This window comes from Saccostrea cucullata, unplaced genomic scaffold (genome assembly GCF_032062105.1).
Source record: "Saccostrea cucullata isolate Sc308-1 unplaced genomic scaffold, CSIRO_AGI_Scuc_v1 ctg342, whole genome shotgun sequence".
NCBI lineage: Eukaryota > Metazoa > Mollusca > Bivalvia > Ostreida > Ostreidae > Saccostrea > Saccostrea cuccullata.
Window position 1 is genome coordinate 226,717 of NW_026936636.1, and position 129,394 is coordinate 356,110.

Here is a 129,394-nt window from a genome sequence, read left to right on the forward strand (position 1 = left end):
TACTTACCTGAAAAAAGTTGACAAGCAAAAACAAGAGGCCCAGGGGCCACAGCGCTCACCTGAGCACATCAGGCTTGAATTTACTCCCCCCCCCCCTCCAGGCGTTCATCATTTGAACAAACTAGAATCTACACTACCTGAGGATGATTCCATATAAATATCACTAATCATAGCTTTGAAGTACTTGTAAAGAAGATTTTAAAAGGTTTCCCTATATATCCCTATGTAAAACTTGGGTCAGCCATTTTGGCCCCACCCTAGCCCCGGGGGTCATGATTTGAACAAACTTGAATCTGCACTACCTGAGTTTTATCTTTCCTGGCCCAGTGGTTCTGGAGAAGAAGATTTTTAAAGATTTTTCCTATATATTCCTATGTAAAACTTGGGTCAGCCATTTTGGCCCCACCCTTGCCCCAGGGGTCATGATTTGAACAAACTTGAATCTACACTACCTGAGGATGATTCCACATGAGTTTCATCTTTCCTGTCCTAGTGGTTCTGGAGATGAGGATTTTTAAAGATTTTTCATATATATTCCTATGTAAAACTAGGGTCATCCATTTTGGCCCCATCCTTGCCCCGGGGGTCATGATTTCAACAAACTTGAATCTACACTACCTGAGGATGATTCCACATGAGTTTCATCTTTCCTGGCCCAGTGGTTCTGGAGAAGAAGATTTTTAAAGATTTTTCCTATATATTCCTATGTAAAACTTGGGTCGGCCATTTTGGCCCCACCTTTGCCCCGGGGGTCATGATTTGAACAAACTTAAATCTGCTCTACCTGAGGATGATTCTATATGAGTTTCATCTTTCCTGGCCCAGTGGTTCTGGAGAAGAAGATTTTTAAAGATTTTTCCTCTATAGTCCTATATAAAACGTGGGTCGGCCATTTTGGCCCTACCCTTGCCCCCGGGGTCATGATTTGAACAAACTAGAATCTACACTTCCTGAGGATGATTCCACATGAGTTTCATCTTTCCTGTCCTAGTGGTTCTGGAGAAGAAGATTTTTCTTATATATTCCTATGTAAAACTAGGGTCGACCATTTTGGCCCCACCCTTGCCCCCGGGGTCATGATTTGAACAAACTTAAATCTGCTCTACCTGAGGATGATTCCACATGAGTTTCATCTTTCCTGGCCCAGTGGTTATGGAGAAGAAGATTTTTAAAGATTTTTCCTATTATTCCTATGTAAAACTTGGGTCGGCCATTTTGGCCCCACCCTTGCCCCGGGGGTCATGATTTGAACAAACTTGAATTCACACTACCTGAGGATGATTCCATATGAGTTTCATCTTTCCTGGCCCAGTGGTTCTGGAGAAGAAGATTTTTAAAGATTTTTCCTATATATTCCTATGTAAAACTTTGGTCAGCCATTTTGGCCCCATCCTTGCCCCGAGGGTCATGATTTGAACAAACTTGAATCCACACTACCTGAGGATGATTCCACATGAGTTTCATCTTTCCTGGCCCAGCGGTTCTGGAGAAGAAGATTTTTTTTTAATGCCATTAATTTTTAACAAATTCAAGATGCAGCCACGTAGCATCGTTTTTGAAAGGGGCAGAGCAGATAATTTTTTGTACTTACCTGAAAAAAGTTGACAAGCAAAAACAAGAGGCCCAGGGGCCACAGCGCTCACCTGAGCACATCAGGCTTGAATTTACTCCCCCCCCCCTCCAGGCGTTCATCATTTGAACAAACTAGAATCTACACTACATGAGGATGATTCCATATAAATATCACTAATCATAGCTTTGAAGTACTTGAAAAGAAGATTTTAAAAGGTTTCCCTATATATCCCTATGTAAAACTTGGGTCAGCCATTTTGGCCCCACCCTAGCCCCGGGGGTCATGATTTGAACAAACTTGAATCTGCACTACCTGAGTTTTATCTTTCCTGGCCCAGTGGTTCTGGAGAAGAAGATTTTTAAAGATTTTTCCTATATATTCCTATGTAAAACTTGGGTCAGCCATTTTGGCCCCACCCTTGCCCCAGGGGTCATGATTTCAACAAACTTGAATCTACACTACCTGAGGATGATTCCACATGAGTTTCATCTTTCCTGTCCTAGTGGTTCTGGAGATGAGGATTTTTAAAGATTTTTCATATATATTCCTATGTAAAACTTGGGTCGGCCATTTTGGCCCCACCCTTGCCCCGGGGGTCATGATTTCAACAAACTTGAATCTACACTACCTGAGGATGATTCCACATGAGTTTCATCTTTCCTGGCCCAGTGGTTCTGGAGAAGAAGATTTTTAAAGATTTTTCCTATATATTCCTATGTAAAACTTGGGTCGGCCATTTTGGCCCCACCTTTGCCCCGGGGGTCATGATTTGAACAAACTTAAATCTGCTCTACCTGAGGATGATTCTATATGAGTTTCATCTTTCCTGGCCCAGTGGTTCTGGAGAAGAAGATTTTTAAAGATTTTTCCTCTATAGTCCTATGTAAAACGTGGGTCGGCCATTTTGGCCCTACCCTTGCCCCCGGGGTCATGATTTGAACAAACTAGAATCTACACTTCCTGAGGATGATTCCACATGAGTTTCATCTTTCCTGTCCTAGTGGTTCTGGAGAAGAAGATTTTTCTTATATATTCCTATGTAAAACTAGGGTCGACCATTTTGGCCCCACCCTTGCCCCCGGGGTCATGATTTGAACAAACTTGAATCTGCTCTACCTGAGGATGATTCCACATGAGTTTCATCTTTCCTGGCCCAGTGGTTATGGAGAAGAAGATTTTTAAAGATTTTTCCTATTATTCCTATGTAAAACTTGGGTCGGCCATTTTGGCCCCACCCTTGCCCCGGGGGTCATGATTTGAACAAACTTGAATTCACACTACCTGAGGATGATTCCATATGAGTTTCATCTTTCCTGGCCCAGTGGTTCTGGAGAAGAAGATTTTTAAAGATTTTTCCTATATATTCCTATGTAAAACTTTGGTCAGCCATTTTGGCCCCATCCTTGCCCCGAGGGTCATGATTTGAACAAACTTGAATCCACACTACCTGAGGATGATTCCACATGAGTTTCATCTTTCCTGGCCCAGCGGTTCTGGAGAAGAAGATTTTTTAAAAATGCCATTAATTTTTAACAAATTCATGATTATCTCCCCTTGGAAAAGGGCGCAGCCCTTCATTTGAACAAACTTGAATCCCCTTCACTCAAGGATACTTTGTGCCAAGTTTGGTTGAAATTGTCCCAGTGGTTCTTGAGAAGAAGATGAAAATGTGAAAAGTTTACGACGACAACAACGACAACGACGACAACAACGACAACGACGACAGACAACGGACAAATTTTGATCAGAAAAGCTCACTTGAGCCTTCGGCTCAGGTGAGCTAAAAAGGTGCCCAGTGACGAAAATCCTATTTCGTGGGGGTAGGGGTGGGGTGGGGGTTAAAAGCCAACTTTTTCCAATGCCAACTTCTTTCAGTACCAATTTTTAGCCGGGCTTATTGCTCAAAGAGCAATAGCCGGCTTATGGGATCCTGTTCAACTTCCTGTTCAAGCAGGATGTTGACCCGGTGTAGGGTGGTTTCGCGCCAATTACGTGTTCGCGCCGAGTGGTATCGCGCTGAGTGGTTTCGCCCCGTTTATCTACAGGTAAGATATGGGTAGTATACAGAATGGCTTCCCCCCGATTACCTGTGTCAGGTAGCTTGTAATTAATTAACCCCAAGGTTGATGTCATGTTATGTGGGATAATTATCCCATTTTGTATTTATACTTTTAGTGAGGCCATTTTCAGCCAAATTATGATTATTTGAACAGATTTGATCGTCTAATTTGGAATAATTTAGGACTGGGTATTAGAATATATATATTTATTTCACAAATCGCGTTGATTTTTCAATGAAGACTGTCATTGTTTTTCAGTTGATTTACAGTATTAAATAAACTTCGAAGTCAATCAATCTTTGCATACAGACACATCAGTAATTAGAAAATAAAATAATATTCTTCATTATAAGCACTCGTATAGATAGAAATTCTTTAAAACTTCAAAGCTAATATATAATGTACATGCGGGGCGAATTCACTCGGCGCGAACAAGTGATTGGTGCGAAACCACTCGGCGCGAACACGTAATCGGAGCGAAACCACCCGCATTCTGTTGACCCAATAGTCGCCAAATTAAACTGACGTTCTGAAATATAGTGTATCTACTTGTAATCGCTGTTGAAACAATTTATACTCATAATCTGATTAATTAAATGTGAATATAAACTGTACTGAAATTATTATTGTGCAGTTATCAAAAATACATTTGTTCTTAGTAGAGAACTTTTAACAAATTCCTACGCATAGCCTGGTTCCCTGTCCCTGTTTTGCTTCGTTTACTCTGCCCTCGTCACTGCCTCGGCAATGGTGAGACAGGGTACCAGGCTAAATTTTCCACTCATTCGGCAAACTTAATCAGCCGAGGAGTCCCTAATGATGCAGGTGTAAGGCCTACACAGTGCCCCCCTAGACATCGCCAGATTTCGTTTCTGGAGATAAACAAAGAAGACGCCATATTACACAAGGTATTAGGTATACGCGATTGCGGTATGGCGTTCTCCATGGTCAAATTATACAGCTGGTACAACGAAACTTATGCGGAAATCGGAGACTGCCGTACAATCTGACCACGTTTTAAAGTTTGTGTATGACAAAGATGTGCAGTTTATAAGGGGAATTGTGCAAGCCTCCATGCGAGACCGGAGCTACAGGTAGCAATGCCCAATGATTTTTAAAGAGTCAAAAAATTGTTAGTTTTTTATGTCCATTGTGTAAAGTATGACTCACTGATTCCATATCAAAAATCATTTCTTAAATCGGGTGAAAATTGAGCTTTTAATGAATGTTTAAAGAATGCAGAATTCTTACAGAGTTATCCATCTTTCCGAGGAAAATGATTGGAAAGTGTACATCAGCAGATTAAAAGCAGATAATGCAGGAATACTAGATCAAAACAATTTTAGAATATAACCTATGTACCAGTTTGTTAATTTTATCTGAAATTTCATAATTTTCTCGTGCCACTGTTGAGACATAGAAGAAAATATGACACAGAATGTGAAATGCAAGAGTTGTCTTCCTTTGTTTTCTTTATTTATACAGAATAGCTTATGTCTCATTATTCGTATGCTGTGTTGTCATTTAAAGAAATAAACTTAGCAATAAAAATCAAAGTATGATTATAAATGAAGTTTTCATTTGACTTTACTGTTCTCTTCACCAATGTAAGTCAATCTTGAAATTTATTCTTGTTCACTTTGAGATGAACCCTACTTTCGTTTTCGCGCACGAAATAGTCTTTGAACGGAATTTCATTATTAAAATGCTTCAGGATAGTTCAAAAACAAGAATATAACATTGTATCAGCTTGACAATGAAGTAAACAGACCATCAGACGTTCACTTCACGTTGTGTACATTTTTTCTACACACGTGTTGGCTGGCTGCTACAATCCGAATTTGCTCCAATAGGCCTTAGAAAATTCGTGTGGCGAACAAGAACGGTTGAATACTTGCCTGTAAGTGATATGCATTTGTAGTGGTATATCAGAAGAAGCTGTTTTTGCATGTTTTGACACTGTACTCGTCCGTATATGAAAATTAGAGATTTTTAAATTTTTCAATCTATTTTTAAAACGACTAATCGCGCCATACTTCAAACATTCAGGGTTGGTAATGCTAGGGGGCATCTCAAACTTCATAGAAAGGTCATCAAAACGTTTGAAAACACGAGGGAAAGTAGTGTATTAAGCCGTACTTTTTAAGCTCTTTTTTGATACGGAATCAAAACGAGGCTGAGGAAATCTGGAAAGTTATCTCCCCCTTGCTTGGGCATTGCTACTACAGGTTAGCCTACTGTAAGTTCATCCCATTTCTTTGAGATTTTTGGAAGAAAGAAAAGTTGTTTTTTTTTTTAAGTCTTTGCCTTGCCAATGACCAAATAAATGGTTGACTACAGTATCTGAAGAAATTTTAAGGAGTTGAATGGATGTCATACAGACCTCTGCCTATGGCTGCTAAATCAAAGCTTTACAGTTTTATGTGAAGAATTAAAAATATATAGGAGTATGTAAAGAAATGTTGTAACTGTAAATGGAAGTAACTTTTCTCTATTTTGTTCAATTATAAAGTATGAATTTAGACCCTCCAGCCCCTGCATGGGTTTTAGTTTCCAATTTTTATAGCCATAAAATGTCTTGGAGTTGTAAAAGGGGTTTTTGAAGAAAAATAGCTTGCACCCCCATCTTCAATAGAACTCCATTTTTCATAATATTTATTTTTTTTTATCTCTTGAAGAAAAAAAAGATGTAGAGCAAGTTATTGAGTATATTGTTTCTCCAAGGATGAATCCAGGATATGTCTTTGTACTCTCATGTCATCCAGAACTTGTGAATTTTTTCCTCATTTTCCCATTTATTTTCCCATTTATATATATTTTTATTTAAAAAAAATTAAATAAGACACTTTCACCTTGTTATGTTATTTTAAAAAGTTGCAATAATTTTGAAGCGATATGAGCAAAAATAAATCGATAAAAATAACCTATTGCAGATTTATTAAGAACAGGTGCATGTGGTGGATTTTGATCCGCTCCCGTATAAAACAAAAATGGCGTCGTACAGCAGACGCTTCTTACTCGTCATAATTTTCGTTAAATAATGCAAGTAGAAAAATTACCATGGATAATTTCGTTTAGTATCATTGCATGCAGGAGAATATTCATTTGATTTGCACCAAAACATGACTGATTCTGTCAGGAAAATGGAAAGCTAGCCGAAAATTCTATGGCATGTCCTGTCGCACGACTGCTTTTTTGTGCGTTTTCAAAGACTTGATATATCAATGGTGAGTTTATTTATTCTAAACAACTTTTTCTTTCTCCGAGACGATTTGGGGTTTGGAAAAATTGTGTAATTTATGTATTTTGCAAAAAATTTACAAATAAATACCGTTTGACAGATTTTTAAACGTAAAAACGAAAATCGGCAATAATGGGTACTCGGCAATAATGGGTGTACTCGCACGTTATATGTTTTATCCTGCCTATGCAATAAATCCAGAACAAACCTCTTTCCGAATTTCCTTGACTGAAAGTGTCTATGCAATGTCTTAATACATAATAATAAATTACTTTACAATTCTTTTTTTTCTCTCTCCACAATTTTCAAGTTTCCATGTAAACATGCTTTTTACTTTTAAAATTGATAGTATCAGATAATATAAGTAAAATTCTAGGTGGTTATTTTTTTTTTATTTTATTAGATTACTCTTGGTTCTAACTAAACAGTTGAACAGAGTACCTGTGAATGTGTAAATGGGATGGACAAATGTCACCATAAAGCCAGCATTCTTCTCTATGGGTAATTTATATGCAATTTATGTAATATGTAAATTCACTTGGTCTGTTTTAGGTATGCTTTACCAAATTTAATGTTAAATAGAAATTATATCAAAACATGCACACCAATATATATACCCGGTATATACAAGTGTGCAGTTCACCATGTGACTAGGTACAGGGTACTATTCGTGCCCTGGAACCTCCAAGTCCACTACCTTGGCATATATAAGCATACTTGTAACTATAAAATCTAACTTTAGGCCCCAAGACTATAATATAACTTAGTAAATTTATGGAACATGTTGATACAGGTACAAAAATGTCAGCAAAACTGATGTACGCCAGAGTTGGATTAAGCATCCAGAGTGCGCCACCTCGTCAAACTAAGACGATGGAAGAACTTTTTCCTGCACCTGACAGGTTTATAAATTACAGGTATGCATTTATTATGACTGTTTCATGAATGGTGCAAAATATTAAAAAATGACAGTACCCCAAAAGTGAAAATATAAAAAATAGAGAAATAGCATATTTTTTATGGGCAATATACACTTTTTTTCAATGGATGGAACTGTATCTCTCTGGTCGTCCATCCTAATTTTTTCAGACCAGCAAGCTACAGATCTGCAGCTAGCATGGTATATGTAAAACCATTCAGTGTTGTATTATGCTCCATTTTTCAACTTTTGTCAAAAATTACTAGGGCAACAAATAGGCCAGTCAATGATAGGGACAGGGAGTTCCTATATCAGAAATTGACAACTGTAGGGAGATTTTCAGGTTAATATATCTGGTGTTTTATTTTAGTGTCACATTGTTTACAAGTTTATTTTATTGTTACTTTTTTGAAAATTTATACTGTGATAGGATAGAATGCATATACACACATGTATATATATATATATATATATATATATATATATATATATATATATATATATATATATATAATTATATATATATATATAAATTCACAAAACACCTAACTAACTCAATACACCCGGACTTTGGACTTCAGATATTTAATGGCTTATTTGACATTGGACTGAAATTCTGACAAGATGTGCAGTCTTTCCATTCTTTTTGCTTTTTTTGTCTTTTACATGTTTAGTTTTGTTCTTGTCTCTTTTGTTTTTGTGTTGACTTTGTTTTAAACTTTTAATTATACATTTATACTATCAATTTCAATTCAGTGTGAAGTTTTGCATCAAGTCATAATCTTTTTTGACAGATGCATTCAGCGTAAACAATTCATGTGATTGATAAACTCATATTATCAACCTTGACACAGAAATAGTTTGTTGTACAAGCAAACAATCAGGGATTAGAAGAAAGTTCCAGTCGTAAAGCTTACGGTTAGGAGGCGTATACTATTTACCTTGAATACTGTCAAACTAGAAGATCGTGACGTAATATAAAACTTCAACTCAACTGCAACCTTTAGTAAAATGTTTAAATATTATTCACCCTATTTCTCATACATACTTAAAGGGAGTTATTTGTACATTCTTTTCACATGTATACATATTGAAATCCAAAATTTATTTGAAGTAGTAAATAAAATAAGTTTGAAAAAATATTTAACATATATACCAGTATTAAGAATTGGTGATGTAACTGCAATACAGGTTTATTGAGTATTTGTTGTCTTTTTCACTGAGGGTTTAATTTTTTTGTTTAATTAAATCAACAGCAATGCATTGGATACTATCCCCCGAGCCGCCTGTGCCCACACTTGCAGTGCCTCTAGTTGAAGACCTCATCTCTAGCCAGGAATTTATTTCTGCAGAGAATCCAATCGCTTGGATGAAGCAAAAATTAATGATAAATGAGCAAGAAATCCAACAGGTAAAGACAAATGAGTTGCATAATGAATAGAATGTATTCTGTTTCATTATGAATGTTGTTTAAGTTTTAAGATTTTTGTCATGTTTTAGATTGCCTGTCTTACCACTGGTCAAAAGGAAAATTGCATGTGGTCATCTGTTAGGAAGAATAGATTAACATCTTCAAACTTTGGTTGTGTTTTGGCAGCGAGCAAGAGAAATAGGTATACTGGTAGTTTACATGCCTTTATATGCAGGGCTCGACATTAACTTTTTTTCCTACTTGTCCATTCGGACAAGTGACCAAGACATTTACTTGTCCGAATCTCAACTTCACTTGTCCGAAAATTTTCAATAAAGTTCAATAGTTTTAACTTGAAAATTAAAATTAAGTCCATTTTATTTATACATGTCATGCGCTTGATTGATTCTTGATGTTATTGATAAATACCAGTACAACAGACACATTAAACGAAATTTAATTTAGGCTTTCTGTCCTGACAATAACGTAAATGTCCACAAGTGAACCTGTCAACATCAAACAATATTCACACTTCGGTTCATATCTTCCATGACTTTTCATTTTAGTATGCAATTAGTGAACTTCAATCCCGATCGAATGTGAACACAATATTAATATAGCGATACATATCGGGATCGAAGTTAGGATTTTATGTACAGCTTCCGTCTTGAGACTACTGATTTAGCTTTCAACAGTCTTTCTTTTTATTATTTAGAGACCCCTTTACATTAAAATGCACTTGTCCAATCGGACAAGTGCCCAGCAATATTCACTTGTCCGAATTTATTTTTCATTGGTACCGGACAAGCGGACAAGTGTTAATGTCGAGCCCTGATATGTATATGTAATTATAAATGATACTTGTAAAAGCAGTTAATTATAAAATCAAAAATATTGAAAGTTTGCTCCTTATATAACAGATATCCTGTCTCCTTATACAAAAGATTATGCTCAGCTTATGATCTGTCAAAGAAGGATGCCATTATTTGGGGGACGTGCAATGAAAAAGTCGCAATTGAAAAGTATAGAACTTTTGGGGATGCAGTTGTAGAGCCAACAGGTTGGTACATTTCTTTCCTAAGCAAAATTTCAATTTCTTTAAAGCAAATAAAAATTGATGATAAATAAAATTTTTTCTTGAGCTAATTTATTTAAAATTCAGTTATTAAACTGAAGTTGAAGATAATGAATATAAATATACTGTTTGTATATTCTATTTATAACAAGTCATCAATGCATAAGAAAATCAGAGTGTTGCATATTAATGCTATTTTGAAACTTTATAATACTGTTCATATTAGATATCTGGCTACACTGTAATGGGGTTCTTGGGTCAAGCCCCAATGGACTCATTCGTCGTCCTGCTGCATTCGGATTCAGCTATCAGAATCCAGGACTTGCTGACATATTAGAGATGTCAAATGTTAAGCCAGAAATACTGGAGGTGAAATGCCCCTTTTCAGCAAAGAATATGACAATTCCAGAAGCTATTGAAAAAGTACACGATTTCTGCCTAGGTAATAATAGTGTGCATGTATTTGTTTGAATACGTTTCATGTACTGAGATATTACTTTAAATAATTCAATATATTAGTTTGGATAAATTTAAGTACAATTTAGCAATTGTTAAAAAAGTTTTTTCCTTCTGTTGTAATGTTAGTCCACAAAGCAGATGATTTGCCTTCTCACTTTATTGTACAGTAAGGAACAAAATACTTATACATGTAAATATTTATTAGTTAAATAGTTTTGTCTTATGTTAATGATTGAGGCACCAATGAAAATTCTTATTCTTTAAAAATCTTCAACATATATATTTTTTTCATATAGAGGTTCAGGATTTTAATGGAGTCAAGTCCTTCAAGCTATGAGAGAACCACCAATACTATGATCAAGTGCAAGGACAGCTTCATATAATTGGGAAATCCTTGTGTGATTTTATGGTCTGGACACCAAAAGACTGTGCGATTGTGAGAATTAACAAAGACATCAATTGGGAGATCAACATATCTGTTTTGACAGACTTTTATTTCTGTAAATTTCTCCCGTATTTACAACAGCTATAAGATATAACATTAAACATGGTGAAAACATTTTAATTTTAATATCTTAGTTATCTACACTTGCAAAATTCTGAGCAATTTCCTGCATAAGGTGATCCTGAAAATTGACTAAAACACAGCATGATTGAAAGACTTTTGTAGAAATATATCTAAATTGCTGCGGAACATGCCTTGAAATTTCATAATTCTTAATACGCTCATTTGCTCTTTCAACATGTATGCGTGACTTAGCAATTCTTCGACATAGTTGGACCTCACTGGAAAGGGAGGAATATTTAGATGTACTCCTTGGGGGCAACAACTTGTGAATAGTGAACCCTTTGTCTGCTAAGATCATATCACCTGGAGATAACTGTTCTAAGACTTTACAATGTTCTACAATTGCAACATCAGATGTGCTGCCAGGGTGCAATTTAGTAATAAATACCAAAGCACCATTAGGTGCAACACCTGTAACACTTTTAACAGTGTGAGAATTTTTGTATCCGCTGTATGTGCTGGCCTGCAATCTCATATCATTCCCTGGAACATCCTGGGTGATTTCTGTTGCATCAAGTACTATTCTACATGAACTAAAATCCCCAAAACTTGTAGGCATAGACCCTTGCACATTCGTCATGAAATTTTGTGGATGTAATGATTAGGTTCTTTAATTGTGCTCATTGGATTTAAAAATTCGAAGCTTTTATTAGTTTCCATGGAAAGGGGGGAAAAGTCAAAATTCTTGAACTTCGATTTTTAAATCAAAGTACTGAAAGTACAGATAGGTTTGATGGTTGTCCAAGTTTGAGTTCTAGAAAAATGTCCATCCAATTGAGCTAAAACCTTTTTAAGGCTAATAGGCATGTTGTGTAGATGTATGGAACAAAGGTCATTTTGTGTGCATACGCATTTACGTGCGGATGCGTTCAACATTAAATGACTTGTATATACTGAATATTGCTTTAACTTTTACACTTTTTTGATGAAATGCTCATTTCATAAGGATATTATATAAGGATATATTAATAGTGTAGATAATATGACATTGTCAGATTAGCACGAAATGATGTGCATGCACGTGCACTTTGCTCTGATTGGCTGAAACAAAAATTCTAATATCTCTTTCTTTTTTGATGAAATACATTGAAATTTTAAATAAGTCATGCATTACGACAAGTCATGCATTACTACAATATGATATATAACAATAATCATGAAAACATGTGCATGCATATGCACTGCAATCTGATTGGCTAAAACTTTAAATGGCTATAACTACTCTAGTTTTGAACCAAACAGGATGGGATTTATAACTTGCATATACATGCACATGCGCTTAGCTCCGATTTTAAAAGGACTGATACGAGTTGATGGTTGTCCAAGCTTAGCTAATGGGCATAGTATTACTGATGACAAAATGAAAATTCTCCAGTTCGGGAAACATACGCTATTGCTTGCAATAGCAGACTTTCTAGTCATTATGTCGTCCCGAACGAAGTTTGGGACGACATGTTGCGATTGTATGCATGTTTAAATACATCCTCAGTGTATCAGTAATATGATCATTTTTCTGCTAACTGTTGTTGTTGAAACGCAGGTAACAAAATTCGATGATAATCAGCATGCACAAAATTTTGCTGGCTAACTGTGACCTCTTAGCTTCGGACGTAGGAAATATTGATCCTTAGTAGTGCCTGACGCCATGGCATAAGGCAAGAAAAAAAAATGCTCAATAACAATAAAGAACAAGTATATAAAGCTCAAAAATAAAAAGATAAAATCACCCATATATTTCATCAAAGTTAAACCTATTGTTCTTATATAGAATTTAATGATGCTTTTTCATGTGCTGCATCTAATAATTCCTTATATCATTCATACTTTAACTGAAACCTGTTCTTTTCACCTGTGTGCTGTTCTTAAGCCCGGCTTTCAGTACTTTCAGTACTTTGATTTATACTACAAATTCATTACCGGTATATAACAAACAGTCGGTGGGGCAACCAGCCTTTCAATGAACATTTCCTGTAGTATAACTAATGTTCAATTGGGAAAAAGTGTGTGGGGGGGGGGGGGAGTCTGTTGCTACGTGCCTGAGATGTATTTGTTAATCATTTTTAACCACTGCCTTTTTTTTTAATATCCGTAAAATTGTTATCCTTAAAATCATGATGATTCGCGTTCACTTTAAGTTTAAGAAATATGATGCTTTCTTTAGTTCGTAGTATTGGAATTAATGTTGCAGCTGTTGATGAAAAATGCAATTCCGTGTTTATCGGTGATGCTTTTTGCTGTTGATCTTTTAAGACTTAAAAAAAGAAATTAAGATATTTTAGGAATGTACTGACACACATAAATTGTCACTGTACGTGATGTTTTTGTCTGTCTGTCTCTCTCTCTCTCTCTGCGGAGGCATCACTACAATGTTAAAATGTTTTTTAAAAAACTGAAGGAAAAATATTAATTTTAATATCTTTAATTAATGTAGAAATCACTAATTGATTGAGAACATTTGCCACACTTTTGCTCATTATTTATTTTAAAATATTAAAAGGTTTGTTCAACTTCCGGTACCGTACGTGAATAGTATTCACATTATGCAGTGTACAAACGGTGTAGTCCTTTGTCCAGATACACGTATATCACTGATTCTGATTATATCAAGATACTTATTGCCCGTAAAGAGGGGAAATATGCTTCGTTGTGAGTATTTCAAATAAAATTTGATGTTTTAAATATGAAATATATTGTAAAGAGAAGGTTGGAATATAAAGAATTACGTGAACAATCACAAGGGGTGCCCAATTTCATGGACATGCAGGTAAAAAAAATCGTCTCTATGGGAATGATTAAGTATAAAGTAAGCAAAACATCGTCATTTAGGAGGAGGTAATAAATAAAAAACAAACAGGTACTTGGAAAAAAAATCACAAATTGATTCGATTTATAAGTCATATGATTTTTCAATACCAGTGGCAAAGTAAATGAACGATAAACAGATCATTTTAAGAAAAAAAAAGTGTGTGTGGGATGGGGGGGGGGGTGCAATCCAGAGACCTAAACCGAGGGCCTAGCAAGGAAATTAACAGAGTCGTAAAATAAGCTAGAATCAAGACTTGCAAGGATTTGGGTCATCAAGAGTAATCAACATTTTTAAAACGACTCTTTGAAACAAATCTTGCATATAATTTTTTTTCTTCCTGTTAGCAGTGAAAATTTCTTGGGTTTAATGATAAACTTGCGGGTGGTCCTTGAAAATTGTTGAGAAAGCTCGATCGTTTAAATGTGTAAATACATGTAGTTTAGGTAGGTCCTAAATAAGAAGCAAGACCTTTCCAAAGTTTCAAATTAACATTTTGATGGAATTGTTTTGTGTCAGATTTCCATATACTTCTTGTCATTTTTCACTTTGTTTAGTTCAACAAGGCACAAAATTGACTTAGCAATGAAAAAAATCTTTATTACCAATCAATCTGATTAAACTCAGCTAGGAGTCTATCTACTCACTTTTTGACACAGTACAGAGGAGGATCCAGGAATCTTGAAAAAAAGGGGGTGACCAGTTTGGGGTCGGGTTAGGGCCCACAGCCATACCCAAAATGATTTATCAAATCTTATGTATAATTATATTAGGAACAAAAAAAAGGGGGGGGGGGCTGCATGCCCCCTCTAAATCCACCAGTACAATACAAAATAATTGGACATTCTTTCGGACATTACTGTAAGATAATTTAGTAAACTTAGCTCGCAAAAGACCCAATATCACTGCTCAAAATTATTTAAAAAATATTCACCAGAATATTTTATTATTAAATCTGTATTTATTATAATATATAATATTGCATCATCGTCTCTCTCTCTCTCTCAACAACCACGAAATTAAACAAAAAACATCCAAATAAAAAATTACTTTTTTGAGTAACAATTGTATTATTAAAAAATATTTAAAAATATTCATTACCAATTTGTTTTTTATCTCTAAACCGGGTGAACCCCCAATATTCGGGGAGTCATTTGAACTCACTTCCGGTGTAAAGCATGAGCAGTGCTCTTGACGTAATGGCGGGTAGTTCCAACTTCAGGTATTTCACTCATCCTAGAGATTCTAAAATACAAATAAAAGCGGAGGAATTCTTTTTTATGAGTATCTATATAACAAAATCTTGCTTGTTTATATGAAATATCTTGGAAGAGGAAATCGTAGTGGGGGTTTAACGGTAAAGTTAAACGAACAATCATAGTTGACAAAACAGTTGACCAGTCATGTCGGCATGTGCGCAAAGTACCCATTCCTATCTAAATAAATGTTCACTCTGACAGATGCTATTTTCGTAACCTATAGATGTAGATGTTTAACTGATGTCACCAACACATTTAGTCTTTTCTCTGTCTGTGTTCCATTTTCTCAAAATACCCATGGCATCTAATAGGCATAATATCAACATTTAAGAAGCAAGAAAGTTCGGGGCGTTTCATACCCACTGAAAATAATTCTGATTCATTTTTTGCACATCAAAAAAAAAAAATTCTTCATAATTATGTCTATTCATGTCTAGCTCAGCTTAGAAGTAACTATATTCAATATACATTGTAATATTTTTTTAAAAACATAACTCAAACCCTAATACATATTTGTAAGAATTTTCTCAGTTTTAAAATTGTTTCATAAACTTTTCTGAATGCCCATGACCTTGACCTCACCTGCAATCCTTATTTTGTTAAACTGTCATTATTTTCTGAACTAATTTACTGTAACCTTTTCCATGACCTTGGCCTCACTATTTCACATTCTATTAAACTGTGTTATGATTTTCTGTCTTTAACATTCACAATGACCTTGAACCCCATTTTCTTTTAACTAATGTTCAAACATTTGTGTCAAAATCCATTCAAGATACAAGTTTGTGAGTCCTATTCAACTGTTACAGTATTAAAATTTTCTGACCATAACCTCACATAATTTTACAGAATTCAGAGACAGCTTCAGATATTATCTGAGATAATTTAGATAATAGATTCAAATTTGTTTTGAAATATCAAAATCCCAGGATTAGGGCAGGAACACACATTGGATGAAAGTTATATAAAACCCCACAAAAAACAAACAAACAGCAAAGCCATTTTCAGTCATTTTGACCCTTAGAAGGCAGAGAAAGCAACAATAGGGGATCAAGGTTATATGCACAGAAATTTTAGGAAAATATCCCTAAATTTTTTTTCTCAAGAGCAGGAAAGTCATGGGATCTAGATCTCTACTGGTCTCCATGTCCTGCAGTGGGATTTGAAACCATGATCTAAGGATCAGCTCCTTACTCCACAACTCTAGAGCAAATGCTCCAACCACTGCACCAATTGGGTGACTCTGTCCATCTGTCTGTAAATAATTTCTCAAATAATCCTCCTCCTACAATGTTTTGTGAAATTTTTTTCTCTCCTCAAACATTTTTTATTTAATTTCAAGAAGCTTTGGTACATAAATCTTAAGTCTCTGCAAAAAACAATATTCTTGGTTCTTGAATTAGTAATTTGTGTTATTATGCTTACTAAATTGAAAACTGTTTACAATTTTCAATATCATTCAAACTTCAAATTTTTTCATATTTATTGTTGGATTTCAATATGACTTGGTCATCAGTATACTGGTATTTTAGTAAGAATCATACTTTTGTTTTTATGCGCCCGGATCGAAAGATCGGTTGTTTATTGTTTTTGTCCTGTCTGTTTGTCTGTTTATTTGGGCCATCCTTAAAAAATGTTTGTTTGGAATTGCCGCCTGGGGGTTTTCAGACCCAGGAGGGAGGGAGGGAATTTATTTATTTTTTTTTTTACAAATTGAAACTAATTAATAGAAATTAAAAATCGCAATGAACAGTGGTGATTGTCGTTAATTTCCCATTTTCTTTAATTTGATTAATATCATTTTTGTCTAAAATATACACAGAACGGTACTCAAGTATCAATCTTTCTTCGATGTTAGATTTGCTTATCTATTAAAAGTCAAATTTCAGCGTCAAACTTTTTTCTTTATTTTAAAAATCTTTTTAAAACAATTTCTTTACAAATCTTTTTAAAACAATTTCATTAGTGTATTTCATAGCATTTCTCTTTGAAATTTAACCTTTCATTAAGACAACCCTTACAAAGAGTGCTAACCACACAAAATTTCTTAAGAATAGTTGGGATGTTTTGTGGAAAAACGGGAGGGGGTTCTTGGTATGTTCTAGAGGGTTCGCAATGATCAGTTTTAACATTAGGTTTCAAAGACTTGTTATACTGACAGACAACATTTTTCCTTTTATATTTGGGAATGAACATTTCTGACCCATGTAATTTTTTAACTGGGAACTGAACGATCATTTTTAATTTCAACATGACGGACTTACCCTATCAAGTTCAAAGGACAATCTATTACAATAGCTCTTTCCAGGTATCGGTGTATCAATCCATTTAATTTTTTTTATTCACCTTTTATTTTTATGAAGATGCATAAAAGTTCTGTCTTCAATGCTTGAATGTTTTCACATCCACTGATCCAACTTGGTCTGACATTTTGGCGGCTTTTATATTGTCAAATCGCCACCTATATTCCCTATATCATAAATACTATGAAGAAAGCGTTTTACTGACCGGTGTTGTTAAATTTATGTGAGGTCAAACCCGACTTTAAAAAGCTATTTCGAAGAACAAACTAACTTGTAAAAAGCGATGTCGGACATAAGACGATAAAAAAAATATTTCCAATATTTTGCCAATAAAATTTTTTGAGCGGGGGGTATTTCAATGAGGCGGGCGGCAATTCCAAACAAACTACTGTAGATCACTAAATTTTTCGCGACACCTTATTTTCGCGAGATAGCCATTGACTCCTTATTAGCGAGACATAATTTTCACGAATTGTTTTTCCTCTACATAATCATAAGGAATAATTTTAAACGCGAGAATGAAAATTTCGCGAGCTTATTGTCTCGCGTAATTACGCGAAAATTAAGTTCTCACGAATAAAACGTGATTTACAGTATAATTTTATTTTAGCCTTGTTTGTCTGTTTGTCTACAAACTTTAACCTTCACCATAACTTTTGAACCATGAATGATTGAGACTTAAAATTTAGTATGCATACTCCACTAATGAAGCTATTTCAAATGACACCAAGGTCAATGACCTTGTGACCTTGACTGTGACCTCTATGCTAAAAATAGTTTTTTTTTCTGCAAACTTTAACCTTCGCCATAACTTTTGAACCATAAAAGATAGAGACTTCATATTTGATATGCATACACCACTGATTAAACTCTTTTGAATGACACTATGATCAATGACCTTGACTGTGACCTATATGCTAAACATAGCCTTTTTTTCAGCAAACTTTAATCTTTGCCATAACTTTTGAATGAAGAAAGATAGAGACTTCATATTTGGCATGTATACTCCACTAATTAAGCCCTTTCACATGACACTAAGGACAATGACCCTGTGACCTTGACTGTGTCCTATGTGCTAGAAATAGTTTTTTTGAACCTTCACCATAACCAGTCTTCACGAAAACTTTTCTGAGACACTAGCCAGAAGGGCTAGTGGATTTGACAGTATTACTAGCCCAAAGAAATTTTTAAAAGCCAACGAAAAAAAAAGGAAATGAAAATGCAGAATTTACTGTTGTATCACTCTATTCCATTTAAATTCCATATGAATTCATTTCCTTTTTTGCTTAATTATGTTTTTCCCCTCATTTGAATCATAAATTAGTTATCATTAATAAAAATTAAATTAATTTGAACAACCAATTTTTTTTTTTTTTAGCTTTTTGGTAAACATGTATTGTACATTAGCCCCTTATCTGGTCATAAGACTTCTCTCCCAAAGAAATGACTTTTTCTCATTTAAAATTTTCAGATATATTGTTAATATAAATTTGGATAACAGTTAACATAGGTAACTCATGTAATCCTTTACTATTCAATTAAATGAGTAATCAGAATTAATTAAATGGGATTTCTGCATGTATTTACCCATAAACGATCGAAAAGAGGAAATTCGGATTAGAGAAAAAAGACGATCGTTTTTATGGAAAAATAAATTATTAAGTAGTGCTACGTGAATTAGAGGAGGGGGGTTTCTGAAGAATAAGACTACAGTGCTTTCATTTTATTTATTGGTTAAGATTTAAATGCACAAACTCTGAAAGTATCTGCTTACTTTTCACTAGCCAGTCGGGCTACTTCTGAAACAATTTTTACTAGCCCAGACCAATTTTTACTAGCCTCGGGCGTCGGGCTAGTGAGTTTTCGTGAAGACTGCATAACTTTTGAACCATGAGAGATAGAGACTTCATATTTGATATGCATACTTCACTAATCAAGTTCTTTCAAATAACACCAAGATCAATGACTTTGTGACCTTGACTGTGACTTATATGCTAAAAATATGCTTTTTCGTACTTTGTTGCCGCCGGGCACATAGTGTTTCAAAAACACATCTTGTTTAGCATTTGATTTAGTAATTTGGTGCTTGTGTGATAACTAAATTTAGAAATATCTTTAAAACTCTTTCGAAATGCAATTTCTGTTGCAGTTGTATTCCCATTTCAAAAAGATGTGGTACACTAAAACTTGCTTATAACAAAGTCACGGTGACCTATGAAATTACTTTGCAATATCTGTGATTTGATATATCCGTATAAGGAATTCGTTAAATTAATATAGCTGGGGATCCAATATAACTTTGCTATATATCCATGAATTCGCAATATCCGTGTATGTAACAAGTTTTACTGTATACAAATAGACTTTAGATAGAATTATAATTTTGGTCATTGATTGATCTGATTGATGTTATCATGGTAACTAGATTTATTTTTTGTTTGAAATGCTTTCAAAACTTAATTCTTCTTTGAGTTTTTCTCTGATTTCAGTAAAGCTTGTCTCCTAAGTAGACTTTATTTGAGCCATTGAATGTTTTTTTATATGGGTAATGTTTGACATCTTGGGTACTAAAAATTAAAAAAAAAATCTGTTGAAGTTTTCAAAACCATACTCTGTTTACAGTTTTATCTGATTCATTAAGAATTATAATTCTGATCACTTGTTTTTGATTCAATTATTAATCAGAGTTGTCAAAGTTAATGAAAATTGAAATTTCTTATAATTCTTTTGAAATGCTAGGCATTTAAAGTTCTCTCCCATAAAAAAAATCAATTTTGTACTTAAAATCAACTTAAAAATAATCATAATTTTTGTCATTATATTTTTATGCCCCACCATGAATATGGGGGCATATAGTGTCTGTCAGACTTTGTCCTGTCCATCTTCTGTCCTTCCATACATCTGTCTTTCCGTTACCCTTTGTGTTTAGCTCAGTTCAAAGTGCAGTTTCAAAGAAACTATCCAAGACATTTTCATCAAACTTCATGTGCTGGTAGATATTGATGAGAGCTATGCAACTGCATCACCATTTTTTGACTGTGACCTTTCCTTTGACCTTTACCTCACTCATTAGCCCAGTTTTAAACATACCATTCAAGATGGTGTTATCAAACTTCACATGTTGATACATACTAATGTGAGCTATTCAACTGTATCACCATTTTGACCTTGACCTTGCCTTTGACCTCACTTTTCTTAAATCATTGTTTAGCTTAGTTTTAAAGATACCATTCAAGATAGTGTTATCAAACTTCATAATCTGATACATACTGAAGAGAGCTATTCAACTGCATCACCATTTTTTTTTTACCTCACCATTGACCTTGACCACATTTTTCTTAAATTAGTGTTCAGCTTAGTTTTAAAGAAACCATCCAAGATATTTTTGTCAAACTTCATATGCTGATACATACTGATGAGAGCTATTCAAACGCATCAACATTTTTTACTTTGACCTTTACTTTGACTGACTTCACTGAGTGTTTAGCTCAGTTTTAAAGAAATCAATCAAGATCAAGATATATTTTAGGCCTAGAAAAAAAATTTGTTTGTTTCCGCTTTCAGGCTGAAAAAATATAGGGTAGGTAGGTAGGCAATTTTTTTTTTTGAGAAATTTTTTTTGCTTTTAATCAAAACATGTATAGAAGTAACATTAATGGCATTAAAGGCAGTCTTCACGAAAACTCACTAGCCCGACGCCCGAGGCTAGTAAAAATTGGTCTGGGCTAGTAAAAATTGTTTCAGAAGTAGCCCGACTGGCTAGTGAAAAGTAAGCAGATACTTTCAGAGTTTGTGCATTTAAATCTTAACCAATAAATAAAATGAAAGCACTGTAGTCTTATTCTTCAGAAACCCCCCTCCTCTAATTCACGTAGCACTACTTAATAATTTATTTTTCCATAAAAACGATCGTCTTTTTTCTCTAATCCGAATTTCCTCTTTTCGATCGTTTATGGGTAAATACATGCAGAAATCCCATTTAATTAATTCTGATTACTCATTTAATTGAATAGTAAAGGATTACATGAGTTACCTATGTTAACTGTTATCCAAATTTATATTAACAATATATCTGAAAATTTTAAATGAGAAAAAGTCATTTCTTTGGGAGAGAAGTCTTATGACCAGATAAGGGGCTAATGTACAATACATGTACATTACCAAAAAGCTAAAAAAAAAAAAAATTGGTTGTTCAAATTAATTTAATTTTTATTAATGATAACTAATTTATGATTCAAATGAGGGGAAAAACAAAATAATTAAGCAGAAGAAATACAAAAGGAAATGAATTCAGTATGGAATTTAAATGGAATAGAGTGATACAACAGTAAATTCTGCATTTTCATTTCCTTTTTTTTCGTTGGCTTTTAAAAATTTCTTTGGGCTAGTAATACTGTCAAATCCACTAGCCCTTCTGGCTAGTGTCTCAGAAAAGTTTTCGTGAAGACTGTAAAGGTAAAAGAAATGTTGTTTTCAAGCATTTCTGTGACCTAAACTTATAATAGAAAGGTGACCCAAACTTCTTTCTGTCATGAAAAGCTTGCAATGTTGGAGACTATAATTCCCTGGGTGAAATCTTGCACTTCATGGGACAAAAGCATTTTTAGGGTCGGCACTATAAATTAGGGTCGGTCGGGAAAGCAGAAACAAACATATTTTTTTTCTAGGCCTTATCAAAGTGACGTCTTATGTTGATACATACTAATGAGAGCTACGCAACTGCATCAGCATTTTTGACCTGACCTTTCCTTTGACCTGTTGACCTCACTTTTCCTAAATTAGTGTCCAACTTCATTTGGTCATACATACTGATGTAAGCAATTCAACTGCATCAACATACTTGACCTTGACCTTTCATTTGACCTTGACCTCACTTTTATCAAATTTTGTTTTAGTCAGTTAAAGAGACCATTCGTAATATTTTGTTTCAACTTCATATGCTGATACATACTAATGAGAGCTTTTCAACTGCATCAACCATTTTTTACCTTGGACTTTCCTTTGACCTTGACCTCATACGCTGATACATACTGATGTAAGCAATTCAACTGCATCACTATTCAAGATATTCTGATCAAATTTCATACATTTATACAAATTTTCATGTTGCTTTACTAAAATACTCTTGGCAGGGCATTCATGTCTGATGGACATATTTCTCGTTAAAACTTTTAATGACAATCTGTTTCACATACATACTTATACCTATGCAATATTTTCTTGTATCCGCTGAAAGTGGGTGATATTATTGTCCCTCCATCTATCTTTCCCTCACTACGTTCGTCTGAATATAAATTAATCATACTCTTTATTCTGTACTTATAAATGATATTGAAAGAATAACCAACTCATATATATGGAATGCTTCTCGTCAGAATGTTTATTACAACACAATTTTATTCCAATTCAATATCTGAATGCAATATTTTGTAATCAATAAATAATATATACATACATATATATATGTGTATCTAATTTACTGGTTTCCATTCCTATTCCTACATTCTGTACAAGCGATAGAGTAACTTTTTAAGCACGCACCTGCTATTTATATGACCATGTCACGTGACATAAAAACCACACAGATCCACCACTCTGTTCACACAGGAAATACTGTATATACTCGCCTATAAATAGGTCCGCCTATAAGTCGGTTGTATTTTTTGACGTTGTTTTCGTGGGATTTGACATTGACCCCCTTATAAGTCGGTACATTCTTTTGCAAAAGTCCGGTGACAGTTTCAAGTAAATCCGTTGATGTTTTAACCTGATTTCAATTAATATTTTTATTCACCTATATTTTATCTTAAATCATTAAACAAATAAGTAATGCTCCAATAAGATACAAATAAAATAATTAAAATATGTAAATACTTGTGTATTATGTAAGAATACATAAATTATCATACATATCCAGACATTAACTTTGGTAATCGCCGGAAATGCATATAAAATACTACACATGTACATTTCAGCATCTAGAAGAATACTAATATCTTTTATGACTTGCCTATAAGTCGGACATAGAGTTAAAGACCAAAATTTATCTCCCTAAAAACCGACTTATAGGCGATATATACGGTACCCATAACGACAATAATAAGTATTTGTGTCTGTAACACTCGTTTCTACGCAATATCTCGAGAAACCTTTCAGCTTTTACAAATTATAAAGATAAATTGACATAACAAATCTCTATGGCCTAAAGAGGAAGCCTATTGATTTTAAGGTCCATCCATTTGTCCATTCAGCTGTATTTCTGTCTGTCTGTAACTTTTTTGTTTCCACACAATATCTCAAGAATCCTTTAACTTTTTGCAATGATTTTTATTTTATGACAACTGCCAATGGCCTAAAGAAGATGCCTATTGATTTCGAGGTCAAAAGAATTAGTAAAGGCTAAATTAGACACCACATGTTGTGTAAAATTTTGACAATAGTGAATGTGAAATAAACTTGTATATATGTAACCTAATTTTTTAAAAAAATTATTGCAAAATCAAGCACCTGATTGGTCTAGGGGTAGGATTCTTGCTTAGCATTTGAGAGGTCCTGGGTTCAGATTTTGGAGGGTCTTGTGTTTTTTTTCTGGCTAAGTGATAATATTTAGCACATGTCATGAAGAAATTATGACATATGGAGTATACAAACTTTCACATATAAACATTATTATTGTGTGAAAAATTATTTAGTACATACAAAGAATCTTCTGTACACATTTTTGATAAAGAAAAAGAATATCTACATTCTTCATTAGTCTTTAAACAGTTCTTTGACTTCTCCCCCTTTGGTGTTAACAGGTCGAGATGTTGTGGTTTCCCAGAGGTAGTGCGCACTCAGACCTGGCAGAAGGAGTGCAAACTAAGAGTTCCTGGATGTAGTGCAGAAGACCCAAGCTATGAAGGTAAGAAGACTTGTCATGTGTACATCTTGCACTCTGTTGACTTTTGTTACTCATTCTGTGTTGGGGGAGTGTTACTCTAGTTTTTACCTATGTGACATCTTTATTAACAGGTAAGGGTTAGAATGGCCTGGTTCTGCTGGAGAAAGAGCAGACTGTCCCTTGCTGACAGGAGTTCTGCGACGGACTGCGGTCATCCCAGACGTGAGGGTACCCGGTAAGATGCAATGTTGCAATGTGTACATTTTGCACTCTCTTATCTTTCATTACTTTGTGCTTGTTATTTGCTTCTTAAAGATATCTTAACTTTGTTCTTTTGCACTTGATTAATATTTATATCTATATGAAGTTACGTAGATGTCTTGGTTTTGCTTTGTAAACAGAAGAGGAGGAGGTTTCTTGCTGACCCGATTGCCAACTGCAGCAATCATAAGAAGAATAGGTAAGTTTGAAACTTCTTGCAAACTTTGATGAGCTTTTTCTATTGTCAGTTTATGTTGAAGTATCATTTTGTGACCTCTTGAATCTCAATTTAGGAAGTACGGCGACCAGCCCAGCCCAGCAGAGCGCAACAGAAGCGGAAGATAGCAGGATACAATTCCACAACCAGGAAGCCTAATAGAGAAGATTTTGAATTTATTCTATTCTGTCAATCCACTCCCCCTCCATTTTCCATCCTCTTAACTCCATTATGCAATTCTTTGATCTAACTGTCCTCACTTAGGTACTAATTTACTTTTTTCCTGGAGAAGCATCAAATAATCCTCTGGTACAAAATTGACCTTTTTGCAAAATTTTAACTTTTTGGTTAATTACTTAAACCTTTATTCTATTCTTTAGATGTAACATGGCAAAAAATATTAATCTTTAGAAAGAATGAATAATATTTAGAGGAAACTTGCAAATTCACAGTGTGACCTTTTTACACTAAAAAGAACATATTTTGATTCAGCAATAAAACATTTTCCTCATTTGTACTACTACTTGGGATATCTACAAGAGTTCTTCCAATGAGTGTAGCTTTCACTTGTATAAATAGTTAGTAGCTTCAAGGAACACAGCTAAACCATTGGAGATAAATGTATTGGAACCAACATAGTACATGTGCTACTAATTGAGAAAAGTAGCTTAAGAGATTACAACTATGCAACTGGAAAAAATGAATTGGGACAGACATAGTACTACTGATTCAAATTAATAGCTTTTCAGACCACTGCTATTTAATTGGAGTGTGTATTGGAACCAACGTAGCACTAGTACTACAGATTCAAATTAGTAGCTTCAAGGATCACAACACTGCTATTAGAGACAAATGTATTTGAACCAACATAGATCTATTGATTCAAATTAGTAGCTTCCCAGGTCACAGGCCATTGGAGACAAGTGTATGGAATTGTGCTCTTTTGTTGTCTATGTATTTCAGTGCAGTCATACTTTAGATCCAGCTTTTTAGACACAACCATTGCTAACTTCTGTCTTATTACAGATGCTAACTGTTAATTCCTTCCTCAGCATTGTTATTATCATGAGGAAGCTTCTTGACCTTTCCCAATTATTGGCCCAACAGGTAGTCTTCAGGTGGTTTCTTGACTTTTCCCATTTATCGGCCCAACACTTCAAGTGTTCTTTACTGATTTACTTATCCAAGTATACTTTAAACCTATGTAAAGTTTGCAACTTGGCACTCGTAGAAAAGGGAGATGCTTATCCAAGAGGATCATACACTTGAGCTTACAATGGAAAAAATTCCTCATTCTATAGCTGGTTACTCTTTGAAAGATTTCAGAAATCTCAACTGATCACTCTCAATAAACCAATAAACTCTTAATGTTCTTTCTGCTGGACACTTTGATTCTGTGGCCTACTTCATCATATTCTTTGAAAAATCATTTTTGGGAATATTATCTCTAATACTGATACACTATTGCTGATCCATTTGGTCAAGAGAGTCTTCATTCTGAAAGAGGGATGATGTATCTCTAGGAAGTGACTGCCTCTTCTTCTGTATTCAGTGATTCCAGAGTCATCTTCATACATGCTTCGTTGAACTGATTCTAATATAATAGAAGGTTTATAGTTCTGAATATTTTCTGTTATAATATGTTTCAAAGTATAATTACAACAACTTGTTGAAAGGTAAACACCAAATAGGACTAGTACTACTGATTCAAATTATTAGCTTCACAGATCACAGCAAGGGGTTTGGAGACAAATGTATTAAATCCAACATAGGACAGTGTACTAGAGATTAGAATTATAAACTTCATGGATCACAGCAATGGGATTGGAGACAAATATACTGGAACCAAAATAATACTACTGATACAAATTAGTAGCTTCAAAGCTCAAAGCTATGCAGATGGAGACGAATGTATTGGAACCAACATACCGATTCAATTTCGAAGCTTCATGATCAGGGATAAAAGTTAAGCCATTGGAGACAAATGTTTGGAATTGCACACGTGTGTTGTCTATGTAATTCAATACACTCACAATGTTGATCCATCTTTTCAGAAACAACGTTGCTATCTTCTCTCTAGTTACAGATGCTGTTTATTCATTCCTCAGAATTTTTATTATCCAGAGGTAACTACTTGATCTTTCCCAATTATTGGCCCAACAGGTACTTTTCGGATGGCTTCTTGACTTTTCCCATTTATTGGCCTAACACTTCAAGTGTTCTTTACTGATTTACTCATTGAAGTGTACTCCAAACCTGTATAAAGTTTGTTACAAGATCTTGAAACTCAGAAAGAAGGGAGTTGCTAATCTAAGAGGATCAAACAGTGAGCTTACAATGGAAAGAATTCCTTGTATTGTAACTGGTTGCTCTTTTATCTCAACTGATCACTCTCAATAAACTGGTAGACACAAGAATCTTTCTGCTGAACACTCTTGTCCTGTGACCTACTAGATCAAATTCTTTGCAAAATCTTTTTGGGAATAGTATCTCTAATACCTGTACAATTTTGCTGATCCATTTGTTCAGAGGGATGAGATATCTTTAACAAATGACTTTGCCTCTTCTTTTGTACTTAGTGATTCCATTGAACTGCTTCTACTATAATAGAAGGTTTGTAGGTCTGGATATTTTCTGTTTTCTTATGTTTCAACTTTCAAAGTATAATTGAAACAGCTTAGTAAGGAAGTAGTACCAAATATATGCATTTTTATCAGGGATATGTTTTGGTCAGAGTTTAGGTTCAATTTTCTCTACCATACAAAATGTAGAAAATGCCTACATAATCAACTTCTAGATCAAACAGCTAATAGACCATAGGCCTTTGGAGACAAATGTATTGGAACCAACATAGTAAAATGATTAAAATTAGTAACTTTACTGATAACAACTAAGCCATTGGAGACAAATGTTGGAATTGTGCAATTTTGTTGGTTATGTATTTCAGTACAGTCACACATTGGATCCATCTTTACAGAAACAACCAATGTTTTCTTTACCCTTAATACAACTGCTGTTTATTCATATAGTCGTCAGGGGGCTGTTTGACTTTTCCTAGTTATTGGCCAAACACTTCAAATGCTCTGTATTGATTTCCTCATCCCAGTCTGCTCTAAACCAGCATAAAGTTTGTTACAAGATCTTTGCAGTCAAAACAAAGGGAGATGCTAATCCGAAAGGATCATACACAGAGCTTACAATGGAAAGAATTACTTGTCATATGCCATATAGCTGGTTGCTCATTGAAAGGATATCCAAAATATCAATTGATCACTCTCAATAAACTGGTAGACCCTTAACCATCCTTCTGTTGACTACTTTTGTCCTTTGACCCTCTACATCAGATTCTTTGAAAAATTTTTTGAGAATAGTCTGTCCTATACAAATACATCTTTGCTAATCCATTTGTTCAAGAGAAAGCCTCCTTTCTGGCAGAGGGATGATATATCTCTCACCAATGACTTTGCCTTTGCTTCTTTACTCAGTGATGTCAGACAGTCATCTATATACTGTACATTCTTCATTGAACTTGTAATATAGAGTATTTGTAGTTTTGGATATTTTCTGTTACCAAATGTTACAAAGTATAATTGCAAAAACTTTGTGAAGAGGTAGCACCAAAGATATGCATCTTCATTTGGAAAAAAAAATCAGGAAAAGTTCTTATTTTGGCTATTCATATTGTAGACCTTCAACAGAAGTTCTAGCCCATAAAAGCAAAGAGTATCAAAAACTGATTCAAAGAAGAAGGTATGGTTATTAATGTAAAAATGTAATTGTCAAAAAGTTTTGAAATTTTTAGTTAAATATATTTGATTCAGGAAAGAATATGGCATGAAGGTTTGTCACGTCATTAACGTGAAGCATTTCTCTATTTTCAACAGAAAAATCAAAACATATTACTAGCCATGTTAATTTTTTGATATTTTTCAAAATTCAATAACAAATCACATATCTCAAGATCTTTGTGGGATGCCTGTGGACAATGTTTTCTGAAAGAAAATTCCATTGAAAATTTGTCTTTTGCAACTTTTTAAGAAAATATGGGAAAATGCACAAGTTTATGAACCATTTAAAAACATAGAAAAATGATTTGTGTGACATTGAATTCAATTATTAAAAAAAGCATAGTTTTCAACTTTTACACCAGTTTCACGGAAAATCAGGGCATGGAAACCATACCTTGGGAATTGGTACAAAACATATTTCTTGAAAGCCACCACATAGAATGTACATAGTACCTTATTCAAATTAGTGAAGAATCACAGCAAGACTTCAAAATAAAACATAGTATTGTAAAATTAGTATTTTCAAGGATAAAGCTATGCAATGAGGAGAAAAGTTTTGAGACCAATATAATACTACTGTTTGAAATTAGTTGCTTTATGGACAACAGATAGGCCACTGGACAGTGCATTCTCCCAACATCCTACTTCTGATTCCAGTTAATAGTTTTATAGAACACAGATCATTGGAGACAAATGTATGGAATTCTTTGAAAACAATATGAAATATCCTGACTCATTTGGTCAAAAGAAAACCTCCATTATGGCAGAGGGATTAGATATTTGTAACAAAAACTTTCCCTCTTCTTCTGTACTTAATTATGCCAAATTATCTTGGCTCTCATAACAAATGGAGATGCTTATCCAAGAGAATCATACACTGAGCTTCAAATGAAACAAATTCCTTGTTTTCTAACTGGTTCTCTTTTATAAATTTCAGAAATCTCAAATGATCACTTTCAATAGACACTTTATGTTTTTTTTTCTGCTGGACACTCTTGTATTATGGACTACTTCATCAGATTCTTTGGAAACTATTTTTGGGAATAGTCTCTCTTGTACTGATACACTATTGCTGATTCATTTGTCAAGACAAAGTCTCCATTCTGGTAGAAGGATAATATATCTATAGCAAATAACTATGCCTTTTCTTCTGCACTGAGTGATGCCAGACAGTCATCTACATACATTCTTCATTGTATTGCTTCTTCTATAGAAGGTTTATTGTTCTGGACATTTTCTGTTGCTCAGATGGTTCAAAGTATAATTTCAACAACTTGGTGAAGTGGTAGCACCAAAGATATGCTGCTTCATCTGGGATAATTTTGGGGTCAAAACTTTATGTTCCCATTTTCCCATCATTGAAAACAGAAAAAGTCTCTATCAACCTCTGGAAAAAAAAACATTGATATAACATAGCCCGGGTTTCTCCCTAAACTGGAATGATTTCCCTAATGAAATTTAAGAGGTGCCCCAACAAACTTATTCTGTTCTTCATGGGGTTTTTGTTTAGAAATAAACCTGTATATTTTGCTGAAAAATTGTATACAAATTTGCCTCATTTTTCAAACATTTTCTGACGGTACCTGTTGTATTTGCAAAGTTTTGCAAGTTAGCATGCCAATCCATGCTGTAATTCTCTTAATCTTTTTTCCAATCAGAGAAGTAATGCAGAAAATTTTGATTTCCATCTTTGTTGAATTCAGTTTCAAGTGTTGCCACACCCAAAGTAGACTCTCTTTTGGATGTTGGGTCTTTTGTGATTTTATGTTCCTTTACACCAAATAGTTCTTGTTCTATCTATTAATTTTATTCCTTCCACAGGAATTCTGGCCCATTAAATCAAAGGGTGTGACTCAAAAACTTGTCAATTCTTTTAATTCTTTGAAAGACACAGCAGGATTTTCACTGGAACAAGCCTAGTATTACTGATTTAAATTGGTAGTTTCATGGATCACATCAAGGCTATTGGAGACAAATGAATTGGAACCAACATCGTGCAACTGGTTAAAATTAGTACTTCGTGGAGCAATGCTTAACATATTGAAACCAACATAGGACTACTGCTACTGATTAAAATTATTAATTAATCTTCATGGATCAAAGTAAAACACATTGAAACAACATAGTACAATTAATTAAAATGATATCGTCATAAATCAACAATAATACTACAGATTCAAATTAGTAGATTCAAAATGCTACTGATTCAAATAAGTATCGTAACAGCTTAAAGCTATGCAATTGGAGAACTGTATTCATGGATGGATCTCTCTAATACTTATACAAATTGCTATTACAAAACAACATTACTCTATTCTGAAAGAGGACCAACATAGTTGACAGATACTCTGATTCTTTTAGTACTCAATAATTCCAACTTCTTGAATCACTACTGCAAGGGGTTTTAAAAAATGTGCTGTTACCATATAATTCACCAGAATAGCTGATTATTTTTTCAAATGGATCAACAGCTAACAAAGCAATGCAGTTGGAAAGACAAATATCTCTTGGAATTGAAGAAACTTATGTACTACTGATTCAAATTTACAGTCTATCCTTAGCTTCAAACAGCTTAAAGCTTTGCAATTGGAGACATTGTATTGGAACCAACATAGTTCATGTACTATTAATTCAAACAGTAACTTCATGGAACACAGCAAGGAGATTGGAGACAAATGTACTGGAACCAACATAATACTACAGATTCAAATTAGTAGCTTCAAACAGATTAGCAAATTTGGAACTAAAATATGAACAAATGTATTTGGAACCAAAAGACTTAGTTCATGATTAAAATAATTAACTTCATTGTACTACTAGATTCAAATTTGAAGCATAGTCATGCTTAAAATTTACTATCACACCAGAAAAATTGTTTGAAACAACTGAATCATGTTAGAAACTTGCACTCTATTTGCATAGTACTACAGATTCAAATTGTCTGAATTGTATTTCAATGCACACACACTTAACTCAGATTTTCTGAAACAACCATGGCTAACTTCACCCTTATTACAGCTGTTGTTTTCCTTTCTTAGAATTGTTTTAATATTGAACAAACTCATCTCAGTGTTCATTAAACTTTCATTAAGTTTGTAACAAGATCTTGGCACTCATTTAAATGGAAGATGCTAATCCAGGAGAATCTGATACACTGAGCTGACAATGGAAAGCCTTCTTTGTGATGTAGCTAGTTGCTCTTTAATAGATATCCAAAATCTCAACTGATCACTCTCAATAAACCAGAATCTTCTTTGTTTGAATAGTCTCTCTAATACTTATACACTATTGCTGATTCATTTGTTCTAGTGAGGTTCTCTTTTCTGAAAGAGGGATGATATATCTCTAACAAATGACTTTGCCACTTCTTCTGTACTCAGTGATTCCAGAGTCATCTTCATACATGCTGCATTGAACTGCTTCTACTATAGAAGGTTTGTAGTTCTGGATATTTTCTGTTACCATATAATTCAAAGACTATAATTGCCACAACTTGGTGAAGAGGTAGCACCAAAGATATGCACCCTCATCTGGGATTATTTTTGGGTCAAATTTTATGTTCTGATTTACCCACCATAGAGAACAGAGGAAGTCTCTATCAACCTCTGGAACACAGACTTGATAGAACATAGCCAAGGCATCTCCCTGAACAGCAATGATCTCTTGACAAAATTGAAGAAGTGCCCTAAATAAACTATCCTGTACTTTTAAGGATATTCTTGTTCAGAAATGAACCCATATATTTTGCTGAAAAATATTTACTAATTTTCCTCATTTTTCAAACATTCCCTGACTGTTCCTATTGCCTTTGCAAAATTTTGCAAGTTAATCATTAGGATGCAAAATCCATGCTTTAATCTTCATCTTTTTCCAAGCAGAGAAGTAATCTTGAAAATGAAATTCCACCTTTAAATGTTGCCACATCTAAAGAAGACTTTCCTTTGACTTGTGGATCATTTGTGGGTTTCTGTTCCTTCACATCAAGTAGTTCTTGTTCTATTCATTCATTTTGATCCTTTCAAAGAAATCTGGCCCATTAAACCAAAGGGTGTGACTCGAAAACTTGTAAATTCTTTTAATTCCTTGAGAAGCACAGCAAGATTGTCATTGGAACAGCATAGTACTGCTGACTTAAATTAGTAACTTCATGAATCACAGCTAGGCTATTGAAAAATGAATTGGAACCAAAATAGTAATTCTGATTCAAATTAGTATCTTCAAGCTAAACATAGGACTTTAGGACATAGGACTACCACTACTAATCAAAATTATAAGTTTCACGGATCACAGCAAGGAGATTGGACACAAATATATTGGAACGAACATTATAAGTACTACAAATTCAAATTAGTAACTTTATGGATCACAGCAAGGTATTGGAGACAGATGAACTGGAACCAATATAGTACTACTGATTCAAATTAGCAGCTTAACAGCTCAAAGCAATGCAATTGAAGACAAATGTATTGGAACAACATTTTACTACCGATTCAGCTTCACAGATTAAAGCAAGGGGATTGGAGATAAATGTACTGGAACCATCATAGTACTACTGATTCAAATTGAAAGCTTCATGCATTACAGCAAGGGGATTTGAGACAAATGTTTGGAATTGCACACTTTTGTTGTCTATGTATTTCAATGCACTCACGCTTTGAGTGATCCAGCTTTTCTGAAACAACCATGGCTAACTTCACCCTTATTACAGCTGCTGTTTTTCATACTTTGGAAATGTTATAGTCTTCAGGGAACTTCTTGTATTCTCCCAATTTTTGGTCACACTCTTTGACTTGTTCTTCAATGATTTCCTCATCCCAGTGCACTCAAAACCTACATTAAGTTTGTATCAAGATCTTGCCACTCTTTTAATGGAAGATGCTAATCCAAGAAGATCATACACTGAGCTTACAATGGAAAGAATTCCTTGTCATGTAGGTTGTTGCTCTTTGATAGATATTCAAAATCTCAACTGATCACCCCCAGTAAACCAGAATCTTGTTTTGGAATAGTCTTTCTAATACTTGTTCACTATTGCTGATCCATTTGTTCAAGAGAAAGTCTCCAGTCTCCATTCTGGCAGAGGGATGATATGTCTCACAAATAACTATGCCTCTTCTTCTCTACTCAGGAATGCCAGAAAGTCATTTACATACATGCTTCTTTGAGCTGCTTCTACCATAGATGGTTTGTAGTTCTAAATGTATTCTTTTACACATATGATTTAAAGTAGAAAGTGTAATTGCAACAACTTGGTGAAGAAATAGCACCAAATATTTGTATCTTCATTTGGAAGAAACTTGGGTTGGACTCTAGGTTCTGATTTCCCATCAATGAAAACATTGAAAGTTTTTTAAGTCCTCTGGAGCAAACACTTGATAGAATATAGCTTCAGTGTCTCAATGAATGGCAAAGATCTCTTGATGAAATTGGAGAAGTAACCCCCCCCCCCCCCCCCCCCCCCAATCAAACTATTATTTAGATTTGGTCCATGAAGGAGGCCATTGCTCAGACAAACACCTTAAAAGTTGTTGGAATAGTACAAATGTGTTCTCAGCTTTCCTATGGTGATAAACTCCATGATGAGGAATATACCATACTTGCCCATCATTTCTACCAAGCCTGTCTTTTTGATCTGGTTCAACAAAACTCTTTTTAAATAGCTTCCTCATAAAATCAAGCTAACTTAAACCTTCTTATCTTGTTCCAACTTCTTTAACCCTTTCAGCCTTTGATAAAGTTTGCAAAAAGTTGTTTGGCATCTTAATGAAAGTTTTTCAGAAAGGAAGAGCTACAGGATAGTGACCTTCATTGTAAACAAATTGATTCTTTTACTTGACTCAAGAACTCTTCATTTTCAACAGAATTTTCTATTCTGTCATCTATTTTTTTGTGCTGAAAGAAACACTACTTCCACAAGAAATGTAAAAAGATATATGAACTGTCCTTCATTTTCACATGAATTGGAATTATTGCCATGACATGGGAAACATTGTTACGTTGTATTCTGGGCCCAGTGTCTGTATGTAGAGGTACAGTAGAACATGGTCTTTTGTCACTGTTTAGATTGCCTATCAATGATATTGTCTCTGTCCTTTCCCTGTCTCATTATAGAGTAAAGTTGGCTGTTTTCTTCCGCAGATAGAACAGGAAAGTCTTGATGGACATGACCATTCCTCAAACAACAAAAGCACAGTTCACAGCTTTGGATAAAGTCATGGCTTTTTGGTAAACTAATTTCAAGGAATGTCCAACAGTCACTGAGAAGATGAGAAGTGTTTCCACAATAAGTACATTTCGCACTTGAGTCTGGTGATCTAAATGTTTCATTCATAATACTGGTACCAGGTGCCCCTACAGTTTTTTTTCTGCACTGGTTTGCAAGGTGAAAAGGTGAAAATATTTCTGTATACAGCATAGTTGCTTTGTCAGGACTCAATTACTGAGGTGTTTCCATAAGGTTGGTCATCGAATCTCTTGGTTTCATTCTTTACAAATGTCACAAGCATCTGTCTGAAAATGCCACAAGCATCTGTCTGAAAATGCCACTCTGTTTTTTGCATCTTTTGCTGTCTTTTTTTTTTTTTGCATCAAACATTTTTGGAGTCCTTAACCTGAGGCCATGTTAGTGAATTTTGTTTCAATAAAGCCATTGCCATACCGTTACTATAACCACTCCTTTCCTTTCCTCAAGTTGTTTCATTGCTGTGGTAAATCCTCAGCTATCTGTTTATACCTGCTGGCACCCAAGGCCCAGAAACAGCCCCTCTACCTGCATCTGTCCTTGGCTGCTGCCCTTGCTGACACCCATCTGTAATCTTTTCCATGTTCTTCTTCTTTGGTTAGCCTACTTTCCTCTTTCCTTCTGGATGCCATGTTAGTGTGGGGGTAAAATTTCTGGTATGATTCATCCTCAGAACATGGCCATTCCAATTAAACTTCTTAAGAGCATTTTCTCACAAGAATAAATTTTCTCTTTCCTGTCTTCTATCCACTCCCCTTGGTCTAACATCACTAACCATCCCAACCCATTAACTCCTTAACTTCCTTCCTGGACGAACTTCTTTTTCCACTAATTTTGTTGTAGTGTTGTTAATGTTTTGAATTTGTACTAATTTTGTGTCAATTGTGTATTTTCAGAGACTCGGACGTGGTACGACGCTAGAGGATCAAGGCCGGCCAACAGATGAAGATTCCATTGTCCAGTTATGAAGACTTGCCAACATTGGCCGAAGGTCAGTAACGAGCTGCTTTTGAAGCTCTTTTGGATCCCTTATTTCTATTTATAACTTGGTGAAAGCAACATGAGTGCTTGTTTGACCTGCATAATTTCTGTGTTTTCAAGAAAATGGTTAGGCAAGCGTCAGTCCCACTGTGACGTACGGCAGCCTTCTGGTGAGCAAGGATGGACTGCAGCCAACCATTGAAGAGAGGGTAAGAATAATATTTAAAGCTGCATTAACTGTCTTGATTTCTATTGTCATTTTGACTCCATGAAGATTGCCAGCTCTCTTGATGTCTTGATTTTCTACTGTAGAGATGCAGCCCTCTAACTGCAGCTCTGAAGAGCAGACTGTCAGCTGAAAAAGCCTAAGTGCTGAGAGTTTGGTGGTCAACTGTGACAAATGCAAGGTTAGTAAGATACATTGTGCAGGCCTGGCGCTCTATTTGTTATCTCGATCTTTGTCTCTTCACTTCATTAGTCTTTGCACACATGTTTGACTCGTGTCCACTTTTGGTGTTAACAGGTCAGGATGTTCTGGTTTTCCAGAGGAAGTGGGCACTCGGACCTGCCAGAAGGAGTGCAAAGAGTTCCTGGATGAAGTGCAGCTGACCCAAGCTGTGAAGGTAAGAAGATATACCATGTGTACATCTGACACTCTGTTGGTCTCTGTTACTCTTCTGTGTTGCGAGAGTGCTACTTTGGTTTTGACCTATGTGACATCTTTGTTAACAAGTTTGGTAGGACTGGCCTGGTTGCACAGAAGAAAGAGCAGACTGTCCCCTGCCGACAGGAGTTCTGCGATGCACTGCGGCCAATCCCAGACGTGAGGGTAAGATGCAATGTGTACATTTTGCACTCTGTGCACATTCATAATGGATTTTGCACTTGTTATTATAAAAGACATCTGAACTTTGCACTGGGAGAATTTTGATAACACTATGAAATTAATGAAATATCTTGTTTTCCCTTTTTAGCAGAAGAGTAGGAGGTTTTCCCCAACCCGACGCCAACTGCAGTCATCGTAAGAAGATGCGGTAAGATTTAAACTCTACTTGTTGCAAACTTTGATGAGCTTTTACTCTTGACAATTAATGTTAATGTATCATTTTGTGACCTCTTGACTCTCAATTCAGGAAGCACAGTGAGCAGTCCCAGCCCAGCAGAGCCCAGCCAAGTAGAGCCCAGCTAGCCCAGCAGAGTGCAACAGAAGTGGAAGATAGAAGGACCCAAATCCGTCACCAGGATGCCTAATAGAGAAGATTTTGAATTTATTCTATTCTGTCTCTTTCCTGTCTTCTATCCACTCCCCTCAATCTAACATAACTAACCATCCCAACCCCTAAACTCCTTTATGTCCTTTCCGAACGAACTTCTTTTTTCACTCATTTTGTTGTAGTGTTGTTATTGTTTTGAATTTGCACTAATTTTGTGTCAGTTGTGTATTTTCAGAGACTGGGACGTGGTACGACGCTGGAGGATCAAGGCCGGCCAACAGATGAAGATTCCATTGTCCAGTTATGAAGACCGGCCCACATTGGCCGAAGGTCAGTAACAAGCTGCTTTTGAAGCTCTTTTGGATCCCTTATTTCTATTTATAACTTGATGAAAGCAACATGAGTGCTTGTTTGACCTGCCTAATTTCTGCGTTTTCAGGAGAATGGTTAGGCAAGCATCAGTCCCACTGTGACGTACGGCAGCCTTCTGGTGAGCAAGGATGGACTGCAGCCAACCATTGAAGAGAGGGTAAGAATCATATTTAAAGCTGCATTAACTGTCTTGATTTCTGTTGTCATTTTGACTCCATGAAGATTGCCAGCTCTCTTGATGCCTTGATTTTATACTGTAGAGATGCAGCCTAATGCAGCCCTCTAACTGCAGCTCTGAAGAGCAGACTGTCAGCTGAAAAAGCCTAAGTGCTGAGAGTTCGGTGGTCAACTGTGACAAACGCAAGGTTAGTAAGATACATTGTGCAGGCCTGGCGCTCTATTTGTTATCACGATCTTTGGCTCTTCACTTCATTAGTCTTTGCACAGATGTTTGACTCGTGTCCACTTTTAGTGTTAACAGGTCAGGATGTTCTGGTTTCCCAGAGGAAGTGGGCACTCGGACCTGCCAGAAGGAGTGCAAAGAGTTCCTGGATGAAGTGCGGCTGACCCAAGCTGTGAAGGTAAGAAGACATACCATGTGTACATCTGACACTCTGTTGGTCTCTGTTACTCTTCTGTGTTGCGAGAGTGCTACTTTGGTTTTGACCTATGTGACATCTTTGTTAACAGGTTTGGTAAGACTGGCCTGATTGCACAGAAGAAAGAGCAGACTGTCCCCTGCCGACAGGAGTTCTGCGACTGTGTCAGTAAGTGTGAACCTTTTATTACTCTATGCACTTGATGAATCACTTGATATGAAGTCTGCGTGATTCTTTCATGTCTTGGTTTTGCTCTGCAGAAATGGCTCAAAGTTTCTTGGTGCATACTGAGAGTGAAGCCCTATGATGTGGTGTACTTTGTTTCCCATTCAAATGCGGTGAGGAAGACTATGGCTGGCCTACAGAAGAAGAGGAACAGAAGAGGAGTAACCTACAGAAGAGGAGGACAGATAAAGAGAAGAGGACAGAAGAAGAGGAGAAGAGGAGTCCATTGCCCAGCTATGTCCAATAAACAACATTTGCAATTTGTAAGTATTAAATTGCTTGAATCGAACTTTTGGATCCCTTTTTTATTTATTTTTTTTTTTTATTCAAGGGAGTTTCTTTCTTTGTGTTATTAATGATTAGGTGTCCCTCGGTCCCACTATGATATACAACTCCATGATGAGGATTCTTGTGAGGAGGGATTGACTTAAGTCAACCATTGAAAAGAGGGTAAGACTCAAGTTTTACTACCTGTCTTGTGTGGATTTCTTTCTCAAAGATGAGGATTGTCATCTCTATTGAAATGTTTTCATGTTTTTTTCTCTTTTAGAGATGCAATGTCATGCAGCCTTCTATCTCCCTTTGAAAAATATATACTGATGGCATAGACTGCAGCCAATCCTTTGAGTTAGGGTAAGAATGAATTACATATAAATGCAAATTTTTTCATCTTGTTAGGTCATTTGATTCACTTATGTAGACTGCAACACTTCCTATTTTGTCTGCCGATGTTCATTGTGCCTTAATATGCAATTTTATGTAGCACTTATGGAAACAAAACCTAAGAATGTTATGCTCCCTGCTTTCTTAGGGACTGAGGGGTAGGGTTAAAACAAGCAAAATTATTTCAATCATTAAAAGTCTTCATCTTTACTTTAGGACTTTGAGCTATGGCATTATTGTAGCATGCATTACCCTGGTATATTCTCCCTCACTTCGTTCCTCCTAATATACCGTAAATCAATGAAGTGCTAAATGAATAAATCTCAAACATATTAAGTAGGAATGCTGCTAGTTCCTGCTTTTATTCATTTTTATACTGCTAACACATAATCATTCCTAACTATTATATATAGCCCAAATTCGTTGCACTCAATTGTATCACTATCAGCCATACTAAAATATCTATATCCTAGCGAGTGAGCTTAGGGTGCCATACCCTTTTTAATCATGTGACTTTCAATGAAACTTTTCAAACAGGCTATATAATACCATACTGAACATGATTTTAATTAAGCCGTCAACCAAATATTTAAAATTCATGGTCCTAGGGTCAGGGGTTCAACTACTATGGTAGGATTCTTTGGGTCATGTAGGGAAAGTACATTATTTCTTTGAAAATCTTTGCTCCTGGGTATAAAGCTGATGAACTAAGCTTAGTATGTGGTTATGATGAACAATGGTGCCTCTTCCAAAATTGTGAATTTCATTATCTCTGGACAGGATTCTTTATTGATACTTTATTGATATTTTTTGGTAAAAATACAAAATTTCTTTAAAAATCATTTGGGGCATCTGGGATTCAAAACAGAGTAAAAAAATTGTAATAAACATGGGTATTTTGACCAGAATTAAAAATTAAATGAATGTACTTTTTAGACTCGAGACATTTTTTCATTAGCAGAGGGAGGAACAACCTTGACTACAATATGAACTGAGGAATGTCAGCTGTCAGCTAATGTGAGAAGAATTCATGAAAGTTTTGGTGAGATATAATTTTTATACCCTGTATAATTTCTATACCATCAAAGAAAGTGAGATGATGGTTTTGAGGCTTTCCATTGTAATTAGTTTAACTAACTAACATTTTTCATTCTTTTTAGAAACATTTTTTCTATAAAGGGAACTGTGCAATACATACAAAACTGTGTCATTGTGTTCTGGATCTAAGGCCCTGCATTATTAATGAAGGATTTCTCACCTTGTATTATGGATTTGTGACCCTGTGTTCATTAAGGATCTGTGACCTTTGTTGGGAATTTGTGACCTTGTGTTGGGAATTTGTGATCATGTGTTATGTGTGAAAGATCTCTGAAAATGGTTTAGAATCTGTGATTTTGTGTGATCTGTGACCCTGTGTTAAGGATCTGTGACCTTATGTTGTGAATTTGTGACCTTGTGTTATGTGTTAAAAATCTGACATTTGTTTATCTTCTGTGACCTTGAGTGTAGAATCTGTGACCCTGTGTTAAGGAACAGTGACCATGTGTAAAGTATCTTGAACATTAGTTTCTAAAGCTTTTCTGAGTTTTGTATATAGCTATTGTCTAAATTTGATATATTCTTTTTGATGTGACATTCAGTAAACAATAAAATATAAATTTTCTTGAGTTGTATGGCTAATTTTAAGCATTCAGCCAGTAAACAATAATGTAAGTTTTACAGTGTAAAAGTAAATAAACAAAAATTATAAACCTGAGAATTTTTTAATTGCATTTTACTTGTCAATGGAGCGTATTAAAGTGAAATGACAGTGATGTCTTATTGAACTTATTAAATCTCATATAAATGATATTTATTATTATTACTTCAATATTTCATAATGAGAATAAATAAAATAGTATTACAAGTAAAAGAGTTTTTTTAATCTTTGGAGTATAGCCATCTGAGAAGATATATAGTGTAATTACCTGGTACTTTGAAACAGTGTACCTTTGAACTAAAAAAAGAAGAAGAAATGTGTCTTCTTCTTCTCAAAAGGGTCGCTCCAGTGGCACAGTGGTTAATTAGACCATCCGCTCCAGAGTTGCAAAGGAAGGAGTTGATCCTTATTGTTCGAATCCCACTGTGGGACGTAGAGAAGGTCCTTTTAAAAAGGAGTTGATTGTTATGGTTTGAATCCCACTGTGGGACGTAGGGACGGTCCTTTAGATGAGACCGTATAAATCAAATGCAGTAGGTGCTGGCATAAAAAAGATCCCTTCCTGCTCAATGACTGTAAGTGCCGAGTATAGGAAAAAATTTGCAGTTCTCTACAGGCAAAAGGTGCCGTCTCTACACAAGTGAAAAATTCTCAAGAGGGATGTTAAACAACATACAATCAATCAATCGAAAGGGGGGGGGGGGGGTGCATGGGAGTGTTTATGTTGCAGCTATTGCAGAAAAAAAAACGATAACCTCCTTATGTGCTTGTGTAAATTTTCTGAAACAACTGCACCATTAATGCTCATGCCAAAAACTAAAAAAACACTTTAATATCTACATGTAAGTTACCATTGTAACAGATAATGAAATCTTCACACCCTGGTAATTGAATGACTACCAGTATACAATATTTCCTTTTAATTCACTACATGTATAAGTACTATGGTATTAACAAATAATTTTTAAACTTCCTCTATGATTAGAATAAGAACAATAAATTATTTTTTATACTTTAATTGCTGTTTATTTACCAGCTTTATTTCATTTGCATTGATATTATCACAGTTAGAATTACAAAAGTAACATAAAATGCAAATTACTATACATGTACTTTTCAACAAATATAAACTACCCAAAACTACACATCTAATGTACATTAATGTAATTTGACACCTTGAATGCATTTTTCCTGTCCTTGAATAATGGAAAAAGGATAGGACAATGTCACAGTAAGAAACTTAAATCATCATCTGGCTGGTACTCAACTGGTTCCTTCCCCCTGAAAATTAAATTGTTTAAAAAAGTTATTGATGGCATAACACTCTCATAAGTACATGTATTAAAGTCATAAATGACACATCATTCAATAAAACATGCTTATAATGAAGTGCCAGAAACGTGTGATTTTGCTTTGTTATAATCCTAAACCATTATATCCATTAGTTTCACAATATATTTAAATCCAACGGGAATTGAAAATCACTTTGTGATAAATGTCAATTCATTATAAGGGTGTTCACTATAAGTGTGTTTTACAATTATGAGGTTTATAGGCTCCAATACTGATAACAGAATTAAGACATGCAACATGGCACAGATGACAGATGGGCATTGAGCAGCCCTTGTTCAGAAAAGCTTGTTCAGAAAAGCTCACTTGACTTTTGTTTCGGGTGAGCTAAAAAATAATAATTTTATCATAAATAACAAAAAGTTCAAAAGTGGATGATCTGTTTTACCTGACAAATAACCTAGCCCCTGTTTTGCCTTTTAGTGTTGCTTTATCTCCTTCTACCAGCAGTATACAACCCTCCCTCAGACCCTATCAAAAGTAAAGCTGAAATGAGCTTAGCTTCAAAATACTGTAAAGATTAACATGTATCATTAAAAAGTGTACAATATAACAAATGAAAAAAAAAATCAGCTTAGCTTCAAAATACATATAAGCAGAAATTTTAGCTAGGATTCAATTTTGGCATTTTTAGGGAGAGTGTTGAGATTGCTCTAGAAATAAATATTGCTAACAATTTATACCGTACTAGAGTATACTGTTATCTTCCTATATGCACCATAAAACTGCTAAAATTACTTCTTGCTAAAATTTAATACAATTAATGTACTGATTTTTAAGGACAATTCAATTAATTTGCTTTTCCCTAAAATTTCCACTTACATGGTATAAATCCATAGTTATTTTTATGCAAGATACAATTTTTTCTCCCAGTTGAAGCAAATCCTTACTTTACTGTAAAGATATTGGTTATCAAAAACATAATAGTTGAGAATCTTGAGTTTAGAAAGTATTTACTGACCAGAACTGGTGGACAGGTTTCATACTCATGGTACTGCTTGATTCTGGCCTCCCTGGTTTCCTGCATAAAAGAAATTTCCAAATGAATGTACCTGTATATTTAACTTTAAAAAAGAGATTTTTATGCCCCGCCATGAATATGGCCAGGGCATATAGTGTTTGTCATGTCCGTCTTCCATCCTTCTGTCCTTCCGTCACACTTTGTGTTTAGCTCTGTTCAAAGCTAAGTTTCAAAGAAACTATCCAAGATATTTTCATCAAACTTCATATGCTGATAGATATTGATGAGAGCTATGCAACTGCATCATCATTTTTTGACCTTGACCTTTCCTTTGACCTTGACCTCACTTTTCTTAAATTAGTGTTTAGCTCAGTTTTAAACATACCATTCAAGATGGTGTTATCAAACTTCACATGTTGATACAAACTTGCATGGATGATGCATCTCAGGATGAACAATACCAGACTTGCTTCGGATGTACATTTTCCAGATGAGTGACCAGGTTAAAGTTTTTGGAGCAGGTCCATTCCTAAGGAACTATAAGGCCTACTTGGACCAAACTTGCAAGGATGATGCATCTAAGGATGGACACTACCAGACTTGCTTCGGATGCTGGATCTGACCTATATTTTCATTCCAAAGTAACTATAAGCCCTGCTTGAACCAAACTTGCATGGATGATGCATCTAGGGACCTCACTTTAATGAAATTAGTGTCAAACTTCATATGCTGATACATACTAATGTAAGCAATTCAGCTGCATCACTATTTAAGATATTCTGATCAAATTTTATACACAAACAAATTTTCATGTTGCTTTACTAATATATCCTCAAGGGGCATTCATGTCCTATGGACATATTTCTAGTATATCATGCATTACCACTTCTGATGTCCCTTATATTATTCTAGAGCAGATAGTATAATGCTCATATTGTGTGTTTATTTGCTTTTTTTATCCAATTTGTTAAGCATTCTTCTATTTTTTAAAGCATCATTAAAAGTTTCTTAGTGCAAATAAGTTTACCAGGTAGATCAACCAGGAATCTGTGTATATCTTTAACCATTTTTGTAATAAAATGACAGCTCCTGATTACAAAAGCCATATAACTAGATGTAATATGTGCCCATTTCATTTTACATATATAGTACATATACAGTGCATACCCCCATGTGTTTACTGCTGGGATCCGGGTCCAGGTAATGAGGGTTTATGTTAAAGGGCACAAGTCCGATGGCACCAAACGAAGGCGGGTACACTATGGGCATGTCATTAGTGGTGTTGATACTACGTGTTGCCACATTAGTCCCAGCACTGGAGCCAATGTAAGGCACATTCTCCTACAAGATAAATTGCATCATTTTAATGGCGTGTTTCCTTGAATGTGACATTAAAGAGGCAAATTTTGGGGAAATAGTTTTTCCTTTAATTTTGAAAGTCATACATGTATCATTCCACATTTCTACGAGAAAATTAGATTTTTTGATAATGTTCAGGTAATGGAATTTCGGAAATACACTTTTATTCCCCAGTGTTTTACTGGTTAGGGGTTTATTGCTTTAGGAATACCCTGATGTTACCTTTGTTACTCTTTCTCTGATCACCTCCACAATCTTTTCATCATACAAAGTCTTTAGCAGCCTGAAGGTATTCCCTCCACCTATGAAAAGAGAAATCCTTTTAACAATCCAAAATCTCCAAGGTTTTCAGAATCAAATATTACACAAAAATCTAATTATTTCTCATTAAAATTTACCTATGAATATGGCTTGGGCAGACTTAACTGCATCTACAGCATTTTTGTGTTCATGAATTCCATCAAGGTCATATCCTTCAAATACAAAAGACAAAAATATAGAAACTGTATCATTTCAGCTAGAACTAAAAAAAAATAAAGCTTTTAAAACATTACATTTTTATTAATCATTTAACTGAAGCTTATAAAGGTACAATATAAAATACAGTGTATCTGTTACCCATCTCATTGAATGCTGTCTTTGCAATTTTGGTGTATCCATCTCTGTCATGTAGTGCATATGGAACAAACAAAACCTTCTGAACAGAACTGTAAAAGGAGAAAATGCAGAATTATCTGTTGAGAATAAACTTGACCAGAAAAGGATTCAAATCTAGGCCCTCTGAATCACTAGTCAGGTGCTCTACCAGCTAAGCTATCTGATCAAACTTTCCTGGTTGACACACTAATCCCTCCTTAAAGATCTTCCCCTCCCTCAGACTCCTCAAAACACCAACCAGGCTCATCCATGTCAGGTCTTTCACTTGTCACTTAGGCATAGAGGCACCAAATTATCTTTCACTGAGAGGAGAAAATGTGACAATTCAGATCCTGGTACCTAGATCCCTGGGTGACTAGTCAGCTGCTCAACCAGGCTCAACCAAATGGCTAACGGCAACTGAATCTGCTGTAACCCACACATGTAACATTGATGGGGAAATTTTGGAAAGCCCCAGCATGATTCAACCCCCCTATCCCCACCTCTCCCAAAACTATAGACAGGTACTCCAACAACTCAGCTATATCTGGCACCAGTGATCAAAATTGCTTGAGCACTATGTTTGGCTAGCTGTCATATCAAACTGTGAAGGGGGAAAACTCTGACATAATCTTAACATTCATTTCCTGGATTTTGAGCTGTACCAAACAGGCATGGCAATGGCAGATAGTAAACCTGAGCATTGTTTTGAAAAAAAAAGTCAAACTACTTTTCTTTATGAGAAAAGAACAACTGCAATTAAATTACGACAACAAGTGAAATATTCTTTTACTTTTTACCTGTTTGATATTATCAATTATAATACTGTACCATCATCTAAAACAAGATGTGTTTGTTGAGTGAGTGATGCCCCTGACTGATGCCCCTATATGGCAGCTTATGGTAAGGGTTGAATTTTCTCAAATGCACGTCAAACTCCAAAGGTCAAGGTCAAAATTATTGGTACCCAAAGAAAGGTAAATGTCATAAAAATATACTGGTGAAATATGAAAGCCTTAGTTCTACTGTTCAAAAGTTATGACCAAGGTTAAAGTTTTTAAAAAGTGGGCCAAACTCTAAGGTCAAAAGGTCCAAACTATTTATACCCACTGAAATTCTTGTCACAATGAATACACATGTAAAGTATGATCGAAAGCCCTAGCACCAACTGTTTAAAATTCATGACCTAAGTTAAAGTGTGATAACTTTTTCTAAAAGTGGGTCAAACTCCAAGGTCAAGGTCAAATTGGTGGTACCCAAGGAAAGGTCTTGTCACAAGGTATACATCTGTGAAATATGAAAGCCATAGGCCCACCCACTCAAATATTAAAGTTTTTTTTCGGACAGACAGACAGGTAGACAGACAGGTCAAAAGCTTTACATTGTGTATATATAGGCCTACCCCCGAATCTTCGATTACGGGGGCATAAAACGATAAGATCGATATGGCATCACATGGTAGACCTACAACGATTAATCTACACGCCCCCCTTTTCATTTACAGAGCTAACTTTAATTTGGTAAAGAAATAAAAATGTTTTAAGTTTTCAACAGACAGATGTTTAACTTACTTGGACAGAAAACTTTTAATCTGGTCCTTACAGTGATCTAGATAACCGCCTCCGTGAAGCGTTGAATTGGAAATCAAAAGCAAACGCCTCATGACTGTAAATTGAAAGTGAAAGTACCGGTAGGTAAAACCAAGAGAGGCCCATGGGCCACATCGCTCCACAGGGGCGTGTCAGGAAATATTTATCTTCTTTTAATATAGTTACCCCTACTATAAAAATTACACAAGTATTTTATAGTAGAGGTTACTATATTAAAAGAAGATAAATATTTCGTGACAAGCCCCTGTGATCGCTCACTTGAGCACATGGGCTAGTTAAAAAACACAAATCAGCTCAGAAAAGTTGACTTTACTTGTTTGGGTGAAAGGGGGGAGGGGGATGGGGTGAAATTTTTTTTATTACCTGAGAATGTCACTATATCAATAAAGCATACATGTATAATTTTTGCAATATTTTGAGAAGAAGAGTTTATATATATATTATATTTCTATATAAAAATTTGATTGCCCTTTATGGCCCCACCTTTCCCCCAAGGGTCATGATATGAACAAAATTAGATTAACTCTAAGTAATAGTTAGATCATATTAAGTAAAATTTTAGTGGTTAAGCCCTTCTTAACCACTAAAATTTTACTTAATATGATCTAACTTACTTAGAACCTATTTTTCATTGGCTAATAAGTCAGCGCGCGGAGTTACCATGGTTATTGCATAGACATAAAATCTTAACAATTAAGTGATCAACTTAATGGAAAATTTAGCAGTTGCTGATTGGAGGAAAAAGTGGATTAGGTTCTAACTGAGGATGTTTCCATATTAATATCACAAATCATAGCTTTGCTGATCTTGAGAAGAAGATTTTTAAATGATTTTCCCTATGCATTCCTATGTAAAACTTTGATCAGCCATTGTGGCCCCGCCCTATCCTCGGAGGTCTTGATTTGAACAAACTTGAATCTACACTACATGTACCACATGATGCTTCCACATGAGTGTCATCTATCCTCATCCAATGGTTTTGGAGAAAAAGATTTTAAAAGATTTTTCCTGTAAAACTTTGTCAGCCCCGGGGGTCATGATTTGAACAAACTTGAATTTACACTACATGAGGGTGCTTCCACATGAAATTCATCTTTCCTGGTCCAATGGTTCAGGAGAAGAAGAGTTTTTTTTTTAAATGTCCACATATATATATTTCTATGTTAAAATTTGATCATTCATTATGGCCCCGCCATATCCCCGGGGGTCATGATTTGAATAAACTTGAATATACACTACCTGGGGATGCTTCCACATGAGTGTCGTCTTTCCTGGCCCAGTGCTTCTGGAGAAGAAGATATAAAAAAAATCCTATATATGTATTTCTATGTAAAACTTTGAGCAGACATTATGGATCAGCCCTACCCCGGGGGTCATGGTCTGAACAAACTTGAATCTACACTACCTGAGGATACTTCCAATTGGGTTTCATCTTTCCTGGGCCTCGTAATAAGCAGATTTACTTTTGTATTCATATGAAGCAGAATTCATTTAGGGCGCTTTACAGCGAAATACGAAATGGCGGTTAAATTTTCAATAGCCTGCTGGATAGCTCAATAGGGTATTTAATTTGGTCTACCAAGTATCACATTAGGTTTGAATCTAGGTCACAAGGTTACTCAGGTGTATCATTGGTTTTTACAGGTAAATGTGAGTTGATTTCAATGTTGTATGAAGCCACATGTATGTGCCAAAGTGTTATACAGTAAATACATGCAATACTTTTCTTTAATTGCACATACTTTTTGCAGAATTAGTGAATGACAGCCCCCCCCCCCCCCCTTTTCCATTCTTACAAAAGGTATTGTTAACAAAGTCAGGATAAAGTTAGCTCCTCACTTTTCCCACTTTATGGATTATACATAAACAGGCACATAAACTGAATAATATCATAAATACTTCGAATGATATAAATAGCACATGTAAAATGTATTAAATTAATTATGATGAACATTTCTACACCCATCAAATTTCTCTATTCATATCTGTTACTCTCTGAATAACTGAAATTTGAATTGATAAAGGGCTTGTTTTACAAAAGAAATTATGGATAAGACTAGGTACTCTTGCTATTTATTCTATTCTTTATATATTCAATTCTTATTTTATTCTTTCATATTTTAAAAAATAACTAAGTAATAGTTATATTTATTAAGTAAAATTTTAGTGGTTAAGAATAGAGGCAAATATTAAAGGCATATCATAATTAGAGAATTCTTCACTGCTATGAGAGTTAAAAACTTTTAGTTATATATATTAATTATTTTTAAACCTATATTAATAATTCTAGCAAAACTATAAAATCAAAAATCATGGATGATGAGATTTTAACGTACAACAAATAGTGTACTCAAATGTATTTGAATGCTGCATTAAGCAATGTTAAGCAGTTTAATCTAAAACATGGGTGCTGGTGCTATTGTTTACTAACATTTGTCTAAAAGAGAAATTTTACCCTGTAATATGAAATTACTGTTATGTTAATTATGAAAATAGATTACAATGGGTTTTTATAATGGAAGTGACAAGACTTGATAGCAATTAGAAGTGTGCAGAATATATTCATTATTGAAGCGCTGGAATACAATTTTACTGAAAAAAATATTTCAATTAAAGAAAAGTATTGCATGTATTACAGCATAAAACTTAAGCACATACATGTGGCTTCATACAACATTGAAATCAACTCACATTTACCTGTAAAAACCAATGATACACCTGAGTAACCTTGTGACCTAGATTCAAACCTAATGTGATACTTGGTAGACCAAATTAAATACCCTATTGAGCTATCCAGCAGGCTATTGAAAATTTAACTGCCATTTCGTATTTCGCTGTAATAGTGTGACAGGTCGGCAGAGGATGTTTCTCCTCCCTGGTATACCAGATTCCACCTTTGATATTTTATACGCTGTTCGTTATCTAAATAATTCCATCAAGCCTAAAATGTCTCAGCCACAGAAATCACAATCTTTGTACGTCCCTTTGTGTGCTCTTGTGCATGTATAAATATTAAATATTGCATCATTTTTATCATCATCATCTGTCTCTCTCTCTTCTGAAACTTTGTGTAGATCTTCGTCCAAAGTTTATATTAAGAACAAAATTATAAATATTGCGTTTATTATTTTTATTCTCAACAACAAAAAAGACACAACAAATGTACATTTTGTTATCTTAAACAACCTTAATTACAAAACACAAGGTCAAATGCCAAGCAAAAATTAATGTCCCCATGTATGAGAGTCTCTCTTACTATAGGAATGATATGCTGCAAAAAATGCGCATTCCATAAAATTGTAGTTTAAAAGCTGCAGTTAAAACTGCCATTATTAAAAAAATCTATAAAAAAAAGTTTGATTTCTTCGATAATTATAAAATGTGGTTATAAATAAGCATTGTGTCTAATGTATGGTAAAATATCTACCTCTAAAATGGCACCAATGAGACGAAGTATTGCAATATCTGTAATACTATAGGTGGTGAAAACCGAACACCAGTCCGATGACTAGATTATGCAATCATGTGAGCATCAATTAAAACTATTCCCTGTTTACAAATACACCATCCTTAAAAATAACGTGTACGTATAATTCGTGTCTAAAGCAAATTAAAGGACTAGTCCATGAACACAACACAAAAAGCAAAACAAGTCCAATCGTTCAATAACCAATAAATCGATGATTTTGATGCAAAAAAATCCTACTCTACATAAAAAAAAAATCTGCGATACGACTTTATTCTGGATTAGGCAGTAAACTCATCAAGGCAGTGCTTTGAACAAAGACGAGGATAAACGTATTAGGGACTCAGGCGAAGAGACAAAAGTTTTAGTATAAATCATTGTAAACACAAAAGCGCAATGAATAAAAATAAATAAATCACAACACGATTTCAATTTGTACAAACCCAATCTGAGCATAGAAAACATGATAAAACCATGTATAATTTCTTCTCTGAAAGAAATGCCGATTGTGTGTCAAGTGGACCCATTTACATTGAATTTGATTTTCACTTGTAAACCATGAAATTTATTAACCCGGTCTGGATGAAATCGCCTGCACCATTCCTTTTTGCAGGACGGCCCCGTTTTCTTCCCTAAGCACTGCGGGCCACACCAGATAATCCACAACATCGCCCTCAATGGTGTAAAAGTTGTATTTTTCCCTATCTACGGGGGTTCCGTGTCTGACTTTGAACTGTAAATACATAGGCGGATCTTGGACTACCATTTCCCAGCTGATGGCCAGACATTTTGTGATGTAGGGGGCGATATCCTTCACTTCCTTCATATGGAAACTCCTGAGGTGTCGGGACTTCTGGAAATCTAAGACACTTAGGAAGTCCTAAAAAATAATAACACGACATAATATAAATTAAAATGACTAATTTAACAATGCTTAAGATGTGCTAAATTAAAGGATCGCGCAATATTTTCATTTTTAAAAAGTGCAATGCATTCTTACATCGTACAAACTGTCTAGAAAATCTCGGGATGGATCTTTCCGGAACTGGACAATCTGTTGACGAAGACTTGGCGGTATGTTCTCTGGCGTTGACTGTTTCTGTATAATAATATTCTTACATAAATTCTAAAATTAGATATCGTAAAATATAGAAAACAACACTAAATCTGCAAACAAAACAAACTGAAGACAGATAAAATGAAAAACAGAATTGCGCGGGCTTGTTACTTACGGATGATGGAGATCGTCTGCTGATGCTGTTACGTCCGTGTGCGACGGAAGGATTGGTCAACAGCGAGTACACCGAATCCAATTGTTGTCTGGCTGTTCTGCGACAATGGAGGTATGCTTCCTGGAAAACAAAATCATAAAAATACTTAGCAACAATCCTAAATACGTCACAAGAAATTCACAGTTAAAAAAGATCATGCGTACTGAGAAAATCAGAATTTCAAGGAAATGTGGAACTTACGGTGCAGAAGTCCATTAGTATTTGTAACGATTTCTTTTCCTCTCTTTTGAATACTGTTGTAAGTTTTTCGTAGGCTTCCCGCCAAAGGCCACCATAGAGTTCCACAGAGAACCGCTCTGAGATTTTGCGAAGACGATCTATGTCGTCTGCGAGAGGGGCTTGGGGATGGAGGGAGGAGGCACCATTCACTTTCACTGGACTGGTACCATTGTGTTTCTTACTTTCTTGTTCATGTAACCTGTAAATATTATTTTTATCAGTATTTATACCTATATTTATAAAAATCCAAACTGCTTAATTTTTTTTGTCCGTTTTTGAAGTCAGATTCGGCATGATGACCAAATTTCTTAAAATAGCAAATCAGTTAAATTTATTTCTAATTTTGAAGCAACCTGTTCAAACCCTCTGCATAGAGTTAATTATTTTTCACAACTCTCCGCAAGAAACTATTTTCAATTCGAAAGTATTTACCTTTTCATAAGTTCCTCGTTGAGTTTTTTGGCTTCCCGGAGTTTCTTCTCCGCTTTGTTACAGGCTTCTTCTTTTTCTTTGATCAATGAAGTCATCGTCTGAATTTTAATTCCCTGGACTTTAATTTCCTCGTTCAGAGTTGAATGTTTCCTTATGGAATTTTCTAACTCTGCTTCTTTTTCACCGTGAGCAACGGACAATTCGTCCATCTTCCGCTTCAAGTTTTCAACTTCTGTCATGAGCAACGATAGCTGTGTTGACATTTGAGCCTTCTCTTTTTCCACTCGGACTAAATTTGTCTTCTTTCCTTCTAGTTCTATTTCTAGTTTCTTTATTTTACTCAATAAGATAGTGTTTTCCTTTTTTGTTTTGTCCAAAGCAAGGGATTCTTCATTATGAAGATCTTCCAGGTTGTCTTTGTCAACTTCCAGACGAATGATTCGTAATTCTAGTTCATCTATATGGTGTCTTAGCGTTGTTACGTCTTTGTTGACCAGTTTCTGGGATTCGTCCAAGCTGTCTATCCGCGGAGTTATATCCTCTTCGTTTGGCGTAACCTTTGTGGACTCAATATTGTCAATTCTAGGGGCAAGATTACAGCACAACTTACTGATTTCCTCAAATGACTCTAAAATTTGCTGTCTCTCTTTGAGAGCAAGTCCTAATCTTTCTTCCACCTCATCTTTAAACTTATCACCTTCTTTTGACACAGATTTCTTCAACTTTTCATATTCAGCATTTGTTTCTTTTTCTTTTGCTTGAAGTTGTTTGTAAGAATCTTCCAAACTTTTGATTTTCTCTTCTAATTGTGATTTTTCTTTTGATATATTTTTTAGTTTCTCATTCTCTGATACGTTTTCTCTGAGTTTGATATTTTCTGTTCTGAGTTGTGCAATCTCGGATTTCAGTTTCTCTATCTGTTCCTCTGCTGCTTTGTCTACGACCTCTCCACCTTTTTCCACCATGGGAGCCTTCATCTCCACGTTGGGTGCCTTCATATCCACGGTGGGTGCCTTCGTCTCCACGGTCGACACTTTCTTTTCAACCTCATCTGTCACGGTGACAATTGTAATTTGAGGCTTCTGTTCAATTTCCTTTTCAGCTTCTTTATCCTTCTCTTGTGGTGAATTAACTTCTGTTTCTTTTATTTCTGTTTTGGTTTCTTCGTTTTCTTTAGTTTTATCCTTCCGATCCTGTAGTTTAATTTCCAGTTCTTTAATCAAAGGACTTTTAGGCTCCTCAGGCGGGGGTACCTCCACCTCTTCTTTCTCTTCTTTATGAACATCTCCATTTAACTGTATACGAAAGAAATCACCAAAACTCAACTATACTTGTGACACTAGAATATTTTCACATGTTTTGATTTAGCATACGTTTCGCTTTTCAAATTATTAAAATACTAGCAATTGTTAAATCGATATTTATGTGTATATTTTCACTCCGTGTTAATAAAGTATGATAATAAACAGTTTTCACTGCCGGTAAAAAAGTGAAAGCACATTTTGTTGTGGCATATTGAATATAACCCCTACAGTGCAACACGTTGTTAATAAAGCACACAAGTTGTTAATTAGGTAATTACCTGAGCTTTATCTGGAACACTTTCTTCCAATGGCGGTTTTCTCTCATCCTCGATGGGAACTGGAACCTGTTCTTTCCTTTTGGCGTTTTTCTGCAATAAAACGGGAAAATATTTTTGAATTAATAACCGGTCCCCTGAGATCGTTGGGTCATGGTCATGAAGTGTGCAATAAGACGGATCTCCTGCGAAGATTATCCAGCTGTTAAATGTTTGCTAAATGTTTTGTTTTAAAGCGTTTAACACGTTTTGAAAAGATTTTACGGTTTGTGAACAGCCAGGTTAATCTGGATTATTCCGTTGTAGCTATCAAATAGCCATATCATCAGTAATTTTCAAACATTAATTAAGGTTTAATAGTGTTTTTTAATGTGAATGTTAAGTCTTCTGTGTAAGTGTCTACGTGTGACCTTTTCCGATATACGTTTGAAAACATCATTAATTCGACATTAACACATTTGACAGATCGATATTCTTAATTTTGTCTACGTTCACACAAAGAAGCTGGGAAAAAACGGAATCGATTTTGACATCCAACCAAAATGACCAATTTTCTCCATTTATGTAAATCGCTGATTCAGTTTACATAATGTTTTGTACCATAATTATTTTGCCTGAATTTGATTATGGTGTAATTTTGGATCAAAGATGTAAATGTCTGAATTGCTGAAATAATCTGATTTTGCATAATACTAGTATTTTTACTAATATAAACCGCATAATAAATGCATATGCATACGATATTGTGGTTTTTCATTTATTTACCAGTAACATTATTATTTCTATTCCCCGAATGTTATGTTGAATAAAATCCATAAATTATTTCCTGCATTGGGAAAAATTAAACTTAACTACACGCAACAGGAAATATGAATGGTGAAAGAAATTTAAGAACGTCCCGCAATTCATATTTCTTTAATAACTCGGCCAGTTTCTTGTTATCTTAAAAATGCTTATACACATGTAACTACAGTGATGTTTTAAACAACATTGTGAAATACTTAATTACCATATCATAAATCGCACACAAACATGCACGTTTTATTTATACAGTTAAACAAAGAAAATCAATGCAAAGCGAGGCAATAAAAGAAGCTATTGACAATCACATCTCTCAGTATAATTCCCAAAAATGATTAAAGTAAGACTAAATTATTGCTTACCGATCTATCTTTGGGTTCCTTATTCCCTCTTTTAACCTTGCTTTTCTTCCCAAAACATGAAAACAGGCTAGACATGGCTGCTTCACGACTCGACTTCCCTAGATCGATTTACAAAGGATGTTCGGGTAATCAGATCTTTCCTTGATCCGGGGGTTAATCTTATCTATCCGTGATAAGACTGTATTTGTTAATCACACGGACACATCCACCCGTTAATCGGTCAAAATCCCCCACATGTTCGCATCAGTATTGCACATAGCCACTGTTTATTAATATAAATAATGAATTATGCAGGGTCGGGGAGGAGTTATTATTTCGGTCGGTATATGCACGATAATGGTGAATTCTACACTAACTTCAAAATTTTGTGTTTTTGGTATAAAAACAGTGTTGCACAGGGGGAAATATAAATTCTCAGTGCTGGTTAGTTCATTGACAGTGTCTGACAGGTTGAGTTATTTACTCTTTATATATACAACGGTTTCTACAGTTGAGTATACTCTATCTCTCTGTACTGACACATGGCCACTCATGTGTAATTAAGAGCTGACTATGTACACATGTCAATTTCGGTGATTACACATAAATGTGCTAATTATTGTGACATGCTGAGTACAGTTATATGGGCCTATAATTGCACCATTTCATTTTTTTATGATATTACTTTTTATTTTATAAAATTACCCGTGATAATAATGAGATAATAATTAGATAGGCGAATCTTTTTTTTACACATGCAGTAAAACACATTACTTCTGTTCAATTGAATAATAGAATATTTTTTTCTTTATATAAAAGATAATGTACTGAGGGTATACAGATAATCATTTGTTAGAGTTTGTATAATCAAAATGGACGACCCCCTTCATCTTTGCAATAAAAAAACATTTAATCTTTTTTTTTTTTTAAATTTAAACAGTTGTGAAAAAATGCCGTTTACATTTATCAAGGAAAAAGATATACTGAATTTGTAATAAATGTGGCGGGAAAACATAACCAGTCCCGTGCTTAATTGTGATTTACCGTAATGTAGTATCACTGCCGTTCTGGTGTAATTTCAGAGAGAGAGAGAGAGAGAGAGAGAGAGAGAAAGAGAGAGATGCTCCCTGGTTCATCAATAAAAAGAGCAGGATGCATATTAAGAAAAAAAATTGATCAGTAATTACTTCAATGGCTTGTATGACAAGGATTTTTAAAAATTGATTTGAGAGAGTGTCTGGGAGCTGTAGCCCTCCCCATAGCAAGAGTTTACTTTTCACTCAGTACAGGCACGTAGTATCGGGGGAGGGGGGGGGGGGGTAGCTGCAACCCTACTTTTCAGACATAAGTTAATTCTTACTAGGGCCTATAAAAATGTTCATGAATGTCCGTTTGCCCCCTTCCCCGCTTTTTGTTGCTGTATTATCAAGTGGTTGCAGTATTGTCAACATGGTCAAGTGTGTGAGTAAAAAAAAAGAAAAACAGCTGCTGAAAGAAGTTGGATCTTACAGCGAAATACGAAATGGCGGTTAAATTTTCAATAGCCTGCTGGATAGCTCAATAGGGTATTTAATTTGGTCTACCAAGTATCACATTAGGTTTGAATCTAGGTCACAAGGTTACTCAGGTGTATCATTGGTTTTTACAGGTAAATGTGAGTTGATTTCAATGTTGTATGAAGCCACATGTATGTGCCAAAGTGTTATACAGTAAATACATGCAATACTTTTCTTTAATTGCACATACTTTTTGCAGAATTAGTGAATGACAGCCCCCCCCCCCTTTTCCATTCTTACAAAAGGTATTGTTAACAAAGTCAGGATAAAGTTAGCTCCTCACTTTTCCCACTTTATGGATTATACATAAACAGGCACATAAACTGAATAATATCATAAATACTTCGAATGATATAAATAGCACATGTAAAATGTATTAAATTAATTATGATGAACATTTCTACACCCATCAAATTTCTCTATTCATATCTGTTACTCTCTGAATAACTGAAATTTGAATTGATAAAGGGCTTGTTTTACAAAAGAAATTATGGATAAGACTAGGTACTCTTGCTATTTATTCTATTCTTTACCATATTCAATTCTTATTGTATTAATTCTTTCATATTTAAAAAAAATAACATAGAGGCAAATATTAAAAGCATCACAATTAGAGAATTCTTCACTGCTATGAGAGTTAAAAACTTTAAATTTATATATATTAATTATTTTTAAACCTATATTAATAAATCTAGCAAAACTATAAAATAAAAAATCATGGATGATGAGATTTTGACGTACAACAAATAGTGTACTCAAATGTATTTGAATGCTGCATTAAGCAATGTTAAGCAGTTTAATCTAAAACATGGGTGCTGGTGCTATTGTTTACTAACATTTGTCTAAAAGAGAAATTTTACCCTGTAATATGAAATTACTGTTATGTTAATTATGAAAATAGATTACAATGGGTTTTTATAATGGAAGTGACAAGACTTGATAGCAATTAGAAGTGTGCAGAATATATTCATTATTGAAGCGCTGGAATACAATTTTACTGAAAAAAATATTTCAATTAAAGAAAAGTATTGCATGTATTACAGCATAAAACTTAAGCACATACATGTGGCTTCATACAACATTGAAATCAACTCACATTTACCTGTAAAAACCAATGATACACCTGAGTAACCTTGTGACCTAGATTCAAACCTAATGTGATACTTGGTAGACCAAATTAAATACCCTATTGAGCTATCCAGCAGGCTATTGAAAATTTAACTGCCATTTCGTATTTCGCTGTAACACTCTCTCCCACCCACGGAATAGGATTTCGAGTCTGAGCATTTTTTTTTTGCTTGCTTGTTTGTCAAGTAAGTTGATCCCCTTCGGCCCCTCTTCCTTTCAAAAACGATGCTTCGACACAGGATTAGACGGCATTAGCATGATCATTTTTATTTGTTCTTTTTTTTTTTGCATTGTGGAAGTCATGTAAATTAAATGTATATTTGATTTGATCTTCAAAATCTAAAAACATAATTTAATTTAAAAAAACATGATGAACGAAGAACTTTGTTAGCTTCAAAATTTACCCGCTTGAAAATCTCCTTACAGGGGGTCGCACCGGCTTAAAAAATTAATAAATTAGACCTAGATAAATGCTATTATTGAATACAAATCAAATGGGTGAAATAAAATTAAAGATTTTAGAACCCTCTGCTACTGTGTAAACGGACAGCATTTTCACGGAATTTCTCAAGTTATCCGACGGATTTTAACATTTAGAAAACTAAAATGGCGTCGATATATTGAATTTGATGTTTTCCAAATTAAAAATATATCTTTTATACCATTCTTTTCAGCTTAATGTCATTCTGCAGATTAAAAATGTAAGTAAAATAACTTTTTTGTCATCTAAATTTGATCATGAATGACAGCAAATATCTAAACTTAGTGTTTAACTTAATATTACAATCGGTGTAAACTTCAACCTGTCAAGTGGGCTGTTGAAAACTTGAAGTGAAGCAAAAGTATGTTTGCACTATTTGAAAAAAGTATAAGATATTCTTGTTTCCCCTTTTCAGGTGAAATAAGCTGTTAAGCAGACCAATGCCTATCAACAATACTATCCTTGGAATCTCCATTATGCAGATATCTTACAGTTACCCATTTAATTGATTCAAGTTAAGAGACTTTATTTCACCAAGATGGACAGTGAAGACGAACATGAACCCTCTGACCATACCATGTCTTCACTGACTGGATTTCTCTTTGGAAACATCGATGAAAAGGGTGATCTGACAGAAGATTTTCTGGATGAGGTATTTAATGTTGTTCTTTGTAATAATTTTACAGATCATGTATTTTTATGCTTCTTATTTTGTTCCCCAAGTGTTCACAACTGGTGTAAATCTTAAGTTCAGAATTCTACATTGATAGTGCATTGGAATACATGAGAGCATTTTAGAATAAAGATATTCATTTATAACTTCTTAATATGAAGATGTAGAGTAGATGCATGTTAAATTACATTTATTCAGGAATCTAAAAGACATTTGGGCTCCCTGAGTTCCCTTGGTGGTATAGGTGTGATGGTCAAAGAGATTACTGAGGTTCAGGGAGAAGATGAGCAAGATGACTATGAGAATGTATCAGGTAGTTTTCAACCCTATTTTCTTATTGTGATATTAACCTTTTACCAAAATTGAATTTGCACACCCAATTATTTGATTAATAGTATTTAAAGTTTATTCAATGAATTTTATTTTGTTAAACAGAGGACTTCACTGCCAAGTCACCATCTGCAATAGATTATTCAGACATCAATGAAACTGTGGATGAAGAGACAGAGAGAGTGAAGGAAGCTATGCAAAGTCTTACATTGCCTATGAAAGGTGGTTTTTCCTCCAAAACATTTATAAAAATATTTTTGAAATAACTTTTGAATAAGAAAGTAACTTCATATTCCTTTTCTCATAGCATAGAACTCCAAAATGCACCTGCAAGATGTATTATTTGATAAAGTTTTCTCCTATTTATGAATGCATTTTCAGGATGTATTTCCTATATTATTTCAGAATGTCAAATACTTTCTTTTATTGAAAGTGTCATCATTTATAAAGGATTGTGATTCAATGAAAATGTTTTACATATTGTTAAACTGAGGCTACATAACAATGTTATAACTATATATATTTTTCTTTGTTTAAAAAAGTCGGTGCAGAAGAGGATGATTATGATGATGATGAGAAAGACGTCAAATTAATGCCACCTCCATCCTGGGTCCCCAAGCCTCCCAAAACAGATGACGGCACTAGTAAACTGTCTCCTTCAAAGAGCAGCCCTGATAAGGCCAAGGCCACCACCCCACTGGCTGCTATGTTACCAGAGGAACTCAGTGATATTGATGTCACTGCACTGTTTCCTGAATTCAGGCATGGGCAGGTGTGTATTATGGGCAAAATTCGATACATCTGGATAACTATCAACATTTACATCATAATTCATTTTAGAACTATTCAGAAAAAAATAAATTGTAGACTTTAGTTTACAATTGAATTGACTATTCATACAATGACTGAGCTTTCAGTCCTGAAATAAATATTATTTTGGTCAATTTATTTGTTTACAGGTATTGAGGTTTTCCAGGCTATTCAAGCCACAATATGTACATCACTTGTATAAAAGAAAGAAGAAGAAGAAACCATCAGATGAAGAAAAGGACAATCAAAAAGAGTTATCCGAGGAGGGTTAGTTATCACATTGTTTTCTCCTCATCATATTATTTGTTTCCCTATTTGTGCTGTATCACGATGTCATCAATAATATTTGAATAATACATATAATGTAGATAAAAAAGCAAAACAGGAGGAGCAACGCTTAACAATGACTCCATTGGAAAGAGTTATAGCTGAGGCAGAGCATAACAAAAGAGCTCATGAGCAAGCTTCTGAAGGTGAGAGTTCAGCAGATGAACCAATCAGCAGTGAGGAAGAGCAGGAAGAGGCAGATGGGGAGGAGCCAATAAAACTCAACTTCGGAAGATTGCCAAAACCAGAGGAATGTTTGCCAGATGATGAGGTAAAAGCTGTTTTCATTTCATTGAAATTTCATACAGTTTGTTAAGTTTAAAAGCAAATGAGGAGGGGTGCAATTTATTGGGATTTTTTTAGGTTTACTTTGCATTTTTTCATATTGATGTGTCAAATTTAAATGTTTATATAACAAAAAAAATGTCTGTGATTCTAGGAGATGCTTCTGAAGCCACTGGAGCACAAGTCAGTGTTAGGGACAACCTCTAAGGGCAAAGAAGAGAGTGGTGGTATTAAGATCGCCCCGTGGCGTTATGGCCCTGCTCAGTACTGGTATGATTTGTTAGGAGTGGATGAATCAGGAGAGGACTTTGACTATGGATTCAAGATGAAACCTGTAAGATGGGGCTTTATATATCACTTTCCTTGTCCACTTTGATTTTAAATTTTGGCACATTATGAGAATGACTGCAATGTTTACTTTACAGCAGATGTGATTTTATAGAAATTTAGCCTAAAAATTATTTATTTTGTTTAAAGATCAAATAAAAATGTTCTGGTTCTGTGGCCATAATACTTAGGTGTGCTCACTTTGATCTCAGTCTCACTTTAACTAGAAGAATATGGAAAAAAAAATCAAATTTGAGCTCATGTAAGATTCATGACCCTCAAAGACAGATCTTTTACATAGCAATAGATATTTAAACTGTACACATGTCTAACCTTAATATTACAGAAAGAGCAGATTGAGGCTGACAAGAAAGAACTTGAGAATCTGAAGATGAATCCTGAGGCATTCCTAATGGTCACCCAACTGAACTGGGAGGATGACATAATTTGGAATGGAGAGGATGTAAAGCAAAAAATTCTCCAATTACAGAAACAAAAGGCTTTATCTGCAGGTTGGATTCCAAGCACTCAATATAGGACAGCTTCCATGTTCACACAACAGGGTAAATTTGATTTTCTTTTATATATGAATTTTTTATAGCTGTCTGTGGATTTTAAATTCTGCAATTTGAGTGGCTAAAGGCTAAAAAAAATATATTTTTTTGTTGTCATTAGCAGTTCAGATCCCATCTGCTGGAATGTCTCCAAAAATGACCCCCAACTTTATGACCCCTGGTTATTCCAAAACCCTTCCTGGAATTTCACCAGTATACAAACCTGGACAAACTCAAACAGGTATCTACAGTACATTGTACTTTCAAAATCATTGATAAATGTACAAGTATACTGCTTATTTATGTATGCAGCTTAATGATACATGTAATTAAATTTTGTACAGGTCTTGATGGCTTAGACCAGAGTAAGGACAAGGAGACATGGTATTCTATATTCCCTATTGAGAATAGGGACCTCCTTTATAAGAGATGGGAGGATGATATCATTTGGGATGCAGAGGTAAAATCTTTATAATAATCTAATTTTAGTTAAATGTCTTGTGTCAGAACAAATTGACAAAATAAATCAACAGTCTTGAAGGCTTGATTAATGTCTTAGTTTACAACATAAAATACAGACTTTAATACCGTTTGGTTTCCTCTTATGAAAAAATATGCGATCTCAATCTGAAAGTGTTGGTTTGGTCTCTTTTTGTTTTGAATTCTTGTATTATAAAAAAAAAAGTAAAACTTGATGGAACAAAAAAGTCACAAGTTAGCAGAAATGTTTTGGATGGCTGTCTGTTTATTTGTATGTTGTAATTTATATATATATCTTTTGTTTGTCTGTTTTGTTACTTTATAAAAAATTACATACCAATTTTCATGATACATTTTTTTTTTCAGAACATGGAGAAGATCCCAACTCCCCCTGTGTTGACTCTGGATCCCAATGATGACAACATTATCCTGGAAATCCCAGAGGATAAAGATCCCAATGAAAAAAACAAAGAGCCTGTCAAAAAGGAGAAGGTAATGTCTTATCTATTGAAAAAAAAAATCATCATTATCATCATATCTCAATTAATTTTTTTTTTAATATTTGAGAATCTTTGTACATCAGCAATTTCTTCAATATTTGTTTTCTCTGCATTATAAAAAAAGTTCACATGTTCTAGTTATAAACCAGATAATTTTTATCTTTTAGTAAAGCACCTATCTGCCTTAATTACTTAATTCCCTGTCTTTATGAAAAGCCTGTCAAAAAATGAAAAAAAATTAGGAAAAGAATACTTCATAAATTAATTTAAAAGTCATTTTTCTTGCAGTTTTCATTTTGGTTAGAAATTTTTAAAAAAGTAAATTTTCATATTGAATTCAGACAAAAAGCCAGAAATACCCTTTCCCCCTCTCCCACCGAGTATTTTAATAAGTCCCAAAACTAGCTTGAGTAAGAGTGACACTATTGTCAAAATCTTGTTTGAAAAATTCTATTTGACCAATGCCCATTTCATTTGTCTGCTACTGATATTTTACAGGCAGAAGTGAAGAAATCCAAGCTCCTTCTTGGGAAGGCAGGAATCATTAAGGATGACGGAGAAGAGGAGGAGGTAACTTACTGTTTAAGTTTACATTTTCATTTCTTCAAGATGCCCATATTCAATTTTGATAACGATAACATCTGTTTTCCAGTTTCTTTGATGTATAATTCTATAGTGATTAAAATTAATAAAATGCAGAAAAGGTGATGCTTTGGAACCTAAGTTATTGCTATGTTTTGATTATTTTCTCAGAAACATTACTTGTTAAAAAAGAAAAGTGTATTTAAATGTATTGTTGCAATAATGTCCATACTTTTCTTGAATCACATAAAGTAATCTAAATCTTTAGGATCAGGCCCCAACAATGCAGACCAAGGACCCATTTAACCTGTCAAATGATGAGTATTATAACCCTAAGTTACTGGACAGTGCCATCAAAGGCGGGATAGGGAAAAGTCTAATTCAGGTACACATCTTGCTTTTATTTTGTTTAGAAAGCACTCCCTCTTTTAATGATAATTAATGTATAAAGTATACATTGCCAGCTTAAAGAATTGTGTACATAAAATTACTATGAAATAAAAATAATTATAACACTCTGGAATGTGTGATTTATAAATAATCCTCCAATCTTAGAAATTGAAGTAATGAAAGAAGATAAAAATCAATTCTAATCAATTTTACAGCATTCCACTCCAGCCTTGGAGTTGAGACAGCCTTTCTTTCCCACACATATGGGTCCTATGAAGTTGAGGAGTTTCCATCGCCCTCAGTTGAAGAAGTACTCCCACGGTCCTATGTCTACACACGGTCCTCACCAGGTCCTCCCACTCCTCAAACAGATCAAGAGGAAGGCTAGGGTAAAGGATGTTGAAAAATTCGTAGAAATTTTCAAAAAAAAAATATTGGTATTATAGATACAATAGAGTTGAGCTGAAAACTTCATAATGTATTATTTTCTTATTTATCCACTCTGTGCCACAGAGGATGCAGGAGGCCATACTGTAGTGTATTGTTGCCTTATTACATGTAAATGCGATCAAATACAGAATGTTTGAAAAAAATACATCGATAATTATTATCAAAGTGGATATTGCTATTACAATATAAAGACAAAATAGAATTGAATTGAAAACATAGTAATGAATGCATGATTTTATGGAATAACTCACAGAATTCAATGTGCATCAAATTTAAATCAGATAATATGGTCATTTATGAATATGAAATTTGTAGTCAACATATAGATGTTTTAAACAGGTATAGTAACATCCCTGACTAATCATATATTGTGCTCGTATATTGTGCCATTACAGATGAGGGAGCAGGAGAGACTGGCCTATGGGGGAGGAGACATCTTCTTTATGAGGACCCCCCAGGATCTGACTGGAATGGACGGGGAACTCATAATGGCCGAATATTCTGAGGAGTATCCTCCACTCCTGATGCAGGTCGGCATGGCCACCAAGATCAAAAACTACTACAAAAGGGTAAGATCACTTTTAGGAATTGTTGGTTTGTGATAATTATTAGTATTAAATCACTTGTCTCCTGAATTAATTTTAGATCGTTCCTTAAAATTTCATGAAAAATATGTCTTCATTACTTTGCATTTCTTTGTATGTAAGAGAAGAGATTTTTGTCTAAAGGCAAAATTTTTTCATAATGTTGTACATGTATAAAGTTTAATTTGCAGAATTTTTCTATTTCAGAAACCAGGAAAAGATTCCCAGCCTCCAGCCTATAAGTATGGAGAGCTGTCATATGCTCATACATCACCATTCCTTGGAACTCTCATACCTGGCCAGTCCATTCAGGCTTTTGAGAATAACATGTTTAGGGCACCTATATATGAGCACAAATCGCCAGAAACAGATTTCCTTATCATCAGAAATAGACAAAAGTAAGTTTTTTTAATTCATGTTAATCTTTTTATTCGTAAGAAAATATTTACATTTCCAATAAATTTACCCTATTATTCTTTACAAAATAAAATGCAGTATAACTTCTCATGAACTACATTAGGTATGTATCACGAATAAGCATGAATATCTCCATTGTTACGTCATAATACCGCTCTTGACGTCAGAAAGTCCAAAAATATAGTGCAAACTGTTTTGTTTTAAAAATGACAGTTGAATGGTGTAAATTTATGGCAAGTCATCAGAAAAATAATGTAAATATAAGAAATGAATTTAATTTTTTGAAGATTCATGAGGTATATGAACTACAACGCTTCACGCTGGCATATTTATCATTTATATTTATATGCCGGTGTGAAGCGTTGTAGTTCATAACCTCATGAATCTTCAAAAATTAAATTCATTTCTTAATTGACATTCAGATATCAGAATGAACTGAAATCTTACATTATATATCTTAAAGACATTTGTAGGCAAAGTTTGTTTTAAAACAGAGAATTATTTGTTAAATTTAAAAAATGAATATAAATGCCAGTAAGTTATTTAGTTTAAAGTTGAATGTTTCTTTTTATTTTTGTTTTCAGTTATTTTATAAGAGAAGTGGAGACTATCTACACCGTTGGTCAGGAATGTCCATTGTTTGAAGTTCCAGGTCCAAATTCTAAGAGAGCAAATAATTTCATCAGAGACTTTCTACAGGTGAGGTTTTGAGTGTTTGTGAATTTATTGCTTTATGTATTATATAACTTATAATACAGTATAAACAAAATAGCTGTGAATTTTTTTGTAGGTCTTCATCTATCGATTGTTTTGGAAAAGTAAAGATAATCCAAGAAGAATAAAAATGGATGACATTAAGAAGGCTTTTCCAAACCATTCAGAAAGTAGTATTAGAAAGAGACTAAAACTATGTGCAGACTTCAAAAGAACAGGTATATGTATGTTAATGTTAGACTGACGGTAATGTCTTTAGTTTTCTGCTGATATGTAATATACAAAGTGACTCTCTCTCAAATAAGGAATGGACTCTAACTGGTGGGTGGTTAAGCCAGACTTCCGTCTCCCCACGGAGGAGGAGATGAGGGCCATGGTGTCCCCCGAGCAGTGCTGTGGGTACTTCAGTATGCTGGGGGCTGAACAGAGGCTCAAGGTCAGGAAATAAGAGCACATTTAAAAATAGATTTTCATTTCATAGAAGTTTTTGTCTTTTGCATTTTAGAATCATAGAGATCATACATGTATTTTAATTCAAAATTTCATAGTTAATTTTCCACATTATCATGGAGGATCCAAAGGAGACACCTAGACATATTCCTAGACAAGTATAGTTCAGAGATACATAATGATGGCAATAAAATCTATTTTTAGGATGCTGGTTATGGGGAGAAGTCATTATTTGCTCCTGAAGATGATAATGAGGAAGATACCCAATCTAAAATAGAAGATGAGGTAAAAAAAAAAAAAAAAAGATGTTTTGCAATTTTCTGTATGCAAATTGTTTTTCAGTACAGTTACTATGAAATGTATTGTTTTTATTTAAAAAAAATTATAAAATATTTAAATATTTATAGGTAAAAACTGCTCCCTGGAACACAACAAGGGCCTACATCAGTGCTGTGAAGGGGAAGTGTTTACTGGACTTAAATGGTGCCGCTGATCCCACAGGCTGTGGGGAGGGGTTCTCTTATGTCAAGGTCCCCAACAAACCCCAGCCAAAGGAGGAGGGCAAGGAACAGACCCCTCAGAAAAAGACAGTCACAGGAACAGATGCAGATCTTAGGAAACTGAGTCTGAAGGATGCTAAACAGCTGTTGAGAAAATTCCAAGTCCCAGACTCAGAGGTAAGCTGGGAAGAAAATTAACTATAGTCAAATGTTGTTATCTCAAACTCATTGTGACACCACCACCCCCCCCCCAAAAAAAAAAAAAAAACAAAAACAAAAAAAAAACTGATATCCAATGTAGATACATAAGAAATAAGGGTAGGGACTTCTAAATCACTTTGCCATATCCATAGTGTTTGAGATATCAAAAATTCAACTGTTCTTTATTGAATAATTTGGTGTGTTCCATTTCTTGTGTGACCTTTGAATTATTTTTTTCATGTGTAACAGATTAAGAAGTTGTCTAGGTGGGAGGTCATTGATGTAGTGAGAACAATGTCAACTGAGCAGGCCAAAGCAGGACAGGAGGGAAAAGGTAAATAATTCAAAGTGTTTTCAAAGCCAGATTTTACAGGAGGTTTAGACTCTTTAAAATTAACTATATTGGAGAGTTGCTGCAGTAATATTTTTGAAATTATTTTTCAAGCTGGTATGAGCAAATTTGCCAGAGGAAACAGATTCTCGGTGGCAGAACATCAGGAGCGGTACAGGGAGGAGTGTCAGAGAATATTTGATCTTCAGAACAGGTGAAGCAATGTTTTTACAAAATTAGATTACGAATAGAAAAGCATGCTTACTGATGCTAAAATTTGGATCAGATTATATTGTGGTTATTTTTCCTTCTGTAGGGTTCTAGCTTCTGAGGAAGTACTGTCCACAGATGAGGGGTCCAGCTCAGACAATGACTCAGACTTTGAGGAGATGGGGAAGAATCTAGAGAGCATGCTGTCTAATAAAAAGACTAGCTCGCAGGTGATTATGTCCTTTAGATTCTTGAAATAAAAATATATCTTTGTTGTATCCTATATTCCACTGAATTGAGTATTTGAAAAATAGTTATAGAGTAAATGCATGATACTCAAGTTAAACCTGACAACTCATGGCCAATATTTGTGTTCTCTCTGAATTTTTGTGTATAATTGTAAGATCTTTCAACTTTGTCCTAAGATGATTGATTCCATTTTTTTTAACTCTATACTGTAAATCACTTTTTATTCGTGAGAACTTTATTTTTGCGTAATTACGCGAGACAGTATGCTCGCGAAAATTTAATTCTCGCGTATAATAGTATTCCTTAGGATAATATAGAGCTATAACCACAATTCGTGAAAATTTTGTCTCGCTTATCAAGAGTAAATGATTATCTCGCGAAAATAAGGTGTCGCGAAAATTTAGTGATCTACAGTAATTCATAAGAAATTTTTTTCCTCTCTTACAGTTATCTCATGAGAAAGAAGAAGCAGAGAGAAGAGAGTTGAGGAAGATGTTGATGGGTGGAGAAGATGGAAAGGACAAGGGAGACAAATTAAGCAAGTCCAAGAAAGATGAAGATTCCGGACCTGCAGTAAGTAAAGAATAATACTACCTTAATACTACTGGACAAGATCATCACTAATGGACATAAAGAAATTTGGATTTAGAAAGAGACAAAAGCTCAGTATTTCCATGTTATAGATTTTTCAGTTGAATTTATGGGTTGCTTTTTTAGGTTGGTAGGAAGCTGAAGATCACTAGGACATTTAAGGATGACAATGGCTCTACCTACACCAGGACAGAGTGGGTGGTCAAACCTGCTGTGATTGACACCTATGTCAGGATCAGAGAGAAGAAAGACACATCATTCATGTAATTATTTTGTAATCCATAATGCTTTTTTCTTTTCAAGTTGGAAAAACACTAGATTTTCATTCGTAAAATGACTAGATATATCATCATTTTAGTTAAAATGTATTTTATTTGTTTTATACCATAAACCATCATGTCAATTGTTCACAAGTGTTTTTTTTTATTATTTACAGAAAATCCTTTGCATTAATTGATGAGCAGCTGAAGGAAGAAATGAGGAGGGAAAAGAGAAGGTGAGTATAGTGCAATTTTGATAGGAAGAAAAAATAAATAGCCAAGAGGATACTGCAGTACCTTTTATGACAAGGTAAAATCTTAAAATTTTGTTGTGAATTAACTAGTTACTATCTAATGATATCAGGTTACAAGAGAGGTTGAGGAGGATAAAAAGAAATGAGGAAAGAGCCCAACAGGCACCACCCCCAACCAAGAAAAAGAAAAAGCAGGAAACACCATTCAATAGCAAGGTGAAGATTTTAGATTTTTCCATTAATAATTAAGACACAGACTCTGATATTGAGCCTTAAATAGGAGAAAACACTGCAAGGTTGTCAAATTGAAATGGTTTGTATTTATTGTAGCTGAAGTGTGGAGCCTGTGGACAGATTGGTCACATGAGGACAAACAAGGAGTGTCCTATGTACAACAAGTCCGGGCCTAGCACCGCCCCGGTCCAGGTGGCCATGACGGAGGAGCAGGAGGAGGAGGAGGAGAAGAGTCTTCTCCAGAACGATGATCTCATCAAGGTCGAGGGCACCAGGATCATGTTCTCCAAGAACCTTGTCGAACAGTAAGTTCACAGTATACTATTCGGTGTGGTACTGTGTACTAGGGATATTTTGCTTATATTTCACATTTGACATTTATGTTATCTTCTTTGATGAGTGAATTTGAACTAACTTAAATTTACTCACCATATCTCAAAAACCTTTATTCATCATTCTTCAAATTAACATAACAGATTTTAGACAAGTCTTAAAAAGGTAATAGTATTCATTTTGGTAAAGATTTATGGCAAAAGAATATAAAATATGGAGAAAATTTTCTGAAATATACAACATTTATTGAATGAAGTTAGCATGTTTCAGGTGTCAACTTTAATTATAGAATATTTTTTTTTGAAAATAATCTTGTCAGATTTATCTTTGCTTCATGACATAAACTAAAATTGAAAATATCTTTTTACAGTGCAGAGCAAGTAAAGAGAAAGTCATTAGTTCTCAAGTTCCCCAAACAAGTCACAAAGGCTGAGAAGAAGAAACGATTTGGAACTGTTATTCACTGTGATTATCTGAAGGTAAAAAATGTGTGAAATCATTCATTTGTATGGAATCGGTGTTTTCAAAATTAGTTGCTTGAATTTCAAATCAACACATTTTGCTCCAATGTCCTTTTTTTGGCAATAAAACTATTACCCGAAATGTTAGCCTGTCTTTCTTAATTATAGAAACCTAAGCAGACTTCAAACAGAAGGAGAACAGATCCCCTTGTGACATTGTCCACCATCTTTGAGCACATACTGAATGAAATGAGGGATTTACCAAATGTAAGTCAATTATTGTTAGTAGTTTCTTACCTTTAAATTCAGAAAAAATTGAGATTGTTTGAGATTTCTATGTACATGTTTAGGATGTGCAAAAAATGAAATTCATTATATGAGGACAAAATAAAGACTTGGAAAAACACTTGTAATAGTAATACAATTTTTTTTTTCAAGTATCAGTATATCAAAATGCTAACTTGAACATCTTATTAAAACTTATTGCCTAAATTTCAGACCCAGCCATTTTTGTTCCCTGTCAGTGCAAAAGAAGTTCCAGATTATCACAGAGTCATTAAAACTCCCATGGATCTTCAGACAATGAGAGAGGTAAGGATTCATTTAAAAGATAACCATTTATAAAAAATGCCATAAATCATTATTGCCTTCATGATAAAACTGGGTATTGTTATTTTTCCAGCATATAAGGTCCAGGAAATATGAATCCAGGGAGAGGTTTCTGATTGATGTGAATCAGATTGTGGAGAACTGTAAACTTTACAATGGTAAACATTACTAATCACTCTTTGATTTGGGCTGGAATTTATTTACTGAATTAAGTAACTGTTTGCCTAAAAATATTGATTAAAGAAAAAAATGGTTTTATTATATTAGTTTTAAATTACATGTAAAGATGGGGATAGGGCAAAAATAAAATAAGGTCGGGATTTCCAAAGCATGAAATAGTTCAAAAACTTTACAATGCCAGATATAGTTGAAGAAAAGTAAACCTCTTGTTAACTTTTGTCTCCAGGTCCAAAGAGTGCCCTTACTCTCACTGCTCAGAAGATGATGGAGCTGGTCTTCAAAAGGTTTGCTGAGGTATGTAAGCTTGTTGCATGTAAAGAGGAAAGGTCAAACCAATATTTTTCTCAACAAGGACTAAATTAAAACTGCTCAATTGTAAATTTTTATTCTTGAGAGTTGGAGAAATATTGATTTGATTTTTATGTGTTGTATTATTACTTTTGGACTAACTGCATTTGTTAAAATGCTGTACATTTTGTGAAAAATTGGAGAAAAAATCAAATTAAATTAATCTGGCAGTAGATTATCTCCCTTAGACCGTCTCCAAACCATTTATCTATTCAAGAGAAAAGTTGAATTCAAATGTTGTAAATTATTTCCCTTGGACTCCCTACAACTATTTGAATTTTGTACTTACAGAAAGAAGATAAGTTGATGAGGCTGGAGAAGGCTATTAACCCACTGTTAGATGATAATGACCAGGTGGCTTTCTCCTTTATACTGGAGAATATCATAGCTCAGATGAAAGCCATTGAAAATGTAAGGAATACACCTCTAGAAAAGATGACCTTTTATAGTTGTACTTATTTTCACTGGTCAAAATAAAAAAAAAACAGGTTTATTTTTTTAATATAGCACACAGGTATAAAATTACATAGCTTTTTATTTAACCATCATGTTCTATGAACATGAGAAACACATTCAGACCCATTTGTTTAAAGTGCAAGACAATAAGTGTTCTCTATCTAATAAATTTGAGATAATGATTGCCAATTAAAAGAAAATGAAGAAATTGTATATTTTAATACCTTATTACTTTAATTATTTTGTTTTTCAGTCTTGGCCTTTCCATCAACCCGTCAATCGCAAGTTTGTAAAGGATTACTATGACGTCATTAAGAAACCTATGGATCTATCCTCTCTGCTGAAGGTAACTAGATTACTTACATATTATTACCGATGTGTCTTTTTGTCTAAGAATTATTAACTTCATTTATCAATCAATATTGAATGAAAAATATCCTTTCTTTAGAGTTTTTCATCCTAAAAATTTGTATCAAAATGAATTCAAAATACATATATATGTGTGTGATTTTACAACCGTGCATATGCAGTACTTTTTTGGAAGAGATTCATCAGGTGGAGTATATTTAAGTTATACATGTATATTTCTAATAAGAACATTTTCATTGCAGAATGTACAAAGCCACAAATACCAGACCAGAGAGCAGTTCTTGGGTGATGTAGACCTTATCTACCAAAACTGTGAGAAATACAATGGGCCAGGCAGCAACTACACAAAGACTGCCCTCAAAATGAGTGAACTGTGTAGAGAGAGGCTACAAGAGGTGAGATACCATACAGTGCTCAGAAATCTGTCTAAATACAGAAGGGACATAGCAATGTGAGAGAATTTTTATGGCTTTGTGATTTGTCCCTTTTCAATCGTTTATTTTTTTCAAAAAGAGAGAGGAGAGAGATTAAGGAAAATTTCTTCATGGCATCTAGCTTTTGTCAAAATATTCCTTCTTAATATTTTGTTAAACTTTATATTTTTGTTAATCATACTTTGTATTAATAGAGATGTGATAATTTTAATTTATAGATAATTTCTGACACTAGAGTTGTAGATTTGATGATGTGGAATGATTTATTTATAACAGAAATATAGGAAGTATTTGTTATTTAGAATGAGGAGAGCCTGAGTCAGATGGAGAATGACATTCGGGCAGCACAGGAAGCAGCCCTGGAGGCTGTGGAAACCGACAGCATCATGACAGGGACGTCAGCTAACCCTGAGGATAGTAGTCTGTTTGGTAGGTGTACTCAGAGAGCTATCAAATATTAAATATATTATAGAAAAAGTTCAAGAGAAAAAAGTTTGGTATAATTAGATATTTTTTCCTCCTATCTATGTTTAGAACTACTTCGAAAAAGATACATGAATTACATGTGTTTAGTTAACATGTGCCTATGTTATCAAAATATCCAAACAAGTATTTCTGCTATTATACTTCTAATTTGACCAGTACATGTGATAGCTGTGATAACATAGAGGTACATTCAGTTATAAGGCATTTTAAATCTGAATGTCGTAAACTTTGTTGAAGGACTAGACAATGAGAGCATTGAGGATGCCAGCATGTCTGCCTCAAGAGAGAACATCACTATAGCCGAGGACACCAATGACGATAGTATGATGGCAATAAACACCAGGAAAGGGGTAATACATTAGCATTCAGAGCAAAATTCTCCAATGTCCGATACCAACAACATATAAATATTACATTAAACTCTTTTTAACATACATGTATTTGTGGTATTGTAGTTGAACCAGTCGGGAAACTCAGGCTACGACTCAGAGTATGTGGACATTGAAGGAGATGATGAAAATGCTGACATACAGGATGGAGTAGATCAGGTACAGATGTACTGACAGTGTAAAATCTGTCACATCAGATAACATGCATTATTATACTTCTGTTAAAATGTTTCCTCTATAAAGTTCAGAAGGTAAAATAGCTATCTTTGATAGTCCACGCATAGCAAAGCTATACCCCGGGGTATAGTTTTTGCTATCCACCCTCGGAAAATTTTCATGCAATTTTTGCCTCCAATTTTGATTTCCAATGATAGATCTATCTACTGATGATGTCATAATGACTTCAGTAGCATTGTGACGTCATCAAGATTTCAGATTATTCTTGCAGTATTATCTTACTCCAATAAATATAAACCTCAGAAATTATATTATACATCTTTGTATAATAAAATGTATCCATGTATTTGTGATTGTAGTTAACTCTTTTATCAAACCCTATGACTCAGAGTATGTGGACATTGAAGGAGATGATGGCAAGCCCTCGGGGAATAGTTCTCTGTACAGCGGGTTTGATGTAAAATCTGTCACATCACACCCAGTGGATAAGTGTATACTATTAACCATGATGTTAAAATAGAGGAATAAATGGTGTTTTATGTTCAAATTAAGTTACTTTGAAATCATTATGATTTGTTGGAGGTGAATGCCCTTTTGATTTGTTGGGGTTAAAGCCCATAAGCAATTTAAAATTTTACTTGTTTGTTGACGTGCAACTTTTTAAAGCAATATGAGCTGCAACTTTGATGTCGGAATTTTTTGTTGCAAAATTGTAAATAAATATTTCAATGACAGAAAAAAAATAACATTAATAAACTTCTGTTGTTCATATTAGGGATCAAAGAGCTATTTATAAGCTTCGATTGAAACAAAATTGCATTACTGTCGCCCTGTACAGTAATGATTTCTTATATAAAACTGTATATTGGATTGTTTATAGTAGTCTTTCTTCTGCTTTATTTTAGTCTAATTGATCATAAAGGTTTAAGTTACATACAAATTAATCATAATAATACATTTTAACAACAAAATAAGATTTTTAAAAATGGAGCTCATATTGCTTTAAGCAATTCTTTAGTACAGAAGATCCTTTGCTAATTCAACAAAGTTCTTGTTGATGGAATATAGAGAGATAATCTATGTAATTGATGAACAATTGTCACCTACAAACAATTATGATTCTAAAGTACTCGAGACACTATTTGAGCATTTTTTTTTATATGTCTTATTGTATAAAACTTCAGGAGCAGTTAGATGCCTCAAATCAGGGTGATGGTTTGGCTCAAGATTTACAGATAACTCCTGAAAACTCGGACAATGAAGAGATGGGTAAATCATTTTCTATATCAGTTAGCAATCTCTCTCTTATCTTAATCAAGTAAGGTCAAATAATTGGTTGATGACTTTCAAATACTGTAAAACGAGAAAATTTAGCGCATACTTATTTTAGCGCAAATGCAATTGGGAATACATTGGCGCAAATAAATTTTAATGCTTGCACTTGTCTTTAAAATATGTAAATGTGATATTTTTTTAAATCCATGCCCGTATTTGACTTTTTGGTTAGTGAAGCACGGAAACACAATTATAGCACTCCCGTATATAAGTAAACAATCGTCAACTTTACCGTAGTGTTGCAATCACATAGACGTGACCCAATGTTAATTTTTTTTTAATAAAAGAAATGGAGTATTCACGCATTTTATTCATATTAAAACAACGCATGCTTCAAAGGAAAGTTACTTGGATAAACGGTAATCATAATCAGCCAGGTATTGTCTGCAAGCTCAATAGCCATGCTTGATTGCATTGTTTACCTCGAGGCGATAGATGATTGACACACCGAGAAGCCAAACTTTGAAGGTGCTGATGATAAGTATCGGGTAACAACTAACAATAGTTTAATTAAATAAATTATGTAATATAAATTATGAACTTTCTCGATTGGTCCTACAATGTACACTGCTAGTGTGTATATAAAATCCAATGACCCTTCGACATTACATAACTGCGCGTTCCGGTTTACATGTACTTATATGGAAGCCTTGAACATACACAACAAAATAATATTAGAATTCCGTTAGCGCACAATTAATTTTAGCGTTCAGGGGCTCTTGCGTCAAAAGCGCTAAAATTGATAGTGTGCCAAATATCCTCGTTTTACAGTATTAACTTTTGCTGTTCAGAGCTTATTTCCTGACAAAGAATGTGAAAAAACTTCAATGTATTGAATTTTTATTCATCATGCATGCATGTCTTGGATGTAATTTGACAACAAAAAATTTATATTCGATTATATACTTGTACTAGATATAATGTGATGGCATGAATTAAACACATCTTTATTTTATACCTACAGGTGATCAGGACAGCAAAGATTTCCAGGGTGAACTCAGTATGTCTCAGTTTGAGAACTCTGAACAGTATTATCAGTATCCAGTCCACTTCCAAGAAGAAGACGAGAACAGTTTTGATCCCTCAGACTTCTTCATGCACAGCTCACTGGCACAGGAGGCAGCAGCCAATCAAATCAAACAGGAGGAGCAGGGGGAGGGGCCTGCACCTGTTGCCATGGAGACTGATATAAACAATGACCTTGCTGTGTCAGATAGTGATGATGAGGGCGAGCCAATGCAAGGGACAGGAAATGATGGATTTGACATTGACGAGTTCTTCTAGTGAGGGGAATATTCTGCCACAAACATGTCTTTCAAAGTGATTTATCTTATTTCAAGAGAACATGGTTTAAATATCATGTATTTTTTATATGAAGAGGAATAGAGTAAATCTTAATTTTTGTTATGTATATGAGATACAGCAGTACATGTAGTATGAATGTGTCAAAATGATTTTGTTTTTTTACTATAGCTTAAGCTGTCATTTACCAGTAGTGCTGTTAACTACAAGTGCTTCTTTTGTGTATTTTGATACATATATCTTGTTTTGCTGGCAAATTCCAACTCATTCTTATTCAGAAAAATCAAAACAATGATCATTATGGTACCAAGTTATCTCTTTCACCGTTATGTGTTCAGACTAATTCAGCTGATGTACATTATCATTGTGAAGTCTTGTAACAATCCTGCACTTCTAAAACTACCATTATATCAAACCAGAATACATGTATATGTCTTGGCACTTATTAGTGTGACCTCTGAGAGGTATACATTGTTCATGTGTATTGAACTATTTTGCATTACTTTTTTTTTACTTAGATATGTTAAAGTTGATTTCCATTTTGATGTGAAATCATTGAAATAAATGTTGTCAAGTGTTTTATAGCAAATTATGTTATTTTTTTAAAGTTTAATAAAATTTTGCAAAAGTAGGTGAAATTGCAAGGTCAAGTCCAAGAGGTCAAATAGGTTGGTACACAAAAAGAATGGTCTTGTCACCAGAAATGCATGTACCGATCAGAAATATGAATGCCATATCCCCAACCAATCAAAAGTTAAGGGCAAGGTTAGTGTGGAAAAACAAACAGATAGATGAACAGAGCAAAAACTATATGCTCCTGAATCTTTATGGGCATAAAAAAACCAACCAATTTTGACCATGGCAGTTCTAAACAACTTCACCTTGGCCCAAGTTTTAAATAATTTTATGTTTATTTCTTTAAACATTTTCTTGGGTTTCAATGTTGATCCTTTGACCTTGACCTTAGAGTTTAATCCACTTAAAAAATTTACCATGGCCATAACTTCTAAATGGTTGGTGCTAGGGTTTTTTTATTAGCTCACCTGAGCCGAAGGCTCAAGTGAGCTTTTCTGATCACATTTTGTCGCGTCCGTCTGTCCGTCTGTCTGTTTGTAAACTTTTCACATTTTCGACTTCTTCTCAAGAACCGCTGGGCATAGAAATATATAGGAAAATTCTTTAAAAATCTTCTTCTCAAGAATGACAAAGCCAATGGGAGCATGCTCAGGTAGTGTAGATTCAAGTTTGTTCAAATCATTCAACCAAGTTTTACTGCCACAAAGTATCCTTGGGTGAAGGGGATTCAAGTTTGTTCAAAAGAAGGGCCACGCCCTCATTCAAGGGGAGATAATTGGGAATTAATGAAAGTTTGGTGGCATATTTTAAAAATCTTCTTCTCAAGAACCACTGTGCCAGGAAAGATGAAACTTATGGGGAAACATCCTTAGGTAGTGAAATATATAGAAAATTCTTTAAAAATTCAAGTTTGTTCAAATCATGACCCCTGGGGGTAGGGCAGGGCCAAAATGGCTGACCAAAGTTTTACATAGAAATATATAGGAAAATTCTTTAAACATTTTTTTTCTCAAGAATGACAAAGCCATAATTCATCATATTTATATGGAAGCATGCTCAAGTAGTGTAGATTCAAATTTGTTCAAATCATGACCCCCAGGGGTAGGGCGGGGCCAAAATGGCCGACCAAAGTTTTTAAAGATATATATAGGAAAATTCTTTAAAAATCATTTTCTAAAAACAGCAAATCCATGATTGGTCATGGGACTACTTTTGGATTTAAACTTTACAATAAAAAGCCATTTTCTACTTTTTCCTACCCTTAGTGCTCAGGTGAGCGATGTGGCCCATGGGCCTCTTGTTTCACAATGTATTTCTTGTGACAAGGTTTTCCCTAGTTTACAACAATTTTGACTCCTTGACCTTTGAGTTTTTCCTACTTTTGGAAAACTTGAACCTTGACCATAACTGTTGAATGGTTGGCATATTTCTTGTGATGAAACCTGCCCTTTTTGAACCAACCAACAATCTTGGCCTTCTATCCTTGACCTTGAAGTTTGATCTACTTTATTTTCATTTAATTTTTCTTTCTGGAGCAATTTACCTGTTCAACACTTACCAGGGTATATTTAAACTGTAGTTGCATAAACCTTTTTTTCCCCTCAAAAGAATATTAAGGACATACACAAGGTACCTTACCTACTGATAATTTTTTAAGATATTCTAAATTTAAAGTTATAATACCATTACATGTTCTTAACAAAAAATCAGCATGTGTTACCAGGGGTTTTGGAAAGATATCAAATTATGAAAATTTTTCCATTATTCGAAGAAAAATGTACAAAAATTATAAAACATGAATTCCAGTTTTTTTTATTTATCAAAATTTGTTTTAGAAGAGGTGTGCATATCCATATAAAGACATTAAAAGTATTGCACATAGGTCCTTCATTTAGTGGAACTCTTCAACTCCAGGGGAAAACCCAATAAAGTTCAAACTACGTTGCGAATGACCTTAAACACAATAAACCATTTCTGTGCATATATATGACTTTACTGAAAAAATATATGATACACAAAATGATAAAACATATGCAAGCTTTAATGTGAAATAACAAAAATTTGGTAAAATCACAGAGGGAAAAAAAAAACAAAAAAGGAAAAATCAAAATATTTTGGGTGAAATCGACATGACGTGTGTTCTGCTATATCCCTGCTACATAACCCAGTAAGAGACAACATTAAATCCAGTAAAGTGAGTCACACCTCCACTTAAGAGTGTGCCCCATATACTGAACAAGGCAAAATTTCCTGTTATACTCTAAACTACATTAAGTACTTCCTACCATCTAAGAAATTTTTGCATAGAATGTATTTTTTTTCTGTCGGAAAGTTGAGAGCTCACAACAAATAGCCAACAAATGAGACAATTTTCTCGAGTATCTGAAGCTCGCATGAGTAAAAAAAGACATAAACGAAATTTACAGAGACAATCATAACAAAGCAATGGTGCTCTACCAAGGGACCTAACTCCAATTCGTAAAGAGACAACACAAGGCAAACTTTACCTTGTATGAGAGAATGTGTTTAATATGAGAGACAGGAAAATGGATAGTTAAGACAATGGATTTCTTCCTACTCATAGAAAAAATAGCAATTCATCAACACTTGTTACTGCATGACTTATCATGCCCATCTAAACATAGTGTATGGCTGCAACATTTACGTTTTTTCGTATAAATGCAACGTTGCAGTTTTAATTGGAACACAATGTTTTCTGATGCTAAAGATAAATCTGTTATCATCATTATAGTTTAGTGTAAGGAGACTAAAATAATTATCTGGATTCTGAATATCTTTAGTATTAATGTAAATGGGAACTATAATATAAGTACATGTATATAAATATACAGCGTAATGCTTATAATTGTTTAATATGTTTCAGGTATGATCCAAATTGACAATCATGCAAACCAAGCATAATCCAACAATACTTTCATAGAATATCAACAGAATAAACCATTTTCTTGTACATGTTTTTACAAATGCAATCGTCAGTCCATACTGAAACAAAATTATGTAAATGCTAATCTACAGTGTACAATAAAAAAGCAATTTTTGTTGTTAGGAATGCAATATTAGGTCATGGCAATGCAAAATAAACAAATTGAATATAATTACATGTACTTCTTTTATGTAAATTAATGGAATGCATTTGAATCATATTAACTTATACATAATACCTAATGAAAGATTGAAATTTATATTGGCCTAAAAAAAATTTTTTATATATAAAAAAAGTACAGCATACTTTAAATATTAAGGCTTAGATCATCTTTAGACATGCACATTTTTTTTTTAAATGTCACCTGTAGAACATACATTTATCAAAAATTGATTTTTTAAAAACGTTATCCTAAGTGACTTGGTCCTTACCAGGAGAAATTCAATTGTTATCAAATATTTACTATCTGCCAATTTCAAAATCTGTATACCGTATCTGCATATCTGACAATAAAAGTAAATAAATCGTGTTCAGAAATAAATTTCATGCACATTTTTTCCCCTTCCTCTTTCAATTCAACAAAACATTTGATCAAACCTTTATACATCTGATCAATCTGACATTAACAATGATTACACCAGATCAATATTGAAATATCACAAAACACTACATGAATGCAATTTGTCAAACTATATAAAAAAGGCATTTAACACAATGTACATGAAAAGAAACCCTCCATAGGCATCAATCACACACATATTACAATAGCATTGAGAAATATTGCATTATCTTATTTAAAAAAGCTCTTAGGATGTAAAAATTACTCTCTGGAAAATTTTCTTTTTGTAAAAATCAACAAATTAATCAAAATGATAACATACATATATATATTGAGCATGAGCAACAAAGATTTATAGAATAAGATATATTAAACATACAACAATTCAAAACTTAATTTTTCTATAAAAAAAAAATTGGAATGCAAAGCTAATGAAAGTTAAAGAAAATAATTTTTTTTTTTTCACCAAACATTCTTAGGTCAAAAAGCTTTGGAATGTGATTATAATAAGCAGCTCTCATATACACAGTTTTTGGTTTACATGCTTAGCTAATTTGAGCAAAAGCAAACTAGCATTTACATCGGTAGAGACCTGCTCTATATTTCCAAATTAACATGGAAACTCTCGTTTGAAGTTCACAGTTTGTGTTAAACCTACAGGAAAAGGGGGGTACCCTTACAATGAGATTATAATGATTTTTCTTTTCTTTGGCTCTAACATCCTCGGATACATGCTTCTAACAAATGCAACCCCACAAACACCTAATTATCACCATCTGTTACAAGATGTCCTAAAGATTTTTTATTTTCTGTTGTTAAAGTCTCCGTTTTTCTGGGTATTTTTCAATCCGTCATTTTCAGTGTCCTGAAATCAATATGGCTACCAACTAATCAGACAAAGAGTCACACACACCAAATTAAAAAAGTCTGACAAAAAAGCACTAAATGATGAAAATATTATCAATAAATACTACATTTTTCAGACCGATGTACAGTGTATGAACTGTTATGAAAATTAAGCACATCAATGCATTCGCAAACTAGCACATTTTTTGTGCACATGCGCACATGTATACACAAGTTCTGATCCAATTGAACACTAGCAAAGATTTTCTACCGATCCAGATCCCTCTTTGAATTTCAGACACTGAACCAAGAAAAAGTTGATCTCCACCAGATTTCAAATAAATCAAAAACACAAGAAAGCTGGGGAGAGGTTAAGTGCCCCCAGTAATTAACGGTTAAAACAACATATCCGGGTTTTCAGTTTCAGTAAAGTTTTGAGAGCTCTCGTCCTCCGCAGGGATCAGGTCACCTTCGCCTGGATTGACCTCCTGATACGGAGCAGGTGTAACAGGTTCCACCTCCCTCATGGACTGTCCAAACTGAAATTCTGCCACCTGGATCTTAGACTTGTAATTACTAAGCTCTCCTGTAAAATGCAAGAATATAAATAATTTTTTTTGGAAAACTCAACTTTTGAAAGGGCAAATTAAAACTTAAATATTATGGAACACATTAAGAAAAGGTTCTTTAATCCTTGGGAGAATATTGGTACATTTGTTCACAGTTATTCTTGCAGCTTAATAAAAAATAATCATAAAAATCTGTGGCCTTAAAATTTTTCCCATTAATCAGATCAAATAATGATTGTCATGATGTGTAGTCTAAATTTTATAATAAATCAAAACTGCAAGGAAAATGACACTGCATTTAGTGAAATCTAAAGGAAGTGAAAAAGTGCAATGACATTTCTTCTGACAATTTTACGTTTCCATAGGGAAAAGCCATGGCTATCAAGAGATGAGTCTAATATTAAAGTTCATTTCCTTGATTTTTTTTTAATCACCCAAGTGTACTAATTACAAAAGAGAATAAGGAAGAGGGAAAAAAATTACATTTCATTAATTAAGCAAATTCAACTCATTTTTCCAACGGTTGGAAGTCAACAGTCTCTAATATTTTGTCCTGATTTCTATTTGTAGTTCCATACCCAGACCTTTAGACCCATTGTCTGGGATATTGGTTTAATTTTAGTCGGCACAAAATGTAATGTTATCAAATACAAAGTAACAAGTCTGTGTTTAATCTGATTACGGCAGGCAGGTGTAATAATTCCTTATCTCCCTGAAGCATGAACATTCCCAAAATGTCTCGCACATCAATACAGTGTGTGACAATACAAAGAATGGATTATGCATGTTTACAGATAACTCCAACCAGATACATGGCACTGGCATGAAAAGAAATTCAACCAAAAAATGACTTTAATTTTTTTATCTGATAAGCATAATACCATGGAAAGAAATAGGAATTCATCTTAATAATTTTAAAAGAGTGCGCAAGATAACTTAATTGCTATGGGGCGATTTAAATTCATATAAAATTCAACTAAAATGGAAATTCAGCATGTTAGTTCATGGATCTGTTATCTCTAAAGAAGATGATGCATAGTTTATGCAGAGGAAATTCAACCAGATTATTTTGTGAACTTTTGCCATTGAAGTGCATGGGACATTGCAAGCTCTTTAAACTCAGGTTATCTTCAAAGATATATTTCTGTTTAAACAGTGGGAAAATAAATCTCTCCATGCATTTTAGGGGGCTTAGTAAAATGGAAATTGTGCAATTTACAAGAAATATACCTTAGCATAGCAACTTAAAAATTTGACTTTCACTTAGGTAAATAAATTAAGTTATTCCAGGTAAAAGAACTAATAATCGTCATTTGAAGTATAAACTTAATACGCCTTTGTTCCTACATGATGATGTCATGTTAAAAAACAAAGTCTGCCTCAATGAAAGGAATTAATTAAAGTATAATGGGTCTTTGTCTTAATTGACACAACAGCTGAAACCTTAATGTATTGCTTAATTTACACCTACATACAAACATACAAGTGACTCATCAATATATGTCTGTTTCAACAAACGAAACCGTGACCTTTTGTTTAAAGTTCAGTTTAAAATGGTGGTGTTTTTAAGTCTGATTACCCTTGAGGTTTTTTTTCTTTTCCAGACACAAAAGTCAGAAAAAAATACCATTCAAATAAGTTTAAAGTATCTTCAAAAGTTTTAAATTAAAACCTGACGTAGTATACAAACTAAACAAAGAAATTTGAAGATCGAAGGACTTATTTAGCTAAAGTTATACCTGGTACTTATATATAATATGTGTTGAAACCCAGGGTGAAAAAATCAAGGTTACGATTATAGCGAACTGTTAGATTTATCGAGGGGTCAATGTTTGTAATTAATACAACACAAACACTATCAATTAATACATAGATTAAAATATAGGGTAGCACAACTAAGAATTCCTTTGTTTGATATGATCAGATGGCAACAAAATAAAATTGTGTGACTGTCCATCCATGGTCAATAAACCCATTATCTCACCCCAAAGTTGTATCATATGTTTTAATATTTCCTGTTTAGGTTGGCACAGATGATTCTAAACCATTTTTATCTTGTAAATAAAATCTTTATCAGCTAATAGACTTTTCCCCTCTTATTCTCTCATCACATAAATCGAACCACCACATTTTCCAGAAATTAATTATCTTATTTCTATGTAATACCACATACAGTGTTAATTTTGCCCTTTTTTTTTTTTTTTGCGCTCTAGTCCTGCAAATAATTTTGAATTTGTCCAGACACACTTAGTTTGAGAGATGATGCTCATTTCTCTGAATTCATCCCAATTTAAAATTCACCCAACTGCAAGAAGGATGAAAAGGGTAAAAATAAATCAGTGGTGAAAATTTCCCTGTATACAACTCTGAACTCACCTGAACCCGTTCCGATGGCAGTGTTGGATTTCATGGTGGATGACTCCCGTGGCGAATCCACGTCGTCGCTGGATTCCGTACTATCCACATCAATACTGAGTGTTGCCTGCTCAATTTCCACTTGCTCCTTAACTACCTCTTCTGTTTCGTGTGGATTTTCCTCCAGATACTGCGCCAAAGCGGAGTTCTCAGACTGATACTCATGGGTGGAGAGTGCCTTATCGTCAAACTGAATACGGAGCTGGAAAAAAACAAGAACACTTTCATTTATACATCATTACAGTAAACATTCAAAATCTGTAACTTACCGCTACATGTCAGTATGCACTGAAATTACGATGAGGTATTTCTTATAACTATAGGTTCCATTGCAAAACAATTTTAATCCATTAAATTCACAAGTTTCTTCAAAGAGAAAATGTTTTATAACCTTCTGTGGCTTTGTTTTACCATTTGAAGAAGACATATAGGCAAAACACACAAAAATTCACCCCACAGACCAATAAAAAATCAATGCACTTTTTCCATCCAAATTATTACAAGGAAATTTTAAAACACCCTTCAATCATGATTAAATGTGTTATTTGTTTTTCCTGTTCTGCAGAGCCCTAATTACTATGACGGTGAAACATTTCTCTCTCTTATTGAAAAATTAAATTTTCAAAAATCATATATAAGCACCAGTGATGACAATGGACAACAAACACTAATTTCCTGAATAATTGCAAATCATTCTAATATAACATGACAATACTCTAGAACTTTTAAGTAAGTGCACCAAAATGGTACATCTTCGACATACTCCAATCTACAAGCTTAAAACCTTTTTACCCTCTCTTGAAGTTTTCTATGACGTATATATAGCCAATCAATGCCAAAAAAGGTCAAATGACATACTTTGGGGTAAAAAAAAAACCTTTCCTCCAACAAGGCATCAACTGACAAGGTTTTAATAATGGTCCTAGAACCTTGCAGTGTGCAAGATATGCCCAACATATAATCTGGAAAACAAATTTGACCATAGTCAGCTAAAATAAGGTCCCCATAACCTCTTTCTGGATTGTACAACATTGTTCCACCAAGATGCATCAGCTGACAATGTTTGATAATTGTAGGTCTTATACTGTAAAAATGATGAAGCATACATGACTAAACTTCTAAATACACGGTTATTTCTCTATATCACAGTTGAACATTTTGCCCTGTTTTAATTTCCCCATTCTATTGTGCTAAAGAGATACCTTTCTTTTCTTTGAATTATTTTACTTTTGTTCAGGGCTAAATCAGTTGTATGTGTACATTATGTTCCCCAATAGTCATCATGACCTGTTTTATTTGGGTTGCAACATATCTTCCCCCCAAGATGAATCAACTGACATGGTACGAGGGACCTTGAAAGACCAACACATAACCTGACAATTCCAAAATGATGTTAATATGACTATATACTTTTGGATTGAAAAACACCTTTATCCCATGTTCATCAACTGACAAGATTTGATGGTGTTATGTTTCACAGTGTGAAAAATATGACCTGGACATATAAAAGCTATCACTAAACAGACAGGCACATGGGAAAGCCATCGAAAGGCAGTCATATACCGGTAAAATAATCAGAGACTTTGAGATAGGTACAGAAAGAACATTTCATTCATTCACCATGGATAAAAGCATAAAGCAAGGTCAATACTGATTTGCAGTACATAAAAGTTGATGTGTAGGAATATGATACTTCCAAGCTATCTTAAGGCTGGGCATACCAAGAATTGGTAATTTCACAATACATCTCTCTTGGTTAATAGACCGAACAAATAATCTATTTCCTCAAAGTGTATTGTAAACACTACTTTAGTAATTTGGTAAAAGAGACTTCAAGGCTCCTTAGATATGTTTCTTTCCCCAAGAGTTTATGTCTTTGTCCAAAAATTTGTAGAAAAATATTATGGAAAAAAACTTTATTAGCTCGATTTGATTGAAATACAATTAGTTTTGACAAATGGTGTTTCTATACTATAACAGTCAAAAGCAGGAAAAGAAAAAACCAGCTTAATTGTGAATAACATCACAAAATAAAGAGGGGAATTGCTTAATTACCCCCCCCCCCCAACCCCAAGCTTAAAAAAAAAGAAGGAAAAAAGTACTGAACTACTAATATAAAATTTGCACCTGTCTTAATTTTTATGTCATTTCATATCAGGAAGTGATTTTCTCTATAAAAAGGCATAAGTGTCCTCTTTTTTGACAACATGTGCAAATCTGTGCAACTGATAAGATAAGGAGCATTCAGATTGGTTTTATTTTCAAAACCTGTGTACTTTCCAAATAAATGATTTCAAATTTTTACCGAGTAAAAAGTTATTTAAACCAAGTCACTTGTAATATTAAGGGGAAAAAAAGTACCAGGTATACATGATTTTTTTTACCTTCTGTTATGATTTGTGTCTTATATCAAAGTAAATGTAGTGCAAAACCCACAGTGATACAAACAAAAGAACTGTTCAGAAAACCAGCACAAGGTTGTCATGTTCGTCTCATGGTGCCATCTATCTTCTGTTTCCTGTCACTGTGGTTATGCTGCACTGATAGATATATTCATAATCTGTCAGAATTACGCTCGTTACTAATTACTCAAAGCCTCCTTTTTCTTCTTACACTTCCAGAACAAAAATAGAATGGAAGGTGATTGGCTTTTCTTAATATCGATTAATATGAACTGTCATCACTTTTTTTTACTGCACGTGATCATCTCAATCTTTTTCTTCCTTCTTTATTTTTTTTTAAATCGATTTTTTAAAAAAAGATTTATTGGTACTTAATACTGATAAGAAAAAAAATCCTAGCCAAGTTCGGGGAAAAAACCTCTTCTGATTTGAAATGTACACAAATTCACATCTCGATCCCCACTTGATTTATAATACATGTACATAAATTACCATGGCTATATTGTAACACATAAATCGGTTCTTTATAATCCTCTTTCAGAATAGTCTATGTATGATGTTAATAACAATGCACTATATAAACAGAGATTGTTTTTCTACCCTCCCTGATCAACTGAAAAGGAAAATTACAACTGATCGTTTAACCGACATATTGTTTAATTACAAAACGGAAAAGGCTGTCTCAAGCAAAACCTTAATTTAAACAAATCTGGCATGAAGTTCGGATACACAAATCAATCTTTTTAAGGGCATTTTCCCCGAAATCCGTAATGGATATAAATGAACTGTTTACATGTTATGTCACTTGCCCTCTTAAAAGAACACTATAGTTAAGGAAATTTTTTAAAGAAAGAAATATTCCAGTGAAGGAATAAAAGAAAACCACACACAATTAGTAATTTTCTCCTCAAGGTAGCTGTGTGAATAAACAAATTGGGATCTTACTGTCTGAGGGTCATGTTAAAGATCCAAATTATCACTGTCCAGGGCTGACAACAAAATTGCCTACAAATCTCATCTAGCAAGTAGCAACTCATGATTTCTCTTTACAAAATTGTTGAACTCTACCAATGGCCTACAGGTCTCATTCATAGTTTACATGTCCAGAGTTGGTCCTAAGAATTAAAATAGCAGGGGGCAGTAAAAGGGTGGAAGGGGGTTTGGGGTTCCTACCATAACAAAGGGTTGAGGGAGAATATCATAATACCTAGAAGATTACGGCATTATAGGCGGCGAAATTTTCCAACCCCCAAGTCTTACGGACAACTCGGCATGGGTTTTTTTTCCAATATATTGCCAAAAACAAACTTGGCAAATATCATGATAATTATATAGACAAATAGATGTACCCTACATAGAAAACAACTTAAATCAGATCTTCCAAAAAGAAACTTTCGTAACCTAAAATCATAAATGTAGAGAAAATGTGAAACAAAGCTGACACATTCCAATATATTCAAACAAACCTCCAAATTTACCTTTCTTGTGTTTTTACAAATCTTCTTTCCATTGTCTTTGGATTCAAAATACTTAATTTTAGATAATACACGGCTTTTTTGTAAAAAGTTCCCATCGATAAGATACACTTTTCTCTTGCTTCCATTCTTCTGACCCCCTGACAGAATTCTCTTCGAGTCCCAAATCAGAGTACACCCTCGCCTGTAGTGTTCATCATACTCGATATTAATTGAAGACATTATGGAAAATGAATTCATTGATTGGTCAATTGTCTCGGTCATTAAAATCAGCCTCTTCTTCAAAATCTCTCCTTAGTTCATGTTGAAAATTTTCATCACTGTTTCAAACATAATATGTTTTGGTCACTGTCATAAATTGCCTGAACACGCAATATATGTTTACTTCCAAAATTTATTGCACAATAAATATCTATATTTATTATGACTCCGTAATGTAAATTAATTAAATCCAGGTACAAAAAAGCGTCATTAATTGTCAGTCCACACACAGAGACAGTGAAAGAACGGAGCGATTGTCATCTGCCGTTGGCATTATCACACGTAGAAATGGAGTTCACCGTCCCACAAAGCAAATTGTAAATGTTCTGTCATTATCTTGAAGGTGTCCCCGGTTCTCACTGCAAGCACTCGACGCAAATGTGGGAAGGCCGCAAAACAACAAAAAAGCCAAAGAAAAAGTAAACTTCCTGAGTCAATTTTCTGGATCTGTTCACCTAGGTATTTGGGGACTGATAGCCGATTAAGTTTAGTTTGCATATTATGTCAGTGCCTATCATCAGAATAGCTTTGTTTATGTAGAGTTACATGGCAGATTTGGTCTAAATTGCTGCCTTTACTTCATCCCCTAGTAATAGACTAGGATCCAGTGACACCTATTGAAACGACTCCGGGGTAGCAACCAGACGATGCCAAAGTTATTTTTCACACAAAGTCTAGAGGTGTGTTAAACAAAATAACAGTGACTTAATATTGGGTTTAATCTGCAAAACAGTCCTTATTTGTTCAAAGAAAGCTAAGGGAAATGATACATCAAAAAGACCACATAGGTAAACTTCAAACAAAGTAAATTTTAATCTTATGCAGCAGTTTTCTTAATTAAATTCTTTAAAGTCTACAAAATTGTAGGTATACTATTACATAATTAAGTACAGTTTTTTTGCAAATTGACTTTGGGTTTTGAGTTCCACAATATTGCAGCAGCTGCATCATGCCCTATAGATTGGCAATTCAAAGCCTAGAGCTCGGAGCAAAACCCAAATAATTCATGATGAAACGGGACATAAAACTCAACATGGAAATTGAGATAAAATATTAATTACAGGAGTTAGAGTATCTAAGTAAACAAAACAGTAAGTATTTAAGGGTTAAGTTTTTATCCACAATCTTTATTTGGTCTGCCTCATACGTCCTACCGCAGCCCTGCCTCCTTTGATGTTTATTTACCCTATCAGTTGGAAAACTAACAATTTTTTATTCAACTTCTTTCATAGTTTATCTCACCTCTCTTTAGCATGTTTACCAAATCATTAAGGTGTCTGGCTGAAAAATTTAAATAACAGATTTTTATCTATTCTTGTTAAAAATTTTTTGTCCCTCAACCATTTTATCAGGCAAAAAAAAACAAAGTCATTTCTAACACTCAAAAATGACCAGGTCATTTCTTTTAAAAACCAGATCAACCTTAAAATGTCATACCTTCAAAAATTTAGCAACTTTTACTTTGAAGAGTAAATTTGCTTAAAAAGGTACTAAATAACAAAACTTGTGAATGAAGTGATTGATAGTTCCCATATCTTTGTACTGTCTTGGACAAAGCAGAAAATACACAAAGCCACCAAACATGGATCATTTTGTACAAAGGACAGCTTGAAAGTTTCTGAATTTTACCCTTGATATCTCACATTTTAAGATATATCTCATTTTTTCCCTTGATCTCATTAAGATTGAGTAAATGAGATTTGGCTGTTTTGTCTATCAATATACACATCTCCCTATATTTTCTGAAATAGGATATAAAGTTAACCTTGAACCTCTCTTTCCTCCCTGAAAATATCCTGAACAGCCCTTAATAGTGGTAAACAATCTATCATGTACTGAAAAACACAATGGCTATTTAATTTGACAATTCTTTGAATTTAGTCTGTGTTTACATATGTCATTACACCCAGTTCCTTTTTGAACATGTTTAAAAATAAAAACATAAAATGACTTATCAGGTGACATACGTCATGATCAAAAAGCCCAGGTGTATATTTTTATCTGCGAAAGTTTAACAGGTGAATTTATAAAATCACCCAGCTACCGAAGTTTAATTTTCTCTTTGAATTCAAGTTTAAATGGGATGCAGATCTTTTCATTCTCTTTTAATGGTTATCATGAAGACGTAATGAAAAGGGGAGCTCTTTAAATGAGTTTCGATGTTTACAAATTTCAATGAAGTTCACAACACCTACAACAGTAAAATACATTTTTTGGCAAAATAATTGGTCATTTGGTACAAGTCTACTTCCTCTATTTATTTTCTACATTTATCTGTTAATAAATTCAGAACATCTTTCCTGTCTAGACGAACTGAATGTCCCCCTATTTTAAACATGACAAACAACATATGTGATATCAAATTATCTTTGTTATATGACATGATTCTTTCATTAAATAATTGATACTTTAAATGTTTGGTATAAACAAACTCTTTTTTTTCATACACCATTTTTTGTTTCTTTTTGCTAATTTGACCATTTTAGCCACTGACCAATGAACCATCTTCATTTGGGCTGTCAGTAGTATAGCCAGTGGCAATACGTCTTCATTTGGAAGGTGGCAAACCGTTAAGTGTAAGTGGCATATCTTAATCTACAAATATTGTCACACGAAAATAACCCATGACAATGCTCTCTTTCCCTCACCCTTTACATTACTGTTTATACCTTTACTCCATATATCCTTTTAAAGGTTTTTTTTTGTATTTACTGTGAAGAATTTAACAGATTATGAAACTTTAATGTTTCAGGGACTTTTAAAAGATTTAAGAACTATCCGTTAAATAATTTTATAATTTTGTAAAGCATTATGGGATCAAATTTAATTTACCTCAATCTGTCCATTTTCTGACAATACACTGTTCTCTTTTCTTGACAAAAAGGAGTAGTGTGTATACAAAAAGATGAGTCACTGAATTGATTCCAGCATAAAGGACAGGACACACAATTCTAATCTTATTCTAATTTTGACAACTAGAATTCATTTGTTATGCAATGCCCTCCATGTTTTTCTGACTTCGTGCAAAAGTTGATGCCTTCATAGTTCTTAGTGAGCAGAAAATGGAGAGAGATGCAAATGAGAAGGGAAGGTGGTATTTTCAGAGAAAAACAACTTTTAAATCTTTCAGATTTACAACTGATCATTTAGGTAGATGTTTGGCCGCTATTGGCGAGTGGATAATCCTTCAATGGCCACATTCACTGACACTGTAGGTAAAAAACCGAAAACTCAGATAACCATGTACAGGTGAAACTCCTAGCTGTTTAGTTAGCCTTGGCGATAAAAGTATTACCCAGGGTGCATTTCTCCCATTTGTGTCAACATTCGTAGGTGTAGACACCTTACACAACTTCATCAAAACAATTATTTTTACATTACAAGGACATGGTACATCTATTTATGATGCCCATTTCCTAAGATGACAGAAAAAAAATATCTGACAATACAAATTTTCCATTCACATGAAAAAAAGTTAGTGGGACTGGCACACGCATGTGTAATAAATTGAAGATTATGTTCTTGAGTAGATTAAAAGAATTTATATCCCGGTCTCAGCCAAGCCTCATACCCGTCATTATGAAGAAGGGTGACCTTATAACCCCAGGTCCACTATAGCAAATAGTGCAAATATTAAAGGAATCTTAGCTATGGACAAACAATACGCCTCTGACTGAACCACTGAGGAGAGTTTCTAATGTACATGATGTACTCCTATAATGTTATCTTGACTTTATATTGACCCAAACATTTTTGAATCTCAATAAAATTTTTATCCCTGCAATTTGGTATCATGAGGCAGATTTTCTAATGTACTTGTACTGGTATACATGTATGGGTATAACTATATACATGTAATTTTATCTTCACTTTACACAAGACAAACCATATTGAAATTCATTAAAAATTTTTCCCTGTGGTTTGAAATCTCTAGACCAAGCCAGGTCTTAAAGACTGCATTTGCACATATGAGAGAGGCAGTTGACTGTTCAATACAAAAACAATGGTTTGATGCTTTTCCCCCAATGCTTCCAAGTCAATACAGCAGTAAACAATGTTAAGCACTAAGTAATAATGTCGGCTCTAGTGATAGTTAGAATATGTCACATCCTTATGATACAAGTGTAAACCCAAGTAACACAATGGTGTCCCAATGCACTGTCCTCGGTCTAACCAATGATTGAATTTTGCCAAGCTCTTATTACTCGTTTATAACACTCACAAGGACATAATATAGGACATAAAACATGGTGTTACATGCCTTCTAATACATTATTACATGTACGTTATCTATAAAACCTTTTAGGTGCAAATATAAAACCCTTGTATTAGCAATAGTCCGCTTAGAGTAATAAATAATTGGTTGACATGGACAAGAGAGACAATGAATTATCTACACTCTAAGAGACTAAGACCAAGGCCTGCTACATGCAAATCAGGATAACATAGAAAGACTGCTCACATATACATGTTTCTATTAATTAACCAACAATATTAATTAAAGTATTGCTAGTTCAGATTCCCTTTTAATAAAATACAACACAATATAATAGTAAATCTTTACTCTTTTTTCCACTTCTTGAATTCACATGTCATAAAACATGTTCAAAGCTAAAACCTTGCCATTCATTATCTTAATTGAGTCATCAACATAATTAATTGCCACCAAGTAAATGTAAAGAGATCACTCACTTGCAAGCTTGCAGAACCTTTTCTCTGGTGAATTCTGAATTTTCTACAATATCATGACTAATACTGAACTATATATGTACAATATTGATTGTGGAAACTGGGTTGACTTTCCACTTGAGAAATGATGCATTAATCCTCACAGACAGAAAGCAAAAGGCAATCACTGAGTGATTACATTAAAAGCAGTCTCCCTAAGAAGTGAATCTTCATTTCTAGAAATGAAATCTGAATATCAAAACAAAATGGTTGCATGTGTAGTGCAATGGTTGTGTGTTTGCTCTTGGTTGCAGACATGACACAGTGGTAGAGTGTTTGCTCTGAGAGTTGAAGAGTAAGGAGTTGATATATCTACTTCTTTGGTTTAAATTCCACTGCTTCAGATGAGACTGTATAAATCAAGGTCCTGTGTTGCAGCAGATGCTGAACAAAGAGATGTCCCTGTCTGCTAAAAGGTCATAAGAGTTGAGTAATACAGATCAAAATTTGCTACCCTCCACCAGCAAGTGGTGGCATCTTAGTATGAGTAAAAAATATCTCAAACAGACAATCAAACAATAAGACTAGATACTTATATACATAAATTAAAATTATGTCAATTGAGCTTATTTGGATCAGTAGGGCCATTGTCAATTTCAAAGGTCAACAGATGTACTAACTTAGTCCTCTGTAAGTACCTAGCTTTAAAGACCTGCCCAACCAATTACCAGGTCTTACAACATGTTACAGACATAATATGTTGCCATGTCATTGTGCTCTTAAAAGCCTTTCAGACTTCAAGGGCGTTCACTAATTTTCCTTCATCTGCACCTTACCACTTCCATTAACTATATGTTAAATGAACTTGTAACTTTTATTTTGCAATGATTCACAACTTAATGGTGCTAAATAAATCATAAAATATGGATTAAAGTCTCAAGATAAATCTTTTTAGACTTTTAAAAAAGAAAAGAATTAACAAAACTACGAATCACTGACTTTTATAATTGCACGCAAATCGAACTTGTTCAAAGAAGCTTGTTTGTGCAAGTGATCTTGCTCATTAAACTTTGCATTTCAAAGCTTTCAACTTTGTAAGACAAATTACTAATATGAATATAGGGTAGTATCAACTTAGATCGCCAAACCTTTGAAATGCTAGTTTATCAACAACATAATAAAATACTATTGACTTCTGTGTCTTAATTTTCAAATAAAAATTATCTTCCAATGACATACACCATTTCAAATTTATATGAGTCCAAGTATGACATACACCATTTCAAGTTTATGTGAGATCATGTATATAATATGTATTCATAAATGTTTGGGAATTTAGAAACCATTAAGGCCCACTATGCAAGTGATCATATTATAACCAGAGGTCCTAAAAGAACATGAGCAAACATTTTAATTTTTGTTGTTGTCATGTCATGACTATGCAAAAAGGAATTTCAATAAGTAGGATTAATAATATATCAAGGTATTCCCAGTCCCCACACGAACAAGTAAACTTTTAAAATTGTGTTTGGTGTAGTATCACCATTTTGTATGTGTGTATGCAATGTTGTGTGTTTCCTTTAGGTAGTCCCATGTTATCTATCAGATAACCCAAAGCTGATAAAAAAATGAATTCATTGCCAAACTTGTGCATGCAGGGTCAAAATTTAAACAAGCAAATGGTGTATATTAAATGGCTAAATACGGACTTTTCTGTGTATATACAAGGTGCATCAACACGGTGGGAGATGCATTCTTGTCAGAGGTCAACTGATTCGTGTTCATTTGTTCACCTTTAAAAAAAAAAACATGATGTACTACATGTATGTTTAATATAAAAGTATATAATTATCAGATGTGAAATATGTTTCGAGACTTGACCATCCTCAAGAAAAAATTATTATTTTCATGTTCTAACTCATGTGCGTCAGAACAAATATGGTTTATTTATGAACCACCCAATCTAATTATCGCCAATAGTAAGTACATTGTACGACATGTAAAGATAAAGTACTTGTTGTGAAAACAATTTTCTATCCTGTCTACACTCTAATATTGCAAGTTTTGAGGTATTTGAAGTTACAACATTTCTATCCTGCCTCTAGTCTAATATTGCGAGTTTTGTGCTAAATGTACAGTAATTGTTTCTATCCTGCCTACACTATCTAATATTGCGAGATTTGAGTTTTCCCTCAGGATGTCACCATGGAGAAGCCTCTTATCAAAAAACGAAAACAAGGAAGTTAGTGTCCCCTAATACATTAATCTTATCTCGTGTGGTTGATACTGGTCCCTCTCTTTTTAAAATATATGTTGAGACAAGCTCAAGGGGTTTTCAAGTATTTAGAGATTTAGACGACATATGAAGTGTGAATTCTTCACATTCTTCCCTATAAGATTTATGTATTAGACATAATAAACTTTATAATATCCAATACTTAATAAAATATAAATCACATCCAACACTTCATCCAACACAATTGGATATTACTCACTCAGACCAGCAAACTCATAATAACTTGTGATAAAAGCCATCAACATCAACTGAAAACCTACTTCACATTCTCTCTTTACTTCAACTAAATTTCTTTGGAAAATATTAAAATGTATGCAGCAACAAAATCTTACTGAATGCCCACTCCTGCTCTTCTTCAGTGGCTGAGTCTCAAGGCTGACGCCTGCCCCTAAAAACACAATGTTACAGGGCCCGATCTTGGTTGGGATGTAGCCCTCCTGGTATGGGTGGTTCTGTTCCTCAGTCATGAGGTCCCCGAGGTCCAGGGGAGGGACTCCGTTCACTTTGGGTTGGACTTTGGGCACAATGCTGCTCGAGTCAAACAGGGCAGCGGGCTTGTCTCGATTCTTTCGAATGAGATCTTCAATGTTTCTGACTGGCACATTAGTGTTTGAGTTTTGGGATTCACTGGGACTAACTGAGTTTGGTGTATTTGGCACAGAGGGGCTGTTTGAGACTTTGACAAAAGCTTTATTTCTTAACTGACTTGGTTTTACCAGATTTTGTGGACCATCGTCATCGTCACTGGACTCAGCTTTATCATTTCCTTCCACGTTGCTGGAAGCATTTTTCGAATTCTTTTTTAGTCTATTTGCTATCACTGAGGGTAAACCCCTTGTAGGGGTATTGTCATTACTTGAAGACACTTCAATGGGAGTAAAATTGCTAACTTTTTCCGTTCCTTCTTTAATCTCCTCTTTTTCCACCTTACTTGATTTGGTGGAGGTTTTCTGTTGAGTTGTCCAGGGAGCAGGCGAGGATTCTGGGAGTTCTGTAATCTGTTTTGGTTGAGTACGTGGAGTTGTGGGAGTTGAGGTTTGGAGACTGGACACAGTATTTGTAGACTCCTGCTTCTCGGGCACTACACTTGAAATGCTTACAGAGGGAGGATCAACCACAGTGATTTTGACTGCATCGTTGACCACTGAGGCAGGACTTTTTTCCACAGGCATGGATGGAGCAGGACTTTTCACAGTTGTTGCAGACAGAGAATTTGCTGGTGGTTTAGGGGCTCGCTTTTTCTTCGACATGTTGTTGGGAACTCTGGGACTTGGAGAAATCTGGGAGGACTCAAATATTTGTTTCCTTCCAGGAAATATTTCCTCAGAAAGAGTTGTTTTTGGAGAAGGTGATCTAGTTTTATCATTAACTGTATTAACCAAATTCTCCTTGGATTCTTGTCTTGGACTTTTGGGAATAATAGAGGAATCAAATATTTCTTTTCTTCCTGGGAAATACTCATTATTCTTCGCAGCTTTGTTTGTTGGGCTTTTACTTTTTTCATTCTGCAAATTTTTATCATTAACCATGTTAACAGGTTTTAATTTCACAACTATTTTTTCTTCAGTTTTTACACTTTGATCAGGGCTGGCCTCAGATGAGGTCACTTTGGTTGTTTCCACCTTACTCTTCTGTAAGTTACTTCTTACAATGGGTTGAACTTCAGATTTAATGTTGAAGTCTGAATCAAAAATTGATTTCTTTTCAGGATAGGTCTTTTTTCTGGTAACTGGTGAATCCAGAATTCTTGGTGTTTCTTGGGCTCGCTCCTTTAATGTGCTGGGTTTTACTAGCATCTCATTCTTCTCTGCTTCCACAAACTTTGGTTGCTCTTTCTTTACCTCTGACGATGATTCTTTCTTCACCTCTGGGGATGATTCTTTCTTCACCTCTGGTGATGGTGATTTGCTGATGGGAGAAGAGAGGGGAGAACCCTCTACTGCCTCCTTGCGATTCACCTTCAATTTACTGGGTTTACTTGGTCTTGGAGCTGCTATTTTTGGAGCGTCTGGAAGAAGTTTCCTTGAGACTGATGAATTGTTCTTTTCAAACATGGACCGAAAAGATGAAACTGTATTTGGCTTTGGTAGTTCATCAGGAACTTTCTTGTCTTTCAGAGCCTTGATGCTATTCATTTTTGTTGGGGTTTCTTCGTCTTTTGCTGGTTCTGGGACTGGCGTGGGTTTGGGGTGTTCAATTATAATTATGTCATTCCGTCCTATTTTGTTAATGTCCGGTGCCTCATGTTCTAAATGTACAGGTTTGTGTTGCTTTTGTTCAATCACAGAATCACTTGTTTTCCTTTCAGGCCTTGCTTTTGGAGGTTTGGGTGGTTTTGGCAAATCAGGTTTATTCCTAACATAGTTCGAATCTTGTTTAAGTGTTTTGGGTTTGTTAGAACTGAAGGGTCGTGTCCTTTCCTGAAATGAAATCTTTTCAGAAGTTTCCAACAAATTCTCGACACTAGCAAACCTTCTTGCTGGAAATCGATTGACACTAGCCTCCCTTTGGTTGAGTGATGTAAATTTTTGCCGAAGTTTATTCACAAATCCTGAATTAACACCATATTCAGCACCACTTTCTAAATCACTTTCATCTTGTAATGAATTTTTTCGCTTCTGTTGATCATCGTAGATTTTTCCGTGTGGATGGGACAATCCACAGTTTAGAAAAAAGGGATTACTATGCACATGCCGTAAGTGACTTGTGATTACATTTCCTGGGGGACCATCATCCGGAGATGAGTTTTGTAATGTATCTTTACCCATTTTATTTATATCCTGATTATCGTCACAATTATTTCCGTTCAACTTATCAGTAGAGCTTCTTATAGCGAGGTCCTTCCTGGTGCCCAGTTTGTCGTTACCTGACGCGCCGTCCTTGTCGTCCGAAAGAGACCGTTTGAATGAAAGAATGTCCCTTCTCCTCGTGGGTGGAATGTCAGAATTGATCTGTTGTCGGCTGTCAGTTGAATCATTCAAATCGTCAGGATCCAAATAAAAATTTCGAGTTACTGTGTTTGGCATCCATCGACTTACAGAAGCCATCTCACAAACTTGTGTCACGGGAACAAAAACCAAGGAAATTCATGGGTTCTGTTGTTGTAGAATCGCTCTTTTCCGGATACACCTCTGCACTCCGCAAATATTAGGCCGGGGTGACGTCACAGTAGAGCAAGTGCGAGCTGAAGGCAGAGGTTTTCTGTACAAAAAAGAAAGAAAGACAAATCGATTTTGCATTGAGCTTAAATTTAGTATTTGAACTTTAAAGACAGAATTAAAAAAAAACGTGTTAGTCTACATACTTGCGACATTTGAGTAATTAATATTCAGTTACAAAAACGAAAACTCCCAAGATGATTTTGATTGACTCATAAATATATTTATTCTCTCTCTTTATTTTTTATTTAAAAAGTGATAGTCATTTATATAATGAAAGTTTAATTATATGTCATATGTTGTATACAAATAATTTTTTCATTTATTTATAAAAATTTTACCTGTAAAGAATTTTATCCAATGAAAACAGACTTAGATCTTCAGCGGAAGTTCAGCACTGGGCGGAAGTAAGTAGCGTTTGGTTTCCAACAGCAACGCCAAGGGGAAGACGACACCAATGTTTAATCACCAGGGCCTGCATTAATTAAATAACAAGTGAATACACAATTACTTCGCGTGGAAGGGCAGCTTATATGACAGTTACTTATATTTAAAGTGTAATCATGTTGGGAAATAAGGCTGCCACCACTATTGGTCCCGAATCGTGGAGAAATTCAACACTGAAAGGAATTAAACTATCACAAACCATAGTTCAGAAAAGTGATAAAAGTTGTGATGTTGGTAGATCACTGGACCCTCTTCCACATCTTAGAGACACTGTTGCACAACTAAGTAACGATGAGATTCACAGGTATACAAGAGAAGTAAGAGTTATTGTTGCTAAACTGCGTGAAAGTTTACTGGACACAAATGAAGAAATAAAGGCCCTGACTAGGGGTAAAGAGGCTTTGGAAAAGGCACTGGAACACACAAGAAAAGATATTGCATTGAATAAAGACAGCCAAGAAGTCAGAGTATCTAGACCAGCCAGAGAAAGGGTAAGGTTGCACAAGTTTTGATGAAATTTATATATTTGATAAAGGAAAACCTTTATGTTTTGCTGTGGCATATAGCACAATACAGTGAAACACCAGCTTTGTACTTTTTTAATTGTTAAACATGAAGTTTTCAAGGAAAAAGTAAGTTTTTCATGGTTTTATAAAATGAAATATTAGTTGCTGTGATACTGCATGTATGCATTACATCAACAGGTATGCATTAAACATGAAGATGTATGTAAAAAGTATGTATAATACTAGCTGCAGATCTGTAGCTCTCCAAAAAATATATTGATAGACCGGAGAGCTACAGTGCCACCCATTGAAAAAACTTTATATTTATTGCGCACAAAAAAGTGCGCTCGGTTCTTGGTTAATTCTTCCAAATTCTTACCTCAATTGCAAAAAAAGGAAGATTTCAAAAAATTCTTTTTTCCTCTATCAAGTTCTCTCGTAGTTGACATCTGAACGAAGGATATTGAGTCGAATTATCTTTGAAACCAAAATGGCAGTATAAATAAGCGAAATGTTCTATGATTACAATATAAGGGTCAGGAGGACTACATGTATTAACAACAATTTTGAGGAATGTTTGGTTGTGGAAACAGCGAAAGAATATGTTAGGAACATACGGTTGATAATATTTTGAGACCACAGTTTAAAAAACACGGAGAAATAAATCGAGAAGCGAGTGCACTTTTTTGTGCGCAATGAATATAAGATCTAAAATATTATGCCTACTTGCAGCTAGTATAATACATAAACATATGTAATGTACAGTCAGACCTCATTATCTCTGACTTGATGGTGGATGAGGAAAGCTGCAAGACATCCAAGGATGTGAAATATTGATGTTAAAATACTATAAAATACTGTAAGTACTTTTTTGTCTTGCACCTAGCCACTAGATAATCCGCGGGTACAAAATTACGCGGATTTTCTAGATTGTCACTATATATGCACATTTATATTAAGTATGTTTGACAAATTTCCGTGGAAAAAAGCGCGTACATAGCATAAATTAATGACTTTTACTTATAGAAGAAACACACACAGGCATCTGTGCATGTGATACTCTATGATGTACTATTTATGCCATTTTGACTTATAACAATTATGTTAGTATTGAACACAATTTTTATAGAGGACCTGCCTGAGAGAACAATTATGCAATGCACAAGTATCATGTAGTCTTGCACCCAGCCAAAAAAAATTGTGTGCATACACATTGAAGATGAAATTGACTACTTCAAATCTCTTTGACACACACAGTATTTGAATGTTGATGTTCATCTGTACATATATTTTTCATTTAAATTCCTTTTTAAAATTCAATAAGTGGCTGAAACATATGCATTGCTTTTTATTATGTAACAGAACAGTTTTTGTGTTCTACTTTTTGTAATATTATCTATAAGCATTTCATAAAATTTGTTCACATGATTATCCACATATGTATCTAATAATTGTTTGTTCTATAATAAGGAAAATCTTCATAAATTTCCACTGATAATAAAATATTGGATTAAGACAAGAATATAGCTGGGATCCATGATTCTATTGACATAATTGATTTGTGATGAAGAATCCAAATTGTACATTGTTCATCTAAGTTTTGTGAATTGTGATACTGTGTTATTCAGCTGTTTCATCATTGATTCAATTTTCTCTAAGTATGTCCTATTCAGACCTGTCTTTTTATCCATATTTATAAACAGATTAAACTAACAGCAATATTGATAAAACCTCACATTGAAGTCTAGTTAAATTTTTGGTCAGTTTTATCTTCCTTAAATTGAATGATGATTTTTTTGGTCCTTTTCTTTAAAGTTTAATGAAATAAAGATTATGCTAGCCTATAATATGGCCCACATTAAAATTGAAAAGCTTTAAATATTAAACTGAGATTTTATTTTTTAATTTCAATCTTTTAAATCAGTTGCATATATACATTGTTAAAAAAAAAAAGCAATCTGATTAAAATTAAATGAATTTCAATCAAATCGTGCAAGATATGCACATTAATGTTTGTGTAAATATCGGAAATCTTAAATCTGATTAAATGCTTTTGTTACAGCTATTAACACCACTGAACAGCAAAATCAGTTGTCAATCAGACCGGACTGTTCAATCCTGAGAAAATGGATTTTAAATCCGATGTCTTGACTATAAAAACACTAATACACAACTTGGGAAAAAAATATTTGTTGACAGTCATAGGACAGAGTTAATATCTAATGCCAGAGGGTTATAGATATTGCTCAACTGAGTTTGAAATTTAAATTTATTGAAGTTTTCATTTCAAGATTTTTTTTTTCATTTGAATAGTTCAGTGGTCTATGAATGGGTTAGTAAACATCTTTTTACACTCTCTTTTTATAGAAAAAAGTGTACAGAGCTACAAACACTCAAAAAGTCTTTTATTGAATCAATATGCAATTTCAAAAACTCAAATTAAAAAAAGTTTTTATAAGGCCAAAATAAAAAATAGTAAACATCTAAAAGTTTTTATTACATTCTCATTTTTTGGATAACTATTTTTCTAAAATAGAAAAAATTGAATTAATACATCACAAGTGTACAGGTTACCTTTACTTTATAAATCTTCAAACAAACTTGCTTTGAAACTGTTAACAAAGTTATTACAGTTATTACATGCTATATGCATTCATTAAATTTTGCTATTTTTTCTCAAAAAAAAACTCACATTTTTTTTAAAAAAAGTATATTTTATTTTATAATCTCAAAACCCTCTTCCTCAGTGGCACGGAAGAACATTAATTGTCGGCTAATAAAGGCATACTCCCTTGAGATTGCATAACCATCGGTGCTTAAAACTTTTTCATATTTACTTTTTCCTTTTCAAATGTAGCAACAGACTAATGTACTTGTGCAGGGCATTGATTAGGCCATAAAAAGGCTGAGACAAAACTATGTGTTTGTTTTCCTTTATTGATCCACAGTAATGTTTCATTAAACATTCATTTGGCATATTGTGGAGTACCATAAATAAATATTTCATGGCATTCCAGTATTATATTATGTTTTAGCTTAATATATAAACTACAAGCCTAGAAAATCAATAGAATACATTTAATTAAAAGCTCTGTAACTAAAGCAACAATTAACATAAACATTTAAACTTTTCTTTTTTACATTTTGAAAACTGAAGTAAGGCAATCAATTCATTTTAATGCACTTAATTTTTAATAAATATAGACCAGTTATTTTTGTTTCATGCATTTGCTATTGGACCCCCCAGTGCACTTTAAAAGCCCCATTCATAGTAGAATACTATGGCTGACATTTATACTCTGAGTGTAGGTTTACAGTTTTGACACAGATCTATTTTGTTCTAAAACAATGAAAACATAATCAAATTACTAGAAATAAATATGTATATTAATATACACTGGGGCCTTCTAGATAAGATCAAAAACTATAAATATACTAGGACACAGTTTAACTCATATTTTCATCATTTAATCAAAAATGGTTTACTTATTATATCATTACATAAAATTTTAAATCATTAAATCTAGAATGGGAGATGTCACAAGATGTTTGCAAAAAAATGCAACAAAGCAAAACATTCTACAAATGGCTTAACAATGTAACTGGATTAAATAACAAATATGATTTTAAATAAAGTGCCACACACAGCATGATACGCCCGTCAAAAAATTACAATTATAATGTTCTTAAACAGTTAAAATGGAAAAGGTTTAAGATTTCAATGATTTTTACACACCTTAAAAAATTTGTTTATCCATCTCATGTGGTGTAGGCATTAATTATAACAAATATTGCATCAAAAATTGTAACCTTACCAAATGCCTATTGTTAAACAATATGAAATCACAACTTAACAATTAATTTTGGAAATAAAAGGCTGGCCATCAAATATAAACTGACCAACAGTTCTTCTGGAAGGGACAATTAAGAGCATGCTCTGAAGTAATGAAAGAGACATGCAGCTAGCCTTCCTAATTGAACACATTAATTAATCTTTAGCTGGATGCTTGTCTACTCATTACTCCCAAAAGATTATTGGATCTGCACTATCTACCATAAAACATTTTTAAAACGTATAAAACATCAATGATTTTTTTTTTTAGATTTAATGTCAGACAGTTAATTGAAAACCCCAAAATGACAATATTATGTAATAGTTTAAGTGATAAATTTAATTAATGTGTTTATAACACTTTCTATAAGATATTTTTAATCCAAAAGGCTTACAGGAACAGGGATATAGGTGCTGATGATTTGTTCACACTAAACTCATTAATTTCTCTCTCTAATTTGACATGCAATTTTCTGAACTGTGACCAGTGCTTGATAAAGCTCATGGGAGGCATACATTACATTTGTTATAGATTGCTGTCAAGTATATATGCTAAAAAAATAAGCAACATTTTTCTAATAAGGTTAGTGCAATAGTTTTACATTTTTTTGAATGTGTAAATGAATGAAAAAAAGACATTTCTTTTTAAAAATTCCACTTAAATTAAAGGTCACAGTGACCTTGAAATAGGTCGCGACACACCTTCTACCGTAAATGAAAATCATTATTAGTGATACATATTTGGCTATAACTTTTTAATTATGTCGTCATTGCGCGACACATCACCCAAGATGTATCATTACAAAGTTTTCTAGGCCTTAATATTTTTTAACTAATGTGACAAGGGGAAAAAATGAAAGAAAAAAATCAACACTCTTAAGACGGGTGTATAAAAAAAACTTTCAATTCCTCACTTTATAGAAAACCTGTACATGTATTTCTAGTGTAATTTTATATAACACATTCAATATTCTCTTTTCATTCACAAATGATAGCAAATTACATGTATTTTAATATTTCATTTGTCTTAATTTTGCTAACGCCAAACTACATACATCAATCCAGACATGGCATGTTGCAAAAGAAATATCGTCCTTGTTTCCAGGTATTAGATGCAGCCAGACGTCGCCTATTTAATGTTCTGAATGAGAGATCCCGTGTGATGGACCTATTGAACCACTCCCTCTCCTCCGCCGGCAGTCAGAGCGCCCCCACAGGATTAGGGAGGAGTCGTACCTCCATGGATGGTCGACTCTCTAGGTTAAATGACCTGTCAGGTAAACTTGGATTCATGTCCCTAGGTAAATAAATTTATAAAGAAAACATAGATGTTGGATGCAGTGGTATCATCGGGCATTTCTTTGGTAGATTTTTTTCTGAAGAAAAAAAATCATAGTTTTAATTTTTCTTGGGTTAAATTTTAATTTTTTTTTTTCAATATAAATATTCAATGCTGAATTCTTTTTACACTTCATGATCAATACACTGTATTGAAAATTTTCGTCTTATTTATAATTAATTTTTTACAATATTTTTGAGTTTTGATGAAATGGCAGGGGGGACGTCAAGGAAATGCCTATTCTTATTGTGGAGCAATGGACTGCCTTGGTTCTGTGAAAAAGTGCACATTTTCATCAGTTTATGAAACAAAATTCATATTTCAATTTGCATCCCAAATGTATAACTTGTCTCCTGACAATAACATTTGATTTTCACCCTGTATATTAACAACTATATGTTGGATTCATTAAAGTGAGACAAAAATGACTGCTTTTTCCTTTACATTGTTTTTACTCCTAAATCTGGAACTTACATTTGATTTCTTGAAGAGTGGTGTGATGCATGGTTTTTTTTCCTTTCTTTTTTGTAATATAATAACATTCACTAAAAAGACTTCCAACCCACTAACTAAAATATTTTCTCTCTTGACAGCTTCATGATAATGTTAATACATGTATACCAATATTCACTTTTAATTTGTAATAAATATAAAATTTCACATAAAAATTAATTCAAATCTTATTAATTCTAATTTTTAAATACCACTCAAAACTGATATAAGACCAGTAATTTACTAGTTAGAATATTTACACAATTCTAACATAGATCTAGCAGTACTAAAATGAAATCTCTATGAATATGCCCTATGTACCTTACCAAATTAACCAAGAAATAATCACTCTTTAATTCACAAGTTAATAAAGATGTTCGACAGCCATATATTACAATGATCCTTTCTTTAATATTTCAGGTCAGCCAGACCCCCTTGGGCCATACACCCCTGAGGCTGACCAAGCCCTTGTGGATGCCCAGGAGGCCCGGGCCCGCTCTGCTTACCTCAGACGTGAGTTGAAGGATGCCATAGATAGAACCGAGAAACTACAGAAAGCTGCCCACAAGTCTGTTAATGATGGACTCACACAGAAAGTGGCAGAAACCATCACACTTAAGGTCAGCACTAGTGACAAAAGAGATAATAAACAAATGTTTTCAGTGATTTTGAAATTTTTTAAGAAGTTAAAAAAATAGATTTATTTTTTCAATTTGAATAACAACAGAAATAAATGAAAGATTCTCAATTCTTATTTTGCTACTTTTTTTGTTTTAGCAACACCTTGGGGTTGGTCTGGGAGAGAATCGTCATGGTATACACCGTGCCCAGAGATGGTATGATGCCACTGACAAGGCTCGCGGATACACAATGGTAAGAAAAATCTGTTAACTCATAACTAAATTATAATCAAGGATGGAAAAGGGGAAAAACTCTATATTAATTTATTAAGATAGTTAATATAATTTTTATAAATATAAAAGAAAGCTTACCAGGTATATGCTTGCTTAAAAATATTGCAAGGACATACAATTTTAGGTAATTAAAAATTGGATTAGCAATGTTGATTGCAAATAAAATAGATATGTGAAAATTTACTTGCAGCAATAAATTGACATGCATTATCAATAAAGAAATTATACCTTGTTTATTCTAGGGTCCAGTTGCGTATTCTGATATTGCAACGCGTGAGCGTTTGGATCGTCCAATGGTCAAGGTGTTCCAGAGACATCCAGGAACTCAGTTACCAGAGGCTCAGGAAATTATCAGGGTAAGGGACATAACTCCAGCAAAGAAATCCGAAAAACAAAAATATTAACCTCTTCAATGACAATCTTTTTAAAACTGATTTCTCTAAAAATTTACAAATATAATAGAATGTTACTAATGTTGATTTCAGAGTGGAGATGGCCTGCTGCAATCTCTGTCTGCCACAAGTCGCAACATCGGTCTCCTGAAACTGTCACAACTCCGTCTCCGAAACGACATCAAAGGAAAAGCCATGGCTTCCTCTGTGGATGGCAGTATCATTCGACTCCGTCGCAGGAAGTCCGATCATCGATGGACACTGGGAGAGGCATTCTAACGATTGGATTCTTAACCCGATTACAAAATTTTAAATGGACTCTCTTGTGTCTTAATGTTTTCAGCAATTTTGTTGATGCAAATTACAGTAATGTTTCAGTATTTAAACTGAAATTTAAGTTTCTATGTCTGATCATGTGCACTATAAATTGAATTTTTTATAAAAATTTTGATATTGTCTACATAGCTTTTTGTGAACTTGGAAGGCCAGCACTTGATGATGAAGCCAGTGCATTTTGTAGTTTTAATGATGGTTTTCATTCTGGGTATATGTATGTACAAACATAGTGATCATGTTTGCTTGAAGCAATAATAATGTAGAAATCAGTATTATAAAAATGCAACAAATTATTTATTATAAAAGCTTTTTCTTGCATGTACTCAAGATAGATTTTTGGTAGAGTTTACACTTTAATAGCTAGTTGTCTTCTCATGTTTTGAATTTCTAGGAGAAGATTTAATCAGCATGTACATTGATTGATTCTTGCTTAAGTCAGCGATTTGGAAGTATTGGAACAGAATCTTTTAAAACTGCTACTCATCAGAGTATTTGAAAACAGTATTATTATATATTTTTATGCAAATTTTGCTCAATATTGGTGCGTTAGTACCAGAGCTGTAATAACTTCTGATGGTTTGTCTACAAACCAATCTACTGAACTTTGTTGCTTTTTTTAGCATCAGAAATTCACTGTGATACATGTATTTGTTTTTTTGTTTATATATTTTATATAATTGTTAAACATAATTTATTGCATTGCATTTCTTTTTCTGTGTCATATTATATTCTTATATGATTTAAGTATTAAATTCTTTTTTTGAGTGAAATTACTCATTTGATGGCTATACTAGTATACAATTAATTAACAATAAATTCTTTTATAGAATTATTAACTTGTACAAACTTCAGAAAAAGCATGACTTGCCATGTGTGTTTTCTAACACCATTCTTTGCCATGTCGTTTCATATATTCTATATATATGTTCATTGTTTTTTAAATCAAAATATGGAAAAGGTTTAAAATCTAGCGGAGGTTGAACACATCATAATTTTCACTGCACAGTATTGTTAATGTTTACATGAGTGCTATTAAAAATGATAAAATTTCATACTTTGTCATTTTTCCTTCCGTTATGGAGAGAGAACCATGAATCAAATACCATGAAAGTTTCTGTAACCATTCCTGATTATCACTGATAGTGATTACTGCGATATACTCCAACGAATTAATTTACTTTCTTCACCTCAATCTACATATCTGAAGCAATGTCTTCTCAAAATCAACATGTACTTATACAAAGCAATGATCCCGATGGTAACAATTTCCCATGGTGGAAAAATTATTATTCAATACTTCAACTTATTATCAATTCAACTTTCAAGTGAAGTGTATGGATGGTAATAACTTAAGTCATGTCTGTTGACAACAGGTAGAGAAACAAAAGATCAATATGAATATTACTTCCCAAACCCTTTACCTCACTGGAACATACAAAACTGCAAAACTACTTCAGAATTATTTCATAATTTATTCCTTTGACTTCAATATATTACTTTAAATGAGTGAGGGTGAATTACATACAACAGGTTATCACATCATTTGTTACAATTTTTTATATTTTAAGTTCTGAACTGACTACACCATATATATTAATACAATTTGTTTCTCTTAGAAGCAATTAGTAACCATTAAAGCCCTAAACTTGTGTCGGTACAAATTTACAGGTTGTGGAGGGGAAAAGATTATAATGGAGTCAAAAACAAAAAAGGTGAACCAGTCAATAATGTTAAATCAAACTGCTTGGAAATTGAATTTTTACAAAATTATACCAACACAGAATGTTCCTCTTGATAATGGACATAATAAATACACTAATAAATCAATCACTTTTATGGAAGGTATTTGTTTCAACTGATGGTAAATATGGTCACCAGAAAGAGATATTAATGAAAAGGGAATAGCACTTACAATAAATGCACAATCATAAAATACAGCACTTGTTTTTTGGAAAATTGGAAAAGAAATTTAAACACCAAATACCAAATAAACGATCAAGAATTGATCTGAAGTTCAGATGATATACATTTCAAATGTGTATCCTTTTTTTAATTAGACCAGAATAAATCAATCAGAGATATGTAATGTGAATTACTTTAAAAATTCTTCTCAATATCACAAAAAGCATAAAAAATAAAGACACATATACAAACTACGCTAGAAAGACAATGTGGATACACATGCTACATAAAATTTACATGGCTATTGTATTTACATGAAATGTACACCTGTGTCCATCAAAGCAGTATGAGCAGATTTTTTTCTATAAGAATTTGGATTTGAGTAATTTTATATGTTAAATAATATATGGGCCTGCCCATGTGATGTGCATGTTCATCCAATGAACTATTTGCATTTTATTTGTAAATTAATTCAAGAAAAAAATGTTGACCAATAAGCCAAAAATTTACATTTATAATGACTTAGTGACCTTTTCCTTACCAAGTGAAAAATTAAGTGTGGTATATGTCAATTTTAGAGAATGTGCTTATGTTAATGTTAAATCTAAAGCAAAATCAGGATGTTTGATGAGAGCATTGTATTGGACTAATCCACCAGTACAGGTTTCACTTGATCAATTGTTTTGCATATATTCAAATATCCACAAAACTGTTACGGAATTATAGAAACAGTATATTTAAATGCTGTTTGTTAGTTTTACTTGAAAATCCAAGGTCCTAGATGACAAACGATATTATCAACACTTTGCAATGGAGAATATTTTATATATTTAAGAAACCAACTGTAAAAATGAACAAAAATATGTCAGACTTTGTCTTAAATTTTCCCTGCTTCATTTCTTTGTGAGCCAAGTTATAATAAGAGGATAATAAGACTTTCTATTGAAAGATTTCTTAACCCTTTCTGAAAATTTATTAACATTTTCTTTTACAAAATCAAGAACTTCATTCCAATTGGTTTACCATCAACATTTGATATTTTTCCTTTTCATTTGGTCAACTTCCAACTTTATGATACAGTTACCAATCAAGAATTTTCTCCAACTTCGTAACGTAAAAATGAACTGATGATCCCCCTCCCAAAACAAGATCAGATATACATTCTAATCATGCCTAACCAGTATCAGTATCTATCAAGACATAACTTAGCAAACTCTCCATTGTAATCATTTACCGTAACTGAACCTAATGTATCTGCATTAATTTGTCTTTCTCAATACACCTGTGCCTTTTCATTTGTATCCAATGAAGAAAAAATCGAATAAAGATATTCTTCTCTATCACAAAAGCTTCATAACTGCTAATTGCTGCAGCAAAAAATATCCATCTGACAGTGTGCATGAAGTGCATCCTCGATTCAGATCCTACTTTTACCACCCTCAACTAAAAAATGTTATAACTAAGTTTTGATGTGCAACAGCAGAGGAAATACATACACATATACACAAAATATTTGATATAAGTTAACAAAACAATAACATTAACAGAACAATCACATCATCGCTATCAACTGACTTCAATCTAATGACTCCACAACAGAGATTTTGACATGTTTTCTCAACTCTGTTACAGGAAATTCCCCGCCCCTTTCACACATTGTCACACGGTATTCAATCATTCCAGGTCCCAAAATAAAACACAATTTAAATATGACCTCATGTTCATTTTAAAATGAATAGTAGTCAATGCATGTATTCTATGATCAAAATCATTCCATCAGTAAAGAAAAGATAAGGGAGAAAAAAATATTGCACCATGTACATACATATCATTGAAAAAGGTACCATATTTTAATAATAATAATTTACAATCATGCGATCACATGTTTTTGTTTAAATAGAATTATAAATACACAAATGTAGGTTGTTACAGAACTCCTAATTCCATAACAATCATCCTTTAAAGAAAATTCTATCGATAATAATCTCACTACTCCACCAGATGATCTTCCACACCTTGGTGCCCGGAGAAGAGAATAATTTTGATCAAAAGAACCCATGCTGCACACATCCTTGGAATGAATACACAGTTATCTGCCCGTCTACGACAGAGGCAGGGTCATCAACAGGCACAACCCTTATCAATGGGGGCTTGGTCTGTGTTTATGGGATTTCTGGGCGTAGCTGGCTTGTGTTGCACACCTGACTCAGCTGCATTCAAGTCCAAACTGCAAAAAAAAAAGAATTAATATATGAACTTTAGGTTCTATAGCACACATCCTCACAGATTTTTTTTTAACCCCCCAAAAGTTCACTTCACATTTTTTATTTAATACAATACAAATTTTTTTTATTCCAGTATATTGACCCTAAGAGAATTTTTCCTCCATTTTTTTTTCAAAGCTAGTCTTTAATACCTGTATACTGCTGTCTGAATAATAATCATTTTGAGGGAGTAATACAATTTATCTCAATAAATGTAGACAATTTATGTCATGCAAAACTACTAGTTTACAGTTAATGTTACTAGTTTACAACCAAATCTATCAAAGAATACCATTGTACAATAGTATTAGCTGTTAACATCTATTTCTATCTTATACTCAGCAAAAGTGATGAGTCTACAACTTCAACCAAAGTATCTCTGCACCTGACCAGCAAACAAAGGTATTTGAAAACTCCTTATAAAACTCACCTTCCATCCTGTATATTCTGGTATATCTTTTTTGCTGTATCTAAAAATGCATCTTCTACATTGTCACCCCTGCAGAAGAATAATTTTTTCACATGGAAATGAATGTTGAATTTTACAAATTGATGTTTAAAGAATGACTTTTTTCTGAGGCCTTTTTTCAAAAGTTGCTCACACTTATTTGCTGAAAAAAAATATTATGACTACAACTTCTAATGTGAATTAATTATACTTACGTTTTGGCACTACATTCTAAGAACATGAGACCTGAAAAAAATTAGATTGTGTTCAAGGATATGACTAAATCATGAGACATTTAAGAAATGTGGCAATACAAAAATTAAAACATTTTTGTTGTCCATGTCTTTTATATTCTTAAAATTCACTGTAAATCACTTGCATTTCATTTAAATTTAATGGCTAATAGATATTGTGATTTTAATATTTAGATATAAATACTGAAAACTTCAAACTGAAAACATTCTATATATTTGAAAAAACATAAAGAAAACTCGCATTATTTTTATGAGACATTGAATTACAAAATGTATTGACATACCATTTTCATCAGCAAACTGCTTGGCCTCTTCATATGTAACATCTCTTTGAGCTTCTAAATCAGACTTATTACCAATTAAAAATATCACCTACAAAGGAAATACTTCCATTATAAATAAATGAATTTAGAAAATAATTTTTTTTGGTCCCAAAATGTAATGCTGTTATCTACTCCAGTTTTGGCAGTTAAACTATATGAATTACAAACTCACTGTGTTGGGATTTGTTAAGTTCCTTGCATCAGTTAGCCAACTACTTAAATGGTTGTATGTGCTTCGCCTGTTTTCAAAAAAAAATTATTCTTGTGAAAGTGGATCAGAAACCAACATGCTACACCCGCATTAAAATAAACATAAATTTTGCTAGCAATACTTTGCTAATTCAGAACTCATGATGTTTTTGAGGGGGTAAAATATAACCCCCTTGACAATTCCCCCTTTATTTCTACCTTGTGATATCATAGACCATTAATGCCCCCGCTGCTCCTCGGTAGTAACTCCTCGTCACCGCTCGGAATCTCTCCTGTCCAGCTGTATCCCATATCTGTAACTTAATTTTCTGTCCAGATACTTCTATAATTCTGTAAAAACAAGTTTTATTGTTGTTTTTTTTAATGAATGTTACATTTGATACCCTTGTACTTAATCTTAGAATGCAGTCCTTTCAATAATTTTATAAATTGAAGATTACCTTGTTCCGAATTCAACTCCTATTGTGTGTGGGCAGTCTGCCATAACTGTAATTACAAACATAATTAATTAGGTATACAAAGAAATTCTAAATTTTAAAAATTCCAATTTCAAAAGTAAAAAAAGCTTTATATACCCCACCCCTCCAATAAAAAAATTCCTTACATCTGATCTAAAATCATCATCCTTTTACTTTATTATTGATCAAACAATTATATATCTGTCAAATTTCTCACATTGTTTTTGTTCTCAACTAGAATACATATTAAATCTCAAAATATAATTATCAAACATAAAAATTCATGCTTTAAAGAATTTAAAAGACAAGATTAAATAGTTTTTGTTTTAAACTTAAGACCACTGACTTATTTCACATACTGATGCTTTGACTCAATTGTTTTGTTAAATTTGGGAAATAACTTTTTGGTGAGAATAACAAATACTTCAGCATCACCATCACCGCATCTAACTTTACTAGTGTTCAATCTAAAGCAAACTAGCATGGTGCGGCGCCATGCCCCTTTTTCACAATAATTACCAAATTAAAATAATTGAGTCCCTATCTTTTGAAAATATTTATATTTTTATTGATCAATTTCGTCTTTAAATAATTCTTTGCCATCAGTCTCATAATTTTTCAGTTTTATGATTTAGCCATATATGGAATACAGTTTAATAAAGAACACAAGAAACAAAATATACATAGACAGGTGGGAAAGGAGGGGTCCTGCTTTAAAACATATTTCCAAGGTAAAAATGTTAACTTATAAATTTGCAAGCAATCTGTCAGGGATTTGTTCTTCATCTAGTCTCTGTTACCTAAACTCATCCTTAGAGCTGTTTATACCATAATCAGACAATTTTATAAATGGAAACATAATATTTTCTCCATGAACTCTAATACATGATGTTCTGATGTATTCTTAATTTCTTGTCTGTTTTAATACAAATTGTAAATTGTCCACCAATCAAATGAAGGAAAAAAAGTGAAAATCAAATGCTCCCTGCATTTGCTGTCAATAGAGAAAATGTTACATGTCAATTTAATTAATTGTCTGATTAAGGCAAGTAATATACTATAAAGGTTGAAGTTTACATTTTACGAAACTAGTAGAAAAACATCTCCCTAACAAAGTACTTGCAAAAATTTAATAGGTAACAGTAACGCTGTTGTTACCATGGAAATATCTTGAAACAGGGAAAGAACTGTTTCTTTACAAAATTTGATTCTTATTACTCAATCAGTCTCGTCCACCAGAGAATACCTGGGCCTCAACATGGGTACAAAATGTAATAGCATACATGTTACCCTATTGTGATGAAAAATAGGGAGATTCAGATATCAAAAGCAGTAGCATTGCACGCGTGTTGGGATTTATGAAGATATATTTCATGAAATATACATATATAGCCTTAAATGAAAACTGCAATAATAAATTTTAACTGCAAAGAAGTAGACAGAAACACGTAAGTTTGACATAAATTATACAAATTCAAATATTTTTCATGCTCATCATTTTGCTTTGATTGGGTCCTAGGTTAGCCTTTTGAAGAGTGGTCTTTGCTGATATAGCCTAGAAGCAATAATTCTGGATGTTCATTCAGTTGTCAAACACAACAAATGATGACATGGTTTAATCTGGATCTAAAACTAGTTCCTATCTTTCGTTAAATAAATAAGATTTCCTGACAATCCAAAACGAAAGTAGAGATGTGCCTAATGGCTTGATCAATGAAGTGATTTCTATTGACTTTATTGATAAAATTTCGCATCCAAAATGGCTTCCTTTATATTTAAGGTAAATGTACACTAAGTTGACATATTTTATTAAGCTACAAGCTATTTTTTTAAATTTAAGAAATGGAATCAGCTGCAAAGTTTTGCCACTTGTCAGAAAAAAAAATCCATTTATACATTTATAGACATTGTCAAATGTTTTCATCCAATTCTAAAATGTTGTATCTCCTTTTTCATCCAATTCTAAAATGTTGCATCTCCTTTTTCATGGCAGTATTGTTGACATAATTTATCATAACCAATGTAATCACTAGTAATCTTGTGCTGTTGTCGTTGTCAAATACGTGCTTGAAATCTATGAACACATCGGTACAAAAAAAGCATTTGTATGCTTCCAGGTCAAATCACGCGATATTTAACGAGATTTTATGACAAGTGGCTTCAATAATTGATACCCAAGCAAACCAAAAATACTTTAGATGAAACTTTTGTGGAAAAGCGGTAGATTTACTAATAAAATCGGTAGTCGGGAGATGGAGTGAAAAAGTGGTAGACTCCCGCCTAAATCGGTAGAGTTAACATGTATGGTAACAGAGACATTTCTGTTAACCCAGGGCCTTGCCAGTCCAGTGCTCTCCCAATTGAGCTAGAGGGTTAACTCACTGGCCCAAGCTCGAAGGAAGCAGTGTACCCTACTACATTTTACTTTCATTACATGGCCAAATTGTAGAAATTGTAGGTGCCATTTTAACTTGCACCCGGGGGAGGAAAGGGAAAAAGAGATGTACAAAATCGATGTTTCATCAGAGCCACCACTGTCTGACTTACATTTTTTCTCTGTAAATTGGTGTAGAAGGCAAGATTTTCCAACACCCATATCTCCGATGATGATGTATTTAAATATATATGAGTAATTGTAGGGGCCAGCCGCCATGGTTATACTCCTTGACTCCTGTATCAGAAGGAGGAAGAAAATTAATACAAATCAAAACTATGAACACAACAACTAGGATACTGCAATAAATTGTTTTCTTTTGCATACCTATTTAAAACAGAATATCATCTGAAGTTATAATTTGTATTTTCAAGTGGAATTTTTTTCGTTGTCACGAGTTATCTAATCCGATGTTTTCGTGTAAACATCTTAGCATTTCATACAAATCTATATAATTATACCTGTAACGATAGTTAGCATTTTCCATGAATGTACATAAAATTCGCGGTGCATTTTGCATTAGTAAACAATAGCTAATTTGTAAACAAAATAAATGTGTCATGAAGGGGGTGGTCAAGTTCAGCTTGAGGATAGGATTACTGTACGCTTAACATTCATAATCTGAGAGATCGAATTCAAACAATAACCTAAAATTTCAATGAAAAAGCATTGATTATTCTGAGATAATTATCTCATTTCTTTATACCTCCTCTAGTATTCGAAATATTGATGTAAAGACACAGTGTTGTGAATCAGCAATAGCAAGATGGCGGAATATGTGTTTGTAGCGCCACCTATGAAGAACATTAAAATTTTGTTTTTTGATCCCGATGTAAATCAAGCTAAGCCTGCTCAATGAAATGTTTTTTGTTTGAATCATCAATTGTTCAGATATCTTTGTATTGTTCTAGAATGTGATGCTATATGTATAATACATAAATCATACGATCATGTGTACAGTAAAAAAAATATGTAATAAAATAGTTTCTAGACACATGGCATTTTATAATGAAGGATCGACTAAGTTTGGGTTTTTCAGTATTTCCTGGACATTGGTTATTAAAGCAATATTTTATCTGATATGATTTTTCCTTGAAAAAAAATTCATCAAGGTCTTTTCAAAAGTTTAACTTTAATCGTTATATTTTTGAAAGCTGGATAAAAAGAAATGAGGTTTATTTTATTTTTGCTTGTCAAGAAATTGATTTTTTCTTTTATTGGGTAGGGGGGGGGGGGGGTCACTCCCACCCTTCATGCGAAAAAAACATTGATACACACCTGCTGCGTTTGATAAATACTTGAACCTTAAGTATATCTGCTCCTCAGCTAGGAAGGATTATTCTAATTTTACTTATGCAGCAATATTCATTTCATGCATTTTAATATAATTTAGAATTTTTTTAAGTCTTAGAAGGGGCTCTTCAGAAAGTTGACATTTAATTGTAATCCACACTTGAAAAAAGTAAAATCGATTTCAGAGAAATCGAATTTCCTTAAATCTGTAATTCAATACTAACCCTTATCAATTAACATGATATGAAGGAAACCCTGATGTATGATGTCTAACAATGATACACTATGTACTATATCGCAGTTTCTCTTTTCCGCGATTTGTTTTACTGCTCTTTCGCGATTAATTTTTCTTTTTTTGCTTTCTAACTCCTTTCTTTTGTATGTACCTCTTCCGTTAGCCATGTAAAACTTGTTTCTCTATGCTTACCACATGTTGCGAACAAAATCAAAATCGCGGTAAAACAGGTCAAACATTGGAAAATTATCAAATCTCGGAACATACATTCAGGAATCGCCAAAATTGGTGAACAGGTATATTTTAGGGTAAAAGCTACTAGTACTCGTATATAGGTATCCAGGCATTCGACGGAGAAAAGGACTCTTTTTGTTAAAAAGTAACTTAGTTTTTCTATTTACTTGGTCAATGTACGTAATATGATTTAACCATAATGATGAACTTTGAAGAATACTATGGGTAAATTCATGTTACTCTGTGAAATCAGAGACTTTTTGTGAGCATTACTTAAAAAGATGATTAAAAATTAAGCAGAACCTGAGGGTCGAGCTACCTTAAGTTCAGAACAGAACAGAACAAAGAGTTCTCTCCCTTTGATCTATAAACAGCTTATACAATTACAAGTATGTGGGATGGGATATTACAAAATCTATTTTCATTACTTATTTTTCCAATTAAATTTAGCAATTTTCATAAATCGAGCCAACTTATGAAAATATCCTCGTATAATTTTTTTAAATGGAAAATTCAAAATGGATGACACTTATTTCTCGATAGAATCACACCACAATGTATTAAAAAAAAATTGTAGACACAGCTTTTTATTAAGCCTTGCAATGTAATTACAAAACAAAAATATCTCAGAATTTAAAAATAAAATAAATTGTGTGCATACTATTTATTTGACCGATCGTAGAAATTATAAAAAAGAATCCAGATTACATTTATATTACCCGACCAATATAATAACGGACAAGTGTGATTGCCAATTTTCTACCTACGGTCACCTAATAATGAAGAAAACCAGCGAAGAAAAAGGCGGTAATATCTTTGTAATTGCAAGAACCTAAGGCACGGGTTTTTCATTAAGTAATTTATTTAGGTACCGTGTACAAAGGTCGCCAAAATGAAATAAAGCCGTCTCAGTGTTTAAACCCAATAGTTAATGAAATCAGGGATCTAATATCAACGAGAAAACCTACAATTACGTGAGTGAATAAATGTAGTGACATGTATTGCCTAGGTCGCGAGATTATTAAATCCGACCATGAATAGAAATGTAATAAAATTGACAATAGGAAATGAAACACTCCGTTAATCAAATTATAGTTAATAAAATACCACGAGACCAAATTGAGATTCTTTCTGTGTGTTGTACCCGTATCGCCGCCGAAATAATTGTGTCTGGATTCTTCATATAAGAATATTAAAGAAAAAAATTTCATCTGAAACATATTTAATCTGGAAAGCGATAGCTTTGCGTTGCTAGCCCGTATCTTCCCTCACAATCAACTGCAATGATCCTAGGAAACATTTTCAATATCTTAATCCCTTAAATCCAAAATTGACATCAAATAACAATTAATAATTGATTTTTTTTTTTGCATAGACACTTTGATTAATGGCCTCCACTTTCCCTTGATTGAAAAATCTAATTTTCTTGTCAAGATTCGAAAACACGATAATGTAATTCATTTAAGATAGAATATTCACAGAAATGTCTTATATCATGCGTTATCTTGCCTCTACTGACGGGGAGTCAATTTTGTAATTATGTTATTCTCATAATTATGACGAACGTTGAAGATGAGGAAGAAAAAAGTTTATCAAGCACAGCATCAATCACATGATTAAGGCAACCTCGTACTTTTTGGCGAACCATGAGAATTTCGACCAGATTAGAAATTGACTTCTTTTTCTTTGATTATTTTCCCATTTATTTTCTTAGAATACGTTTCGTTCCTTCCAAAAGATTGATCATTTTCAGATAAACAGACAAAATTTGATAAGGAAAAGCCCGACGTGATATTTGGATTACGTGCCATACACGGCTTCTTCACAGTGTACCCACCGACCGAATCTGCTTTTAAAATACAATTATATTTCAAAACTTTCATAAGAATTGTAATATTTCACCCAACGGTGGGAAGAAATGAAGTACCAGTATATAACGTTACAGTTTGATCCTGCTATGATGGAACCGGTTACAACGGAATCCTTACATGCTATACTGAAAACGTTGTCAGGGGAATTTCTGATTTTTCATATAATAAATGATTTTCTGTAGCAATCGATCTTACTAGAAATGACACGACAAGGGTTTTGTTCTTATTCACTTCATAATTATATATCTGAGGCTGTCTAATGGTCCAATTGTTCTAATTAATTACCCAAAGAATATTTTCTCAGAGTGCAGTATTTGCAACTCATCTGTGCGCAGCTAGTTCACCTGCAAACCAGATTATTCCGAGTCCTACTTCTAACAAACAAGTTCTACCGGACTAACTTTTCAATCTGATTGAACATCTATGGATATCAGTGTTAATTGGTAAATTGGACAATGGAGTAACCAAGTTATTTGGAAAGAAGTTTGCTATGGATGGTCTTCGATGGAGAATTAAAAAAGAAAGAATACCCCTTTAGTGGTTTCTCATGTGGGAGCCACGAATTTATAAAACATGTTACTTTAAAAAGACATTTTGAGGTTTATTTAATGGTTGACCTTATTTAATATAGGGAGGGTTTGGGTGTCAAAGTAAGTATATGCATGTATCATGAATTGTCAGTTGGTCATGACGGTTTTCGCCGAACTTGGAACAGGAATTTGGCGTTATGTGACGAAATTAGACAGCCAGAGGAAGACCCTACATCTATAACCATAATCATGTATAAAAGTTATCCCTTTTTGCAAAGAAGATAACTATATAGGTTCTTCTCGAAAAGAGCACATCGATCCCGATGCAAATTACGTCACTTCCGTTTCGCACAGAATTAACTCACTCACAAACAAACACACGATTGCATTACTATATCTCCTCCAACTCCGTTGATAGAGAATAATAAAACTGGTATCAGGTTAAGGCCAACAAATTGCATGTTGGCTATCCATTTTAGACTGCACAAATGTTGACTTTTTTCCCTCTGACATCCCTTAAGACTTAAGCCATAAGGCGGCAGAGACAATGACATTTACAATGTTTAACCTTGTGTGCTCATAGATGTTGTATACCGAATTCATTCGTTCTAGAGAAGAAACTGAAATAGTTCAAACGTCAACAGACGATCTAAGCACTGTAAAAAGCAGACGAGTACTAGTAACTATAGAGTTTTACACCTCTACATTCATATTGTACAGTTGATAGATTTTTTGATCTGTTATGTGAGATTTCTCAAATATATTTGGTGACAAAGAACTAAGGTTTCTTACTAGCCTTATCACAGTTCAACTGTACAGTTTAACTGATACGGAGCTTACAATGAGGAAGAAATATAAATAATCCTTTTGGGTGAAAATGTTTTGGTTCTGCTTAGAGTCTACATGCTTAAGATATTTTGACAAAACAATTTGAAAGGTTTCTCAAAATATATGAATGTTCACTTTTGCCCATAAAAGACCATTATATTAATTTTTGACAAGCAAATTCAAAGAAATCTTTTGCAAGATATCATTTTAAGGGTCAAGGTCAAAAGTTTTTGGTATCCCATGAAAGGTCTTGCCATAAAGAATACATATATTTAAAATATGAAAGTCCTAGTTTCTACCGTTCAAAAGTTGTGACCAAGGTTAAAGTTTTTAAAAAGTAGTTAAAACTCCAAGGTCAAAAATAGTTCTTGGCATGCAAGAGGTCTTCTCACAAGGATTACATACGTGAAGTACGAAAGCCCTAGCCCTTACCGTTTAAAAGTTATGGTCAAGGTTAAAGTTTTTTCAGAAGTACGTAAATCTCCAAGGTCAAAAGAGTTGTTGGTATCCAATGAAAAAAACATGTGTGAAATATTAACTCAAGGTTATAATTTTTTATAAAACAAGGTCAAGGTCAAAAGGTCAAAGTTCTTGGTATCCAATGAAAGGTCTTCTTACAAGAATAAAATATGTGAAGTATAAAAGCCGTAGCAATAAAATATAAAGCCGTAGCCCTTACCGTTCAAAAATTATGGTCAAGAATATAGTTTTTTCATAAGTACGTAAATTTCCAAGGTTTTTTGTTGGTATTCATTGAAAGGTCTTGTCACAAAGAATAAATGTGTGAAATATGAAAGTCCTAGTACCTACCATTCAAAAGTTATGGTCAAAGTAAAAGTTTGGAATTTTTTAGTAAAAGTAGTTGAAACTCCAAGGTCAAGGTCAAAAGGTCAAATTTGGTGGTACCCAAAGAAAGGTCTTATCACAAGGTACACATATGAAATATATTATAGCTCATTCAAAAGTTATGGGCAAGGTTAAAGTTTTTTCATGATTTTTCTCGCTTTCGCGAAAGCGGGGGACAAAAATATCTTGATGCAAGACACGTATTGTAAAGGAAAAAAATCGGATATTTCATGATTTATTATGTCCAAACAACAAAAGGGCTAAATAACACAACATAACGTAAATGTATTTGCATTTGTTGTGTCGCCTGCAGAGCAGACTGGCACTTAAGGATCACTTTACACGGCGTCTGTCCGTCTGTCTGTCCGTCCGCCCGTCTATTCGTCTGTCACACCTTATATCTTGAGAACTGTAAAAGGTATGGATTTGATATTTTGCACATAGATAACCTGGGATTATGGTTTTTGTTTTTTTACCATGGTTACCGACCTAGTTATCTTTTAACTTGAACTTTGACCTAATTTTTGAAAAGTTGAAAGTGCCGACAGATAACTTTTTTTGACATTTTTAAGACGTAAGTTCATGTTATTTTGCATGTACACTAATTGTCATAAACCACTTTGAAAAATAACGCGTTACAGTCGGCTTGACCTTGACCATTGACCTACTTTGCAAAATATATTGCAGAAGGTAACATTTAACCTATTATGTCTTTTGAATTTAGAGAGAGACAAGGATTTAATAATTAGCATTTATACTCGTTTATGAGCTCATGACAATGTACTTTGACACATATGAAAAACAGTAACCACAAAAACTGAAATTTAAGTATTATGAAAAATGAAAAATCATCGGGGTCGGTATTCCAAATATGGGTAGCTGCAGAACTAGCTCTCCGAAAAAAATATTTTGATAGACCGGAGAGCTACAGTGCCACCAATTGAAAAAACTGTATATCACTAACCGTGTGTTCCTAACACATTTTTTCACTGTTTCCACAACAAAACATTCCATACAATTGCTATTAACAGCCCTCCTGGCCCTGAAATAGAAATCATCGAATTTGGTTTATTTATACTGCCATTATGGTTTGCAAGATAATTCGGCCTTGTAGAGGTCAAATACGAAAGTACTTGATAGAGGAGTACTGAAATTTTTTGAAATCTAAATTTTTTGCAATTGAGGTAAGAATTTGGAAGAATTAAATATACAGTTTTTTCAATGGGTGGCACTGTAGCTCTCCGGTCTGTCAAAATATTTTTTCGGAGAACTACAGTTCTGCAGCTACAATATGGGTAGACTGACAATATTGAGGTATAGACAGACTGAATTTCGAAGGATTGTTTGAAATCACCATTGATAAATTGATTAATTGATGAATAATCATTTATAATCATTTATAAATTATATTTATAAATCACTTTAAATTATATCTATAAATCACTATTGACAAATTGATTATTTGATGATAATAATAATCATTTATAACAATTTAAAATTTATTAATTTCTATTTTACCTTTGAGGGTATGGGGGATTTGTTTGTTTGTTTTTTTTTATTTGATTGCCAGACTTACTTTAATCATGGATTTTTTTTATGAACTAAATGTTTGTAGCATATGAATAGCTATTGATCACATGTAGTTACATCTTTACGGAGGAGCTGGAACCACATGCGTTAGTTAGAACATCTCTGGTGTCTCTAAAAAGAGGAGACGATGATCGAAGGTATTGGCATGTAAATTATAAATTTTGTATTTACTGTCAGTTGGTAAATTCAAAACTAACAACAGCATATTACACTTGTAAGTTACTAGAAACAAAGAAGAAAGCCAACATTTCAAATGTCTACTCTTCAACGCAAGAAGTATTTTGCATATCAAATAATTATTATATGTCGTGCGGTTTCAAACTGTAAACAGAAAGAATCGCTTGTTTTAAATTATATAATCCCCCCCTAAAAAAAACACACACACACACACACCATCTCACCCACACAAAATTCTAACTTTGTTTTATAGAGAGCCCTTTGATACAAAACTCCTACACAGGATTGTAATTAAATTTTTTAAATAATAAAAACAAAAACAAAACAAGAGAGCCATGGGCCACATTGCTCACCTGAGTAGCTTTGATGATGCCGTTCTTTACAAGATTTCCCCCTTGTAATATATATTGTGGCCCCGTCCTACCCCCAGGGATCACGATTTCAAGAATTTAGATTTACACTACCCCCAGGATGCATCCACATAAGTTTCAACTTTCCTGGCCCAGTGGTTCTTGAGAAAATTTTAAAAGATTTTTCCTATATATTTTAATGTAAAACTTTGATTCCTTATTTTGGCCCCGCCCTACCAGCGAGGGGTCATGATTTTTGCAATTTAGAATCTACACTACTCGAGGATGTTTTCACACAATGTCAGCTTTTCTGGTCCAGTGGTTCTTGAGAAGAAGATTTTTTAATGACCCCACCCTATTGTTGTCTTTTCTCGATTATCTCCCCTTGTAGCAAATCTTGGCCCTTTATTTTTTAAATGTAAACTCCCCTTTACCCAAGAATGTCTTTTACCAAGTTTGATTAAAATTGGCCCTGTGGTTCTTGAGAAGAAGGGGAAAATTTGAAAAGTTTACAGACGGACGGTCGACGGACAATGGGGGATCAGAAAAGCTCGCTTGAGCTTTTAGCTCAGGTGAGCCAAAAAGTGAGTGAATTATTGTCAACTTCATTCAATGAAGTGGCTAAGACAAGCAAGTGACACCTGCGCGCAGTCTTTCTTAGGCAGCTTGTTCATCTGCAATCCAGGTTTTACCCGGCATAGCGAGTTTCATACTGTCTTCTTCATCCCTATGTGACAAATTTCAGAATAATGAAAAAAAAAAACATTTATGGCTATGTGTTAATTAATACGTGAATAGGGACTGAAAAAGTCGACAAACACGTTCTATCCGACTAAAATCTAAAAAAAAAAAACTGTCAACAAATGTTCTGAATAACATTTACGGGTATGATATCTGATAATAGGACAGTCAGGTTTTATGAAAAGAGGTGTGCTGAGGGATAGAATTTAAAAGGTATCTTTTTCCTAATGCAGAACATATTTTTCTAAATTTTACTTTATTCATGATTTCTGATGAGGAAGGCTTAATTTTTACACGAATAGGGATACTGTATGCTTTTAAAGAAATTAATTTGTTTTTTATGACCCCGTAAACGAAGTTTCGGAGGTATATAGTTGTCCGTCCGTCTCTCTGTCTGTTTGTCTCTCTGTCTGTCTGTTTGTCCGCAAACACTTTAACCTTGCCCATAACTCTTAATGGAGTGGCGCTATGACTTTCATATTTCACATATGTATTCCTTGTGACAAGACCTTTCTTTGGGTACCATCAAATTTAACGTTTTGACCTTGACCTTGGAGTTTGACCCACTTTTACACAAAAATTTCAAACTTTTAGTTTGGCAATATCTTTTGAAAAGTAGATACCAGGACTTTTTATACTTCATTATACATGTATGTACATTATTTTTTGTGGCAGGCCTTCCAACCTTGGAGATTTCCGTACTTATGAAAAAACTTTAACCCTGGCCATAACTTTTGAACGGTAAGGGCTAAGGTTTTCATTTTTCACATTTGTAATCCTTCTGAGAGTACGCTTCAATGGATACCAAGAACTTTGACCCTTTGTCCTTGTAATTTGACCTACTTTTCAAATGCAAGCTAGAACATAATTTTAGAAGGGTTAGAACTAGGGCTTTCATACTTCATATAATCAATTCTTGTGACAAGTCCTTTCATTTGATATAAAAAAAAACCTTGACCCTTTGACCTTGACCTTGGTTTTGACCCATTTTTACACAAAAAATTCAAACTTTTACTTTGGCCGTGATTTCTAAACGGTAGATATTAGGAATTTCTTATTTCAAAAAATATCAATTTTTTGTGGCAAGACCTTTCATTTGAAACCAACAATTTAGATCTTTTGACCTTGACCTTTGTCATTTCAGTACTTACGAAAGAACTTTAACCTTGGCCATAACTTTTGAACGGTAAGGGCTAGGGCTTTCATACTTCACATATGTAATCTTTGTGAGAAGACCTTTCATTGGATATATGTATCAACAACTTTGATCCTTTGACCTTGACCTTGGAATTTGACCTACGTTTGAAACTTTAACCTTGGGTATAACTTTTTTAACAGTAAGGGCTAGAGCTTTCATGCTTCACATATGTAATCCTTGTGATAAGACCTTTGATTGGATATCAACAACTTTGACCCGTTGACCCTGGATTTTGACCTACATTTTACAAACTTTAACCCTGTCCATAACTTTTGAATAGTAAGGGTCAGCACTTTCATCCTTCCCATATATAATCTTTGAGACAAGGTCTTTCTTTAGAAACCAACAACCTTGACCCCGGAGTTTTTCCTACCTCAAAAACGTTGGTCATAACCTTTGAACAGGTGGTGCTAGGGTTTTATATTTCACACTCGTATTTCTTGTGAAAAGGCCTTACATTAGGTACCAACATATTTGATTTGCATTTGAGAAAGCTTATAACCTTCGCTATGTTGCCATATGGGGGCATCAGTGTTTCACAAACACATCTTGTTTAAATATATAGTGAGCATGATGGCACCCCCATTTAAGACGACAATATTTTGGTCAAATTTCTTTCGTACTTTCGTATGAAATCTATTTTGAAGACATAGAATTTCTACACAATGTAAACTTTGGAGATAAAGATATGATTAACAAGATGTGTTTGTGAAACACTATGCGCCCGGCGGCAACAAATTAAAAAAAACATATTTTTAGCATAAACGTCACAGTGAAGGTCACAAGGTCATTGATCTTGGTGTCATTTGAAAGATCTTGATTAGTGAAGTATGCATACCAAATATAAAGTCTATCTTTAATGGTTCAAAAGTTATGGTGAAGGTTCAAAAACGCCATTTTTAGCATATAAGACACAGTCAAGGTCACAAGGTCATTGTCCTTGGTGTCATGTGAAAGGGCTTCATTAGTGGAGTATGCATGCCAATTATTAAGTCTCTATCCTTCTTCGTTCAAAAGGTATGGCGAAGGTTAAAGTTTGCCGTCAAAAAAAGCTATATTTAGCGTATAGGTCACAGTCAAGGTCACAAGGTCATTGACCATGGTGTCTTTTTAAAAAGCTTAATAAGTGTTGTATGTATACTAAATATGAAGTCTCTATCTTTTATGGTTCAAAAGTTATGACAAAGGTTACAGTTTGCAAAAACCCCCCCTATTTTTAGCATATAGGTCACACAGTCAAGGTCACAAGGTCATTGACCTTTGTGTCATTTGAAAGAGCTTCATTAGTGGAGTAGGTATACCAAATATGAAGTCTTTATCATTCATGGTTCAAAAGTTATGGCGAAGGTTTAAAGTTTGCAGACAAACAGACAAACAGACAGACAGACAGATAGACAGGACAAAAACAATATACGCCTCGGATCTCTCGATTCGGGCGCATAAAAAGAAAATCAAAGAAAATGTAAAAATTGTTTACTTGGAAACAAGATGCATTGCTGCTGATGAACAAAACGACTTAATTACTTGAGTATTGAGTTCATACTAGTATTAAACTCTACTCACAAAAAAATAAATTAGTTACATTCGAGAATTCAATATTCAATACGTAAAATTCATAATTTTAATAAAAATAAAGCCAATTTACGAGTCCTACATCCAAACGGAAGTAATTAAACAGTGCATAGTAATATTATACATGGTTTTAAAAAATTAGCTGAAACTGTGTCCCTGCCCCTTTAAGAAAAGTTTAATCTTCGCTATGTTGCCATACGGGGGCATCAGAGTTTCACAAACACATGTTGTTTCCCAAATACTTAAGTACCGTTTTTAATTATCGATATACATGTACTCGGACCGTCCGACGAGTAGTCCAGAAACCGATTACTCGTTGACAACCCGAGTAACATTTTTTTGTGCCCCGCTTTCGCGAAAGCAAGAGGACATCAAATCTCACTTGGCTGTCAGTAGTCTATCCGTCTGTCACAAAAACTTTTACCTTGACCATAACCGTTCTATGAGAAGAGATAGGAACTTTCATATTTCAAATGTTTATTACCTGTGACAACCTTCCCAAATAAACTATGATTTTTGACCGTCATGTGTAATGTAATTTCCAAAAAATCAAAACAAAACACCCCCCCCGAAAAAAACTAGAGGTACTGTGAGCAATAAGCTCACAAAATGATAACCCCCCCCCCGCCTCCGATATGATTAAAATGGCAGTGTCCATGTTTTGCTGTGTGAAACCCGAAATATGTGTCGGGTCAAAAAGTGAAATAGGAGGTGCACAATGGCAATATGTAATAAAGATTCTATGAAAGTTTCATCAAATTTCATTCAGTGGTATGAGAGGAGTTGCGGATAAAAGAGGGGTACCCCAAAGCGTAACAGACGGACGGACATACCGATTACTATATAGCCTCCCACTTTTCAAGCGGGGGGGGGGGGGTATAAAAAGCCAACCATATTCAAAGAATTGTGTTCCTTGCGTTCGGTGTCTTTATGGGTGAGATGTCATTTTTAATGGCACATTGTGTCAAATATGTAGGCCCCATCATATGTCATTCAGAAGTTGATTTTTTTAAAATAAGGTCAATCGTGATGGTCAAGGTTAATGGGTTAGAAATCATAGCATGCATGGAAATATCTTGTCAAAATTAATATACTTGTCAAATGTGAAAGCCCTATCTCTTTTCAAGCAAAAGTTGGAAAAATTAACATTTTCGAAAAGTAGGTCAAACATCAAGGTCAAGGTCACAAGGTAAAAAAGTCATAGTGCATATAGAAAGGTCTTGTCACGGACAATCCATCGATTTAATATGAAAGCCCTGTCTCTTCTCATTCAAAAGTTATGACCAGGCAAACTTCAAGGTCACGATGTAAAAAATCATATTGTATATAGAAAGGTCTAGTCACAGATAAAAACATTTTTGATATGAAAGCCGTATCTCTTCTCATTCAAAAGTTATGGCCAATTTTAAGTAAAGTTTAATTTTTTAAAAAGTACTCAGTATGTCAAACTTAAAGGTCGAGGTCACGGGTTACATGTGTAATATGAAAGCCCTCAGGGTATCTCTTCTCATTCAAAAGTTATGACCAATTCAAGTAATTTTTTAAAGTAGGTCAAACTTTAAGGTCAAGGTCACGAGATCAAAAATCATAGTGTATTTAGAAAGGTCTTGTCACAGGTAATATACATGTATGATATGAAAGCCTTATCTCTTCTCATTCAAAAGAAATGACCAAGGTTAGTTTTTGTGACGGACGGATAGACTGACAGAAGAGTGAGATTTAATGTCCCCATGCTCATAATTTTTGAATTAGACACGGATTTCTTATTACACATGTCTATGACCTGTGACAAGACCTTTCTAAATTTACAATGATTTTTGACTCTATGACCTTGACGTTTGAACCATTTTTCAAACTCTTTCCTGAGAGGATATACTTGTATAGGGATTTCATATTTGAAATGGGCATTACCTTTGACAAGATGTTTTCGAGCATGCTTTGGTTTTTGACCCCTTGGACTTTTGTTTGACCTAGTTTTTAAAAAAAAAAATTTCGATGACGTATAATAGGGTGTTCATATTTGACACAAAATGCCATTGAAGACAACGAAAGCAGGGGACCACAATTATTTGTTCCTGCAGTAGCTGCAACGTTAATACCCATGCAAGCAACAAAAAGACGTATTTTATCTAAAAAATATTATGTACTAAAAATATTTTAATTTTGCATATGTAAATGTAAGTCTATTGAAATGTGCAGTTTGTCAAAGGTTAGTGTGATCTCATACAAAAAAATATGTTGTGAAGTTGATGCGAGGGGAGAATTCAATATTTGAAGTTGAAACAGTTCTTTTAGCGGTTTTGGACAAGTCATGGCAATGTACGGAAAAGGGTATGGTAAATGAGAGATTGATCAAATTGTTTTATCCAAAAATCACTCATCATGTCTTGAAGTTAACACGATAATCACATGGAAAAAATCAACAGACGTGATAGAAAAATCGATGCGCATGGCTAAGAAGCATTATGGGCCATCGAGTTATCTATCATTAGAACGGATTAACAGAAGAAGCACTCTAAAGGATTTAGTGCAAGTTAAAAAGAAGAAATATAGTGACTAAAGTAGCAGTGATAAACGAAATGTGACCGCTTGATTGAGCTTTGACCATCGCGGAGATGCTTTAAACACGAGTCTCATTTCATGTCTGGATTATCCGATGAAAGTAGTCCCTTGACGCGCATAAATACTGGAATGATAACCGGTCAGAGTCTTCCGATCTAGTTTGAAAATGATAAATTGGGTTTATATTAATTCCCTTGGATCGACAAATTTACTGTCTTGTAATTGATTTGAATTGATGTTAGTGTTTTTCCTCCAAGGCATCATTTGATGAAAATTTATGAAGATAAATATATAGTGATAAAAGAAATTTCCTTGGTAAATGCATTGGTATTTGTAAAACGTTTCAACTACATTGAACAACCCCGAAAAGAAAGTAATCGGTCTTAATTCAAACACAGCGAAGAAGCTGAGTGCATGCTTTCATTCTGTCATGCTGAAAATCAAAATAAAGCGAAAACACAAGGGGATTTTTCGCGTAAAATCAAAGATAGATCACATATATGATATGAATCTTTCTTTTTTTTTTCAAAATAACTGTCTTCCTCATTTAATGATCCTCTTTACATTGATGGTTTTTATTTCTACTGTTAGAAAATAACCTAAGTGTACATATCGAAATAACGTAGTCCATTTTTAATTTGTATAAGTGGTTTGTGTCCTCTTTACCCAGGAAAATTCGTTAAAAAAAAGACAACTATTTACTGTAAAAGAAAAGTTGCTTATTTATTTCGGAAACTATCCAAATCAAGTTTACAATTACTCTTTGTAGATCTAATGCATTGCTGAGAACACTAGTAGCGATATTGGAATAGACAGAATTATGCAATACAGTTCAGATTGCAATTTATTCTAATTTTATCAAATGATAGACCAGACCAGTCTAACAATACAAAGGTATACTGTTTGTGAGATTTCTCGATGCAGATGTTTCGTCATTAATGTGTATTGTGGGTATTTTCTCCATGGTTTTTGCAAACCAAAAAATGCTGTATATCTATAACTTTTTAAAAAATGGAGCGAAGATCCACTCATATTTATCG

General features: G+C 33.9%; 7 protein-coding genes and 3 long non-coding RNA genes across 12 annotated transcripts; 6 read left to right on the forward strand and 4 right to left on the reverse strand.

The window, feature by feature from the left end:
* Nucleotides 1–6,653: 6,653 nt before the first annotated feature.
* On the forward strand, nucleotides 6,654–11,303 carry LOC134245995 (uncharacterized). The gene is made up of 9 exons (XM_062728238.1): nucleotides 6,654–6,860; nucleotides 7,278–7,375; nucleotides 7,668–7,791; nucleotides 8,060–8,136; nucleotides 9,050–9,204; nucleotides 9,294–9,406; nucleotides 10,125–10,264; nucleotides 10,506–10,721; nucleotides 11,035–11,303. The coding sequence occupies exons 2-9, from the start codon at nucleotides 7,330–7,332 to the stop codon at nucleotides 11,073–11,075; spliced, it is 912 nt and encodes a 303-aa protein (XP_062584222.1). The 5' UTR covers nucleotides 6,654–6,860; nucleotides 7,278–7,329; the 3' UTR covers nucleotides 11,076–11,303.
* A 24,861-nt stretch (nucleotides 11,304–36,164) lies between these two features.
* LOC134245979 (uncharacterized) lies at nucleotides 36,165–36,668 on the forward strand. Its single transcript, XR_009987562.1, has 3 exons — nucleotides 36,165–36,251; nucleotides 36,355–36,449; nucleotides 36,566–36,668. It is a non-coding gene; the product is annotated as an uncharacterized LOC134245979 (long non-coding RNA).
* Nucleotides 36,669–36,775: 107 nt separating this feature from the next.
* LOC134245978 (uncharacterized) lies at nucleotides 36,776–38,615 on the forward strand. The gene is made up of 8 exons (XR_009987561.1): nucleotides 36,776–36,871; nucleotides 37,017–37,076; nucleotides 37,176–37,586; nucleotides 37,696–37,785; nucleotides 37,889–37,993; nucleotides 38,110–38,209; nucleotides 38,319–38,395; nucleotides 38,488–38,615. It is a non-coding gene; the product is annotated as an uncharacterized LOC134245978 (long non-coding RNA).
* Nucleotides 38,616–38,833: 218 nt separating this feature from the next.
* LOC134245987 (uncharacterized) lies at nucleotides 38,834–40,166 on the forward strand. Its single transcript, XR_009987564.1, has 3 exons — nucleotides 38,834–38,902; nucleotides 39,003–39,085; nucleotides 40,074–40,166. It is a non-coding gene; the product is annotated as an uncharacterized LOC134245987 (long non-coding RNA).
* Nucleotides 40,167–41,819: 1,653 nt separating this feature from the next.
* Nucleotides 41,820–46,826, reverse strand: LOC134245981 (alpha-aspartyl dipeptidase-like). The gene is made up of 8 exons (XM_062728210.1): nucleotides 46,692–46,826; nucleotides 45,103–45,191; nucleotides 44,883–44,957; nucleotides 44,707–44,786; nucleotides 44,293–44,466; nucleotides 43,126–43,185; nucleotides 42,553–42,635; nucleotides 41,820–42,095 (listed from the first exon to the last, which is right to left on the reverse strand). Exons 1-8 carry the CDS (start codon nucleotides 46,781–46,783, stop codon nucleotides 42,041–42,043), a joined length of 708 nt encoding a protein of 235 aa, XP_062584194.1. The 5' UTR covers nucleotides 46,784–46,826; the 3' UTR covers nucleotides 41,820–42,040.
* Nucleotides 46,827–49,843: 3,017 nt separating this feature from the next.
* On the reverse strand, nucleotides 49,844–55,170 carry LOC134246000 (uncharacterized). Of its 2 annotated transcripts, none has more exons than XM_062728248.1 (7): nucleotides 54,882–55,170; nucleotides 53,722–53,811; nucleotides 52,140–53,434; nucleotides 51,669–51,906; nucleotides 51,429–51,548; nucleotides 51,197–51,295; nucleotides 49,844–51,076 (listed from the first exon to the last, which is right to left on the reverse strand). In XM_062728248.1, the coding sequence occupies exons 1-7, from the start codon at nucleotides 54,954–54,956 to the stop codon at nucleotides 50,765–50,767; spliced, it is 2,229 nt and encodes a 742-aa protein (XP_062584232.1). In that variant the 5' UTR covers nucleotides 54,957–55,170; the 3' UTR covers nucleotides 49,844–50,764. The 2 variants fall into 2 exon arrangements, with proteins under 2 accessions (XP_062584232.1, XP_062584231.1); XM_062728247.1 differs by having other exon boundaries at nucleotides 51,197–51,322.
* A 2,969-nt stretch (nucleotides 55,171–58,139) lies between these two features.
* On the forward strand, nucleotides 58,140–76,073 carry LOC134246002 (transcription initiation factor TFIID subunit 1-like). 2 transcript variants are annotated; one of them, XM_062728249.1, is made up of 43 exons: nucleotides 58,140–58,245; nucleotides 58,441–58,677; nucleotides 58,897–59,011; nucleotides 59,134–59,250; nucleotides 59,571–59,800; nucleotides 59,988–60,105; nucleotides 60,207–60,436; nucleotides 60,605–60,784; nucleotides 61,124–61,340; nucleotides 61,453–61,572; nucleotides 61,676–61,791; nucleotides 62,178–62,303; nucleotides 62,810–62,881; nucleotides 63,162–63,278; nucleotides 63,499–63,672; nucleotides 64,129–64,302; nucleotides 64,525–64,715; nucleotides 65,319–65,433; nucleotides 65,525–65,666; nucleotides 65,754–65,884; nucleotides 66,103–66,183; nucleotides 66,306–66,575; nucleotides 66,849–66,933; nucleotides 67,045–67,144; nucleotides 67,247–67,370; nucleotides 67,837–67,962; nucleotides 68,107–68,243; nucleotides 68,417–68,476; nucleotides 68,605–68,710; nucleotides 68,825–69,033; nucleotides 69,432–69,540; nucleotides 69,691–69,789; nucleotides 70,021–70,113; nucleotides 70,205–70,289; nucleotides 70,538–70,605; nucleotides 70,951–71,070; nucleotides 71,369–71,461; nucleotides 71,727–71,879; nucleotides 72,221–72,347; nucleotides 72,642–72,754; nucleotides 72,860–72,952; nucleotides 74,155–74,239; nucleotides 75,270–76,073. In XM_062728249.1, exons 2-43 carry the CDS (start codon nucleotides 58,564–58,566, stop codon nucleotides 75,587–75,589), a joined length of 5,655 nt encoding a protein of 1,884 aa, XP_062584233.1. In that variant the 5' UTR covers nucleotides 58,140–58,245; nucleotides 58,441–58,563; the 3' UTR covers nucleotides 75,590–76,073. The 2 variants fall into 2 exon arrangements, with proteins under 2 accessions (XP_062584233.1, XP_062584234.1); XM_062728250.1 differs by having other exon boundaries at nucleotides 61,456–61,572.
* A 2,081-nt stretch (nucleotides 76,074–78,154) lies between these two features.
* LOC134246003 (mucin-2-like) lies at nucleotides 78,155–97,800 on the reverse strand. Its single transcript, XM_062728251.1, has 3 exons — nucleotides 94,951–97,800; nucleotides 83,478–83,718; nucleotides 78,155–81,118 (listed from the first exon to the last, which is right to left on the reverse strand). The coding sequence occupies exons 1-3, from the start codon at nucleotides 97,663–97,665 to the stop codon at nucleotides 80,928–80,930; spliced, it is 3,147 nt and encodes a 1,048-aa protein (XP_062584235.1). The 5' UTR covers nucleotides 97,666–97,800; the 3' UTR covers nucleotides 78,155–80,927.
* Nucleotides 97,801–98,150: 350 nt separating this feature from the next.
* LOC134245974 (tektin-like protein 1) lies at nucleotides 98,151–107,086 on the forward strand. Its single transcript, XM_062728206.1, has 6 exons — nucleotides 98,151–98,714; nucleotides 103,667–103,862; nucleotides 104,813–105,012; nucleotides 105,170–105,265; nucleotides 105,549–105,662; nucleotides 105,792–107,086. The coding sequence occupies exons 1-6, from the start codon at nucleotides 98,340–98,342 to the stop codon at nucleotides 105,975–105,977; spliced, it is 1,167 nt and encodes a 388-aa protein (XP_062584190.1). The 5' UTR covers nucleotides 98,151–98,339; the 3' UTR covers nucleotides 105,978–107,086.
* Nucleotides 107,087–107,486: 400 nt separating this feature from the next.
* On the reverse strand, nucleotides 107,487–115,126 carry LOC134246004 (ras-related protein Rab-14). Its single transcript, XM_062728252.1, has 9 exons — nucleotides 115,034–115,126; nucleotides 114,441–114,564; nucleotides 111,876–111,921; nucleotides 111,634–111,765; nucleotides 111,398–111,464; nucleotides 111,187–111,274; nucleotides 110,864–110,894; nucleotides 110,631–110,699; nucleotides 107,487–110,163 (listed from the first exon to the last, which is right to left on the reverse strand). Exons 2-9 carry the CDS (start codon nucleotides 114,544–114,546, stop codon nucleotides 110,058–110,060), a joined length of 645 nt encoding a protein of 214 aa, XP_062584236.1. The 5' UTR covers nucleotides 114,547–114,564; nucleotides 115,034–115,126; the 3' UTR covers nucleotides 107,487–110,057.
* Nucleotides 115,127–129,394: the final 14,268 nt, after the last annotated feature.

Coding starts and splice junctions, on each gene's coding strand:
- LOC134245995 (XM_062728238.1), top strand. CDS start 7,330: ATGGGATGGACAAATGTCACCATAAAGCCAGCATTCTTCTCTATGG. Junction 9,205..9,293: donor ATGAGCAAGAAATCCAACAG/GTAAAGACAAAT, acceptor GTCATGTTTTAG/ATTGCCTGTCTTACCACTGG. Junction 10,265..10,505: donor TGCAGTTGTAGAGCCAACAG/GTTGGTACATTT, acceptor TGTTCATATTAG/ATATCTGGCTACACTGTAAT.
- LOC134245981 (XM_062728210.1), bottom strand. CDS start 46,783: ATGAGGCGTTTGCTTTTGATTTCCAATTCAACGCTTCACGGAGGCGGT. Junction 44,958..45,102: donor GACAGCATTCAATGAGATGG/GTAACAGATACA, acceptor TTGTATTTGAAG/GATATGACCTTGATGGAATT. Junction 44,467..44,706: donor TCAGAGAAAGAGTAACAAAG/GTAACATCAGGG, acceptor TTTATCTTGTAG/GAGAATGTGCCTTACATTGG.
- LOC134246000 (XM_062728247.1), bottom strand. CDS start 54,956: ATGTCTAGCCTGTTTTCATGTTTTGGGAAGAAAAGCAAGGTTAAAAGA. Junction 51,907..52,139: donor AACGAGGAACTTATGAAAAG/GTAAATACTTTC, acceptor TAATATTTACAG/GTTACATGAACAAGAAAGTA. Junction 51,549..51,668: donor TACTAATGGACTTCTGCACC/GTAAGTTCCACA, acceptor TTTGTTTTCCAG/GAAGCATACCTCCATTGTCG.
- LOC134246002 (XM_062728249.1), top strand. CDS start 58,564: ATGGACAGTGAAGACGAACATGAACCCTCTGACCATACCATGTCTTCA. Junction 61,573..61,675: donor ACCTGGACAAACTCAAACAG/GTATCTACAGTA, acceptor AATTTTGTACAG/GTCTTGATGGCTTAGACCAG. Junction 74,240..75,269: donor CTCGGACAATGAAGAGATGG/GTAAATCATTTT, acceptor TTATACCTACAG/GTGATCAGGACAGCAAAGAT.
- LOC134246003 (XM_062728251.1), bottom strand. CDS start 97,665: ATGGCTTCTGTAAGTCGATGGATGCCAAACACAGTAACTCGAAATTTT. Junction 83,719..94,950: donor AGAGCAGGAGTGGGCATTCA/GTAAGATTTTGT, acceptor GTTTTTTTCCAG/CTCCGTATTCAGTTTGACGA. Junction 81,119..83,477: donor TGCCATCGGAACGGGTTCAG/GTGAGTTCAGAG, acceptor TGCATTTTACAG/GAGAGCTTAGTAATTACAAG.
- LOC134245974 (XM_062728206.1), top strand. CDS start 98,340: ATGTTGGGAAATAAGGCTGCCACCACTATTGGTCCCGAATCGTGGAGA. Junction 98,715..103,666: donor CTAGACCAGCCAGAGAAAGG/GTAAGGTTGCAC, acceptor CCTTGTTTCCAG/GTATTAGATGCAGCCAGACG. Junction 105,663..105,791: donor AGGCTCAGGAAATTATCAGG/GTAAGGGACATA, acceptor TGTTGATTTCAG/AGTGGAGATGGCCTGCTGCA.
- LOC134246004 (XM_062728252.1), bottom strand. CDS start 114,546: ATGGCGGCTGGCCCCTACAATTACTCATATATATTTAAATACATCATC. Junction 111,465..111,633: donor ATGGTCTATGATATCACAAG/GTAGAAATAAAG, acceptor TTTTGAAAACAG/GCGAAGCACATACAACCATT. Junction 111,275..111,397: donor ACTTAACAAATCCCAACACA/GTGAGTTTGTAA, acceptor TTTCCTTTGTAG/GTGATATTTTTAATTGGTAA.